Source organism: Crotalus tigris, unplaced genomic scaffold, assembly GCF_016545835.1.
Source record: "Crotalus tigris isolate CLP2741 ecotype Arizona unplaced genomic scaffold, ASM1654583v1 scf7180000018040.1558517, whole genome shotgun sequence".
Taxonomy (NCBI): Eukaryota; Metazoa; Chordata; class Lepidosauria; order Squamata; family Viperidae; genus Crotalus; species Crotalus tigris.
In genome coordinates this window covers 4,929-149,107 of record NW_024096790.1, presented here as the reverse complement: position 1 = coordinate 149,107, position 144,179 = coordinate 4,929, and the positions used below count along the sequence as shown (strand labels likewise).

At 37.6% G+C, this 144,179-nt stretch overlaps 4 protein-coding genes across 6 annotated transcripts; 1 reads left to right on the top strand and 3 right to left on the bottom strand.

Annotated features, from left to right (window-relative positions):
• Positions 1 to 7,405: 7,405 nt before the first annotated feature.
• PSMC1 (proteasome 26S subunit, ATPase 1) lies at positions 7,406 to 21,504 on the bottom strand. The gene is made up of 11 exons (XM_039346930.1): positions 21,407 to 21,504; positions 20,197 to 20,250; positions 19,034 to 19,130; positions 18,308 to 18,432; positions 16,924 to 17,109; positions 15,611 to 15,739; positions 14,954 to 15,050; positions 13,045 to 13,234; positions 11,291 to 11,442; positions 8,879 to 9,033; positions 7,406 to 7,767 (listed from the first exon to the last, which is right to left on the bottom strand). Exons 1-11 carry the CDS (start codon positions 21,407 to 21,409, stop codon positions 7,633 to 7,635), a joined length of 1,323 nt encoding a protein of 440 aa, XP_039202864.1. The 5' UTR covers positions 21,410 to 21,504; the 3' UTR covers positions 7,406 to 7,632.
• Positions 21,505 to 41,190: 19,686 nt separating this feature from the next.
• Positions 41,191 to 71,400, bottom strand: KCNK13 (potassium two pore domain channel subfamily K member 13). Its single transcript, XM_039346927.1, has 2 exons — positions 70,130 to 71,400; positions 41,191 to 44,024 (listed from the first exon to the last, which is right to left on the bottom strand). The coding sequence occupies exons 1-2, from the start codon at positions 70,473 to 70,475 to the stop codon at positions 43,156 to 43,158; spliced, it is 1,215 nt and encodes a 404-aa protein (XP_039202861.1). The 5' UTR covers positions 70,476 to 71,400; the 3' UTR covers positions 41,191 to 43,155.
• Positions 63,641 to 104,651, bottom strand: TDP1 (tyrosyl-DNA phosphodiesterase 1). Of its 2 annotated transcripts, XM_039346926.1 has the most exons (16): positions 103,552 to 104,651; positions 102,111 to 102,154; positions 100,117 to 100,172; positions 98,770 to 98,866; positions 97,374 to 97,408; positions 91,072 to 91,164; positions 88,777 to 88,947; positions 88,295 to 88,373; positions 86,274 to 86,456; positions 82,660 to 82,708; positions 82,512 to 82,578; positions 81,343 to 81,450; positions 80,566 to 80,668; positions 78,816 to 78,924; positions 76,321 to 76,371; positions 63,641 to 63,663 (listed from the first exon to the last, which is right to left on the bottom strand). In XM_039346926.1, the coding sequence occupies exons 1-16, from the start codon at positions 104,066 to 104,068 to the stop codon at positions 63,656 to 63,658; spliced, it is 1,770 nt and encodes a 589-aa protein (XP_039202860.1). In that variant the 5' UTR covers positions 104,069 to 104,651; the 3' UTR covers positions 63,641 to 63,655. The 2 variants fall into 2 exon arrangements, with proteins under 2 accessions (XP_039202860.1, XP_039202859.1); XM_039346925.1 differs by lacking the exon at positions 63,641 to 63,663 and having other exon boundaries at positions 75,666 to 76,371; positions 103,552 to 104,650.
• A 130-nt stretch (positions 104,652 to 104,781) lies between these two features.
• On the top strand, positions 104,782 to 129,918 carry EFCAB11 (EF-hand calcium binding domain 11). 2 transcript variants are annotated; one of them, XM_039346929.1, is made up of 6 exons: positions 104,782 to 104,996; positions 113,329 to 113,424; positions 116,796 to 116,841; positions 118,194 to 118,295; positions 119,202 to 119,292; positions 129,650 to 129,918. In XM_039346929.1, exons 1-6 carry the CDS (start codon positions 104,919 to 104,921, stop codon positions 129,711 to 129,713), a joined length of 477 nt encoding a protein of 158 aa, XP_039202863.1. In that variant the 5' UTR covers positions 104,782 to 104,918; the 3' UTR covers positions 129,714 to 129,918. The 2 variants fall into 2 exon arrangements, with proteins under 2 accessions (XP_039202863.1, XP_039202862.1); XM_039346928.1 differs by lacking the exon at positions 129,650 to 129,918 and adding an exon at positions 123,053 to 123,283.
• The last annotated feature ends 14,261 nt before the right edge of the window (positions 129,919 to 144,179 follow it).

The window sequence follows — 144,179 nt, the reverse complement described above, 5'->3', positions numbered from 1 at the left end:
TATTAAGTTCAACCTTTAATTAATTTTTATTCAATCTAACATCTTATTTAACTGTCATAAGCCATAAATCAATCCATATCTAATAAGCCTTTTAAAATCATTACATAAAACCTTCAATCACATTCTTAAATCTTATTCTAGCTTTCCTTTTATGCCAAACAGGTTTCCATAACAATGCCACTATATCAATAAGCAAGTCATTTTTTATGTCTTGTAGTGTCCTTTGAATCAAACAGAGATGTCTTCTTTTCTGTTTTAGAAATCTAGCTCCTTTGTAAATAATCCCTTGTTGTTTGACAAAGTCCAATCTCCACATTTGAACCTGTTGAGTGGGCGGCTCAATTATGTCCAATTTTGTAGCTAATAGTTGTTTAACCAAGCTAGGATCGTTCTCAGTTCCTTGGGCTTGTCTGTCCATTTCTGTTAATTTTAGGGTTGTAAGTGATTTAATTACAGTCCTTTTTAATTCCTCAGAGATCTCATCAGCCTGCATATGAAGTACCTTTAGTTAATCCCGCTTCTGTTGTTTCTTGGTCCGTAGAGTGCTCAGACAAAGTCTGGGAGTCAGTATGTAAGTTCAAAGCAGGATTTCTATTTTTTATTTCCATCATAAATTCTTTTATTTGCAAACGTATTTCATCAGTAGCTTCATAAAGTTTTTCCAGTATAAGTTTATAATCAAGTTGAACTAAGGGTTGCTCCATTTCAAAGATAATCAAAAACAGTCTGTATCATTTAGTAGAGGCTGTATTCAGAGAACATTTAATCAGTATCCACCCCTACTAGTACAGCTGTTAATTTTCTTTGTATTTTCCCTTTTATGATAATCTGAAAGTCAAGATCAGTCCAATCCTCAAAAGAGAAAGTTGCAATTTTAGCTTTTCTCCACAAGGTGTCCTCAGTACAATGTAAAATCTTCTCCCAGAGACCAGGAATCTCATAAACAAGATCAGGAAACACAGAAAAAAGAAGCATTCAAGTCCAATAGCAGATTCAATATTCACAAAATTTTCCAAGACCCCAAAGTGAAGGAAAAAAAATTAAAAAAGGAAAAAAATCACTTTAAATTAATTCAGTTTATTTAAGCTTCTTTTCCCCACACTCACAAACACCGCCTTCTTAGAGTAGGGAAATCATTTCAAAAGTGCTCTTTACAGGCACAAAAAAAAAAAAAGAAACCCAAGAGAGGGAGAAAAAAAATGTCTCACCTGGCTCAATCACGGTGGTTCCTGTGCTTAGATGTTCTTCTGACTTCTGGTTGCAGCGGCTAGATGAACGGCCATTTTACTGGCCGTTCTTTCCACCGTCGGCCCAAAGGAGCAATCTCAGTCCCTGGAAGAAGCTGCCACTCTCCCAAGGACAACGAGGACCTCCTCACCGGTAGCCGCCCCCTCCAAGGCAACTTTTCGACCCGATTAAGGGTCTACCGGCAGCGGAGAATCAGCTGGCAAGGAGAGCCGTCTCCTTGCACAGCTGCGAGCGCGGCGATCCGGAACCCATCAGTCTATAATTTTAATGGTAGGTTTATTTTAACAGTGAGAATAACAGAAAAATCCAGAAAAATGCATTTCAAAAAGTTATAAATTGATTTGCATTTTAATGAGTGAAATAAGTACTTGACCCCTTTGCAAAACATGACTTAGTACTTGGTGGCAAAACCTTTGTTGGCATCACAGTGGTCAGATGTTTCTTGTAGTTGGCCACCAGGTTTGCATGCATCTTGGGTGGGATTTTGTCCCACTCTTCTTTGCAGATCCTCTCCAAGTCATTAAGGTTTTGAGGCTGACGTTTGGCAGCTCGAACCCTTAGCTCCCTCCACAGATTTTCTATGGCATTAAGGTCTGGAGACTGGCTAGGCCACTCCAGGCCTTAATGTGCTTCTTGAGCCACTCCTTTGTTGCCTTGGCCGTGTGTTTTGGGTCATGGCCATGCTGGAATATCCATGGCCCCATCCATTGTCTCTTTGATACGGTGAAGTTGTCCTATCCCCTTAGCAGAAAAACACCCCCAAAGCAAAATGTTTCCACCTTCATGTTTGACAGTGGGGATACTGTTCTTGGGGTCATAGGCAGCATTCCTCCTCCAAACACGGTGAGTTGATACCAAAGAGCTCAATTTTGGACTCATCTGACCATAACTTTCCCTCCAGTTCTCCTCTGAATCATTCAGATGTTCATTGGCAAACTTCAGACGGACCTGTATATGTACTTTCTTGATCAGGGGGACCTTGCGGGCACTGCAGGATTTCAGTACTTCATGGCATAGTGTGTTACCAACTGTTTTCGTGACTATGATTCCAGCTGCCTTGAGATCATTGACAAAATCCTCCCATGTAGTCCTGGGCTGAATAATCACACCGTTGTCACCTTCTCACCAAGCTGCTTGGTGATAGGTCTTGTAGCCCATTCCAACCTTGTGTAGGTCTACAATCTTGTCCCTGATATCTTTGGACAGCTCTTTAGTCTTGGCCATGGTGGAGAGTTTGGAATCTGATTGCTTCTGTGGACAGGTGTCTTTTATACAGGTAACAAGCTGAGATTAGAAACACTCCCTTTAAGAGAGTGCTCCTAACTGCCGCTCGTTACCTGTATAAAAGACACCTGGAAGCTAGAAATCTTGCTGATAGGGGATCAAATACTTATTTCACTCATTAAAATGCAAATCAATTTATAACTTTTTTAAAATGTGTTTTTCTGGATTTTTTTGGTGTTATTCTCTCACTGTTAAAATAAACCTACCATTAAAATTATAGACTGATCATTTCTTTCAGTGGGCAAACGTACAAAATCAGCAGGGGATTGTATATTTTTTTCCCCTCACTGCAGTTCTGTTTAGTCTCCTTTGCAAAGGGCCCTGGGCAAGGTTATGCATTGCTTGTTAACTATCAAATCTTTTTAATACCAGAATGAATAAGCAGAATAGGTACCAACCCAAATTCCATTTATACCTTTAAGAAAAGGACAGATTTTTAATTTTTCACTTTATTAAGTCCACAAAGCTTGTTTTGAGCATACCAAGTAACCCAAACACAAAAAGCACCAGCATTCTTAATGGTATATAAGAACCTTCCAATACTGAATCTGTCCCATTGGTAAGGTGGGAATGCATATTAAACACTAGAGCAGGGGCGGGCAATTAATTTTTCCAAGGGGCCAAATGAGAAACTGGGATTATTGTGGAAGAAGTAATCTAATTTGATGTCCTCAAACTTTCTCACCTCAACTCCTCAGGCTCCTCCAGGCGAAGGGTGAGCACTGCACTGGCGTAGAAAAGCCCACTTTTGTCTTGCTCTCCCATGGCTGACAGCTGACCAAAGGAGCACATAGCAACTGTGCAGAGCTGGACCTGATTTGGAAGCTTCTCCTGCTCTCTGCAGTGCACGTATTTACCATTTGATTTCTAATTTCTGATTGGCTTCACATGGGTCAGACAGGAAGAGCTAAGGGGCTGGATGTAGCCTGTGGGGCCGTAAATGCCCAGGTCTGCACTAGAATGAATAAAACTTTATGTACTCAGCTGGGAGTTTAATCAGAGTATCTCATTTAAAGATAGAATGGATGTTTAATTTTCCATAATTAAATTAATTTCCATAATTTTACATTTCCCTGTCAAATTTGGAAAATGTTCTCCTATACAACGGCTACTTTCACTTTTTTGAACAAATTGTGATTACTGGAGTTGCAGGAACTGAATCAGCACAACTTGACTATAGTGGTGCAAGGGAGAAATTGGCTGCTTTTAAAGATGATTTACTTTTGTCCAAACAACTTTGGCAATGAAACCTCATTGCTTATGTATGTGTGATTTGGCAAACTATAGCCTTAGGGGACTGAGAACTAAATGAAATGGAAGAAGAGTCTTCTCAGACATCAAAACCATTTTCACTGCAGACAGCAGTTCTGTTTCAAAACTTTTTTTCCCCGAGAACTGCATGGATTTTCCACAAATCATGTCCTTCTGCAGTATTTCCATCACTATATTTTTCAGTACCCCTTTATGGATTACTGCCTTGTCGTGGCGAAGGGGCTTGCGTAACTCAATGAAGCTATAAGCTATGCCGTGCAGGGCCACCCAAGACGGACAGGTTATAGCAGAGAGTTCTGACAAAATGTGATCCACTGGAGAAGGAAATGGCAAACCACTCCAGTATCTTTGCCATGAAAACCCCATGGACAGTACTAAAAGGAAAAAAGATATGACGCTGGAAGATGAGCCCCTCAGGTCGGAAGGTGTCCAATATGCTACTGGGGAAGAGCAGAGGGCTAGTACTAGTAGCGCCAGAAAGAATGAAGCGACTGGGCCAAAGCCGAAAGGACGCTCAGCTGTGGATATATCTGGTGGTGAAAGGAAAGTCCGATGCTGTAAAGATTTTTTTCTCCATAGGAACCTGGAATGTAAGATCCATGAATCAAGGCAAGCTAGACGTAGTCAAAAAAGAGATGACAAGACTGAACATCGACATCTTAGGAATCAGCAAACTAAAATGGACAGGAATGGGTGAATTTAACTCAGATGACCATCATGTATACTACTGTGGGCAAGAATCCCTCAGAAGAAATGGAGTAGCCTTCATAGTCAATAAAAGAATAGGAAAAGCAATACTGGGATACAATCCCCAAAATGACAGAATGATCTCAATTCGAATCCAAGGCAAACCATTCAATATCACAATAGTCCAAATCTATGCCCAACCACTGGTGCTGAAGAGGATGAAATTGACCGGTTCTATGAAGCCCTACAGCACCTTATAGAATTAACACCAAAAAATGATGTCCTTATCATCATGGGGGATTGGAATGCTAAGGTAGGAAGCCAAAAGATAACCGGAATAACAGGCAAGTTTGGCCTTGGAGAACAAAATGAAGCAGGGCACAGGCTAATAGAATTTTGTCAAGAGAATACGATGGTCATAACAAACACTCTTTTCCAACAACCCAAGAGACGGCTCTACACATGGACATCACCAGACGGTCAACATAGAAATCAGATTGACTATGTACTCTGCAGCCAAAGATGGAGAAGCTCTATACAGTCAGTAAAAACAAGACCAGGAGCTGACTGTGGCTCAGATCATGAGCTTCTCGTTGCAAAATTTAGGCTTAAATTGAAAAAAGTAGGGAAAAGCACTAGGCCACTCAGGTATGAACTAAATCATATTCCTGATGAATATACAGTAGAGGTGACAAATAGATTTAAGGAACTGGATCTGATAGACAGAGTGCCTGAAGAACTATGGATGGAAGTTCGCAACATTGTACAAGAGGTAGCAACTAAAACCATCCCAAAGAAAAAGAAATGCAAGAAAGCAAAGTGGCTGTCTGAGGAAGCTTTGCAAATAGCTGAGGAAAGAAGGGAAGCGAAAGTCAAAGGAGAAAGAGAAAGATACACCCAATTGAATGCAGAATTCCAGAGAGTAGCTAGAAGAGATAAGAATGCCTTCTTAAATGAACAGTGCAAAGAAATAGAAGAAAACAACAGAATAGGGAGGACCAGAGATCTCTTCAAGAAAATTGGAGATATGAAGGGAACGTTTCATGCAAAGATGGGCATGATAAAGGACCAAAATGGCAGAGACCTAACAGAGGCAGAAGAGATTAAGAAGAGATGGCAAAACTACACAGAAGAACTATACAAGAATGAGCTTAACATCCCAGATAACCACAATGAGATGGTCATTGACCTCGAACCAGACATCCTAGAATGTGAAGTGAAATGGGCCTTAGAAAATCTGAGCAACAACAAAGCTAGTGGAGGTGACAGTATTCCAGCTGAGCTATTCAAAATCTTAAAAGACGATGCAGTAAAAGTGCTACACTCAATTTGCCAGCAAATTTGGAAAACTCAACAGTGGCCACAGGATTGGAAAAGGTCAGTTTACATTCCAATTCCAAAGAAAGGCAATGCCAAAGAATGTTCAAACTATCGCACCATTGCACTCATTTCACATGCTAGTAAAGTTATGCTTAAAATCCTACAAGCTAGACTCCAGCAGTATGTGGATCGAGAACTACCAGAAGTACAGGCAGGATTTCGAAGAGGCAGAGGAACTAGAGATCAAATTGCCAACATACGCTGGATCATGGAGAAAGCTAGGGAGTTCCAGAAAAACATCTACTTCTGCTTCATTGACTATGCAAAAGCCTTTGATTGTGTGGATCACAACAAATTGTGGCAAGTTCTTAAAGAGATGGGAGTACCAGACCATCTCATTTGTCTCTTGAGAAACCTATATGCGGGTCAAGAAGCAACAGTGAGAACCGAACACGGAACCACTGATTGGTTCAAAATTGGAAAAGGAGTCCGGCAAGGCTGTATACTGTCACCCTGCCTATTTAATTTATATGCAGAGCACATCATGAGAAAGGCAGGGCTAGATGAATCAAAAGTTGGAATTAAGATTGCCGGGAGAAATATCAACAACCTAAGATATGCAGATGATACCACTCTAATGGCAGAAAGTGAAGAGGAACTAAAGAGCCTCTTGATGCGGGTGAAGAAGGAGAGTGCAAAAGTTGGCTTGAAACTCAACATTAAGAAAACCAAAATCATGGCATCCGGCCCTCTCAATTCCTGGCAAATAGATGGGGAAGAAATGGAGGTAGTGACAGATTTTATTTTTCTGGGCTCCAAGATCACCTCAGATGGGGACTGCAGCCAAGAAATTAAAAGACGCTTGCTCCTGGGGAGGAAAGCTATGGCAAATCTAGACAGCATACTAAAAAGCAGAGACATCACCATGCCAACAAAAGTGCGTATAGTCCAGGCCATGGTTTTCCCAGTTGCAATGTATGGCTGTGAAAGTTGGACCATAAGAAAGGCTGAGTGCAAAAGAATTGAGGCCTTTGAACTATGGTGCTGGAGAAGACTCTTGCGAGTCCCTTGGACTGCAAGGCGTTCAAACCGGTCGGTCCTAGAAGTGATCAACCCCGACTGCTCTTTAGAAGGCCAGATCCTGAAGCTGAAACTCAAGTACTTTGGCCACCTAATGAGAAGGAAAGATTCACTGGAGAAGAGCCTAATGCTGGGAAAGATTGAGGGCAATAGAAGAAGGGGACGACAGAGAATGAGATGGCTGGATGGAGTCACTGAAGCAGTAGGTGTGAATTTAAATGGACTCCAGAAGATGGTAGAGGACAGGAAGACCTGGAGGAATGTTGTCCATGGGGTCGCGATGGGTCGGACACGACTTCGCAATTAACAACAACATTTTTCAGTACCTTTCTGGATATATATGTAAATTCAAGCAACGCACATTCGGCTGCACTTTAGACTAAGTGTCACAACCAATTACAAAACATTTGCAGAGTCTGCTAAAAATATCAATTTGTAGCCTGAGAGGCAACAGAACACCTGGGACACACATTAAAAGCCCATCTTTGCTTAAATTCTAATCCAATCATCCCAATTCACTTGGAAATCCATTTTTAATGACAAAGTATTTCACAATGAACGTATGCCACAATACACAGACATTCACAATAAGTGAATTATCATACTTTCAGCAGCAATAGCTTCTTTTTGTATTCAGTTAACACCTTGCTCTCTAAAGCCTTTTCCACATTCTAAAGGAAAAAAAAAAAAGAAGGTTCAAGCAATTAACCCCAACCTATGACCAAAACAAAGGTGGGGAAGTTAAAGGTAGAGGCCTTCTGGAGTGCCTTCCTGTTTCTTATAAAGAACATTTTCTTTTGATTTTTTGAAGTCTTCATTTGTTACTTTCATCCTTCGTTCACGCAGAGCCATCAAACCAGCTTCTGTGCAAATGGCCTATTAGAAATGGAAGCATTTGATTAGAAAAACAGGAGTCTGACCTATATGAAGTGCTAAGAACCAATGACGTTCAAACAAGCTGGTGGCCCTCATGTATACTAGAAACCATAGGGTAGAAAGAACGGCATTAAATATTCATTAATTAGAAACAAAGATGATTTGACTGCAATGCACAGCAATCATTACTAATATTAGATTATTTTTCCCTCTCTAATTGTAACTCCCCTGAAAGAATGCAACATGCTGCTCACAACAGAGGTCAGTAACTTTTGATAGATATATAGGCTGACTTGCTTAGCCACTAACATTCCTACAAGCTTTTTACACCAAGCATGCAACTCTGAGAGGTGGCCAAATGTTCATTTTCTCTTCCATTGATGACTTTTCCCATCCCAACAATGACCATTAAAGCCTTTCCAATTTTTTTTTGGGGGGGGGGGGGGAGAGAACATCCCCTTCACTCAGAAAAGACTGCCATAACAATGAAATATTTATTACAGGTAGTCTTCAGCTTATAACTAGAATTGAGCCCAAAATTTCTACTGCTAAGCGAGACAGTTGCTAAGTGAGTTTTGCCCCATTTTACAATTTTTCTTGCCACAGCTGTTAACTGAATTTCTGCTATGGTTAAGTTGCTAACGTGGCTGTTAAGTCAACCTGACTTTTCTGTTGACTTTGCTTGTCAGAAGGCTGCAAAAGGTGATTACCTGACCCAGGGACACTGCAACTGACATAAATATGAACCAGTTACGAACCATCTGAAATTTGATCACATGACCAAGGAGATGGTGCAATGGTCCTAGGTTTGAAAAGGGATCATAGGTCATTTTTTTCAGTGCCACTGTAACTTTGAATAGTTAGTAAATAAACTACCTGTATCAAGAAGTAGAAAAACAAGTGCCTTTTTAAAATCGGTGAAAAAGAAAAAGAAAGTGATTGGGGCTTTCTGGAAGCAAAACTGCAAAGCCACAATTTCTTTAATGACTGGTTAAACAAAAGGCATTTGTAGGAAAGTCTTCATGCAAAGGGATGCAAAATACTGCATGACACAAAAGCTCAATAAATTTACTCTGGGGGAAAAAAAATCATTTGTTATCAAGGATTTTACCTTTATATCTGCCCCAGACAGATCATCTTTAGCCATTATCAACTCATCTAGAGTAACATCAACTGCCAAAGTCATTCTGCTGGTATGAATCTGAAAGATGCGCTTTTTCGTTTTTTCATCCGGCAGAGGAAATTCTATCTTCCTGTCAATACGTCCTAGAATTTAGAAAAAAAAACCTATTAGCTATTTCAGATTTTTGCTTGTGAAATCAAAAATAGAAAGTTTTCCTTGGAAAATAACATTATTTGGCCTTGATACTATCTCAGAAAATACTAGTGCATCTTTGGACAGTTATATCAGATGCACAGAATTTCATTTTTATTTTCTCCCTACATAACAAATAAAATAATTTCTCCTAATTGATGAACCAAAACATTTCTTCCCTCAAATTTTGTAAGCCACACAAATATTTATATTTCAAATTATTTCATATACTGTTCAATATCAAGTTACATGAATAGGCACTCCAGAAACTTTACTTAATCCCAATCGCATGGATTTAATTAGTATCAGTTGTCATACTGTGCTTTTTCAGTTTGGCTGCGGATGTGGCAAATCGACGATTGAAAAAAAAATATTGAGTAATAAGATCTATCTCCCATCCTTGCAAGCCCTTTGTGTGAAAAGGTAGTCATGACACTTCCCCAAAATTCCGCATGTTCCCACCATCCCCCAAAGAATGAAGAGTCCTTAAGAAAGGTCTTAAGGGAGATCCTTTGTGTGTGTATATGGGGTTACACCACAGATTGGCAATCTGTGGCTCCGGAGCCGCATGCGGCTTTTTGAGCCTTCCCCTGTGGCTCCTCTGCCTTTGCAGAGAGAGACAGAGACAGAGAGAGGCAATTGCGCTTCCCTGCTTCTCTCTCTCTCTCTCTCTCTCTCTCTCTCTCTCTCTCTCTCTCTCTCTGTGTGTGTGTGTGTGTGTTTGTGTGTGTGTAAAAGAGAGTGCACTCACAGTGTTCTCCGAGGAGCTGAAAAGCTTACTGGGCGGAGTTCCTCCCTTTGCTGCGCTTCTGCAGGAAGCAGGAAGCAGGAAGGGCAGGAGAGAGCTAGCTAGCCCAGCTAGGCTGACTCAGGAATTCTGGGAGTTGAAGTCCATGAGTCATTAAAGAGACGAGATTGCTTACCCCTGATTGGACAACAGCTTGAAGCTTGCCAGGTGAGCAGCAGATAGGAGGGGGGGGAGAAAGAGAGAGAGAGAAAGAGAGAGAGAGGGGGGGAGAGAGAGAGAGAGAGGAAAGAGAGAGAGAAAGAAAGAGAGAAAGAAAGAGAGTGGGAGAAGAGGAGTGGCAGACCAAGGGCAGATAGAGAGTGAGGGAGGGAGAGAGACAGACAGAGAGAGAGACCCTTTTGACATCTAAAATGAAGATAACACTGCATATATCCTTTTTTTACCTTTGTGTGTATGTAATTTTATTCTCTTAAAGCATTCTCTTGGTGATCATTGTTTTAATAGTATGGATATTCCCAAGAGTCATATTTTTACTTTTATTTTTAAAGTGTGTGTATACATATATATATATACATACATACACACACACACATACACAAACACACACACCAATAATAAAGGTAAAAAAGGATATATGCAGTGTTATCTTCATTTTAGATATCAAAAGGGTTTTGCGGCTCCCGGTGTTTTGTTTTTGGTGGGAAACGGGTCCAAGTGGCTCTTTGAGTGTTTTGGGTTGCCTACCCCTGGCTTATACAATATGGTAAAATTTAATATATGTCTATTTCTATTCAATCCATCTGATCCAGCAAGAGTGTGTGCTCCCAGGGCCCAAGAGGAGAACTTTTTCTACCATGCCATCCATCCATCTTCTTTCTGGAGGTCTGATTGGCCCCAACCCTGCTGGCCTTCCACAAGGCCTTGAAGAATTGGTTCTGTGTTTCAGCTTGTTGCCTGATTGTTTTGACTGGTGTTTTTGCAATGTTCCCTTGGCTGGTATGTGTTTTATGTTTTTGTATAGGATTTTATTACTTTTAATATTGTTAATCACTGAGAATTATGTGATCATTAATCATAAAAATAAAATACATACATACATACACATATGCACACATGCATACAAACATATATAAACGCTTCAGAAAGAAAGCTATAAAATTTGTAGAAAATGCAGTAATTCATTCCCTAGAATACTGGTTTTCTCCCTGAGCAGGCCAATTTGAGTGAAAAGTAAACCTTTTGAAAGAGCAAAACATTTCAAGCTTTGGATGTGATCTGATTCCCAAGTTTTTTTCAAACCATGCCCAGATCAGCTTGGATCAACCCATTCTAATGAAAAACACAGAACGCTCTAGGAAACACAATGACATATAGGGAACAGATCACACAATTCTACATGAAACTAACCATTAGAAGTAGTTAGATTTTAAGTAGTTAAATGTGACCATCATGCTTTTTACCTGGTCTGATCAAAGCTGGATCCAATGTTTCTATTCGGTTAGTAGCCATGATCACTTTTACATCTCCACGTGAATCAAACCCATCTAATTGGTTCAGCAACTCCAACATTGTTCTCTGGATTTCCCTTTCTCCCCCTGAGTTAGAATCATACCTTTGAAATAGGAAAAAAAATACCTACATTAAGATTAGAATACCCATAGAACACAATATTTTTCTTTACCTACAGTAATCAACTGAGAAGCCACAGGGCAATGAATTACACGTTTTGATAGAAGGAATACACAGAACACTGTTTGCCCAGGATAAGACATCACTTCTGAAGTTTGATTAAAAACTCTGATTAGAGTATAACAGGGTCTACAGTTAAAAGTACGCTATGAGCAGCATTTCTTAAATTCCCAGTTAAAATATGGCCACAGTAATCCATAATCCATAATAGCAGTTTGTATTTGCAACTATGTTTCTGCTCCAAGTGATTCCTATTTAAAGATGTATCTTCAAAAATTAAATATTAGATAAGGAATTATTATAAGCACATACAGAATTCATCAGCTCCTTTCCTCACCATGTTCACTCAGTCAATACTAAAGATTATCTTTCTTCAACAAACTAGCATGCATGATGTATTTTTATTTATGTACATATTTGCCACAGAGTAAACTCCAAAAAAGAACAAAGCTGTAAAAAAATATGCCAATATTAAATGACTCAATAACAAATCAAAATCAACTGATTGTAAAATAAACTACTTGTTCCTAAATTTGTTCCTCCATCTGCATATACACATAAATAATTCTCCCTTCCACACATACTCTGCCTCCTTGTAGCAGAAGCAGAAAAAAAAGAGAGGGAGAAAACAGAATGAGCATGGCTATGGGAAGAAAGGAAGAGAAGAAAAATGGCAGATGAAAATTTATGCAGATTTAATCTGTAGTAAACATTATTGAAGCAAATGGTTTGTATTGTACTCCCAGCTAATTCTCCAGAAATGTTATGAAATCCAGCCACAGCCTTTCTACATTCAAGGGGGAGGATGGAGTGATGTCCTCTATAACTCCATTGATTGGCAAAAGTAACCACAATGGGATTTCCCTTTCTCCTGCCTCCATTCCCATTACTCCCTTTTCGGAAGTATTTCCAACAAGGTATTTCCCACCCATCTCCTTTTCAGGCTTATCTCTTGCCTCTAGTACTTTATTCTTGGCAAACATAAAATGTCAGTGTAGTGAGTGATCAGCATGTTGGACGGGGATGCAAAAGACTCAAGTTTAAAACCTCCCCCCAAACCTAATTTACAAGGTTGTGGTGAGCATAAAAGTAAAGGAGTGTTCCTAGTCTTGAATTCCAAAAGAAAATAAAGGAAAGAAACTCAGTAATAATTGTATAATTTCACAAACAATTATTGAGTCTGAATTCATGAAAAAGAAAAATTGCTTTCTAGCTATCCATTCCATATTAGCCCTGCTCCCTTTGTTTTTAAAAATGTCAGGTTTTAGAGATAACAGTTAAATATCTTATAAATTAAACAAATGGTTTAGCTAAGACATTTTAGCCTGAAGCACGCTAGCACTAATGTGCTCCTACAAATATAAGGGTTGACAATTTTCTTACAATTGAAGATGGGACAGCATACACTTCGCTTCTAGTTATTCAAACTCTTACTTCTGAAAACCAGGTTTTTTTTTTTTAAAAAAAAGGAAAGAGTGTTAAATGATATGCATGTGATGCTCAGCATGAGAATATAACACCCTACCTTTTGGTACCTATGGCATCAATTTCATCAATGAAGACAATTGACGGGGCATGCTCTTCAGCTACTCGAAAAAGTTCTCGAACAAGTTTTGGACCATCTCCCAGATATTTCTGGATAAGTTCAGAACCAACCACTCTCAGGAAGGTGGCAGAAGTCTGATTTGCCACTGCTTTGGCTAATAACGTTTTACCTGTTTAATACAAAATGTCAGAAATTTAGCACATGCTCCAACTTGTGTTACACATACATGCATGAAGGCAATCACCCAAATCAGAATATTGACAAAAGTCCTCAAGCTATCTACTATAGATCAAGTCTGGCATTTAAATCAATAAACAATGGAGTTATACCTTGGAAGTATTTACATGCTTGAGACACGAAAACAGATTTTTTCCTATTTGAATTCACTGTCTGAAGTACAGAAGGAGAAGCAGGAACAGATAAACTGATTTCCTGTCAATTTAAAAAGATGCTCAGAAAGTACTCTTTGTCGCTTTCATATTTGGAATAGGAAATTATTTTATTCTTACAGGTGAATCTATGCAAAGAAAGTAATAGAATGAACTAATCAAATCAACCATACTTCCTTAAAAGACAGCAGTTTCAGCATCAAAGGACTGACAGATCTCACACACTATGTCTATGCAAATTAATATGAGAAGCATAGTTCCACTTGGGGTGCAGAATCATCCATAGTGTCCTAATTTTCAAAAACATCTTCTCATAATTTTCCATATCTGAGGGGAAGCGGTTCGGTTCATATATTTCTATCTACTTTCTCCATGTATGTATGTACATGTGCACGCGTGCACACACACACACACACATTGCTTACACTATCATTTTCCAAACTGATAACAAAATCTGATTTGGCTTGATAAGGTATCTACCCTCTGGTTCCCCATGGATACACCATGCTTTCATAGATAAAATTTGCCCACAATATAAGAAGGGAAGGCAGGATGGATTCACAAGTGTGACTGATTCCCCTTTTTTACAAAGTTGAAGAATTAAAGCCTGATTGGGCTCTGAGAACCGTGTGGAATGGATCTAATAAGTTTATCTGTCATCACTTTGTATAAATTGGACAGAAAGTCAAAATGAAAATAAACCATCATACAGATTTATTAAACAAATATGAATTCAACTCTGGTTCCAAATTGTTCAGTGATTCTAAACGTCCATGCTTTAAGTTAATCAATTGTTTTATCAAAAAATCAAGGTAGAAATAAAAAGCTTTCTTACAGCTGTTCTATTATGGTATTATGATAATTTCAAGGTCATTAAAATTGCTGTTGTGGATCATTTTTTTTCTTTTAACTGTAAAATAGTGAAAATTTACAGGAAGTGAAATAGCATTACTTATTGAGGAAGGAGTCTTGTCCTAAGTCTAATCTAAAAATTCCATCTAACTAATGGAAGAGATCTGGATTTGGCTCCTAAATTCAAGTTTAGGAAAATATTCTGCTACAATGCTCTCTTTCCTTTACCTCAGGATGCTCTACTGGATCCTGGCTGTTATACTGTTTTCTCTCATGGAAACGTTCTTCATTTCTGTCACTAGTGACTCATATCACTGCTTGAGAAATACCAGTATCAGTTAGTTTCTGCACCACATATCCTGAAAACACTACCTGATTTCTTGACAACTATCTGATCTCTTTCTGATGGGGGTAAACAAGCTAAGATGTAAATAAGTTACGTGTTAGCTCTTCGTGAAGACCATCAAATCATAAAGGCCAATTTCAAGAATAGCAATAATACATTGATTATAGCTTTCAGCCAGTACGATGAGGCATATGCTAAGGCAGAATGATTGGCTTTATTGATATAAACACTTCAATATATTATTCTGTAATAAATGTATTAATGCCATATGCTGCTATAAAAATACAAGAAAAAAAATTACCTGTGCCAGGAGGCCCATACAGAATAACGCCTTTGGGTGGCTTTATTCCCATTTCTTCATAATACTCAGGATGAGTCAAAGGTAGTTCCACAGATTCCTAGAAGGAAGAAATTACATAAACTTTCAAGGTTGATCAAGCCTTTTATCAACCTAAGGCTCCTTCTGGTTAGAAAATCAAAGGAGGGAAAGAAAGACTAGCTCATCTAGTCACATATCTTTATGATACACACTGCAAGTTACTCCACCTTAGAAATTTCTTTAAAAATATTTGTCTATACTCTTTTGATTGACATACCTAGAGATTAGAGCTAGTTTAAGAATTTAGGCTCTTAAACAGGAAAGACTTGAGGAAGGTTCTGAGGTATTGGGTCAAAGAATGTATCTCAGCATGGAACTTACAAAAACTTATATAAATGGAAACTATATGTACGCATTCCTTGGGCAGAAAAGCATCTCCATGGAGAAGAGATGGTGGCAGTGGCAATTATCAAAACTACTATTTCAAGTAAGCAGTTATTGAAGTAAGCAAAATACCAAAGCCATTTAAATAAAAGTCACCTGGAACCGAAATAGAAGTATTGCAATTCTAAGGCATCATCTAGTAATAAAATGTTCTGGCATTTTTCCGCTATTGGACAATGCAAGAAATATTAATACCTTGATTTCTTGAATTTGGTTATCCAGGCCTCCAATATCTGCATATGTCTCTTGTGGGGCTTTTTCCACTTTCATCACTGTAACTAAAGGATCCGTGTCATCCATCAAGACACCAATCACAGCATGGACCTGTTAAAAGCAATGGGCAGAAGCATCCAATAGTAGGAAAGCATTTAAGACAGGGGTGTTAAACTGCCGGCCCGTGGGGTGGTTTCATCATACTGAAGCTGCGCCCACCCCATTGCCGGCAATGCAAAAAGTCGCGATACGCCGCGACACGTCACATGATGTGGCGAGTTTGACATCCGTGATTAAAGCCATTGCCCTATTACAGGACTAGCATAAAGTAGAAACAGCATTATTGCAGACTGATAGGACATTTCATATGGCCAAATTCAGTTCCTAAAATCTATTTCTCAGAGACTGGCACTCTGTAGCTTCTGGTTAAGTGTAGTTAAGTTGATGACAATTTCTTTTTCAATCCACAGAGGAAAGAGAAGGCCTCCTGGCAAATCTGAAAATTATGGGGACACACCTCAACCCTTTTGGGGAGGGATGAGCAAGTACTGTGGACAAGCCAGGTCGCATCTTACATTCTCTATGTAATGACTTATGTCGCACAAATACAAATAATTTTACAGATCAGCAGACAGACTTGGTCTCTACTGTCACTTTGGTGTGACTCAATATGTGTCTTAGTCTGGAGACAGAGTAGTAGGTAAATTATAATCCTGTCATCATTTGTATTTATATTTTTTGTCCAAGAATGCTACAACCTTGGTAGGTTCTAATAAACAATAACTCAGAATTACAACTTAACTTGCTTCTTTTCATTTTCGGTGGGGGGCATTATCATCTCCCCTACTGCGGCTGTTTAAATTTTCCTAAGTCTGTAGCTTTCTAAAAAAAAAATCATAACCAAAAGAAACAAAAAAATCCCTTGCAAGCTGTAAACCTAGCATACATCTTGGAGGGAAGGTAAGAAACCAATAGGCCCACCATATTGGTTGGAGGACTGGTTCCACTAAGCAAATTTCCATTAATGTTTTTCTTTTTAATCTGAATACTGTAAGAATGTTATAATTTATGAATGTATGCCTGAGTGGGTTCTTTTTCTCTTTTATCTCTGTAGGGGGGAATTTCCTGTTGTTAGTGGTCATGTACAATCTGTTCTGAGACAACATTGTCTTGATCAAGATAAAAGTCTACATCTTAATGACTTTTAATTTAATCTAGATAATGAATATTAAGATATTCATAACATTTATCTACTTTCAGTGCTTTTAATCAGACAAAAAAAAAGCAAGAATTACCTTATGATTAAGTAGAACTGAACATCCTGGCTCTAGCAAATCCTTGTCTACAAAAGAAAGAATACTGACATAGTGTTCTGATCCCACTGATGTGGACACAATAGCATGATTATCATCAATGATCTCTTCCAAGGTCCCTACAGACATAGGAGTCCCTCTCAGATCATCAACCTTGGACCTCTCTTCCTGCAAACAAGAACAAAAAAGAGGCTATGATTATGTATTACAAATTGCCACACATTCCAACAATTTCTATATCTATTACACAATCAAGAAATGACAATTTTATGGCTTCCTCAACAATCCCAAAACAGAAGAACCAGCTAAGTACTTTCAGTATTAAGTATCTCACCATTAATGTCTAAGTATTCAGCATGTAATATCTTAATACTAAGACCTTACACAAATGCTACTTTAATTACTTTCTCAGAAATAAGTTAAAATATTCAATTGGTATTATCTATCTCTAGTGTCAAACTAGGTCTTTCTGCCTTTCTCAAAATGGAAAAATGAATACTGAGATTCCCACAAGGATTATATATGAGATTGGGACTGAGAGTTAAATGATCTGAATTAGGTCAGCAAGATTATTTAGTCAAATTACTTGATGACACCAAACTATTTAAGAGAGTTAGTCTAAAAGATTTTTCCATGAGGAAAGTATATTTGAATGGCATTTAAATGAACACATATAGTACATAATTTAACAGACATTTAGCTATAAGTAGGTACTAAGTGAAACAAACTCAGCAACCGTTCCTTATATGTTTTAGCCTCCAGTCCCCTAATCATCTTTCTTGCTCTTCTCTGTACTCTTTCTAGAGTCTCAACATCTTTTTTACATCGCGGTGACCAAAACTGGATGCAGTATTCAAAGTGTGGCCTTACCAAAGCATTGTAAAGTGGTATTAACACTTCATGTGATCTTGATTCTATCCCTCTGTTAATGCAGCCTAGCACACTGCTGGCTCATATTTAAGTGATTGTCCACTAGGACTCTGAGAGTAGCTGGGTTCACTTAACAACTGTTTGACTCACTTAACAACTGCAGTGATTTGATTAACAACCGTGGCAAAGATTTATTAAATCTTTTGTAAAATCAGACACAACTCACTTAAAAACTACCTTACTTAGCAATGAAATTCTTATTCCAATTGTGGCTGTTAAGTTACATTCTACCTTTATTTAAAATTCACATCAATTGGTATGAAAGAGTACCATGGCATTTTAGATACTTAACATTTGTCCTTTTTCATATAGTTTGTTTTGCTGGGTGAATGAAGTGAAGTTAGAAGGTACAAAATGAGGAGAAGTAAGTTGATAACAAAAAAACACAACCTAAGATGAATTTAAGCGTTTCTTCCTCTATTCAAAGCATACATACCTCTTGCTTTTCTTCCAAAGGTTTCATCTGCTCCTGGTTTCTAATGAACTCTTCCTCCATCAGAAGATAATCTTTAATTCTTTCCAGCTTCAATAATTTGAGTCTGCATTGAGTATGAGGAGTGACTACAATTAAATAAAAGACTTTCTAAATGTAGGGTCTGGAATAATATATTCAACTTGTTTAGGGGATTTGAAGAAAGGGACAGCGAACTAAAATAATTTTTAAATTCCTGTCTTTTGTCTGGGATGCTTCTTGTTCCTATTATTTTGGGCATTGCTTTTTGATGGATAAATTGCCTTTTTGTATGGAACCGATGTAGCAATATGTGAGCCTAAACAAATTCCAAGGACAAAATTTAAAGAAATTCTTGAGAGGGCTGCATCTTATTCTAAGGAAAGAGAAATTATGTTTTTATGTTTGTAAAATAATCAATTCCTGAAATCAATTTTAAAAATCTGGCTTCTTCCAACTCTATGATTTAATGTTCAGATCCTGTGATATAGTACCCTAAAGATGAAAATATCTACGTTTTTGTTCTATTTCAAAACAAACCACTGAGTAACCTAATTCGGTTCCAGTTACTCTTTAGCCCTTCAATGTTTCAAGCTCAGAGCTTCGAAAACTAAATTGCTCAAGTATGAAGTGGGAGCTTTTTGCATGCTGAAAAAACTATCCTATATCTTAGCTATAGCTACTCAAGTAGGTGATACAAACCATGCTTACCCAGTGGAAGTTTGCTGGCAGCATCTGGTCCCTTTGTTTTCTTCTTCTTTTTCCCCACTCGGGTTGGAACTGGGGGTTCATATTTCTTCTTTTTGTCCTTTTTATTTTAAAAATCAGATTAAAAAAGCAATTTATAGAAAATAACATGCACCTAAGATTTCAAGTCAATTTTCAGAAGATTTTGTCAAATATTTCAAAAGTTCTACCTTACCCAATATTTCATAAATCATCTAATCCAAACTATAAAGTTATTATATTGCTTTCTAAATAAATTGGGATTTAACTTCATAATTCCCCATGGCATAGAGCCTGGTTACTTGAGGGACTACCCATCTCCCATAATGTCTGCTCAGCCAATTCAACCTTGGCGTGTTCCAGATTGAAATGTCATCTATTGGGACCACAGAAACACATATTCTTTGTAGCAGCGCCTGACCTCTGGAATTAGGATAGCCTCCAATCTGTTGTTGTTTAGAAGAGGTGTGAAGACCTATCTCTTTACCCAGTCCTTTGGCAAGGGAGAGTGAGACCATTTGTTTCATTCCATGTGGTATGTCCCACTTTCCATTTTTATTTAATAATTTTGTAGTTGCGAGTTGGCCAGAGTTATTGGGAGTCTGGCAGCATGCAGGCTTAATAAATTATAATTATTACCAGTGTGCCTACAGGATAGATTTGAACATTGAACTATGAATTATCTTAGCTATGGCTATTAGAAACAAGACAGTTGCAAATTTGAGCAGAATCATTGTTTCCATTAAATCATAGGTCCAGATTAAATAAAAAAAACTATAATGAATAAAAATTTATTTATTTATGAGACTTATATACCGCTTTAAGTGCAAGCACTCTCTAAGCGGTGTACACCAGTAAACAATGTATATATATATTTACATTGCCCCCTAAATCATGGCATATTTAAACTGGCTACTTATCCATATACACTACAGTAAAAGCAACTACATGATTCTGAAAACTAGATCACTACAATGAAAATTCAACATAGGTTCATAATATATAAAAACACAATATTTGATTTTCTCAGTTTTTATTTAATAAGGATAACTGAGGGAAAATATATATTTTGATTATCTTAATATATTTTAATCAGCATGGAAGATGTTTTCTACAAATATTTACTTAACACAGTTATTTTTCCTTACTTTGTCATCTTTCTTGCCTCCTCCAGGTCCGTGTCCACCACTCTGACTCTGGCCCTACATTCAAAGAGACAAAAGATCAATGAAACTCAGAAAAGGAAAAAAGGCTAATTAACCATAAACTATGTACAAACTCAAATTATTTTTTTCTTCTGAAACAACTGTCAAAAAAAGTAGACAGAAGTAATTCCCCTTTCACTCTAAAAAACTGTTCCAGAAAACGCTCCAGAACAGGGAAATGCTACACAACAAAGATAAGGAAATGTTTTTGATATGCAAGAAGAAACCCATACAGGCAACACTGATTTCCCCCTGGGTCCAATTCATTTTGATGAAATGAATTTCTAAGCATAAATAAGACATTATTTTTTTAGAGTCTTTTTGGTAACTACCACTTCAGGAAAAATTCGGAAAAACAATCATATTCCCAGTTAAGCAAATGATAACTAAAACAGGGAGAGGGGGGTTCTACTTTAAGCATACTAAATTATCTGCAGCAACCAACTTACCAGTTAATTTTTGGAGAAATCAGAAGGCATCATGGGAATTTACTTAAACAAATATTTCTACAAGTACTATATTTATTTTGGTTGAAAAATCTCAGACAAGAGTATCTGTGCTGTTACGGTCACTAAATAACATTGAACATAATTAATGGAATACCCTTAGGAGTCATTTAACTGCTATATATAGCTTGAAGCTGGCCCAAGGAGCAATAAGCAAGAATTTTCTGTTTTGATGCTGTTAGCAATCTCATGCAACTCTGGAAAAAGAAACTGTAAACATTCCCTGCTCACATAAGTATGCCTGTAAATATAATACATATTGTGTATTTCTATATGTGTATATGTGAAAAAGTATATTTACACGGAGGGCTATATATGACACCTGTACATTAGACAACCCCACAGCAATTAGTTGAAGGAAGATCGTAGTTAAAATCGTGACAGAAAGAAAATCAAGCGCTCTTCTCGTCACCACCACTTCACATCCAAGGGTATTTTGGCCTATCCGCTACCACCACCCCGTCCCATTTCTCAGCTATGGAAACAATGCGATCATGACATCGCATAACAGCGCCGAAAGAACCCACGGCGGGAGAAAAGACTACTTTGGCTTAATGGAATCGGTCTCACCCAGCGGACACTGGAAAGGGCTCCAAACGGGCCTTAAGAAGTCCACCCGCGGCCCCCCAAGCCCCTCTTTTGCTCACCATCCTGCTTCCTCACAGTCCAACCCCGGAAATCGAACGGCTTCCTAGAGGGGCGGGAGCGGAAGTAAGCGTCATACAGGGCGCGAGGAGGGTCATTTCTCTGCTCGGGAGAGGGGGGGGGAAGAGGGCGGAGTTAGGCGATCGTCGTCTCCCAGAGGGCGGTGGTGACAAAGAGGGAATTGAGTAGTCTATCATCGCGTTGCTTCCTTGCGGCAGAATGAGTCCTTTTTCGACATCTACGAGACGAAGAGATGAATTACAAAATAAGCTTTCATGTGCTTCAGATGCAACGTCTGTGGTCCGTGACAGCTTACGCTCTAATTCAGTGTTTCTCAACCTTGACAATTTTAAGGCATGTGGACTTCAACTCCCAGAATTCCACAGCCAGCAATGCTGGCTGTGGAATTCTGGGAGTTGAATCCACATGCCTTAAAATTGCCAAGGTTGAGAAACACTGCTCTAATTCATTTGTTTTGCTTTTAACCGCGCAGAAACCTAACTGAAATAATATTTTAAGGACAATTTCTTGAGAGGCAAATATGTCCATTGACACTTTTTGTAGGTGCCTGCTACAAAAGGAAGGTTAAGAACCAGGACAACCAATGGCATAAATGGAAGTAGGAGAAGCTGTTTTCTCTTTCCTAAGGGTGATCTACTAGAACCAGAGATCACCCAATGAAATTGAGTCCTGGAAGAATCAGGGCAAGACAAAAGGATTTACACAACGTGCAATTGTATTTTACAATTCACTGCCGTGGTTACAGTTTGAGAGCTATATCTTATTTTAATGTTTGCTGATTAGTACATTAGTACATTAAAAGTGACTTCTATTCTATTCTATTCTATTCTATTCTATTCTATTCTATTCTATTCTATTCCTATTCCTATTCCTATTCCATTCTATTCTTCTAAATGTAGTGCTGGCTACCAGTTTGGTTGGTTTCAAAAAAGTGTTGGACACCAATGACTTTTAGCCTAGAGGTCAGTGTGACTGATCCTGAAAGCCATATGCTGGGAGACCAGTGGGCAGCTGTGAAGTTGGTTGACCACTGTGTGAACAAATTGCTGGACTAGATGGGTCAGAGGTCTGATCCAGCAGGGTACTAGTTATATTCTTACATACAGGTAGTCCTCGATTTACAACAGTTCAATAAGTGACCATTCAAAGTTACAATAGCATGGAAAAAATGACTTATGGCCATTTTTCACACTTATGACACTTGCAACGTCCCCATGGACACATGATCAAAATTCAGACGCTTGGCAACTAATTCATTTATGACTTGCAGTATCCTGGGTCATGTGATCACCTTTTGTCACCCGAGAAGCAAAATTCAATAGGGAAGCCAGATTCACTTAACAACCATGTTAATAATTTAACAACTGCAGTGAGTCACTTAACAACTGTGACAAGAAAGGTTGTAAAAAGGGGCAAAACTCACTTAACAAATGTCTCACTTAACAACAGAAATTATGGGCTCCATTGTAGTTGTAAGTCAAGGACAACCTGTAGTCAATTTTCAAACCAAACCTGTGATAACTCACTTTTGTTCCCCAATGAAATTAATAAAGAACTTCCAAATATGCACACTGGCTTTTTAGGTTTCTTACCATCCTCTATTTCTCTTCTTAATAATATAATTGTTAGAATAGTAGACTTTGATTAGTAAACTTCAGTTCAAAGGTCATGGGATGAGTTTGGACCAGTTATTCTCTCCCATCCTTATCTATCTCATAGAGTTATTATGGTAATAATATCAGAGAGATTATCATGTATGTTACCTTGACCACTTATAAGAAATGTTAGATTTAAATTCAATAAATAATATTGGCACATGTATTAAAGGTCCTGTCTCTTCCTCACTATTGCCTGCAATTGTCTTATTATGCCCTTCCTATTTTCTCTCCTGAACAGGATTGTTGGAATTTGAATTTTAACAACACACCTATAAAATTGGCCATACTTCAACTGATTGCTGTTAAAAGTGTGATAAAAAAATAAACCAGCAGAGGTCTCTCTATAACTACATTGGACATTGCTCACTGCTTAGAAACCAAAACTGAAAATAGATTTGCACAAATCAAACAATTTCGCTTTTCTAATATAAATAGTTCCAAATTATATCTTCTTTCATTAACATGCATGAAAAAGAATCCATTAGTTTACATTACTAATCAGGATAAAAGAAAGTAGGAAATATTTTCCAAAGTTTATTTTTATCTTATTTTTTTTTAATTGTATATCTGCTCATCTCACAAGTGTGACTATTATCAGAAGTTTAAAGTGACTAGCGATCTGACTTTTTGAGGAGAGCCATTTCATGTTTGGTGAAAAGCTCATGCAGACCTACAGGTGGCATTGCTCATCACTGCTCAAGGGGATGTATGCTTATCTAAGCCTAGCTAGACCAGAAAAGGCATACGATTCCAGATACAGACTGTATAGAAAGAGATTGCTTTATAGCCTGGTGTACTCATGCCATATTATGTTAACTTTTCCATGTGACACAGGCCCTTGTTCTATCTTTAGCCTGTTGATTGTGCATGCACGCAGAAATACATAATAATGTTAGTTGCGAAGTCGTGTCCGACCCATCGTGACCCCATGGACAACGTTCCTCCAGGCCTTCCTGTATTCTACCATCTTCTGGAATCCATTTAAGCTCATGCCTACTACTTCAGTAGGCCAGCCACTTCATTCTCTGTCGTCCCCTTCTTCTATTGCCCTCAATCTTTCCCAGCATTAAGTTCTTCTCCAGTGATAACAACAACAACAATAACAACGTTATTGTTACTTTGAATATATACCAGTCGGCATACATCAAAATTAAATGTCGTTGCATACAGCTCTCAAAGGTCACCACCTCCGATATACACTCCTTGTTTGTGGCCAGCTCAAGTTTCAGATCATCCATTTTAATCTTTAGGGAGCGAACAATGGCAAACAGGACAGATGGAAATGGAGCTCTATGTGGATTAGCCCTCAAATTAGCTTGTATTCCTGCATGACAACTTCACCTCCTTTTCTTTTTCTGATTCTGACTCTTCCACCTTTTCCTTAAAGAGGCCTTGCTTCTTTTCGCCCCTGGAGCACACTGCCTCCAAAAGCCTCTCTCTCTTCCTCTGGGCCTGCCGACAGCCTCATCTTATAATTAATAAGTTGTGCGCCCATTGTGGCGCATCAAACTTGCAGAGATTGCAACAATCCTTAAATAAATGTATCTTTAGTTTTAATGAACCTCTGATTGCCGTGCTATCTTGCAGTACTATAATATATTGACATACAGATATATATATATATATATAATATAATAGTGTTAATAATGCAAACTGAATTGGCTTAATTAGTTGACATTTTCCTCTCCTGAAGTAATCTCAACACCTGGTTGGGCATGTGATGAATTCTTGTGGTGCCAGCTTGGGATCACTTTTTAGTAGGGTTTTCATGCATGGGCTGCAGATATCATATAATCCCTAAATGGCAATGGCTTTTCTATATCTTTTTGCTTCCATTGTGCAATCATCTGATTTTTTGTTACTCAATAGAAACCCTGTCTTTGATGCTGGTATAATAAAATGTGAATCCGTAATTATGTATTGTAAATAAATGGAACTGATTGTTAGGAAATGTGCTTGTAATAGTCCAGTTGGACAATTCACTATCCTTCAAGCCATGAAAATGAATCCATGAGAGATTAGAGCCTTAAATAAAATCAGACAATGACATTTTCAGGACTAATATCAGATTGGACTGTATTTCCCATGGTAACCCTTTTGATTAATGTTACAGGAAACTGGTATATTAGTCTTTGTTCATAAAGGCTTGTGGATCCTACTGCATCTGATCAGGCAAAGAGACAAAGAAGTGTGCTTGGGAAGATAAAATGGGAAAGAAGATGCCTGAGACTAGCAATTTCGCAGACAAGGAATAGACAAATTGAGGAACAGGAGAACTTTCTATCTCTCTATCTAGACCACCCTTCCTTTGTAGTCTGGACATTGTAAGGTGCTAAAGAGTCAGTGCAACAGAACTCACAATTCTAAGAAGATGAAAGGAAGTTAATTAAAATAAGACAAGTGGTTGACTTTTGAGCAGTCCTGTTTTTCTTAATAATAGACTACCCAGAAGCATTGTAACATTTGGTGAGTGCACAAAGTAAAACTATATCAAAAGAAATATCATGTTACCTGGATAGAAAGAAAACTTGATAATGATATTAGCCATAATAACAGATATACTTCCCTTCTTTCACTTATGTGCTCTGATATATATCTCTGATTCTGGTAAGAATTATATGATACACAAAGAATTGTCCTCACTCTGAAATGGCTTTGTTTTTCTTTGTGATATTTGCACAGTGTCATAAGCTTATTTATTCACAACTCAATCATTTGGGGTATATCAGATTCTTTTTGCATTGAAATGCTTCGTAAGTTGCTGAAAGTCCAAGGGGCAGAATAGACATTTTTTAATTTTATGAATATCAAGTCACTATCTATTTTAATTGGAAAATTTATAGTAACATCATAGCTAGCTACCTAACTATCCTCACATGTTTATACATGTTCTTGTTCATCTCTTCCTTGTAATTAATTTAAGAGTACTAATGTATTGTCATACAGTTTTCAAAAATGCTTTGATAGTGAATGTTGGACATAATTAAGTTGCGTTTGATACTAGCTGTAACAAAGGAAGTCCCAGTTTCCAATCACATCTTGGAGTAAACTGTAAAATTAAATTAGTGTTGCAATCCCCGTGCTAATGGTGCATCAATCATGATTAATTCCAAATAATGTTCAGTCTTAGCAGAAAGAATATAGGAACAAAATATTATAACTTTTTTCACACTACAGATTAATGTTCTTTTGTAAAGATGTTTCTTTTGTTCTTTTTCTTCTTGACTTGTCACAACTCTTTGTCTTCCCTAGAAAAAGGAGAAACAATTTAACTATTCAGTACTGTTCCTTATTGCTCTCAGCCTTCACTATGGCTGGTGGTATCTGGGTTGAGCTGTTCTTTGGTTTCTGACCATTCCTTCCTTCCTTCCTTCCTTCCTTCCTTCCTTCCTTCCTTCCTTCCTTCCTTCCTTCCTTCCTTCCTTCCTTCCTCCCTCCCTCCCTCCCTCCCTCCCTCCCTCATCTTGCTTTTCTGTCATTTCTGAAAATTAAAATGAGATATTTTTGCAAAGTTAACTGAAACACATATACCCCTCAAACCCTCTAGCGCCAGCACTAAAAAAACAGACATAGCAAACCACCTCTATGTTGAGCTTTTTTGAAGGAAGAATAAAAGCTAGCAAAAAGCTTTAAAACTGTTATCAGCAAAAGGTTTAACTACAGATCTGCAGCTGAGGAAGACATATCAGCACAAGGTCTACAAACAAATGCGAAGTATGTTCTGGAAGAGAAATTTTGGTACATATCAAGAGTAAATACTCTAGGCATGTCTAGGACATATTCTTGAAGGGCAATTATCTGTGACTTAGTCCTATCAAATCTAGAGAGAAGCAGGGACCTTTATTCAAGTAGCATGAAAGCTAGGGTTTTTTTTGGGGGGGGGAATGTATAGCAGAATTGAGCTCTAAGCCTCTCAAGCAAAGGGTTAGGAGAAGAAAGAGACTGCTGTCCTTTGTAGGGTTTTTTTTTGTGTGTGTGTAAGTACATAAGATGCAGTTATACTGCCTTTAACTGCCTTGTTACTGTAATTTGGCAATCCAGTAAATGGTAAGATTAAGAAAAATAATACATGGGATTAATTGTAAATTCAGTTACTCTAATTTTTTTTAGAAATTTCAAGATGTTAATATGACAGACTGTTTGAAAGCCTCTTAACTGCCATAAGCTGCATCTGTGAAATAACATACTTGTTCAGCTCTTAAATTTGGACCTCAAGGAATGAAGACCAGAAACTTATTCTCTCCCCTTTAACACTTCCATAATGCCCTGTTCTATGGTAGCAATACCAATGAGAATTCTGGGAGTTAAAGTCCACACATTTGAAGTTAAGAGAAAAATGACACGGAGAAGAGAGTGTTTTATTTTGAAGAATTAACATGTTTCTGCAAAAATAAGCTCTATTTTAAAGATATTTAAAAGTAACCTGAGTAGTTAGTATATAAGAGAAAGCCTTAATATATTATACATCTTGGAATAGGAGAAAGGAATGGCTGCTTCTGCTGATAATTGACTTTAACACAGTATTTCTCAACCTTGGTGTGTTTGACTGGGGAATTCTGGGAGTTGAAGTCCACACATCTTAAGGATGCCAAGGTTGAGAAATACTGCACTAGCATCTATCTACCGATTTATCATTCCTATTGGTTAGTCTTCCATTAATAATTGTCTGCATTTTATCTTCTGTGTACATGCTGCCAATTTTCCTAGCATCTCTATTATCTGGAACTCAAACATGAAGCATGTAAAGCATACCTTTTATTTAGGGGAAGCAGCAACTACTTTTTTATTCTGCTTTCACAAATAGCTGGCAAGTTTATTATTTCAGTGTGCTGTCTTGAAGAAATTTTCTCTGTATACTTGAAGTCTGTTAAACTGAGAGATTATTTTAAATTTCCCAAATGCTCACAATAAACTCATCACCAAAGTTTCTTTAGTAAAAATAATTACAATGAAGCAGAAAATGTACTTTACAGACATTTTTATAGACTGATAAGCAATCAATCATTGGGAAGCAAAATAGAAATAAAATGAATGTATTTTATGAGATTAAAGAAATGGTGTTCCCCAAAGCTCTGTACAGTATTTGGACTGATTTTTAATGTATTCATAAATAAGTTCTGCAATATCTGGTTAAAATATCTAATAGTGTTGTATGTATTTTTGTGCTATTGGAGGTAAAACCAAGCCAGGCTGTGAGATAGACCTGAAGAGAAAATTCATAATGCTAAGATAACTCCAAATTAAAACCCACAGGTAAGATATGGATGAGAGTAATAGCTCACATTCTCTGTATATGAAATGGGCATAGAAAAGAAAGATGAAGAACAGTTTTTTAGGAAAGGGGACTGCTTGCAGAAGATGCAGATGAAGCCTTATAATTTGTGTGCTTGTGGTTTGTGTGCTGATGAGAGGGAGGTAGATGTTGGTTAAAAATGTATATTCATTTGAATTAGTCTAATATGTTCTATATGGGGCTGCCTCTACAGATCGCTCCCAAACTTTAATTGCTGCAAAATGCAGCAACCTATTTATTAATGAATAAAATTATTATAATCACATCACACTTGTTTTGTGATCATTGTACTAGCTCCCCCTATGTTTTTGAATGCAATTCAAAGTGTTGGTTTAATCTAAGTCCTGCTTGACAGGAAAGAATTTCAGGACCATGTTCTCCACATAGAGATGACATGCGTAATGCTGTTCTAATTTCCCACTAATATTGTATAATGCCCCAATTTGGGGAGTTGAAGGCAGTTAGAGCTTTCAGGCAGTATTTTTAGTGGCGGCCTCCATATTGTGGAACAGCCTCCCTCTAAATATTTGATTAGTGCCCCACAATTGGTTTTCTTGAAACTATTAAAGACTGTGCTGCTCCAAAGGGCCTTTGAGGAATGACTGAGCAATCATCATCTAGTTTTGGGTAATTTTGTGTTTTTATTTTTATCTGTTTTTAACTATGTTTTAATGCTTTATGGTAATTGAAAGCTGACTCAAAGTGAAGTTTACAGAAAATTTACACACAAAGATCAGTATATACATTTTGATTCTCACCACCCAGTGGAGCATAAAATGGGAGTAACCAGTGGGCTGAAAGTTTGCATACCAGCAAAGAGGGAAAGGAAAACGAACTGAAACACATCAAGGAAGCCCTCAGAACTTGTGGCTACCTCAAGTGGGTCTTCACCAATTAAAAAAAAAATCTAGAAGGAGCTCCTCCATAACAGACAAAGAAGAAAACAACAAACAAAGCAATGTTGGCATTCTATATGTTGCAATAACTGAAAAGCTCAGGAGGATTTTGAACCAACACAACATATGTGCACACTTTAAACCCAAGAATACACTAAGGCAGAAGCTTGTCCACCCCAAGGATAAAACACCCAGGTACAAACTGAGTAATGTGGTATAAGCAGTACAGTGCAGTGACACATATGCAAACCTGTACATTGAGGAAACAAAATAACCACTTTACAAATGTATATCACAACATAGGAGAACAAACCCATCAGGATAAGATTCAGCAGTATATCTGCCTTTGAAAGACAAAGGTCACTCTTGAAGACAGCAAAGTCCACATTCTGGATAGAGAGGTTTGAAAGAGGAGTAAAAGAGGTCATCTGTTAAAATTGAACAGCCAACTCTCAGCAAAGGGTAAGGGAGATACCACTTATCTCCTGTCTATAATACTATCCTTTCAGCAGTCCCAAGAACATTCCACACCCATTTGCACTCTGATTCAGGTGACCCTGAGGGTACAGATAAATCCCCAAGTGGCCTCAATGAAACTCAAGAGAGCTAACAACCAACCTTCAGAGTGCTAACAACCAGATGACTGCAAAGTGTACAATTTTTTCCATTCCCCACCATTCTGTCAGAACTGAAGAAGCTTCTGGATGAGAAGCGAAGCATTTTCAAGAAACATAAAATGTGGTTGCCTTTTGAAAAAGCACCTTTGGGACAACAATGATCTGGATGATTGAGAATATTCATAGACTCAAAGAGATTTTTTTTAAAAAAACTAAAACATCTGAAAGATGTTCAGTATGTTATTGAAGGGTCACTAGAAGGAGTGGTATGGTGGCCTAGTGGTGAAGTTGTTCCCCTACCATTTGGAAGGTTAAGAGTTCAATCCTTCGTAATGGCAGATGTTTCTCTCCTAGAGCGCATAGAAAAAAAAATCTGCTGTGAACTCTGCATGGCATCAGGAAGGGTATCTAGCCAATAAATGCTCAGTTCCATCCAGTTGTCCCAACTCTACCCCAAATTAAGGGATTACAGGGTCCCAAAAAGGAAGCTACTAGAGAGTAATTTAGATTTCTTTCAAGGCACTTAGAAGCTCTGCTACAACTTTCTGTAAGGCATCAGTGGTCTGATAGTTAAGTCCAGAAAACACACTCTAAGTATGACCTGAATTGGATAATAGAACTTTTGGTTTATTTAAGACACTGCAGTTCATAAATAAACATTTGGGCATGTCGGTAAATAATAGCTACTGGCAACTTCATAGTTCTGTAATGGAGACTTTGGAAGGTTCCAAGCTCAGCTTGAGGATTTGGAGACATTTGGCAAGAAATCACGAATGAGCCATTTCATTAGTTCCTTCAGAAGAGAAAAGTGATTGCTAGGAAGCTACCTCCCAGGCCCTTGAAAATGCCCATGCCCCACAGAAAAAACCCATTAAGATTAGAAAGCTGCAAAGAGACACTCTCTGGACCTTTCCATCAGGTTGTGAGTCAAGGATCACAAGGAAGCCACATTTGGCTCCTGATGAAAATCACAGCAATGGAGACTCTTGTCTACCAGCTCATAAAATAATAGCTACTTCAACATTGGTTTTCTCTTTTGCTCCAATCTTTGCCATACCCATGGCTACAATGTGCTCTTAAGCGGGGCTGGCTTCGAAGACCACCTGGAAACTTCAACCACACTGCAGTAGTGTAGGCAATGATGGATGTTTCCCAGTGTGCCTATGTAATACCTCTGCTTTATGAGCTGCACCGGAATTTGCCTCCTGGTGCCATTGGAGGTGCTGGTTACTTGTAGGACTGCATATCCCCCCATATTTGCCCACCCAATTCAATTTGGAGTGTTGGCATTACATAGTACCATCTGTTGGGACCCCAGAAGCGTGTAGCAGTGCCTATTCTCTGAAATGCCATTCTCCTGAAGACCCGGGTCTTTGCTCTTTGGCAAGGATGAGTGAAGCTTCTTGTATTATTTGAGTTTCTCTTTTGTTTCTTCTATCTCTTTTAGTAGTTCTAAAATGCTTTTCCAATGTATCATCACTGACAACATATAATAGCTAACTGAACAATAAAGTTAAGTAAGTAAATAATAACAACAAAGGTTAGAAGCAAAGACTGAATGATTTGAGGAAAACAATATTTTATACTGCAGGGTACTAATGGGGATTGGAGTAGCAGATTTTCATTTTCTTATTTATATTTTGTGTTGATTGGACATTTATATCTTTGCATTTTCCTTCTTTCTGATATGATTTTAAAATGCTTCAAGTCCTTTGAAATAGGTGATATACATATATCTGGTTGACTGCATCACAAAATTGTGGTGCTCTTCAGGAGTTTTGACTCAGCACTGATAGGATATTAAATTCTGGTTGGTTGCCTGTAGTTTGGATAGTTAAAAAGTAATGACAGGAAAAATGCTGGCAGGGAAAGAGGATAAGCAATTCCTCAAGCAATTTTATTTAAAAATGAAGACATAAATGGTGTTGAGTATAAACATTTCACAAAGCACAAATTAAAAACTCTTCAATTAGTTAAAATTCATAAGTAACCTGTTGTTGTAACCCAATCTCACCTGTTATGACATAAGAAACAATGTTTCATTCTAGCTTTCAACAGTAATATTATATTTCTGTTATTTATTTTTCATTAACTGTATTTGGCTTGCTTAAATGTTTTTTTTTCCAGTGTTTTGTTTTCCCTAACCATGAAGAATCAGTTCTGTAAGTCTGTTTCATATTATGCTATCTGTCAGTTCAGTCTATAATTTTCTAATGAAACACTGTGTTTTTTTTCAATTGTTTATATGGATATAGTCTTTAATTAAGTTGTCTCTATTAAATAATCCCTCAGTAGATCACAACCAAATAGGAACTTCTCCAATTGTTCTAATTTTTCCCTCTTCTGCCAAGAACATGTCTAAAAATACTTTATTTTTTTATTTTCTTGAGAAATGCAATGAGGGTAGCATTTTTAAAATGTATTACAATTATTTATATTATTATTAAACATTATCAGGTAGCTTAGTAATGCTGATATGAAGAACATCATAGCTGCATAGCAAGCTGACACATAGAACAATCACAATAAGGTTGACCAAGTGGATATTCATGTTTGTCTTCATGCGTGAGCAAAGAGCTGCTCTCTGACATTTAATGTATCACCTTATTTTCTGGAATATTCTTTTTAACATTTAAATAATATATTTTAAAACAGCAAAACATTTTTTCTTGTTCTTTAAAAATATGCTCGGTTTTCACCTAAAAACGGGGGGAAAGGGAGTATCTGTTAAAAATCCAATCAATCACTTCAAAAAATCTTAAGTCAAAAACCTAGAAACCCTTATGTTCTTATATCTACTCTGTGGAAAAAAAGAAAACGAAGAGGCTATTTTAATTGCTTTGGAAAATGGAAGTAATTGCTACATGGACTCCTTAAACCTAGTTCCTTGCTAATAAAACTTTTATTTCTCTGGTCCATCCTGGAGTCCCAGTAAATGTTCAGCTAATATAGCCAATTGGTTCACTTCTGAATTTCCTAAGCTTGCATTCTCCGCCATACTTTACCTCCCCCATTCCTCCTCATTGTCATTATTTCTTCTCATTATATCCATTCTCATATCCTCGTTTCTTCTGCTCCCATGTTTATCAGGAAAGCCCACTATCAACATATTCAAATTGTTAAAAGATTTTTTTTTAATATTTAACAATTTGAATATACAGCAGAAATTCTAATCGTATCCAGATTCTTAATTTACTTGAAGAGATTTTGGTGAAAGGAGCAAATTAGAATATAGCACCATTGCAAACTAATTATGAGGAAAATAAAATTGGGATGCATAGATAGGGATTTGAAGTCCTGAGGACTTTTGCCTGACGGTTCAATTCTGTGAGTACCTACTTCTGAATAATGATAATCCAAGTACTGTAGATCAGAGATCCTCAACCCCTGGTCTGCAGACCATACTGGTCCAGGGCCTGTTGGGAACTGGGCCATGAAAGTAGCGGGCAAACACATGAAGCTCCATTTGTGCAAGTGGCAGACCCGTGTACAAAATCATCCCCTGCCCCCCCGGCCGCTGCTGGTCTGCAGAGCCGGAAAGGTTGGAGACCATTGCTGTAAATAATTCTTCACACTGTACTTCCATATAAAATGATTCATAAGACTGAGTTGGAGAGAGCTCCTGGTACTTTTTTAGGCAGTATATTATTTGGTAGCCACGATATTTTGGCCTTAATTGTGGCCACGAAGTAGAGATGGCATAGCAGGACAGCCCAGAGCAGTTGAAGCTTTATTACAACTATGACAACTACTTTTCCTTAGAATTTGACTTACATTAATTTCTACAATTAAACTTCACTATCACTATGAGAGATAATTCATCATACCTTCCATTTTATGCGTGCAAGAGTATAAATCCTAGAATGGCTTGGAATGAAGCCTAGGCTGACTTGTCACTTGTCTTGTAAATCCCTTATTATTTATTTACATTTGAGCCAGAACGGATGTCATAATTTCTTGCAGCATCAGGAAACAGGGAAAGGAAAGACAAATCAGTGTTTTTAGTTCCCATTTTCATTGTTACCTTTTTCCTAGCAGAGGAGGAGGTACTCCTTAGACTTGTAAAGCTTATAGAGGAAAAGCACACACATTTCCCCATCAACATGCTTATAGGTGCAAGAATATATTGGCAAAGATGGGCAAAATGACCTCATTTGCTTCATACCCCTTCTTTTCACATAGTCCTATTTTGTCACATACTGTCTAGACATTGTTCAACATTACATATTAATAAAGCAAATTCCAGCACCACCCCACAATACAATATGCATTTCAGTGAGCTACAGCAAGAAAGGTAAAGACTTCTAACATAAATTCCAGATTTACCTAGGTTATTGAAAATGAGACTCTTCTGGACAGAAAGCTGTACGTTGTGTCAGGAGTATCCGCCATCGTCCGCAAGGAGAAAGAATGCACTGGAACGCCGGTATACAACGAACCCATCAACTACTTTATTTCGTGGATGAAATGAAGTCAGCACTGAGAGTGGTAGTTCTCCGGTGCTCTATAACTGTGTGCCACACCCTGTTTCCCCGCCCTCGGTCCCCAACCGACATCCGCCTAAACTCAATAAATGCTCCACCCTCACCCTGCGTCCTTCCTTTCACCGATGCTATCCCGCCTCCGCATTCCCCTGCTCGGCTGCCCAGCTCTTGTGCGTTATTCCCACCACCCACCTTACCCCAGCTGGTATCCCACCCATCCGGTAAGTATTCCCCCTCCCCAGTCCATTTTGAGCACGCCTGTAAGGTCCTCCGAGTGTGTCCATTTTGTGCTCCTTCGTCACGCGCTGTTCTGCTAGGTTGCTGTGTTCGTGCACCGGCATTTCCCCAGCATGCCGGCGTCAGCTGGGGTTCGGCGCGGTGGAGGTCGGCGCGCCCCGGCAGCAGCTGGTAGGTGCGCTCCGGCAGCAGCCGGTGGTCGGAGGGGGCGGAATCCAGAAGCAGGCTTGCAGCCGTCCAGACCGGCATGGCGGAACCGGGCAGCGAGCTGGGAAGGCACACAGCCCCGGGGCCATGCCTGGTGTAGTCCTTGGCTGTGGCTGCTGGTATCTCTGCTTCTTCGTGGTTAGGGGGGTTGCCTATCGTGTTCCCTCGTCCCCATGTGTATGTCAAGCCCTTGGGGGCTTGACACGTTGTTCCTGGGATCTGTTGGACCCCTCTTCCAGCTTAGGAGTCACAGGCCTGAGTGCTCCTACCATCACTGGGACCATTTTAGTTTTTACTTTCCATATCCTTTCTAGTTCCTCCCTCAGGCTCTGCTTCCTCTGTCTTGGAGGCTTGGGTTCTGCACAATATCTTAGCTATTTTAAGGATTCTGTGCAGTATCTTCATAAATCATCATAAATGTATGGGTATGGGTATTATACATACACACATAATTATTTTAATGTATTTTTGTATTAGGTTGCTGCATTAGTTTTATTTATTTAATATAATCTTTAATTAAATTATTGAAAAACATGAACATTATGCAGCATATTTGGGTTCAGTCCTGGCATTTTGAGGAGGGAATGGACATCCATGGGACCACCTCCTCTGTAAAGGATGAATTCATCATTGCTTGGGCCAAACCAATGGCATCTCCAGAGAGGTTTCAACCAGCCAAGAAGGCATGATTTAAAATATAGATAGAAATACCCATATGTCCAAGGATTGTGGCTGTTTCCTCAGAGCCGACAGAATCAAACCCTTACCAAATATACATGTCAATTTTGTTTCTCAACAAACTCCATAGAACCTAGGCATCCAGGTCCAGATCTTATTGCTACTGCCTAACACTGAAACACATTGTGTATAACGCCTTAAAGACTTGGGTTTATATACAGTAACTTGCCCTGCTAGTGTTGGTGGGGATGTAGTTTTTTTCCCCTCGGTAGTTCCATGATTAGGATATTTTTCTACTTGATTGTTTCTCTGTTGGTTTGCCTCCTTAATCAAATTCTGTTGAGATTCTAATGTTTAATGAACTTATTGCCAGCCTGCAAGTATAAATAAAAATATCAGAAGAACACTACTAAATTAATCTATTCTTTTCTGAAATAGCTGTTGCTCTCCTCACAAGTGCATGTCTAACAACTGAACATTTCAAGTAGACTGAGTTGAAATATTCTCAAGAGCTGCAAATTCAGTGAAGCTTCACATAATTTAAAATGCATCTGCAAGTTTTTCACTTACCAGAATTACACTCTCTTCCTGATGTGTAAATGACAACTTGAGCAACAGAAAGAACTATTGTGGGGATGATTGCGTCTCCAATAGCCTTTGTTGGCATACTAGATTCAATACAGATATTCAGGAGGCTTTCTGACAGAGTTTTTGGATTGGTTTTGGTTTACCAACATTGTCTGACCCCAGCCATCATAGTTTGTAGCATAGCAAATTATACATGTCTGGCCAACTGAGATTTATAGAGTAAATTGTAGTTAAATGAACTATGTTTTGCTTAATTTAATTTTTTAATTTTAGATTTTAACTTTGCCTTTATTATTTTTATAAATAACTGAAGGTGTTGAGCATACCTAATATTCCTTCTTCCTCCTATTTTCCCCACAACAACAACCCTGTTAGGTTGGGCTGAGAGAATGACTGACCCCAAGTCACCCAGCTGGCTTTCAGACCTAAGGTGGAACTAGAATTCACAATCTCCTGGTTTCTAGCCTGACACTTTCATTACTAGAGTAAACTGGCTCTTAAACCATTTATGAACAAAATCTTAATGTTTTTATTTTTTTAATGTTAAGTGAAGGAAGAAAAATGGTTTTTAAAAAGTCTGTTGATTTTTAATTTAAATATATTCTCAGGATCTCATTCTAGCAAGTAATCAAGCAAATACCATAACCTACAATCATCTCAATTCCAATCAGGTGAAGTACACTGTGATATAAGAAGCTGCAAAAATCCATTTTGCTGTTGTACATCAGATCATTAACCTGTGAGCGTTCTATCAACAATTGAATGGGGAGCAAAAGGGTATCAAGATATGCAAAGGAAATCAAAAAGCAAATTTTCAGGAGGGTCTATAAATATTCATCAGTTTTAAAGGCTCAAGGTGTATTTGTCTGACTGGTGTTTTGGACATTGCAGAACTAAATGCTTTGAGACACAAGTCTTTTGCCATTATTCTCATCAGCGACAAGTAGGCTGAATTGTCAGTTCTTAATTAGGCCTATGATTAAAAACTATTAACTTAGGCTATAAAGTATATAATAGGTGGAAAAAGGACAAAGTATGACAGATCAATAAGGAACAGAAATGAGTTATTAAGTTTCACAACAGCATAAAATGTGGCTATTTCCCCTTGCACAGGGGTCAGGATGTTAATGTAGCTCTGATGTGGGTCTAACTGTTTTATTGTGAAATCAGCTGCTATCACTATTTCTTTTTTATGTCACCTTTTTACTGTTATGGATTCTGATTATTTTTGTCTGCCATCAAGAGTGCTTTGATGGATGAGTGACTTCATAAATATGCTAAACAAACAAACGTCAACAATTAACCACATGAGAGTCAAATATAGCTCCAAGTGATCAAAAATCTTATAGGTGTGAACTAACCCTATTTAGGCAGCTCCACTGTGAGAAGAAAAAACTCATAGATAAGTATCCCATTTTACTTACCGGGTTTTTGGAAAAACAAATAACAGGTAAACAAAATAAATGGTAATTGAAAAGAAGCAAGTGACTCTAGGAGATTTCGCTGCCAAGGCCTGGCAATTTGACACCTTCCAAACAGGATTTCAGTGGCCAAACCATAGGCAATATCATTTTCCTGTCTCATGCAAAAAACTGTTACTGATATAATGGAGCTTGCCAATACTATCTTGGCACAAGGACTGTGACATCATATACTTCCTGGGGAATGAATTGATGGACACTTATCTTCTTAAAATGGCAAGTTTGAACACAGGCTGATCATATACTTTTGGAACCAGTAGTAAGATGATTTAAGTGGACTGCTGATTAAAATGTTAAGTGAAAAGGGCCACTATGTTATGAAATCCCAGAAAATCATGTTAAATAAATTGTATTTAAATTAACTATGGATAACTGATAATATGAATACAGTTCAGCTTCATTAATTTTGTCACAATATCTCATCTGAAACTAAAGTAGCCAAGAAAATATGGGGGAGGGGTGTTAGATTAACAAGCAACATCCATGAAAACTTTTGCTTTTGATAATTTAAATAATTTCTTCTTCAACCTGACATTATTATGTAGTTTTCCTGGTAATACCAGAGGTGCAGTTTGCCCTTGCTCTCTTGCAGAATGTTTCTTAGTCTCCCATCCAAGTCTTAAGTAAGCACAATCCTACACAGCAAGTGTTGCTATTAGCTGGCAAAGTTAATTTAACATTTGGATAAAAAGACTTTGCAATTTCATGTCTCTTTCTTTCATCATAGATCATTCAACTTTACCACTACAAATTTGTTTTTGAGATTTTTAGTTACTTGTGTGTGACTCAGATCTGGAACAAAGACCTATAAATAGGCTACAACTGGAATGCAGTAAGCAGACTTTCAGTGTATATACTGCTTTATTACTTTATTTCTGTTTACAGTAAAAAAATGTTGTCTTGCGTCTGTGAATCTTCTGCATGATAATTCTTGAACAAGAAATTAGTCTTTGGAGAGCCAAGATTTTCAGCTGTGCTTATATGAAACTTTTAAAAAGGAAATCTTGTTTTCCTCTGTGTGAGGGCAGAGCATATAATCAAACCATTTACTAATCTGTGGAACCATGCTGTCTTTCATCCAATTTAATTTCTGGGCAATGTTGAAGAGTTTCCAAATAACTTTAGTTCATCATAATTCTTGGTAGAAACTTGAGAAACTTAAGACTGAACAAGTAGGAAAGGCCTGTGCAACACAGCTTTTGGAATTTTTTTGAATCCTTTTTACTGGCAGAAGCAGAAAGTCTGTATTTTCTTCTATATAATAAGGAAAAGCTGGTCACATAGCAAGAAGAACTGATGGCAGGTAGACCAAAGCAATCATAGAACGGATCCCATTTGATAAAAAGCATCCATGAGACAACTAGAAGATGGATCGACGACATCAGCAATTATTGTGGGCCCAATTGGCAAAAGAAAGCTCAGGACCGTATTGATTGGAAACATGCATTTTCATTTTGCGGTGGATAGACAATGGCTAAAATGATGATGAATAAGAAAATGTGTTTGTGTATGTGTGTGGTTGGATTTCTAATCAGAATTGGTGATTGTTTATGCGTGTTTTATGAGTGTATGTAAGTCTAATCAGGATGGGTCCATGTGTTTCATCTGTTTATTCTTTCTTCATCCAGATATGTACTAGGAAGAACAGAGTGATCTGCATGTGCTCCCTTCTGCTGCTCTGGAGGATAAGGGCTGGATGTATTCTGTATCAGTCCCCTGCACTATGATTTTATTTCCTAGAATATTTTTTTTCTAGTCCAAGCTGGATTTGACCATTTTCAAATTATTTCTTTTACCATCTTCTCTTGTCATACCAAATTATTTTCTGTTTCAAAGAGTTATCTTACTCAGAGATAGAATCGTAAGACCTTTTTCATAATTTCTTTATAGTATTCTATTAGGTTGGAAAATATGAAAATCTGATCCCTCGCTTACCCCCATTTTCAACAGCAAAATGCCAAAAGAATCAGATTGTCTGGAGTTTATCTTATTCTGAGTTGTTTCACCACTTTTTTGAAACATACTAATATACTGAAGTTATGAGTCATAACACTTTTGACTAAAAAGAACAAAAATTCACCAAGTTTGTTATCCTAACCTCAAGATTAGGATAGGGGATGGGGGAGGGAGGGAGGAACACAAGCATTTGTTTAAGCAAAGCCCAAAGCAGTTTCTTCAGCCCCACACCTTCTCATTAAAAGCCTTGTCTTTAGATGTGAGATTGATGAAAGATGTAAGCTAATATGGAGGCTAGAAAAAGGCTCATGGTAAGCTTGTCTCTAGTGAAAATAGAGAAAGGCAATGCCTGAAAAGAGGGCTAACGGGACATCAGGTCAATGGAGAAGGAAACTGTCTAAATCTGTACTGGAGAATGAAGCTCATTTCTCTGAAATAAAAGTGAGGGAGGGAATGCTGGAATTGGGATCCAAAAATCTCCAGAAAAAGCAAAGGAGTAATATTAAATTGCTCTTAAGCACATAACTAAAAGATGAAAGTCTGGAAGAAGCAAGTATTATCTAAATAATACTCAATCAGAGGGTCCTGAACAGGGCTCCATCAGAATTTTATGCTATATTTTATGCTATATATTGATTGTTTCTAGCAATTATCTCCAACAGCTAATAATTATGTGTATGAAGTTATACAGCAGTAAGCCACAGGTCCTGTCCATTGTGGATCTGTGTTTGTCTCCACACAACATTTTATGGAAGACAGATATTGAAGATCCTGTTTGCAATTTCTTGTGCTCATTGACTTGGATATTTGACTATCTAAAAATTAATCAAATTTTAAAAAGTTCCTTTTTGAAATTCTTAAACTATATTTTCTGCTTTGGTTTGCAACTCATGAAAAAGGGAGTGCTTTTTTTCTCAGCATGTAGCTTAAAGCTACCCAAACTAGGTAATATTACAGAATTTATGTTTTGTCTTCATTATAATAATCCTCATTATTTTAAGCCTAAGTAAGTGTACACAATTAACATCAATAAGCATTGGTGGTATGGGATCCTTATATGTCCCACATCCTGGGGTCATAAAGGAAGTTGTTACATAAACCCATACCTAAGCAAATAGGTGATGGCAGTTGGAAGTACTACAAAGCCCCTATACCAGAGGTGTCAAACTTGCAACGTCACATGATGTGTTGCGACAATCAACTTTTTTGCCATTGCCGGCAATGAGGTGGGCGCGATTTTGCTATTATACATCCGGCCCGTGGGCCGGCAGTTTCACACCCCTGCCCTATACTATGGCAAAAACATGGAACAGGATCTGTAAAACTCAGGGGACTGGGAGGAGAAAGGTGGAGACTATCTGTTACATTGTGGGCCCATGCTTTTGTTGCTTCCAGAATAGAACGCTGTGAAATAATTTGATAGATGAAGTGTTCTTAACATCTCCATTCTTGTGTTAAGAGGGTTCATTATTCTCTCCCTTTCTTAAATTTTAACATCCATGTTAGAATAGCTGGCTATGGTGGCATAGAAGAACTGTGGCATTTTGATCATTATGCTTCAGTGCTGAAAAATAATGGATTTCATTTGCTTTTCTACTGATTTTTTTCCTATAGAAATGCTAGTGCATTTTAAAGATAAATTCCCTTGCTTTATGAGCATAGAAGCCATTGTTCAGTGCAAATGACAGCAAAGACTTTTATTAATTCTTTGTATATTGGATTTTAACATATCTATCTATGCCTAAGTTATGCCATATAAACATTATCAATTTTAACAACTTTGAACAGGAATAAATAAAGTTAAAATGTGACTCTTATTTTTACAACCTCTTTCCCTTCTATTTAATTTATTTATTTCAATATTTAATGTAAAATGCTGTTCTCCAATCATTATTGATCCATTTGATTTCTAGTTTCCTTGTTTAATTCATCATTAAAACAGTTCTCACATGTCACATTGAGCACTTGGGTGATTTTATTTAGCAGAATGAGGAAGGTTCATCTTTCCTAATCAAAGCTCTATCATTATCATCATCAAGAACTACTGTATGAAAAAGGCTGGAGAATATAGATACTCATATGTTAAAATGGTACTTGCCCAGCATTTCATGTCCATGGATACTTACATGATAAGCTTTTGACATGTTGTTCCCCAAATTAATTCAGCACTGAATTTACTTGCCCTTTATAATTTACTTTTCAAATTCATTTAAGTTATCTCAAATTGGAGAATGCATCAAAAATATGGGGTCCATGATTCCCATGGAATTGAAATTTAGCAACGTTTATAAATATTTTATGACATAAACATTATCATAGTTATGACATAATACAAAAATGTCATAAAATTTCTTTAAACCAAAACATCCATAAAACAAAGTGCCTAATCATAAGTGCCTAATTGTAGAAAGTTGCTGTTGGGTAGCAACATTTCCAAAGAGTTCAATCCATCAGTGATAATAAAAAAATTAGATCAGGCTTTGAAAATGGAGATTAGAAGATACATTTTGAAAGCTAAGATGTTTTATGGTTCTAATGGGTTTAATCTAACTTTATTTCACTATTTCTAGTAGAAGAATTTTGCCATTAGAAATACCTGATCCTGATCATATGGGCAAAACAAAGTTTTTATGCACTAACATGCCATTCCATATCAATCTAATGATTAAATCTTGCAAACACATTACACAGTGCAGAATTCTGATGTGTGCAGAAATGACAAATAATCCTGGCAGATGAAGATTTCCTGTAACAAATCTCTGAATAAGCAGTGAAGAACTTTTCACATATACACTCAAAAGCAAATGTTTGTTTCTGAGCATTCATTAGAATTTATTCTATGATTTGTCTGATTCTTGACTGCACCTCCTAACACAACTATTCTTTTGTGGTGTGTATGTGTGTGTGTGTGTTTGTATGTATATAAACTGTTTTCCTGTGACATACTCTAAATGAAAAGAATAATAGCTTAGCCTTTTGAACAATTATTTTTTTTTGCTGAAAGGGAAATTAATTTCACACTGCCAGTTGATCCCATGAGTAGTCTTTTGACCTATACAGAGAAAATCGTGGTTTGTACATGCCATCTAATGTAAAAACACATTTGATATAGGGACTTCTAGCCTGCTGCACAACCTCCTTGACTGCCATCCTAGAACTAGAGCAATGAGGATAGATAAGCAGTTAATCAAAAGAAGGATGACAAACAGGGTAAGCAGTCAATGGAAGTAGCTATTTCAGTGATATGGGATGGAGAAGGTCCCAGATGGGCTCAAAGAGATGTCTTTTTCACACCAACACTTGTACTCTGTGCTGAAGCCGATAAGCTATGATAACACAGCAGCTTTTAAAACTAAATTATTAATGAAGCAAATTTAGTCTGTTGGGTGTTTTGTTTACTTTCTTGTGCTTTTGACACATATCGCTGAAGCTTTTAAGTGTGGCTACATAAAATGATACCACTGAATTGTCTTCAGCAGGGGTTATTGAGCAAGAACAGACCATTATGTGCAAAATGCAACACCATATTAACTGCCAGCAACAAAACTGCCAGCAACTAACCTTCTTCAGTTAACTGTCTTTGTGATTTGATCTTTATCTTCCCATACTTACTGACATATTCCAGTCATTAATGTTTACCTATCAGTACTTGTCTCTGCCAACCTATTGCTCATAATTCCCAAAGCACCTACACCACCTGCAAATCCATTTTGCCTAGATGAGGTTGTTGGTCTGCGAGAAGGAATTTCAGGCAATTGTTTTTGTATGACACCAAGTGATACTTTGTTAGAGGCTAAGAGTTCTTTCATGGAGAACATTTCACCAGATATTCTGGATCCTTCTGTCTCACTGTCAAGGACACCATCTGACTCAAGTGATAAATTGCGCTGGGTCCACACAGTCTCTGGCCTCACAACATTTTTCTGTGGCCTCAAGAGTCTTCGGCACTTACGACGTGTACTGCCCATTTTCTTTAATATCCAGTTTAAGAATTGTTTTATAATAATGGAGATCACATTAAATAAGGAATAGATAAAACATATCCCCATGAATATAACAACACCATTGCCAAACCGGTAAAAATGTTGATTTTTGTAGTATGGATTCCAACCACTCACCATATCACCAAAACCAATAGTACTGAAGGACACAAAGCAATAATAAAGGGAATCAGAGTAACTCCATCCTTCTGTTGCTGAGAACATAGCAGAGGCACTACAGGAAACAATGACTGATACCAAACACAAGATAAGCATGACATAATACACAGAGGGTTTCCATCCATCTAAGAGGCCTACTTCATCAATCTCAGCCTGCTGGACAACTCCAGGAAGTTTTTGCTTTAGCTTCCTTTTATGGTAAATCTCCATAACATATCCTATGACTGTGATCAGACGCTCCAGGAATAAGTTGAAGAATAAGATGGTTGCTGCACAGCCAATAAGGCCATAAAATATCAGAAAAAGTTTGCCTGGTCTTGTAATTGGTGTGGTTCTGCCAAATCCTGGAAGATAAAAATAGAAAAATGTTATGTAAATAAGATTTCTGAGCAATAAGATGTTGCACATAAGAAGTCAGTGCATTATTAAAGTTGTCTATTGGTGGTAATATTAGAATAGTTATAATATGCATTTATGTAAAAATAGTGCTTCATAAGCATTATTCCTCATAAGCTTCTGATCACTATTAATATACCAATGTGTGCTAGCTTGAGAGAGTGATGGTACTGTCATGGCTCAAATAAGATTGAAGTACGATCCAGCCAGATTGGGTGTCCAAAGGTAATGGCATTCAGAAATGAAGACTGGGGAGAGGAAAATCAGAAAGAGATTTGTAGGAAACATCTATGACATTTAACACCAGTTCCACAGCCAGGAAGTGAGATTTATAGCTGCCAGTCTAAGTGAACACAAATAGATTAGAGGAATGCCAATAAATTATTCTTTGGACCACATTTTTTTGTCTTTTCAAAGGGCAAGTCATAGTAAAATCCTGAGAGAGCACTAGACTGCCTTAAAGATTAACATATACATTATAAATTAGAGCATATGTTTTAAAGGACTATATACCTCCTTTAATTTCATTGCTTATTTGATTTTTAATCCCATTTTTTCCACCATGAGTTCAAGATATGATATACAGCAGTGATGGTGAAACTTTTAGAGACCGAGTGCCTAAACTTCAACCCAAAACCCACTTATGTATTGCTGGGTGCTGGGTGGACATGGCCTGCTGGGTGGGTGTGGCTACAGTGGTCATGGCAGATGGGTGGGTGTGGCCAGGGTGGGCATGCCCAGCTAGATGTTGCTTGTGGGGACAGACGCCTGTGAGGGCCGGGCAGGGTTGGGGGAGATCCAAGAGTCTCTGGCGGGTGGGGCAGTGGGCAGGAGGCTCGTCCTGCGGGGTGAGGCAAGGCAAGAGGAGGCAGGGCGGGAGTGCCATGTCGCAGGGCAAGGCAAGGCAGGGGCCAGGGTGGCCGCTGCCTGACACCATCGTCCCCTGCACACAGAGGCCAGCGACCGCATGGGTGCTGAGATGCATCCGGCCACGTGGGACTTCGGCAAGTTAGCAGGTGGCTGGTTGAAGAGGACGGTTGCCATCTCCGGGGCATGGCGCACGTGCCCTCAGAGAGGGCTCTGAGTGCCGCCTCTGGCAGGCGTGCCACAGGTTCGCCACCACTGATATACAGCATTGTCTCCTCTAATTTTACCTCACAATAATAACTTTGTATAATAGACTGGGTTAAGAGAGAGGGTTGGCCCAAAGTTACTCAAATAACTTCAATAGTTGGGAATGGACTAAAATGTTGTCAGTCCTAGTCTCCTACACCAGGGCTTTTCAACCTTTTCACCCATTGTACCACTTTTAGGATATGGCAATATCCGAATACTACCAGTCGCCTAGCAAGGTGTCAAAAACATAATGACAAAAAAGGAAAAAAAGTGATGAAGTATAGGTAGTCCTCAACTTACAACAGTTTGCTTAGTGACTGTTCGAAGTTATAGTGGCACTGAAAAAAAAACAGCCACAGAGTCAGCCTCTCTATTCTAGGGGCTTTTCAACCTTTTCACCCATTGTGTCACTTTTAGGATATGGCAACATCCAAGTACCACCAGTTGCCTAGCAAACTTGGTGATCCCCCCCCCAAAAAAGGAAAAAAGTGATAAAGTACAGGTAGTCCTCGACTTACAACAGTTCGCTTAGTGACTGTTCGACGTTACAGTGGCACTGAAAAAAGTGCCCCCCCAAGCCACAGCTGAGCAAGACACCTGCCTGCCTGCCTGGCGGCGCTCTTCCTCCTGTCCGAGGTTTCCATTGTTGTGAGCATTTCTGTTGAGGATTGGCAGCGGGGGTAGGGTGGGGGGTGTTTGGTTTTTATTTCCCGTCTGCTGGGTGATTGCAGCAGGTTTTGGTCACTTCACATGACCCTGGGACACTGTGACTGTCATAAATATGAATCAGTTGCCAAGCATCTGAATGTAAATCACAAGACCCTGGAGATGCTGCAACATTCCAGCTGTTTGATACTTCTTCTGGGCTCAGCAGAAGCGCTAGGATCAGTGCCGAGCTCCAGCTGGAGCCTGACATTGATCCTGGTGCTTCCACTGAGCCCTGACAGCCATGCAGCTCCAGCCATCTCTTGCTCAGGCTTGTGTGGTGCTGCCACCGGTTCAGCTCATTCCCCTCCCCCGCTACCACTTTTCTAGGATGGTCGCGTACCACCTGCCAGGTGCCAATGTACCACAGGTGGTACTCGTACCACTGGTTGAAAAGCCTTGTCCTATACTACAGTTTCTAGTGGAGGTAGAAATTATAGATGGACCTCTCATATAGTTTCTAGCGGAGGTATTACAGTCTCTGCTATGAGTCCTGAGAGTGGTGATTCTATGGAAACCTTTTATGGACTTTTTGCTAAAATGAAAAAATATGAAATGGTGATTTTTGTATATTCTAATTTAAAAAGTTTAAATATAGGACAGAAGGAATCTCTGTAATCTAATCTTAATGAGGGTGGAGATATAGTTTGTATACTTCAAAAAAGACTGAAAGCTATTTCTACTTTTTCTCCCTCTTTCTCTAATTGTATTGCTTTTTGTACCTTTTATTTATTTTCTTTTTAACTTTTCTTTTTATGCTTTCATGTTTAACTTTTATCTAGATAAAAACTTTACTAAAAATTATATACAAAAAAGGAAAAATTATGATAATGAATCTACCAATTCTTGATCAACAGTGAGATAGTCTGCATATAAATTTAAAAAATAAATAAAAGGTCTTAGATACTATGGAAATCTATATAAATAAAATGTTCTCATGATAAGAAGGTCTAAAGCATTTTGCTTTTAGAAGGTACAAAATAGTACCTTGAGCTTAGTATTTATTTAAAAAATGTATATGTCATCCAACTCCTTCACTGTGACTCTAGGCAGCTTGTAGGAATAAAACCTCTAATTCAAAATTCAATACACCTCCACTTTCCTGACGATAATATTTAACACCGACTTCTTCAATATAAATCTGTTCAATACTACACAATCCAGTATTTTTTTCCCTGATCCTCCTTTCTTATCCATATTTTTTTCCATTTCCCCCTCATTACACAGTTACAATTTTTGGTGTTGTTAATGTATACAGAGTTAAATATAAACATCTTCAACATATTTTACTAATATCATACAAATAACAGTAATATCAGTTCATAAATCAATAATGGCAATTCATTAATCAATATCCTGTTTTTCGTGCCCTTGTTAAGGTTTAACTTCCCATCAGTATTTGAAATACCTTTATCAGTTATGATTTTCTCAATATTAATTATATTTATGTAGCTAAAAGTTTTATTCATACAATTCTCCTCTTATCTTCATATTTCCCATATCAAAAAGAGAGAAAAAAGGCTATCTTAGTTCTAAATCATAACTTTCATTATAAAAGTCTAATTATATCTAAGGATCATCCGTTCTTTTAATCTTATTCAAACAAGTATTTAAACATATAATGCCCCCTCTAAAAGGTAAAATCTTCTGTTTTTTAAATCTGACTCTATTTTTGTAAAAATTGCTTGGCGTGAGGAAGACAATTTAGGTAAGGTATTTTTTTGGGGGGAATTCCGCCCATTTATATTCCTTAAACCACTCCCAGTTCCTTTCTCCCTCCATTTCTCTTTTCATTCCGTCTCCCAAGTTATGACATTTCCCCAAATAGCGCTATATTCCATTTTTAAAAATTTTCTTCCTTGCCATCAGATATATTTTGCAGACCTAAGAGGTAAAAGGTCTTTTGCATTTTCATTGTTATAGCATTTCCTTTTATCTCTTCCATCTCTAAATCCATTTCCTGTTTTGTCTTCTGATTTCTGGTTTATTTGTTCATATTTTGTAGTCATTATCTGGGAACTTTATAATTGTAGATTTATCTTGAGATTTGCTCGTTTATATTGTCTAAATTGTTTTTAGTCTCATGATTTCTTTTTATGTCCTCTTTGCATTCAACAATTGTTTGGTGAATCAGTTGTAGTATAGAATAGGTGTTTTTTTCCTGAGGCATCATTCCTGGAGATCCTCTAGTACATGGGTCGGCAACTCACGGCTCCGGAGCTACATGCGGCTCTTTCAGCCATCTCCTGTGGCTCCCAGCCACGTGCAGTGCCAAAAAAAAACCAGGACTAAAAAAGTTGAACCAATCAATTCAAACTTCTCACGAAAGAAGTTTGAATTGATTGGTTAAACTTCTTTGGTTTGTGGGACGCTGTTCGCCATGGGCTCGACATAGACGGGAGGGGGGGAGAAAGACAGCTCCGGAGGAAGACAGCCCTTTAGCAAGAAGCCGGCGATCTGAGCGGAGTGGCATGGAAGACCTACTGGTTGGTGTGGGAGGCTCCAGCGTTGCCAGTGAGCAAGGCCTGGCATCTGCAGCCCAGTTCTACACCCCGACGACCAGCTGGACTGGCTTTCACTGCTTCTTTGCAAATGAACGCAAAAGGTTTTGATCGCCGCTTAGTTCGTGCTGCCCAGTGTCTGCTTGCCTGTCTGCCTGCCTGCTTGCAGGCCTCCGTGCTCCTTCCCCGAAGCATGCAATTGCTCAGAGCCTGTCCCAAAAGGTGCTGCTTCCCTGGCAGGAGCCGAGTTTGCAAGCCTCGTTGGCAAGCCGGGAAAACCGAAGGTCCAGAGGATTCCCTCCTGATACGAAGGTGCAGTGTCTGGTCCTGGGCTGACGGGGGAGGGGGTGGGGGGGTATCTGGGAACTAAAAAGTCCTTCCTGCCAGGGAAGCAGTACCTTTTGGGATGGGCTCTGTGTAATTGCATGCTTCGGGGAAGGAGCTTGCCTGGCAGGAGCCGAGTTTGCAAGCCTTGTTGGCAAGCCGGGAAAAGCGAAGGTCCAGAGGATTCCCTCCTGCTTTCGGGGTTTTTCTCGCCTGCCTGCCTGCGTGGAGAACCTGCGCCTCCCCTTCTCCTGCAGCCGGGGAAAGAGGGCCAGCCCCGAGCCTGTCCTGGAGGACTTTTTAGTCCCCAGATACCCCCCACCCCTCCCCCGTTAGCCCAGGACCAGGCACTGCAGCTCCGGATCAGGAGGGAACCCTCTGGACCTTCGGTTTTCCCAACTTGCCAACGAGGCGTGCAAACTCGGCTCCTGCCAGGAAAACTCCTTCCCTGAAGCATGCAATTGCTTAGAGCCCATCCCAAAAGGTGCTGCTTCCATGGCAGGAGCCGAGTTTTCAAGCCTCTGTTGAGGTAGAATTCAAATCACAGGCATTGAGGAGTTTTAAATATTCACACCAAGAAATCAGACTCAGTGAAATCAGCGAGACTTCCCCCATGTGGTATGCATAATGTTGCCCCTCAACCCTCACTGAAGCCACTAAGCAAATGAGGGATTCCGTCGTTGGCAACATTACAAGCCGATCCTGGGGCTTCAAGTCAGTTGCGCCCATTTAACCCACACGTAACTGCCGCCCAGGATCAGCTCCTTAAGAAGCTGAGAATTCCCCTAAAAGTCAGTTAAATTTAAAACATTTAATACCGTTAATGAAGCCCCCTAAGCATTCTACGGGTGGGAAGATCCCTCGCACTCAGCTGTTAACTGGCTCTTTTGTGGGAGGGGTTGCACAGGGACCGTTGATTGGGTGATTCCATGGGAGAGAAGAGGCGGGGCATTATCTCCACAGTTACAAGGGAACACAAATCACAGCGGAGCTTTCATCTTGTACTGTTGCTAAAGTGAAACCCCGCTTGGCCTCATCCTGCAGTAAGTCTTCCCTGGGCAGGCCTTTATCTGTGTTCTGCGCTGGCAATACCCGTGAAAATGATTTCATCGAAATCATTTGTGCCGCCCCTTGCGTCTTAGTCACGATTGTCAAGAGGGGATGAAGTACCACTCTGTGATTGTTGGGGAGGGAAGTGTCATTCATTTACCATATTTTACCTTGCTTTTTGGTCAATTCACTCAATTCAGAATCAAGCCCTGTTATGTGTGTGCGCATGTGCGCATATGCGCACATGCATGCATACATTTTGCAGCTCCCACAGTTTTTTTTTGTGAGGGAAACGGATCCAAGTGGCTCTTTTACTGTTTTAGGTTGCCGACCCCTGCTTTAGTATCACCAGTCTCAGTACTAATAGATCAAAGTTTCATCTACTTTTCTGGTCTTTATATGTATCCTTTATGATCCAATAAATTCCAAAGTATAGGTTTAGTTCTGAAAGCAATATTTTATAATGATCCTTTATCTCAAGTATACAGATTGTCAGTCAGGCAAGGTTGTAATCCACAATGTTTGAAGTGTTCAAAATGTTCAACCTCTCTGAAAACAGCTCAAAAGCCTCTTCCAGGCAGGTGTAGTCTAAGGTCAAAATTTTCTTTCTCTCTCACTAGCTCTTGAAGTTAAAAGTCCAAGCTCAGTAGGTATTTATAATCCAAGAAGGTCAGGGTGATAAATATGTCAAAATATTTTCCTTTATTGCCATCTGTTCTCCTGAGCTAGGAATCGCCAAGCATCCAGGAAGCAAATTATAGTGCTATACACAAATCCACCACTAGATGTCATTCCAAGTCCATTTTCCCCTCTTAAAACAAAGGATTGATTTCTTATATTTTGCTTCAATGTTTTTTTTTCAAAGAGAAAATCTTAACAGTTATCTCAGTTCTCAAATTTATCAAAACTGTAGCTTTATGTTACTTCCACTTCAGTATTGTATGTTTCTGTCCTCCATAAAATTAAAACGCTGCTTCCGTTTACATTCGGAGGTTTTTAGCTTCTTGGGAGCCTTTCCCAGGAAATTCAGTTGTAAATAGTAAAGAAAGATTCAATATTCTCACCCAGTTCTAAACATGCTGTTTATGAGTATTAATTGGTGCTTTTTTCTTCTTTGGTTGTCAGCAGCTAATGGCCGGCCACAGGAATGTATCTGGTCTTTCCCCTGCCAGTTTGGAGGGCTTTCCTTGGATTGAACGGAAGGACCACCATATCTCCATGATCAACAAGGCACTCCTCCTCCTCCTCGCCTCTTCAGGGTGATTTTAGGTCCTTTTTGGGGCCCGTAGCAGGGCGAAATCAGGCGCAGAAATTCCTGTGTCCTGTCCGCTTCAACGCAAACTGGAAGTCCATATTCAGGGACTTTTGAAGAGTATAAAGGTGGAGGCCAATCTTATTTCCATGGGGATGATGTTCCATAGAGAGGGAACCACCATGGAAAAGTCCCTTCTTTGTGGTCTCACTTGGAGGATCTCCTTAATGAAGAGGACCTGTAATAAACCATGCCTTCCTGATCTGGTGGGTCAGATAATTGTGACTGAGAAAAGGCAGTCCTTCAAAAACCTGGCCCCAAGCCATGTAGTACTTTAAAGGTGATAACCAGCATCTTGAAATGCACTCAGAAACAAATCAGCAACAATGCAGCTCCCACAAGTTAGCTGACATGTATGCAATCTAGACACAAAACCATGCAGGCTGCTGCATTTTGAACCAACTGAAGTTTCTGAATAGTTTTAAAGGGCAGGCCCATGTAGAACATATTGCAATAGTCAAGGGGAGAGATAACTAGGCCATGAGTGACTGTGAGCAGGGCGTGTTGGTCCAGGAAAGGGTATAACTGATGCACAATCCACAATTGTTCAAGGGCCTTCCTGGCCACAACTGTTACCTGCTCCTCAAACAGGAGTCACCAGTCCAGGAGAACCTCCAGATTATGCATCCGGGACACTGCAACTCCATCCAACACCAAAGATGGCAATTCTCCATAAACCAAAGAGCCCCAACTACAGAGCCAATGTGACTTGCCAGGGTTCAGTTTCAGTTCATGGCTTTTTAGCCTCCAGTCACCATGAGGGTGGTCACAACATTATAAAACTCACCTAAGAGCTGATAGATACAGCTTATTATTAGCATACTGAGTATATCTCATCCCTTTGTGACAGATGCAGCTTCATGTATATATATTATATAGAGGTGGAGAAAATACCAAACTCCACAAAACCTTGAAAAGCATGGGTTAGACCTCTCATTTTTTTAAAAAAAATTTATTTTTATTTTATTCAACAAAAGTTAAAATACAAAACTCCGAAGTTTTTTTAAGAAACAAAGAAAAAAACACAAAACAAACATTAAAAAGGTGTATTAAAAAAACCTATAGACATATTATTCCCTCTAGTTGAATACTTATTAATATATTACAACAATATTAGTTTCCTACTCCTTGCAAAACAGCACCCCCAAATTTAAATTACTAATTCTATTTGCAAGTTATTAATCTGTTATCTATATAGTATATTAATAACAAAATAGTTAATGGGAAGAACAATAATAATAAAAAGTCAAGATTAAAATTTCAAAATCCTCATTAGCAAACAGTTATTGTTACTCTAATCAGCGTGTACAAAATTTACCACAGCTTCTTATCTATCCCAAAACATCCCAAGAGTGAACACTGATTTGTCCTGGATCAAATATCTATGTTTGTTTCTTAATAACATCTCTTATCAATTGTTGTCTGATTAAATACAATAGGTCCAATGTCCAAAGTCAGTCTATCTTCCCAAAAAAGGTCCAGATGGAATTGTTTTCCAGTTAACTGTGATAAATCCATTCCCTAGTCTTCTTCAATCCTCTAAGGCAGTGGTGGCAAACCTATGGCACGGGTGCCAGAAGTGGCACTCAGAGCCCTCTCTGTGGGCACACGCACCGTCGTCCCAGTCCTAGGCCTTCAGCTGGGTTTTATAAAACCTTTTCGCTTTAGGCCTCCGCCACCATGTACAAAAAAAAAGATTCAATCAATCAATCAATTTCAACTTCTCAGGGAAAAAAAAGATCTTGCAAAGTTGGAATTGATTGATTGAACTTTTTAGTCCCACCCAGTCTGCTGTTACCACCGCAGCCACACCCACCCAATGGGCCACACCCACCTGGCACCCAACGATGCATAAGTGGGTTTTGGGTTGCAGTTTGGGCACTCGGTCTCCAAAAGGTTCACCATCACTGCTCTAAGGAAAACTGATTTATCATTTATCCACTGAGTCAATTTTCTGCTATTGTAAAAAAATGCAGGCTTGAACTTCAGGTAGGCATATGCAATCGTCTCAGTTAGTTCTAAGTCTGTAAAATCTATATTTCTTCCCAGTGAATCTGCTACTTTCAGATTGCATTCCTTTTGAGTCTGATTTATTTGTAGTTACACATATCTGAATATTTTCTGCAGCCATTATCATTTCATTAAACTTTTTTTAAAAAAGCTTTCAACTAGGGATTGCATGTTACCAAACTATCTTTTTTTAGATGTCAGCCTTTCCTCATCTGTAATCAGATACATTGTTACTTGGTAGATAAGAGAATTTTTCAAAGACGGGAAACAAGAAACGTTGAAGTAATATCCCTTAGAAAATAGAGAAAAGGGGAAGATATTTTCTGTATATTTCAATCCAAAGTTAAAAGAAAGATTAAAAAAAGTTCCAAACTTTTACAAATTAATGAAATACCAAATTCTAGTAGTGAATGACCAATAAAAATGTAAATCAAATAAAAGCATTTCACCACTCAGGAATATGTTGTGATTTTCTTATAGAAAAAGAAATTTATCTAAAATAAAAAAATGGATCAAAGGAGACAAACCAAAAGAAAAAAAAGCCCAGATAGAGTCCAGCAGGGAGTTATAATAAATCATCATTCAGCCAGATAGTCAACAGAGATAAGAAACTTTAAAAAGTGAAGTTAAAACCCAGGCAGGCTTAAGAAAATGAACTGCTGAGAGGAAAGATGAGTGACCAGTGACTTTCCGACTGCTAATACAGGGAACTGCAATCTTCTATGGTCCACAGTCATCCAAAATTGTCACATTCTTATGTGTTCCCATTCAAATCCAAGAAGCTGCATTGCCAAAGAACCAGCTTTGGCAGCAAAATCAACAAATCACCAGAAAAAAGAAAGTTCCTATTATTCAGCAGCCATCTTGGGGGACGATGGACCTCTCACTTCTGATCAACATCAACTGGAAATGGCTACAGAAAAAGAAAACAGTGTCTCCCATTTTCAATTCCCAAAGCTTCTCTAGAAGGATAGCACAGTTAATGATACTGAGTGCTTCTGGGAGATCAAGCAGAGTGAGAATGGACCATTACTCTTATCCCACTCCCGCCAGAGATCACAAAAATGCTGCTTCCATCCTATAGTCAGGCCTGAATCCCAACTGAAAAGGGTTAATTTGTTTCATCTGGGAACTGCTAGAGGTACAGCATAACCAGCTTCCCAACAACCTTTTCCAAAAAGAAAAGATTGGAGACAGGACAACAATTATCCAATAGGTGGAATCCAGCATAGTCCAGAGCCTCTTTAAAAGGTTGGAGCACCAGCGTCTCCTGCAAAAAAGCATTAATCACAAGAACCCACCCACATATCATCTCCCGAGAGGCTTTCCCAAGCCAGGAAGAACAGGAATGTAAAGCACAAGTGGTTGCATTCGCACACCCTAGGATCCTATTCACTTCCTCATGAGCAACAGAATCACACTATTCCCAGCTAACTGGGCAAGCACCTGACCCAGGCCTCTCCACTGGATCAGTAGCCACACCGACATCTAACTGGGAATGAATTGATTTTGTCTTCCAGAAAAACATCAAATGCTTCAATGTGGTCTTGCAGGTAGATGTCTGTATCCTTCTTACCCAGAGGGAAGGTCACTTTATAGAGAGTTATTATGCAATTATCTACAAATGCAATTGGTGCAGAGATGCAGTTAGGCTTTGCCACCTGAATCACCATGAAATAAGGTTTAATAGCAGCTCTTACCCATGTTCAGTTGAGTTTGTTCTTTGTCTTCTGTCAAGGCACTCTACACATCTCTTATTCTATGTTATCCCTCTCAATTCCTCCGTATACCACAGGAAATGATGAGATCCATGAGTCAGGAGAGACTGCATGGGTGTGATCTTTTCCAAAGCCCCTATCACCACCTTATTCCAGGTGGCAACTAGAGATTGGCAGGCATACACAGATCTTCAATTATAACTCCATTCTTTTTGAAAATCATACAGTTCCATTAGTCATTGGGGGGGGGGGCATATTGATCTAAAAGGTCCTGCTTCCCTGTGAAGGGATATGCCTTGAGAGAAGCTCATAGCCCCAAAGTGAGACCTGACCATGACAAGGGAACCAAGGATAGTGTTGTGTCCTGAGCTTGCTGAAGCATTCAGCAGGCTCAGAAATGTTGTAAATGGTCCCGGGCAGACCAAAAGCTGTCACCAGGGATGGATCAATTGAATAAGTCCTACCTATATTAAAAAAAAGGAACTAAAAGAATTGAAACTTTGACTTAGCCATATCTACATGTCTTTTGATTAGCACCTACTCAGTAAGCTGACCATAGCAGCCAATTAAACTTTTATTAGTTCTAACAGGATTGCTAACATCCATAATTATTTCAGGTCTTAAGATTAACTAAAAGTTATAGTCTGCCTACTTCACCTTTTGTTTTAATCTGTCTGGTTTAAATGTGTTCTAAAAGGTGTCTATGGTTCAGTATATTTTGGTGATGTATTTTTGCTATTAATTACCCAGGGAGAGATTTTTATTCAAGACAGGAAAATACAGCAAGTTTTTAATCTAAAGTTTAGAGGAATTCACAAGAACTGGCAAAATAATTAAAAAACTCAGTAGTAATTTGAAATTAAATTTTAAAGAAATAGTAAGCCTTAAAACAATTTTAGTATAGTTGGGATAAATAGTACATGTATCTGATGTACACAATTCTTTTTTTTAAACTCTTAGGTTCAGCATAAATGTAAAGCCATTGAATATATTTTTTGAAGAGTACCTAAGTACCTAAGGTATCTCAGATATGCACTTAAAACAGCGCTCCTCAAACTTTCTGGCATCAGGGACCGGTTTTGTAGAAGACAATTTTTCCACAGATGAAGCTTCACTCGCTCACTGCTGCTTGTGGGGTCCAGTTCCTAACAATCCACTGATCAGTACTCTTCTGAGGCCTGGAAGTTGGGGACCCTTGCCTTAAAAAGATTGAATACATCAAAGCAATCTGTGAACCAAGCAATTTTTACATTTTCCATATGTAGCAGGACAGCAACTTCCAGGATTCCCACCAGCATGGGCAACAGTTGGGAATGGTGGTATACACCACTACAGCCCACAATTCAGGAAAACATAATTACTTGCAACTCTTCACTTTCAGGTACAGACTGAAGACTAGTTGCATATTTGAAATTGTCCTTATTTAGAGTATAACATTAAGTATGATTTTTATAGGGGATAATGTTAAACATGATACAGTATTTATTAATTTAGAACAGACATGTCAAACTCGCGACATCACGTGACACCATGCAAGGTATTGGAATGGTTTTGCCATTGCCGGCAATGGGGTGGGTGTGGCTTCCGGATGACGCATCTGGCCCGCAGGCCAGCAGTTTGACACCCCTGATTTAGAATATATTTATTATGTAGCCTGCTTTTAAGTGACTTCAATTGTACAACTCTAAGCTTCATATAGCAATATCTTTGAAAAGTACATTTTAATATACTGCACTTAAAACAAAACTCATATAATAACAGTTTAATAACCTGTCTTAAACGTCAGAAATGAGAGTTCCCTTTTATAAAGCACTGTGTTCCACCAGAACAGAATTCCTGCAGAAAACCTTGCATCAGAGTTCCTTTCTGTCTTATCACATGTAGAATGTGGATTCTCAGCAGGCACATCTTATATTGGAAGAATCCATTTTGAGTAAGTGGTCTTGAAGATAACAAGGCATCAACTCACATAGAGATGGATAATCAACACTTTAAATTATCTTAGAAATCAAGTGGCAGCTAATATAACTCTTGGGATGTGTAATTGGGCTATATTAAATGGTTTGGCACAGCTTTATTCTGTTCTAGATGTTTCCGGATGATCTTCAAGTATATTGCAATATAAAATTCATTACATTAGTTCAACCAGCAGGTGACAAAAGCATCAATGACTGATGCCACCATTTTCTGTTCTAGAAACAACCAGAAAATAGTACACAAACTAAAGCTCAATAAAAACCCTCCTGGCCACAGCTTCCATAGATGTTTCATAATTTTAAAGACAACAGAAATCCCAAGCTGTGCAGTAATTTATCTTGAGAAACAATCCTATCAAGAACTAAAGCTAATACAATATTATCCTGAACTTAGCCTTTAAAGCAAGTCATTCCATCTTCACATGTTAAATCTTCATGTGTTTCACCTACATCCTTAGAGCTTCAAGAACGGGGTCAACACTTCCATCCCATCTTTCAAATGGTCTGAGAGAAATATATGAATCTAGGTATAACCATCAAAATTGATAATAGGATCATAGGGTTGGCAGAGACTTTGGAGGTCTTCTAGTCCAAACCACTGCCCAAGGCAGAATTTTATACCATCTGGACAAATGGTTGCCAATCTTTTCTTGAAAATCTCTGGTAATGGAGCACCCACCCTCTTACAAGCTTCCATCCATTGCTTCTTGTTCTGCCCTCAAGTGTTAGAGAGAATAAATTGATGCCTTTTTACTTATGACAGCCCATCAGGTATTGGAAGATTGCTATCAGGTATCCCCTAAACCTCCTCTTTGTTAGACTAAACATACTAGTTCCCTTAGCCATTCATATAATTTAAACTTCAGACCTTTATCTTCTTTGTTGCTCTTCTCTGCACTCTTTCTAAGGCCTCAACACCTTTTTTGTATTGTGGTAAGCAGAACTGCTCCTTCATGGATTACTGCCTTGTCGTGGCGTAGGAGCTTGCGTAACTCAATGAAGCTATGAGCTATGCCATGCAAGGACACCCAAGACAGACAGGTCATGGCAGAGAGTTCTGACAAAATGTGATCCACTGGAGAAGGAAATGGCAACCCACTCCAATATCTTTGCCATGAAAACCCCATGGACAGTACCAAAAGGCAAAAAGATATGATGCTGGAAGATGAGCCCCTCAGGTCGGTATCCAATATGCTACTGGGGAAGAGCAGAGGGCTAGTACTAGTAGCTCCAGAAAGAGTGAAGTGACTGGGCCAAAGCCGAAAGGACGCTCAGCTGTGGATGCATTTGGTAGTGAAAGGAAAGTCCGATGCTGTAAAGATCTTTTCTCCATAGGAACCTGGAATGTAAGATCCATGAATCAAGGCAAACTGGACATGGTCAAACAAGAGATGACAAGACTGAACATCGACATCTTAGGAATCAGTGAACTAAAATGGATAGGAATGGGTGAATTTAATTCAGAGGACCATCAGGTATACTACTGCGGGCAGGAATCCCTCAGAAGAAATGGAGTAGCTTTCATAGTCAATAAAAGAGTAGGAAAAGCAATACTGGGATACAACCCTCAAAATGACAGAATGATCTCAGTGCGAATCCAAGGCAAACCATTCAATATCACAGTAGTCCAAGTCTATGCCCCAACAACTGGTGCTGAAGAGGATGAAATTGACTGGTTCTATGAAGCCCTACAGCACATTATAGAATCAACACCAAAAATGATGTCCTTATCATTATGGAGGATTGGAATGCTAAAGTAGGAAGCCAAAAGATAACCGGAATAACAGGCAAGTTTGGCCTTGGAGCACAAAATGAAGCAGGGCACAGGCTGATAGAATTTTGTCAAGAGAATACGATGGTCATAGCAAACACTCTTTTCCAACAACCCAAGAGACGGCTCTACACATGGATATCACCAGACGGTCAACACAGAAATCAGATTGACCATGTGCTCTTCAGCCAAAGATGGAGAAGCTCTATACAATCAGTAAAAACAACACCAGGAGCTGAGTGTGGCTCAGATCATGAGCTTCTCGTTGCAAAATTTAGACTTAAATTGAAGAAAGTAGGGAAAAACACTAGGCCACTCAGGTATGAACTAAATCATATCCCTGATGAATATACAGTAGAGGTGACCATAGATTGAAGGAATTAGATCTGATAGACAGAGTGCCTGAAGAACTATGGACGGAGGTTCGCAACATTGTACAAGAGGTAGCAACTAAAACCATCCCAAAGAAAAATAAATGCAAGAAAGCAAAATGGCTCTCTGAGGAAGCTTTGCAAATAGCTGAGGAAAGAAGGGAAGTGAAAGGCAAAGGAGAAAGAGAAAGATACACCCAATTGAATGCAGAATTCCAGAGAATAGCTAGAAGAGATAAGAATGCCTTCTTAAATGAACAATGCAAAGAAATAGAAGAAAACAATAGAATAGGGAGAACCAGAGATCACTTCAAGAAAATTGGGGTTATGAAGGGAACGTTTCATGCAAAGATGGGCATGATAAAGGACCAAAATGGCAGGGACCTAACAGAGGGAGAAGAGATTAAAAGACGATGCAGTAAAAGTGCTACACTCAATTTGCCAGCAAATTTGGAAAACTCAACAGTGGCCATAGGATTGGAAAAGGTCAGTTTACATTCCAATTCCAAAGAAAGACAAAGCCAAATAATGTTCAAACTATCACACCATTGTACTCATTTCACATGCAAGTAAAGTTATACTTAAAATCCTACAAGCTAGACTCCAGCAGTATGTGGATCGAGAACTACCAGAAGTACAGGCAGGATTTCGAAGAGGCAGAGGAACTAGAGATCAAATTGCCAACATACGCTGGATCATGAAGAAAGCTAGGGAGTTCCAGAAAAACATCTACTTCTGCTTCATTGACTATGCTAAAGCCTTTGATTGTGTGGATCACAACAAATTGTGGCAAGTTCTTAAAGAGATGGGAGTACCAGACCATCTTATTTGTTTCTTGAGAAACCTATATGCGGGTCAAGAAGCAACAATGAGAAATGGACACAGAACCACTGATTGGTTCAAAATTGGGAAAGGAGTCCAGCAAGGCTGCATTCTATTGCCCTGCCTATTTAACTTATATACAGAGCACATCATGAGAAAGGCAGGGCTAGATGAATCAAAAGTTGGAATTAAGATTGCTGGGAGAAATATCAACAATCTAAGATATGCAGATGACACCACTCTAATGGCAGAAAGTGAAGAGGAACTAAAGAGCCTATTGATGTGGGTGAAGAAAGAGAGTGCAAAAGTTGGCTTGAAACTCAACATTAATAAAACCAAGATCATGGCATCCAATTCCTGGCAAACAGATGGGGAAGAAATGGAGGTAGTGACAGATTTTATCTTCCTGGGCTCCAAGATCACCACAGATGGGGACTGCAGCCAAGAAATTAAAAGACGCTTGCTCCTGGGGAGGAAAGCTATGGCAAATCTAGACAGCATACTAAAAAACAGAGACATCACCCTGCCAACAAAAGTACATATAGTCAAGGCCATGGTTTTCCCAGTTGCAATGTATGGCTGTGAAAATTGGACCATAAGAAAGGCTGAGCGCAAAAGAATTGAGGCCTTTGAACTATGGTGCTGGAGAAGATTCCTGCGAGTCCCCTGGACTGCAAGGCGATCAAACTAGTCAGTCTTAGAGGAGATCAACCTTGACTGCTCTTTAGAAGGCCAGATCCTGAAGTTGAAACTCAAGTACTTTGGCCACCTAATGAGAAGGAAGGACTCACTGAAGAGCCTAATGCTGGGAAAGATTGAGGGCAATAGAAAAAGGGGACGATAGAGAATGAGGTGGCTGGATGGAGTCACTGAAGCAGTAGGCGTGAGCTTAAATGGACTCCAGAAGATGGTAGAGGACAGGAAGGCCTGGAGGAACGTTGTCCATGGGGTCGTGATGGGTTGGACACGACTTCGCAACTAACAACAACAAAGCAGAACTGGATGCAATATTCCAAATGTGGCCTCACTAGTGCAGTATAGAGGGGTACTATCACTTTTCATTATCTTGATGCCACCCCTGTTGATGTAGCCTAGGTCTACACTGATTTTTTTGGCAGCTGCAGCATATGCTGACTGATACTGGTCCACCGGGACACCTAGATCCTTCTCACAGGCACTCCTATTGGGCCAATTACCTATCCTGTATTTGTGCATACTTTGATCACCCTTGAACTGCATCGTGTTCAATAAGGCCCAATGCTAAGTCTGTCAAAACACTTTTGAGTCTTGAAACTATCTTCCAAAGTGTTAGCAATTCCCCCTCAGCTTTGTGTTACCTACAAATTTGATTAACACCCTGTCAATCCCTCCACCCAGGTCATTTAGGAAGATGTTGAAGAATACTTGGCCTAAGACAGAATTTTGAGGTAATCTATTGTATGCTTTCCTCAATGTATCTGTAGTTTCATTGAGGTGAGTGCAGTAGGTCAGCCAACTTCAGATCTATCTAATGGTGGTACTGTCTATCCCACATTGTTCTATCTTACCAAAAGTAGGCTGTGGACGACCTTATTAAATACCTTAATAATATTATATATCAAACTTTCCAATGACCTCTCTCAGCAACTTCATACGGATACTATATAAAATGATGCCTGCATAGTTTTAAGTTCTTTTTTTTGTACCAGAAATTCTGAAACAAAGCATCAAAATGACTGGAATGACTACAAATTTCAAACTTACAGTAATTAGTAAAAGAAATACAGTTACATTGAATTTCACTAGCAATTCATTTTGGCTTGGTCTTTGAGAAGAGTGACAGCTTCAATAACAAAATATACTGAGCGATACCAGGATAGAACAAATCTAATTTCACTTCATTTACAGTTAAACCTCATTAAAAGCAAATTAAGATTATTATTGTCCAGTCATATATTTTTTTACTTCAACAACATTAACATCTCCATTTTTGTATCATCTTTGCGATGTCTCTGGGGAAATCACTTAAACCTTTTTGGGGACACAGATGGCTCAGGAACCATACACTGTGTAAATATGCTTTATATAAATTTATATCAAGTTCTTTTGTAGTACATATGATTCAGAAGATCCTAACATTAAGACAAATAGCACATCTCATTTGAAGGCCAGGTTGAACAAATAAATAGCTTCTTATATTCGGATCTTGAATAAACAGGATCTCTAGTTGCAGATATTCTGTGTTCAGCTATTTTCGGTGAATAGTGTGAAAAACTAATAGTAATTATCCAGTAATTTAATGTGTACAAGTTGTGACTTGTACCAGTAAATAGTACCAATGCAATAATTGGGCTTCTTTTCAATAACTGGAGGAGGATATCACAGAAAATGTGCTTTCCCTGACAATCGAACCCTTCCAGGATCAGAACATTCAGAACCAAGCTGAGTCACTCCCTTCCCTGTATGAAGGTCTTTCATTGTTGCTAGAATTCCTCTGAGTTTTCATTAAAACTTTTGATAGGATTGCTGCTTGCCTAAATTCTTTAATCACCGAACAATTAATAAGTGAACTTTTCAAATTCAGCTTGGAGATCTGCATATGGGGATAAGACATTACTTGAAACAAAAAAAGAAAAAAGAAAAAAAGGCTACCCTGACTATATGCTGCGATGAAATAGGAGATTACTTGCACTTTACTAAAGCAAATAAGATTCCAAATACTAGGTGACTAGAATGGGTAACCATTTCATAACAACTGTATCTGCTTTGGGAAGTAAAGTGCTATCACCATCCATTCAATTACAGCTAGAAATGAGCTGTGCTTAAGTAGTGTTGCAAGTGAGCCCTTACAGTCTCTGTAAATATTTTGTGGAGACGGGACTCAAAATAGACCCTCCAGTTTGCTTTTATTTGATATAGACATATAAAGTTCCTTCAATAATGTTGCCGATCTATCCCTTTTCCCATTCTTTCTTCTCATGACAGCTGCCCTTTATCTAGATACAGTAAACACAAAAACCATTTTGAAAAATCTTAGTTTTCTCCATACATACAAACACAAAACATGAAAACAACTTGGATGACATCATAAAGAGTCACACAAAACAAGACAAACAACTAGCAATATTATACTTTACAATGCATAAAGAAGCGATGGATAGCCTAAAGTCCATAAAGCATGTTTCCCAAACCCTTTTTAGGTGTGTCCCAATCTGCATGCTGCATCACTAAAATTCATAAGGCAAATAATTTCTTTTTACACACACCCTCTCCAAAAATATGATGGTAGGAATCACTAAAACTAATTCAGAAACAATAGACACACAGCCTTGAAATGCTTTTCTTGAGGTACTCATTCCATACTATACTTCTGTAAAGCAGCAGTGCTAAGTTCCTTTAACATCAATCCTGCACTCTTAAGAAAGCAAGCAATAATTTCTCAGATACCAGTATGTGGTAGTCAGTAGGTAAAATTATGGATTTAATGTGACTTTAAGAATGTTATGCCCAATGTATACATGGTTTTAGAATGTAAGCTTTATAGACAATAAAATGTAACCTTGAATCTATATATCTTCCTCACAGTATAAACAGTTACTGTGAATAGAAAATTTTTAACATATATTCAGAATTCATCTACCATGACAACAGAGTAGCTGATGTACTCTGGGCACTAATATTTGATGACCTCAGTTCAAACTATACCTTGTCAAAAAGGGTTTATGATTAATAAGATTAGTCATATGTGCCCTCCACAGATTAGTTTTGCATCACTACAGATTTATCAATGCCATTCTAAAAGGCTGTAAAAGACTTACAGGAATCTTGAAGCAAAATGTTCAAGCTCAGTGAGAGAACTGAGACAATTGGTAAGGGATGATAGTTGAGAACAAACAAGCTGTTTTCATATCAAGAAGAAAAAGGCTAGAAATCTGTTGAGAACAAACAAGCTAATATTTATGTTATACTCACACATTAGCCCAGTAATGTATCTTTTTTTTTTTTTTTTTTTTTTTATTGAAAATTTTTACATTTTACAAAAACAAATCCCCTTCCCATACCCCCCCCTACCTCACCCCCCCCCCCCTTCCCAACCTCCCAAACCCTCCCCTGGACTTCCCAGAGCTGAGTACAGGCTTAATTAAAAAAAAAAAAAAACTTAAAACACTTTTAAAACCTAAACAAATTTAAATACAATCATCATTCTATATAAGCTCCCTCCAAAAACACAAATTTAAACATTACTTTCTTTGAATATCTATATCTATAATATAAAATCTAATTTCTCCCTCTTTCTTTATCCTAAAACGAAAAAATAAACATACAAATCTTTGTTATACCATTAAAGCTAAATACTCTTAAAGAACTTAAAGTAAGTACATATTTCCTTCAATCTTCATAATCTTCTCTCCTATCCAAAAAGAAGAAAAAAAAAAAAAAAAAACAAAAAACAAAAACTTAAAAAACCTATAAGTCCTAAACAAATCTAAGCACATTTAATTAAACAAATTATTTTGTCTTAAAAATATTAATAATAATATTTAAAAACTAAAAACACTTTTAAATCCTAAACAAATCTAAATACAATCATCACTCTATATAAACTCCCTCCAAAACCACAAATTTTTAAAATTTAAAATATTAGAATCCACTCACTAAAATAAGCAAATTATAATCCCTTCAAAACACAAATTTAAACAATATTATCATTAAAGGTTCAAAACTTAAAACAACAAAGTTAATAAACACATTAAACATTTCAATCTTCACCAATAACTAATTCCATCCGTAAAAAACTACATCCTTATCAATCTCAATTATATTAATATTATTAATTATTCACATTCCAGTTTTTTCCATTCTCCATTCTTCCATTCTTCCATTTCCCTTCTCCATTCTTGTATCAAACTCGTAAGAAATGCTGCAAGTTCTGCCTTAGGAGACTGCTCCAAAATTCCTGAATCTCCCATCGACTCCGAAGCCAATAAGGGTTCCTTAAATTCCTCCTTGTATTGATCTTTACAATTGTAAGTTGTACAAGTTATCCTCTGCCCGTTCCTCTCTTGTTGATGCCCCTCAGACTGAGATTTCCCAGTTTCCATTTCAGGCAACAATTCCACCCTTAAAGATTGCTCCAAAGACTTTGTAGGTCTAACATCTCCCAGAGATTCAGAAACCACTAAATATGAAACTTCCTTAACCTTCTTCTGTTGCTGCTTTTCTTTGGGATTATATACTACACAAGTTGTCTTCTGCTCCTCAACCTGGACTTGTTGAGGCCTCTCACACAAAGATTCTCCAGTTTTCATAAATATAGGCTCTTCAAACTGTGATTCTACATTCTTTTCTTCCAAAGCTTTAAACTTAATTGATGGCGATGCACATACCCCCAGGACCGAAGTATAAAAATCTTTTGCTTGAGAAACAGTATTAAGTCTATAACATGTCCCCAGGTAATTCACCACCATTCCAATCGGAACATCCCATCTGAATGAAATTTTTCTCTTTTTAAGTTCATTTGCTAAAAAAGCAAACTCCTTTCTTCTTCTTAAAATTTTAGATGGGATCTCTTTAAAAATTATAACATCTTGTGAAGCAATTTGAAATCTCTTCTTATAATAGGCTTGCACAATTTCATTGCGTAAAGATCTTTTACCAAAGTAAATTACCACATCTCTTGGCAGATTCTTCTGTGCTGCCACCACAGAGTTAACCCTAAATAATTTTTCAATTTCATTAAGTATTCCCTCTTTTTCTTTATTCAAAATCAATGCAAAGTCCTTTGCAACCATCTCCTTCAGATCTCCTTGCAAAGACTCTCCCAGGCCTCTAATTCTTAAGGCATATTCCATTTGTCCATATTGAAGCATAAGAATCTCATTTTCCATTTCTTTTTCCATACTTTCAATTTTCCCCTCCATTATGTCCACTTTTTCAGCTACCTCTTCCACATGGGAGTTCACCTTTTCAAGAACAGAAGCAACACCTTCTAAAGCCAAAACAAAATCTTGTCTCAAGATCTTATTGTTTTCCTCTAAAATCTTTTTCATTTCTGCCCTAATTTGAATTATAACATCTCCCATCATGTCTTGCAAGTCCTTCATAGTTATTAGCTGACCCCCAGAAGAGGGTGAAACTGTTGATTTAGAAACTGTAGAAATCCCTGGACGCTTTGGAGCCATCTTAAAGAAAAACCTTTAGTCCTTCTTAAGCAATTATAAAAATTCCTTCAAAAATATAACTCCCTCCAAAGAAGGTCATTATAATAAAAAGAAAAAAGGGAAAAAAAGGAAGAGAAAAAGAATTAAAAAAAAGTTTTACTCCTTCTTAAAAATTACAAAAAATTAAACAGAAAAAAAGTCCTTCAAAAAAGGGTCATTACAATAAAAAAAAAAGGGAGTTCAAAGGAAAAAAAAAGGGAGAAGAAAAAAAAAAAATAATTAAATAAAAAAAGTCCGTTCCAAAAAAAATACTTAGAGATACCAAAAACAACCATTCCAATCATAAGGAAATAAAAAGAGAAAGGGAAAGGAAAGAAAGAAAAACACCAAAAAGCCTGCCGGTCAGCATTCTAACTTCCAGAAAAAAAAACACCGAGGAGTTTGCCGATCGCCATTTTACTTTCCCTTTCAACAAAGAAAAAAAATAAAAAGAGAGAATAAAAATAGAAACAAATCTTAAAACTTAAAATCCAAATAAGTCAAAGAAAGCAAAAACTAAATCCTCTACTCAGCTCTGTCCATTTAAAAAAAAAAAACTCACCAGTTCTCTTTAAGCACGGAGGTGTTTGCGGCGGCTCGTTTTGTCCCTGAGGACAAAAACAGCTGGGAAGCGGAGACAAGTCTGAACTCCGTGGGAGCACTCCTTTCACCCCCCCCAAAAAAAAACTTGGGGGGTGCGAAAGAGGCTCTACCACTATTCAGACACTCTCTACCCCCCCCCTTTGCCCGGGAGGGGGATTTTGAACCGCTGAACAGCTGATATCTGCTGTTCATAGCGGTTCTTACACTTACCCAGGAGGACGGCTACAAAGTAGCCGCCATCACGCACGCAAAATCCACCGGAAGTGGCCAGTAATGTATCTAACATTCAAAACAAGCTAGCTAATTTTCACTCAGGTCAGAATAGTTGTGACTATTCATATTACGCAACAAAAGTGCCATTTTAAAATCAAAGTAAAAGTACCTGTAACAATATCTATAGCCTCTTTGTAGGAATTATGAAATCTAATGTCTTTACTTTTTATTCACATATATGAGAGGTATTATATATTGGTTATTATAGATACTACATTTAGATTATAAGAATATACAAGAATAGGATTTTAGTATTTCTTGTGACAGAGGAGGTACAGACATGATCCCTAACCTTCAAATTGTAATTGCAAATGGTTACTAAATATGGCAGTTGCTAAATGAGGACTACTGTATCTGTATTCACTACAACCTGAAGGAGATTTTCTTGAAATAAGAAATTATGCTTTTCTTTTCTTCCATATTCATTCAAGGGATTTATATCACAACTTTTTTTTCTATAGGATAAGACATATTATGATAGGTCTTGGTGACAGGCAAGATATTTTTAATTTTATTTACTTATTCAGAAAAATTATGTGACTTCCTATCTTAAATAAATTACCCTTGGTGACTTTTTACCCAAGAATGTAATCTACATATGTATCTCCACAAAAGAAAAGAAAGAAAAGAAAGAAAGAAAAAAGATCTCATACAAGTTCTCTTTCAACCCAGCAACATATTTCTATAATCAGCCTTCCCTGATCTTGGGATTCTCTACATTATGGACTTCAAAACCAAGAATTTTTAGCAGTGGTTTATTGCTTGGAATTCTCAAAGATAAAGACTAAAATATAAGAAATCTGGTTTAGCTTTTGCCTTCAAACTTTAGTTTTTAAAATTAATCATATTAAAAGATGAGTTAAAAATAACACTGTCCTATTCAGCATGTTGGCTTGGGAATAATTGTCTGAGTAAGCCAGGATCCAGCCTGGCCAGTTACATTTACATCAAACAGCATTCCTTTTAACTGCTAAGATTTTCAACAGAGCCTATTATGAACCAACACATGTTTTTCTCCCCCAATGAAATTTATGGCACAGCACAAGGCAGTAAATAGCGAAGTTCAAAATGCTGCAATTATTCCTGTTTTTACTATTTTGAATGAATATAGTATATTGATCCAATTGATTACTCTAGGCTCTGAATCAAACTTCAAATGGATGACATGTGGAGCCTTAGGAAGTTGTCCTGGCACTATTTCAATTTCATATTTATTCTGGTTTTGTGCTATCTATGTATTAGGCAGAATCATGAAAAAGACAGAGGGTAACTGAATAAATGATAGGGAAAGTAACTGAAAGTGGAGCAGCTGGATAAAAAATAAGTTTGATATTCCCTTGTTTATTAATTTAAGTGCTAGGAAATACATCGATTGTAAGAATTAAGTACTGGTATATTATTTCGTGTGCCTCCTCCAGGATTTTTACCTGAAATTTCAAATAAACTGTGGGCACAATTTAATTTGTAACAGGCAAACATCTGCATGAGATCTTAATGTCTGCACACAAAAGTGCATCCAAGAAGGATGAGGAGTCCCTGAGATCCATGAGAAATGCCAACCTGGGAAAACATCACTTTGGCTGGCTCTTTTTTCCTCAATAAGTTTCTTATGCTCTGGAATGATATAGCTACACTATGAAGGTTTGGATGATGTGGCTGGAAAAGGAAAAATAGAAACGTAGTGGAACAAGTGATTCTAGAAGGCAACTACAGACCCATACGGAAAGCTTCCAATTACAGTAAGGAAGTGACAACTCCATCTCTAATTTCAAGGTTCAAATTAATCATAGTCATTCTTTGTATAATTCTTGATCAATTGTAGCTAAAATAAAATTGCACAGAGATATAAAAATCCCAAAGGTTTTCCCCAAAAGTAAAAGTAGAAGGAGAGAAACCTAATCTAACCAATTAATACTGAAGATGCTCTGTTAATGGGGGCAAAAACTAATTGGAATATATTGAAAAAAAATTACAGCTGACTGCTGTCATAAACAGGTGCACTGCATACACTGTCACCTATTAAACATAAGCTCTGGGCAATTATTCTATCTAATTACAAAATGGAGTCTGTATTTTGATCAATAGGATTTTATATTTTTATATCCACATGCTATATCAATGTCCCCCAAAAGCATAAATTGTTGTTTTTGTAGTTGAAAGCAACCCAATAGTTTAGCAGCATCCCTTCAGCACTGTAAATAATTTAAGATATAACATGAAATCTACATTACATACAAGAGAGCCAATTGTTAAAGCACCATGCTAGAAATGGGGAGACCTATCAATTTTAGTTCTGCCTTAGGCACAAACTCAGGTGGGTTACCCTCTCTCAGACCTACAAAGAAAGCATTGACGTGAGTTACCTGGGGCTGGTCCCTCTTTCAGTCCTACAAAGAAAGCAATGAGGAACCACTTGTAAAACCTCACTAATAAAACTGCAGTCAAAACTGCCTTGAAGGGAGCAAAAACAACCGAAAAGCCTACTACATATTAATTCACCCAATCAGTGTCAAAAGAAAACAACTGTACAATTGGGACATCTTAATAGCCAATTACACCTGCTAAATGTAGTTATTATAAAGACTCATCAGTTCAGATAACGTCAGTGCTCATTCTTTTGTGATGATTTGTCATGAAAAAATGTTTTAAAATGATTCTATGGAAGGAAATGAGCATTTGCTGAGATAATTCTTTGATAAGAGTGATTCCTTTGGGAATTTAACTCATGTCTATGTGAGAAAGAACATTGCTAATTGTGTTGCTGTTTAGAAGGATGAGAAACTGAGATATTCAAGAACATGCAAGATTAAAGTGCACAAAAGCCAGTATGAACTTTCAATAAATCTGACTTCCAATGCGTGTTAACAGAAACAAGAGTATAACTTGTTCAGAAATTCTTAAAGACATGTTATAAAATTGAAAATACAGCAAACTAGAGAGAGAAGAGTGAAGGAAAAGTAACTTTTCCTTCTCAGTACTGTGAGGAATAAATTTGGCTTTCCACAGTGAAGTTCACACAAATATGTCCTATGGAAAGAAATCTGTCATGCTTTTCTGAGAGATTACCCCCCCCCCCAAATCCGGTAAATACCTTGTGATTTTGAGAAGCACATTCTAAGCCATTTCACAAACTACATATACAAATATACAAGCCATACAAGCTTTACCTTCCAGCACTGATGTTGATCATGGAAACATATTCATGCTTTGCCCTTCTCTTGTGAATGGTAGTTATTTTCTGAGTTGTACAAGTACAAGTACAAGAGCCAAATAGTGTAAGCCAGATGAAGTGCATTAGTATTTTGACAGTTTCCCCACTTACCTACAGTAGAAACCACGGTGCCTACAAAATAAAAGGCTCCCGTTAAGTCCCATTGGGGCCGCGTTATGTTTACCCGGATACCGATCCGGTAGGCGGACTCGTACTCAAACAGAAAATTCCTCAGATCCGCCAAAGCCAGGTTGTACTTCTGGGAGAAGTTTTCAATCTTCATCTGCCACTTCTGAAGGGCTTCCAGCTCAGAGGGCCGCTCTATAAGGGAGAAGATGGCAGCTCCGCAACCCATGTAGAGAACAATCAGAACGGCCAGGAGAAGGAACCGGGAGGTGTCTTCGGTGAGGGTGCCAAAGCTGGACGAAGGACAGCAGCAGAGACCGCGACAAGCCATCCCTCTCTGCCAGCCAGGCGCCCGAGCTTTATCGAGCTCCCCTCAACGGCTCATTCTCCTCGCGCCCCCTCGAGCCAGGGTTCCGCAGCTCCCGAAGGGCGTGCGGTGCGCCCTGTGAAGTAGTCTCCAGGCTCGGAAGCGGCAAGAGGGCAAGGCGCGGACCGCAATGCTGCACCCCTTCGGCCAAGTCCCACAGAAGATAGTCAGTCTGTCCCCGCAGTATATCCCTTAGGAGCGCGCCGAGCAGCTTCCCTCGCTGGATCTCCGAGTCGTCCACCTGTTGACCAAACTCGTGCTCCTCGATGTTCTCCTAGGACGCACGTGGCAGGCTGGGTTTGAATCAATTCCGTCAGTCAGACCTCACAATTGCCGGGCGCCGGGTCAGGATTTCAGCTCCCCGAATGCCAAGCGGTTAAAAACACCCTTTTCCATGTGCAGTGCGACGACTCCTCGCCAGGAAATCAATACGGTCCGCGAGTGGCCGTTTTTCCTCCGGACTCTTCGGGCAACCCACGGGAAAATTGAGACTGGGCAGGGCGTTAAAACGCTCCTGATTTCTTCCCAAACCTGTCGAAGGCAGTCAAAGCGCGGGTCCTTTGCTTCCTGTAGCGGGCCTCCGCCTCCACAAGCTGTTTCAAGGAAGCACGTGAGAGACTTGCGGCGAGCATGGCTGTGGCCCTTGGCGGGAGAAGAATTTCGGAAGTCCGGATTCGAATTTACTGGAATATTGTGGTTGATCGGGCTGTCGTTCTAGGGAAACTGGGCGAGAGAATCTGAAAGTGGCGCTGCCTAAGGCATGTAGGCTACAAGCACATGAAATGAATCCCCAAGGTCCCGTTTTGACGCCCGCGCTGTCAAATAGATAACCGTTATTGTTCAGAAACGAACAGCCCTGTTTGTGGAGAGTAATCTCTGCAGAGGTGGTAGGCATGCTTTATCTTTATCTTTTTTATTTTACCTTTTATCTTTGCAAGGAACCAAAAGAGGGAGCGTGATAGATGTCTCCTTGTTTTAGTCTCGAATTTTACCGAATTTAGAATGGATTGATCTGCAAGAAACAGTGATTTATCATTTTATTTCCAGTTTCGTTGAAAAAAAAAAACTGAACAAAGCAGCTGCCTTCTTGTTTCTTGTTCCACAGTAGTTCTGGTTGCCTTTTGGAAACTGGCTGACTTTCTCTGGTTGTTCCCACTATATAATTATAGCTCACCAATTTCTTTTGGGCCTGAATGTGTCAGAATCAAGCCCAGCAAGCCTTTGACAGAGAGGATTGACTCCAATAGTAGATTAATGGATCCTGATATCAGTCTTCTTCAAGGTAGACCACACTAGGAAACCAAAGTCATGCATGCTAATACTTTTATTATAAGGTTGTATAATAACAGAACCTTGCAATGAATGCACTTCTCCCTCTCTCCCTTTGTCTTCATGAGAACTGGAGAGGTGTTGTCTGAGATAACTTACTCAGGATATAATTCTGGCCTGGACTCATTTATCTGACTTGCCTTGGTTGCAGCTCTTCCTCCTGTTTCTCAAATCATTCTTTCTGTCCATTACACCTGGCAACTGGGATTTAGAATATGTGTGCATAATGTATGCATAGTGCTTTATGCCAGGCATGTCAAACATGCGACCCACAGGCTGGATGCAGCCTGCACACGCTATGCTCACCCCAACCCCGCAAAGGCAAAAAAAGTCACAATACGTCATGACACCCCTGCTTTATGCTGTCAAATTCTTTTTGATTTTGATGACTGAAGAACAGATGAAAACAATCTCACTTCCATTTCTTTGCCATGTAACTGGAGCACATTAGACTAAAAAGGGAGGAGTGTTATCTACCCAGAAGCATCTGAATAGCTAGTTTGGGTCTTCTGTTTCTGACCTTGGGTGATTCTAATTCCTTTCTTTTGCTCAGCTTTGGGCATTATGAGAGAAATAACTCACAAAATATTCAAACTCCCATTCTTGATTATTTGATCACCATCTCTTTTGCTATAGAGAAGGTAGATAAAAAGTTGAAAAGTTGCCATCTCATCAAGTCCTCTTCCTCTGGAGAATTATCAGGATTGTCTTCAAATAGTTATTCATGGCTATTACTAAAGCAAAAAGAATGGGAGTAGGAGGCTGTGACAATTGTTCCTTCTGCCTTCTTCATTGCTATCTCTGTCCTTGATGCAGACACTAATGTCTCTGTGACTATTCGTAATGAAAATTCAGATGAACAAGTAAGAGACTAAGAGCCTGAATGTTTGATGACTTCTGGCTTAGATTGCTGTGATTAGGGATTCAGATCCTATTCTCACCAACTCAGCTCCTAAAGACTGAAGCCCTACCCATTTTTACATAACACAATGATTTATACATTTAGTGTTCAACTTTCACCAGTATCAAACATCTCAAACATCAGTTATTACATATAAAAACAGGAAAGGCAGAAACAAAAAAATAATATACACATATAAAGTACATTTATAATATTATAATCCCTAACATGTACAGTTTGTTATTTGCTACTTGAATGGTTTTTCCTATAATGACTTTTCCCAAAACATATTTATTGAAATATAATGGGAACATTTTATGTTTTTTTCTCTCAGAGTACATCAAAGCATTTGTAAGCTCCATACACTCTTATTCTAAATGATTTGTTTTAACTGCTTTAGTAAACACATTAAGCTTGAACATTTTCACATTCAGGTTGTTATGGAAACAATTTTTTTTTTAAAAAATGCCACCTGTGATACCTGATGATTCACTGAATCTCCAAAATTTGATCAATATTTACCATAAAGTTCAATGATATAAAAGCAGCAGTATGCCATGCGGCACCTTAAAAAAACACAGTACTGCTTTTTTTCTCAAAGCACTAATATAGCTGAACATCTTGAATCAATTGTATAATGTATTCATGAGTAATCCCAGTGAATTGAATGTTTCTTGCTCCGTTATTGGCCTTTCTCCCTAATTCACAAACATATGAATATTAAAATATACCAAGTTAGGAACAGATCATGATGGAGAAAATCTGTGTGTTTGCTTAAAGTTGACACCAACTTTATGGACATGATCAAATGCTAATCAATCTTATTCAGGTATTCTGACCTTGTAACAAAACTTTCAAGGTTTTTTATTCTGCATTGTTTTATATATATACATCCAATAGACAATACATACTATTGTCTATTGGATGATACATAGCACATAGCGTGGGGTACTAGCACTTACCCATTTTGTACTCCCTATGGAAAATAAAAAAATCAAGGATTAGTTGATGCTTTGTATCAGACATATTTAACCATGATGGATTGTAGTGCACGAACAAGACATCCTCTATCTGCAGGCAAATAAAAGCATAATCAAAAGGGCTTGCATATTAAGAAATATTTTTGAAGCTACATATGTGGGGCAACAAACTAATTTTAAGAAGACTGCAACTAATTTGCTGTTAGAAATGAAAATACCATTGTGCCTTGTTCCAAAGGTGCTTTCCAAAAGGCAACTGGACTTTCTTGGTTTATTTATTTATTTTTTTTGCTTGTTTGCTTTAAAAAAAAACATTTTGTTTCTCATCCAAAAAGTTTCGTCAGTTCCTCAAAAGCAGTGGTTCTCAACCTGTGGGTCGGGACCCCATTTGGGGTCAAACGACCATTTCACGGGGGTCACCAAATAAGGCTGTCCGCCATTTTTCCCCCTCTTCTTTGGCCACGCCCCTGGCACCCGGTGATGTATAAGTGGTTGGGGGGTCACCACAACATGGGGAACTGTATTATGGGGTCGCGGCATTAGAAAGGTTAAGAACCACTGCTCAAAAGTGAAGAAGCTTCTTGGCTCAGAAGCAAAATGTTTTTTTAAAAAAACAACAACCCAAAAAAAGTCCAGTTGCTTTTTGGAAAATCACCTTTGCGACAATCATGATCTGATGACTTGAAAATCTCCACAGACATCACTGTGTCTTCTACATTCTGGTTATACTGTAGTTAATTGAGTATAAAATGAAAATAGTGTAGGTGACATGCACGTTTGCTATATCAAGAAAATAGTAAAGCCTTCAAATAGGATTATGATGTATAATGTATGATATATAAAGGGACTTTTTGTCTGTGGAGATTTTCAAGTCATCCAGATCATTATTGTCACAAAGGTGATTTTCCAAAAAGCAACTGGACTTTTTTTGGGTTGTTTTTTTAAAAAAACATTTTGCTTCTGAGCCAAGAAGCTTCTTCACTTTTGAGGAACTGATGAAACTTTTTGGATAAGAAATGGTTTTTTTTAAAGCAAACAAACAAAAAATAAACCAAGAAAGTCCAGTTGCCTTTTGGAAAGCACCTTTGGAACAAGGCACAATGGTATTTTCATTTCTAACAGCAAATTAGTTGCAGTCTTCTTAAAATTAGTTTGTTGCCTCACATATGTAGCTTCAAAAATATTTCTTAATATGCAAGCCCTTTTGATTATGCCTTTATTTGCCTGCAGATAGAGGATGTCTTATTCGTGCACTACAATCCTTCATGGTTAAATACGTCTAATACAATTCATTAAAGCTTCAACGCTAAACATGCATGTTTGGAATCAATCATTGTAAGTAACAAGGAGTTAGAATTGGGCTGAAAACACACTTATATTTTCTAATGATAAAGTTTAAGTTCTTTAAGAAATGCAGCCCTTGAATGGAAATCTACAATTCAGTTTTATAAGCAATAAAAAAGTAAAATGAAAGTATTAGTTTTATATCTGTATAACCAATGACATTCTTATCAATTGTAGGAATCCCCATCAGCCCTAGAGTTCCCAGGAAAATCCTGGTTATTATGGCAGGATAACATCAGCATCTCTGCTCATGATAGTTTTAATTATGACTTTATATATTTACTGCTTTTTTAAAATTCTCTGTTGAATACTGCCCAATGAATTCATGTTTTTGGCTCACAATAAATATATTATATAAATAAATATTGAATTTTGAGAATCTATAGGAATATCTAAAGGAATATGAAATATACATGATTTCAAAAATTTTTCAGTGAAGCAAGTTTTTGTTTTCTAATTAAAATGTTTGATATGTCATTGCAACAGCACCAAATTATGTTTTATACTATATGCTTATAACAATTTATAGTCTTGGAGAAGGAAAATAAAGGCAAAGTAAAGACATCTCCTCAGAAATTATACAAAAGTATCAGACTAATATTTGCAAAAAATATATATAATTTCATTTTTATTGCTAACACAGCTGGGTACTTTATTTCAATTTTCTGTAAACTTTCTCTTTTATCACATTCAGAATTTCACAAAACTCCCCAAAAGGATTAAAGATATTCTGGCTAAAAAATACAACTATCTGACATGGCCATTTCAAAATTTTCTAATTTACAGGTAGATCTTGTTTAGCAATTGCCTCATTTAAGTAACCGTTCAGTTACAACATTGATGAAAAATGTTCTATTAGTAAAAAAAGCTTTATGATCAATTCTCATATTTATGACTTGGCAGGTCTATAAGCAAAGGAAAGATGAAGAACATTAGCTATTTCATTTAGTGACCACTTTGCTTAATGACTGAGTTGGTAGCCCCAATTATGGTCACTAAACAAGGACCATCTGCATACATGTAATTTCAAAAGTATGATTTATCATGAGATTTAGAACTGCTAATCTTCAAAGCAGTTATTTTTTCATAAATGCTGTTAATAATAATTCAAAGTAGCTTATTTTTATTTTATTTTATTCAAACAATTATTTTCAAGTGTACAGATATCAATAATAAAATCTGACAGGTATTCAAATGACTCCGAATAAAGATTCAGAATTACTTTAAACTATTCACTTAGGAACCCACATATTACCATGTGTATCAGGAGCTTTGATGTAAGGAATATTCCAAATCCATGGGCGATCTGCAAAGCAAAAGAAAAGGACAGACTTGTACCACAGATGAAGATGAATTGAGAAAAATTAAATTAGATTTTCTCTTCCTAAAATTCTTTATATTAAAGCTAACCATTTACTTAAAGTCTAGCCATTTTCTAAGCAACCAGTTAGTCTTAAATAATCCAGTATTGCTACTTTGAAAGTATGGAGATATTTATCAATAACTTTTACTTGAAATATAATTAGCTTTTAAACTTACTGCTTCATAACACAAAACCAACTTTTTAAAACTATCTTTTAGTGAGCAATGTTATATACAATTACCCTAAAAGCAAGTACAGAATCAAAGTTCTTTGGTTATATTTGGTCTTAAATGGAGTTGCACTTCAAAAGTGGCATGCAGTCTGGGTTCATCTGGACTCACAGCTCATACTCAAAAACAGGTAGCAGGTGACAGCTGTGACCAAGAGGGCCTTTGCATAGGTACATCTAGACTTACAGTTGCATCCTTTTCTGGACTGGGACTCCCTTCAAACAGTTATGCTTCAGTCACATCAAGATTAACCGATGTGCTCAACATAGCACTGTCCTTGAAGATGACTGGGAATCTATACTGGTTCAAAATACAGTGTTGTAGGCAGTGATGTACATGCTTCATTAGGTTGGGCAGGATAATATTTTGAGCACCTGTTTTGTTCATTGGCATGTTTGTGTTCAGGATATTTGGAATTTCTTTTTCTCTGTGTTTTTGTACTTTTCTCATTTTTAAAACTGTAAGCTACCAGAACTGTTGAGATTGGAGGGGACTCTGAATTGTATATAGGTATATATCTATAAAGAATAATAATAAAGTCTGCCGTAGGATAAATTAATGTAACCCTTCAATTGCTGTGTTAGATTTTGCTTATTAGAAAACAGAAATGTGATGAATACTAATAAATGCATGTATTCAAGCCTTTGAAAATAATCCAAAGATCCTATCTTCTAATTCCATGTGTTAGCTTTTAAAGCCTATCAATTCTATTGCACACAATAATATTTTAAAATCCCATTTAATTTGAAAGGAAATACAAAATAAGTCTACTGTTTATTAAACACAGGGGGAGCTGCAGTTCAATAACAAGAACATATTTGTGCACTGAATGCAATAATAGGATGATTGTTGATTTGCAAGTGAAATGTAGTATGTTCAATAGTACAATTACACAAATAAATTGTAACACTGATAAATTTAACCCTTGAAGCAGCATTCTGTATTTATTCAAATTGTATTTCATCCTTATTACAAAAAGCTTGTAACAACACACTGACAAAGAGGTAATAATGTGCAAAGGTTTGAGGTTCACCTGGGTTTGAAAATGGAATCTTGTAACAATTGTAATTTAAGCAGCTGTTATATGGAATATCTACCATGTTTCCCCGAAAGCCCCCCCCCCCAGAAAGTAAGCTTCAGCTTGATTTTTGGGGGTGGGCCTAATATAAACCTCCCCCAAACCCCTAGTTTTGGGACAAGGCGCACACCTAAAAATCAAGCTAGGGCGGGGGTGGTGAAGCTGCCCCACATGCCCTGTACCCACTTACCTTACCGGTAGGACCATCATAGCCAGGCCTCCCACGTCCTGACACTTGTAAAGCTGTGGCTCATCATGCCAGTGCTGCCGCTCATGGCAGGAGGTTGCACAGCGCTTCAGGCTGTTGCTGCTGCTTGCAGCAGAACTCATGTTGCTTCGGGCTGTTTCTGCTGCTCGTGATAGGATGCTATGTGGCTCTATGGGCCATTTCCACTGCTTGCGGCAGGACGCCTCATGGCGCTTCATGCTATTGCTGTTGCTTGCGGCAGGATGCCACATGACGCTTCATGCCATTGCTTGTGGCAGGACGCCATATAGCCTCCTGCCACGATCGACAGCAATGGCCCAAAGAGCTTCATGGCTTCTTGCCACAAGCGACAGCAACAGCGCAAAGCACCATGTGGCATCCTGCCGCGAGCAGCAAAAATGTCCCAAAGCACCGTGTGGCCTCTTGCTGCAAGTGGCAACACAGCATGAAGCATCATCATCCAGTCATGAGTAGCAGCAATGGCATAATGTGCCACACAGCATCCAGCTGCAAGTGGCGGGAAGCGGCTGCTGAAGAAGTCAAGGAGCGGCGCAACAGGTTTCGGGGTGTAGGAGGCCTGGCTGTGATGGTTCTAAGGTAAGACACCCCCCAAAATAAGACCTAATTCCTCTTTCGGAGGCAAAAAAAATATAAGACCAGGTCTTATTTTTGGGGAACCGTGGTAGTTAAGAAATGTGTTAAGGAATTTCTTCGCAAAATTCTACTTACTTGTCTGTTTCAGCCTTTCTAAATTCTCTTTTCCCAGTAATCAACAACTGCATGTTCTTTATTTTAAATGTTTTTACGTTCATTCAAGATTAATTTTACTTTTATCCAGAAAAAATAATTATATAGAAAGAGAATGCCTTACCTTTTTTTTCATACTTCTCAGGGGGCAGATCATAAGGGACAGGAAATGACAATACTGATGTATTAGACAACATGTTTTCCTTTACTTGGAAATACCCTGTATTCAAGTCCTAAAAAAAAAGAGTATTGCATTCAACCAAAATTAAAAAACAAATACAGTAATATGGCGGTGTTAGTAACATGCTGCCAACATGTGCTTATTAGGTAAGTTGTCTAAATAGCAACTATAATCAAATAATTAATGTATAATCAAACTGCCACAATTAAAAGCAGATAATCTATTACTCAGTAATCATTTTCTTTAAACTAAGCAAGACCTCAAAAAAACCAACTTAACTTTCTTAATTTGAAATGAAGAAATGTCCTACATCAGGCATGTCAAACTGCCGCTGAAACTGCGCCCACCCCATTGCCGGCAATGGGGAAAAAGTTCTGATACGTTGCGCGATGTCACATGACATTGCAAGTTTGACATCTCTGTCCTACATCATATTGTAGGTTAATTCCATTAAATAATGAATATAGAGTGGTTTTCACAACTGGAGGTGATGTATATCACATTTAAAATACCACTAAGGAAAACACTGAATTCTTGGAGAATAAATATCTCAACAGAGATACAGTTGATACCCATGTTGGTTGTATTTAAAAAAGCTTATCTCTTGAGGTCTGGAATAATGGGTCCTGCATGTTTGACTAGTTGTTACTAGCTGATTTTCTTCCAGATTTGGGTTTTTAAAAAACTATATTTTATGACTTTTATTTTTTTCTTACTTTACCTGCGTGGTTGTCTTAAGCTTTTCTAAATAAATAACCAAGAGATAATATTTAATATCCAATGTTGTACTTGCATATAGTATATTAAGACCCTGTTACACCTCACAAATAATAGAGGTACATATTAAGAAAAACTATCAAGCAAAAATGGAATATTATATTCCATCCAGGAACTGAAAAGATTAAAGAAAGGAAGGCAACCTGCCTTGCTTCTGACACTTTAAGCACAGCTTGTAACATTCACTACCATTATAGCCAGTATCAAGGAATTCTGGGAATTATAACCAACACCTTTCAAAAGCATTGAATTGTTGCTTGGGATTAAGTATAAAGTTCTATAAGATAAATATAAAGATTCATTTCCATGATCCCAATTGATGACATTTCCCGAGAGAAGGGATAGAGTCAGCACTGGATTGAGTATATGCTACTGGACAAGAAGATGCAACTAGGAGTATTTTTACATCTGGAGCATCCCAGGTTGTATAATCAATTTGCAAGCAAATTTCTGCAGCATATCATTTAGTCATTTTTGCCTCATCCACATTTGTCTTCCCAAATAAAAGGCTGAAAGCTTGTGTCTTCAATGACATCACTGGACATTTGAATGCAGCCCTCAAAGCACCCACAATTTATTTTTAAGATTGAAGTGTAGTCACTCTCAGAAAAAAATTATCCAGCTGAATAAAGGATGAAGAGTGATTAAATGACTGGGAGAAATGAACAAATTGGTGATTCAGATAAGCTTCCTTTCCTAGTATTAAAGTATAATTTAGTTTTGCAACTTAATACAGTCATTAAACGAGCATACATAATACTGGGTAACTAATAATTTTCTTTGGAACTGAGCTACACATAGAAAAATACTTTTTTTTTTACTTTCTTATGCAAATATATTTCTGACATTCTTGAGATCCATGGGTCTGGCTCTATTTGCATTCACTGCAACCAGTATCGGATTAGAATGAACTTACAAATTCTGAAGGCAGGAACAAAACTCCTAGTTCATATGATCGGATCATCAGCTGGGTGCCATTTTTCTCAAAAGCTCCCCAAGCAGCTTTAGAAAGATTGGCACTAAGCAGGCAGAAACAAGAAAGAGAAGAAAAAAGTTTTTTTTATGCACAGAATACAAAAATTTGGAGAGAAAAGAATAGAAAAAAAAACCACAGGGAGTTCTTGACTTAAGACTATTTATTCAGCCCTGAACAAAGGAACTTACAACTTGTGCCTGAAATTATGGTTGTTGTAGCAGTCATATGATTAAAATTTGGGTGCTTGGCAGTTTACCTGCACTTACAACCATAAGGGCGCTTCAACTCCCTCCATCACAGTTGCATTTCTTGGTGATGGCAGCAGTGCTGGGGTAGAATTAGAGGCCTGGGACCTTCAGCGATACTGTATTAGCCAGTTGCCACTGCCTCCAAGCCTCTATTTCAGTCTCAGTGCAGCCTCTACTGAGTAACCACATCATGGCCTGCCACCTCAGTGCAAAGCCCCATTCTCCCCTCCCCTCCCAGCTGATCTTCACCTGATGAGGTGTACCCAGCTGCTGACTATGCCAGCCCTTCTTCCCAGGTCTCTTCTCTAAACTGTGCCCAACATTCTCCACACCAGATGCCAAGAGGAATTGCTGGTATTGTGGCTGCTATGCGATGCAGTTACATGACATCTTGCTTTATGACTGCATTGCTCAGTGATGAAAATTGTAGTCTCAATTATAAGTCGAGCACTACCTGTAAAAGATTTACCTTGTCACTAGAAACCATGCAATCTTCTGGAAATCCAAGGATACTCTCATGTAAGTTTTAATATGTGGCATTGCATGACTACGACCTGAAGTTTCAGCTGACCATTTGCTTGGGTTAAAACAAAAGAAATGAGTCTTTCAGATTAAACCACACAATACATTTTTTAGACTCTAATTCCTGGGATGTGATATCCATAGTAAGAAGTATTTTATTCCTCCTTTTTAAAATTGAATGTTACTTGAAATATTCTAATGTGGTGACTTCAAAGTATAATGGTTAATAGCTTCTATCCACCCCAATTAAAAAGATTCATTCCTGATGGCAGGGGATAATGGGAAACATAACATATCTGAAGAATCTGGTTGATTTAAGGTAATAGATGTATTAAAGTAATACAAATAAATGTTCCAGCAGTTGATAGAAAATACAAGATACTGTTTCAATCATAGTTTGGATCAATTTCCTGCGGCATGGAATAGAAACCAGTTTGGGGAAGGCTGATTTAGATATCCTTACCAATCACATGCAAAGCTGTAATCTACAACAATTCCAGTAATTATAGACCAGGCTTAAATAAGAACATAAAAAGTTTTTTAGCTTTCCTTTCTCAGTTTAACTGTTCATACTTTACACATAAAGCCATACTAAAACGTTGCGGAGTATAATATACATGAATTGGATGTGTATGAAATCAATAGGGATTTATATGAAAAAGAAAAAAATGTAACTTTTATTGACATGTGTATATTTGGCATTTGATCTCTGGACCTATTTTTTTATCCTGCTATGGCTAGATTAATTATATTCAACTTGCAGCTTTTCATAAACTTAGAGGGAATTTTCAAAACTACTGTACACAAGAGAAAAATAATTACTTTTTTACCACTATGGGTTGGTTTGCAATATGAGATGTCTACTAGGTTTTATTTTTAGAAAATCATTTAATTAGCACATAACTAAGTAATTTTTAAAAGGCTAATAATTACAGTACATCTGAAACTAAATTTATATAATCTCTGTTTGGATTTTTATGATGAACATTCTAAGCCAAATCTAATAATATCTTTCTCAAACATTTTACAAACATAAGGCACAGTAAGTGTTAGTCTTTAAGGTTTGATTACTTCTTTATTTTAAAACACTAACCATAAAGATAGCATTTTACTTACTGGAAATAAGAGTTTAGCCAAAGCTGCTTTTGTGCAGTTTGTATACTATATGGAAGAGAACCCCCAGCTGAAAAAGAAAAGGTCAATTACTTAATGTTGACATGTGGCCTTACAACTTCATTGTCAAAGGCAGGAATATATATTTTACCTGGATAACCTTCTAAACTTTGTCTCACATTTTCAACACTTGGGTAAATCTAAACAAATAAAAGCAAATGTAATACCAAATAGTTATAACAATTGCATCATGATTGTTTCAGGTTGATATAAATAAGAATGTTATACAATTTACCATCAAAATATTGCCAAGTAACAGAGCGTGAGTATATACCAATCAAGTTTGATACTGTTATTGGTTTGCTGAAAACTCATCTGTTGTTATGTTTTCTTGACATTTGGTTACAATTTTTTTTTTTAAAAAAAATCTGTAATATAGAAACTAGCTTCTGGACAGACTTGTATGTTTATTCAAATCATGACTAAATCACAGTGCCTGCTTTGACAAAGACTGGTTGAGTTAAACAAACATTTTGAAATCTGAATGCTTAAAAAAGCAAAATAGAGATTTTTGTGGAGATGAACAATGTATTTATATTTTCAGTTAGGATGAACAACTAACAGACCCAGACTATATTCTTAAAATTTGATGGCAAAATAGCTCATTTCTGTAATGCCATTATTTGCTCTTCATACCAACCCAAATTTTGGGTCCGTTACGTGGATGATAGTTCGTGGTTATCAAAAGATGCCCAAAAATAAACTTTATGGACACACTGAATTCGGTATACCCAGACATTAAGTTTACAGCAGAGGAGGAGAATCAGGGCTCGTTAGCTTTCCTGGATGTGCTAGTCAACCGCCAACCAGATGGAACCCTGCATACAAGGGTATACCGAAAATCAACACACAACGACAGAATGGCCCATAAAGCAAACTGCATCAGAACATTATTCAAACAGTTAAGACTCTCACTGCAGCACGGCTGAAGCAAAAGCAGAGGAAAGGAACCACCTTTTCCGCATCTGCAAACGCAATGGCTATCCAGTAAGGTTTATCAAACGCCACGATGCACCACCCAAACCCTGGGAGAATTTACAGATTAACAAGACACCACCACAGATGACATGCATTTCCCTCCCTTACATCAACAATGTGTCCGAAGCAACAGCTAGGCTACTAGCCCCCCATAACATAAAAATAGCCCATAAACCAAACTAGACACTGTGCTCTAAGATCATGCGCCCCAAGGACCAGCTCCCCAACGCAGAAAAATCCATGGTGGTATATAAGATCAACTGAAAAGACTGTCCTAGCAATTACGTTGGGGAGACCTCCAAAAGACTGAAAACCCGGATACATAAACACAAGCTGGCCATCAAAAGGTGTGAACAGCACTCACAAGTGTGGACGCAAATGGCTGATCTTGGCCAGCAGTTCAACTTTAATGATGTGCATACTCTATCCAGTGAACCACCAAAGGAGGCTGCTTGCTTAAAGAGGCTTGGCTCTCCGACAAAAATTTGATCAACCGGCACATAGAACTCTGCCCGGCACACCAGGCATTGGGAGCATGGGATAAACAAAATCATGCATCCCAACAAAGACAATCCAACTATGTGCCACAAAGATCAAGGAGACAGGACCACAGGGGAAGTGAAAATGCCATTGCAACCCACGGACAATCAGACAATGGTTGCTAATAAACAACCAACAGAAGCCCCTTCCCTGGGGGTATGCACACGTTCCAAAACAGCAAGAGAGCTGTTAAACGGGAGAATAAAATCTAAAACAGCAGGAGGTCCCCCAGATCCCTTAAGACACCCAAGAAGAATAACAACACCCCCCAATGAAAGAACAAAGGTCAGAACACACCGGCAAAAAGCCTTCACATCAGAGATTCCAGGTCGCCCAACGAATGACATCGAAGATATTCATGCACGTGCAGTAACAACAAAATATAAAAACAGTGGAGTGGAACCAATTGGACAGTGTATTGACAGCCCCACAATAAAAACTCGATCGCGATTGAAAAAAGAGGACAACTCAGAACACCACAGACAATATGAGGATCGCAACGATAGATTTATAACGAACATAAGAAAAAAGGGGGAGGAACAAATGGCCACCCAACCAACTAACCCTATATGCAACCATAGGGCCACGAGAAAGAGGGGTATAGGCTCAAACACACAATACAACAATACCCCCCCCGAAGAGGGAATGCGTACGATCCACGTTAGACAAAGGCAACGGATTAAAACGGAGACTGCAACGCGATGCGAACATAATGAGCATCGAAGACGAGGAAGAGGGGGTGGAGACCATAGGAGGTGATGTACGCGTAGGACATGGCCATGAACATATGGGAAGGATAGCGGGGGGAAAGATGAGAGAATACCCAGCGCACGGCCCAATGGAGCGAGAAGTAACTGGGAAAACACGGAGAAAATGAACGGCCAAAAAAGGGGGTAAGGAGTATGCCGAACTCAGGAGCCTGTAGTGAGGAGATAGAGTGCAACACACGCACAAAGAAGGAGAATGGAGGAAGCAAAGCAGGTAACGGAGCGGTAGCATCAATCAACATCAAGAATATAACCAACACACAGTCCAATCAAGTAGGACCGATGACGAGGTCCAGGAGCCGTGTGCACAAACTGACTAGCACTATAAAGGAGACTCCCACTGGCCAGTTTTAAGCCCTGATGATGTCGACAGTTGGCCGACGAAAGCTTGGTACTAGATTAAACGCTTTTAGTTTAAAAATTTCTTCCTGGTGTTCGTGTTTGTTTGTTTTTATAATATGACTATACCCAGGATTCGTGTTTTTAACGAAATTATATATATATATATATATATATATATATATATATATATATATATATATATATATATATAGAAAATTTCTAGATATTTTTACAAAAAGCAAAAAAAAACAAAAAAACAACCCTCACCCACCCACCCCAACCCTCCCTCTCCATCCCCCCCCCGATCTTCCCAGAGCTGAATATAGGCTTAATTAAAATTTTTAAGAATCTTAAAAAAATTGAAAAAATATAAATCATAAATATATCTAAATACCTTACATAAACAACTTATAAAATAATTAACAATAAAATATATGTAAGAAAAAAGCATAAGTATTAAAAAGAAAAAGTACTTGAAAGAAAAAGAGATAATAAAAAAGAAAAGAGAAAGAAGAAAAGAGATATAAAAAAGTACAATCTATAAAATATTAAAGTTTATATACAAGTTATTAAAAAACTAAATGATATTTTTTATATCCAATTTATATTGTATAAAATTTATCCATTTTTCCCATACCGCAAAGAATTTCTCTTGCGATTGCTCCTTTAAGAAAGCCGAAATCTTTGCCATTTCCGCCAAATACGAAACTTTAAAAAACCACTCTTGCAAGGTAGGCAAAGATTCCTTCTTCCAATATTGCCCTACTAACAGCCTAGCGGCCGTAATCAAATTTAACATCAATATAACTTCCTTAGCATCACAATCAGTAACAATACCTAACAAAAACAATTGTGGGGTAAATTTTACCCTCTTTCTAAAAATTCTTTGAATATTCCACCATATCTTAATCCAAAAGACTTTTATATTTTTACACGACCACCAAATATGATAATAAGTAGCATCCAAACAACCACATCTCCAACATTGTTCTAACTTTTATAAACACTATAAATACACACAGACACTCTCTCACACATATCCAGACCCACACGTATATATGTATTATGCAGCCAATACCAGATGGATCGGAATTTCATTTGAAGGAGTCTTCAAATTGCTTCCTAAACTCCCCAAACTTTCTCTAAATTCTGAACACAGCCATTTGGACTGATCAATTCCCATTGATCCAATACTTGAGAACTGTCCTATTATCGGCCAAAGATCTTGATCAGGTATTTGTACTGCATGTTCCTTCAGAAGCTGTTTGAGGAAAAAACAAATAGCACCAATAAAATATTACCACTTTAGCACATTCAATTATTCAATTATCATTTATGAAGACACTGCTCTTTAATTAGTTGCATATGTTCAATATTTTATCCAACAGTGCAGACTGCAATTATTGTAGACATTTGTGCTGAAATCTTACTTTCCTGAATATCTTCCAGATATGTTGAGCTTTAACTCTTAGTGAGCCAGCATGATAGCAGACTCAGGCTAACATATTCACTGGTACTAGTGGGAAAACCAGCATTCAGTTTCTATATAAAATCTAAGTTTCTAATTCCTTTGTAAACTGAAGGACAATGAATTGAAACCACCAATTTTTGCAGCAATCCAATTACACTTTTTTGGCATAAACTTCTGAGTTACCTAACAATAACAATACAGGATTGCCTAATTGGAACAATTCAAGATGGTATGCAGTGTGGTAAAAACATTTATTGGTTGACTGACCAGCAGAAGCTTTTCAATATTTCTGGAAAGCAGGCCAACAAGGATTTAAAACTATCTTTGGAATTTTAGTTCATCAGATTCTCAATCAATCAATCAATTCTGATCATCTAAATTTATATGGAATGAGAGTTTAATAAAGTGTCAATTTTTAGTGATTCATTCAAAAATTGTTACTTAATTCAATTAAAGTCTTGGCAATTATTCAGCTTGATATCAGTTGTATCTCAGATTCTGATGCCCATGGAAAATTAACATTATAAATGAATTCAAGCTTAAAAATAAATGGTGAGATGTTTTATTGGAATGTATGGATAAAATCTTGAACAATTATTTTAGAATAATTACTTTGTAATGATTATTTTATGATTTCTCTCAACTTCAGATGGAAGTTCTATATTCCCTAATTCACAGCAGTGCAAAATAATCAACTCAGTCATATTTTAATATCTCAACATGGACCAAATACTTTAACTGCTTCAAAGAAAAGTGAGATGCTATATCTTCTGATGAAGTCCATGAAGTCCATTTCTGAACTAAGCACCAACAGATTCCATTTCAAATTAATTGGATTTCTGGAAGAATATATTTGAAAGGATGTATATAAAAATTATGGCAACATTAATATATATGATTTATAAATTAGGTATTTATAAGACAATATTTGTATAGCTAGGTAGATATTGAAAGATGTTAATATTATGTTGACGTATGTTCAAAAAATGTAGAATTTGATTGTTCTAGGAATTGTTCACTGCTGAGAAAATTATTTTGAAAAATTGGAAAAGCAGTTATTAAAGATTGAATTTAAGATGTATAATTAATCCATTTTTGAAAGTCTTTTTGCATTAATAAAAAATTATGCAATATTTAGCTTGACACAGAATTTATATTTTACAGTACGTGCTTTATTCTAATTTGAAATTTTCATATATTTAAAACTTGAAATATAGGTGACATGCCTACACGGTTCATACTTTTCCCCTTTTGTTTTACTTTTTGTTGTTATTCTGCTTATTTTTGTTTACAACTGTATATTTTTTGTAACTCGAGAGCCCAAAATGTCTAACACTTAAACAATCTGGGTTTATGTGTGTATGATGAATTCTCTTAACAGCTTTCAAACAAAGTCTGAAGGCTATCTATTAGAAAAGCTGCTAGCAATAAAATTTTCAACAATAACGAGTAATAAGATTACCTCTTCATAAGATTACTTCTTTACCGCTCAAATTCCCTCCTTGAGGGAGATGGGCGGTCTAGATGGGCAGTTTAGAAACATGAAATATAAACAAATAAATAAATTTACAAAAATTTACTTGGAAAGATTCCAAGTCTTCATAATTCTACAAATAAACATTTAGTACCTTTCTCAGTTTAAGATGACCCCATTTTTCTTTTGCATTACCTTGGTATCGACCTGGAGTTGACCCAATAAGATATACTCTGCATAAAAAATAACCACACAAAATTTGGTATTTTCCCAAATTGTATCATAGTACATAATTATTATACATAATTATACTGCATATAATACAGTGTACTTTAAAATAGTTGTTTTCCCAAACTGCATTACTGCTTATTAAAAAACCTAGACCCATCTTCACAAAAAGCTTCTACTCAGAATCTTAAATTACTGAACATAAGAAAAAATGTTTACAAAAGAAATACTGACATTATCTTTAGTAATCAGCTTACAAAAATGCATCTTCAATCCTGTAACCTATTTCAATAAATGCAATTTTATAGTTTAAAATTGCTTATATTGAAACACATTATTTTATATAACTATAATGAACATTGGAACTGTGAGAAATTGTTTAATATAAGCATACATTGAATTATATACCTTGTCTCCGAAAGATCATGTTGCTTAATTATTTCAACCCATTCCATCAGAGTAGCAGAATTATAAGATACCAGATAGCTTATTAGATCTGACTTAAAATTTGTATGAGATTCACCATCAGACTCAGCACTCCCAGGAGGCAATCTTGGATACAAAGGACTTAGCCATATTCTAAAATATTAAAAGATAAAGCAATAAAATAGCATTAACAAGTGCATAGTATGTAGTTTAAAAACTTTTGTGTTTTTTGTAAAGCAAAGTTATACTCAGTTATGACATCCTTCATATTCTATCAAACTTGAGTTATGAACATTTATTGTGTCTTGAAACCATACAGGTAGATCTTGATTTACAAGCAGTCACTTAATGACTGTTAGAAGTTACAATGGCCTCAGAAAGTGTGTTTTATGGCCTGTAAAGTCCTTCTGGCCATTGTAAAATGTCCTTCTGCTCCCCTCCCATGTCACGTGATCCCCCTCCCATGTCATGTAATAGTAATCTGGGTGATTAGCAATCTGTTTGCACTTTTGGCCAATTGCCAATGCCCCATGATCATGTGATCACCATTTGCAATCTCGTCTGACAGCTTCCACAGAAAGCCTGTGGGGAAGTTGGTATGGATGGTTGCCAGCTGCTGCCACCTGCAAGAGGACTTCTTCTTATCTCTGTGGGCTGGCTAAAATTGCTGCCTGCTGAGGGAAACTGAACTCCTTCAATCGGATAAAGAAATACAGCTCAGATCCTGATGATTTAAGCTCTATTCCTCCACCCCATCGAAGAAGTTCCCTTCCACATGTAAAGAAAAACTGACATCAGAGTGCAGAAGCAGACCTCAAATCTGCACCCCGTGGTAAGAGCTCCCTTCAATGTACAGAAGAGAGCTGACATCCTTAGGGAGGCAGTTCTTTCAGCCAGTCCCTTGGGACAAGAGGGAACTGAAATCCAAGCAGGATTTTCAGCTCCAGAGCAGAGTAGCAGCGTGGTAAGGTAAGCAGAATGGCTCAGGTAGGTGAAGGAGGCTCGATGCAAGCTCCACGCAAGTGTCTCTTCTCTCAGGAACTAAAAATCCTGCTTTGATTTTGGTAAGGAGGATTTTCAGTTCCTGAATGGAGTCTCCCAGGGTGTTCTCCTCCCATCCTATGCTCCTTATCTGGGACTCTATCTGCTTAACAATCTCTGTGTGTTTGCTTAACAACTACAACTGGGAGTGCCAGGATTGCACTCAATCAGCAAACCAATCATGTGGGCAGTCATGTGACATTCTGCTTAACTCTCATTTGCTCAACAACCGAGATTCTGGTCCTGATAGAGATAGTTAAGTGAGGAATGCTTATATTGTAAAAAAAAGGAAGTATAAATATTCAAAGACACCTTAACAGGAAATATTATTTAGTATTTCTTTATTTCCTTCAGTTCTATAAAGGAAATGGCTTCTGTTAAACTAATGGATCCTCAACCTATTTGCAAATACATCTTGTCTTGTTATAAAACTTTTCCCACCATGTTGAATATTCTATCAGTGCATGGAGAAAGAAAAGGAAGTCTGTAAATGTGTAGCTCCCATGTAAGTGTTAAAGAAGAAGAATAACGAGCGAATGAAGATTCATAAAACCCCAGGTTTCCTTCTAATATCATTAAACAGAACATGGCAAGAGTAATAAGGTGCATAATAATTTTTTTAAGTTTCCTCATCCATAATTGATCTCTGTAGCAAGGAAAGATAGGCATGCATAGACACAGAAGTTCAGGACAGTCTGACCCAAACAACTTTCATTAAGTCAATCTTAGGATATTAAAGCAGCAGTTCTAGAATTATATTGTTTATACTAATGAATGAATTGGGGCATGTTGATGGCCAAATAGCTATTATGTAGAAAATAGCCAAATATTTTCTATCATTTCCCCTCTAAAAGCAAACATTCTATATTCAGAAAATACTCCTGATCCTGAATAAAAAGGCCCTTTATCTTTCTGAGTTGTATGAGAAATAGAGCAAAGCACTACCTTCTCAGTCATAGACATCAATTATAAGAGAATATATTCACAGCATTTTTCTATGAGCTGTAGTTCACTAGGTGACTTTGGGCCAGTTGCTCTTTCAGTTCAGTTATAGGATTGCTTTTGTGGGAAAAACTGGAAGAAGTGGTATTAAGTAGACTGCCTTGAACTCTGGAAGAAATAACTAATAAATAAACAAGAATGTGTCCTCTAAGAATAAGCAACTCAATGACTGTTGTGAAGATATTAACATGGATGCAGTCATGGCCCAAAATATCACACTATAATTTTTCTTACCCTTGTGTTTTCTGGTACCAATCATCATCAATAAGATTGGATGTGTGTATCACCACTCGAAGACCTTCTTCATAATTCAACAGCATCATTTTCCTATAAAAGTAATTTAAATATCCCCAAAATGGCATATTAAGTACTATAAAAATTAAAAAAGACCAGGGCCAAAAATGAAGAGCGTATTTACATAAAACATGCAATAGAACCATAAAAGAGTTTCAGTGATATTGATCCACTTGAGTTGCTATAATTTTCCTTCAATAGTGAGAATATTTCATAAATCTAGATCTATTCCAATTTTGATTTTCCAACTGATTAGCTGGATCAAATGTTATTTTTATCAGCCCCATATGTAGACCAGATCAGGAAGCAAACTACAGGGAAAGGAAAATTACTTTTATTAAGACAGACTAGTGTAACAGAATCTTGCAAGACTAATTGTGTTTTATTTCCCCAACCTCCCATTTACATTCCTGCAAAACCACAAAAGCGTCTGAGTCTTTTCTTCCTTTCCTATTATTTTGTGCTTGATTTTCTTTTTGCTTTGTTGCTCTATACTGTTACATTAATATTTTTGGGGACATCACCTTTATAGATGCTTCACTTGTCAATCTGTACTTGTTCTGCATATTTTGTTGTAAATTGGTAAGTAATATTTACTAAAACAATTTCCCCCAAAAGTATTGTTTTATTATTGTTTTAGGTTTTACTGTTTGCTGTATTTTGCAGCATATGAAGCATATTCTAAAGAAGTTTTTGCTTTAATTTCTAAACTATAAATATTTATAACACTAGTAGAACCATGTGTAATCATGCAGTGAGTCAGTTATATGGCTAGGTATATTTTTATTTCAGTACATTTTGATTCTCAGGTGCCAGTTTCTAAGGCAACCTAACTGTTTGGAAGAAAACATCAGGGTAATATCAGACATTTTCTATTTAACAATCTATAGTGACTTAATTCTTTTTTTAAGTTGTCACAAAAATAGGAGTACAAAAAGAGCATGTGCCTATTAGATTTACTTAGCAATTTTTTTAAGTAGCTGGCCATAGCAGGATCACATTTCAAATTGTGGAAACAAATTTGTATATGTGTAGTTTATCTTTCAAATAATCAGTACAAGTTTTAAAGCAAAACTAATGCTTTAGATAGGCCCCCAATAGAACCAGCATACTTGTCATTAACTAAGAATTACAAAGTCCTAATTTAAGTAGAGCCATTCAGAATGCTGCAAGAGCACTAAAATGGTATTGTAACTTGTTGCATAAGCCTTCTATGTACCATATAGCATACAGTGAATGAATTACATGCTATAATATACTCAGATTGTTCAATTTAATGGCAGTTGGTAATTAGGAAGAAAATTTGTACAAAGTTTGGAAGTTCTGGATAACAGGACAAATGCACTAAAGGAAACAGATTAGTAAACCATTATACATTATAAAAATAATAGGCACTAGCATTATCGATCCTCTTGTTTAGATCTGTCATGAGTTCCTGTCAATCTAGTCAGCTCCACCCCATTTTATTCCTCCTTATTTGTTTTCTGCTCATGTTAATATTAATATTTATCATTTTAATATTTAATGTTTGATATTGTTGCTTTTATCTTGTAAGCCACCCAGAGCCCCTTTATAGTGAGGTGGGTAGCCTAGACTTTAAAAAAATAGGGTAGGGTAGGGTAGGGTAGGGTAGGGTAGGGTAGAGTAGAGTAGAGTAGAATAGAATAGAATAGAAGTATACAGTAGTGCTCTCTATATAAGAAATAACTACATCTCTACAGAAATAGAGCACAACAATGAAGAAAACTGTCTTGAATGCATTTGGGTCAATATAAAAGGGGGGGGGGGAATGACATTGCCATAGGTGTATACTATAGGCCATCCAACCAAACAGAGGAAATAGATGAACTTTTTGCTAGACAGCTAACTAAGGTATGTAGGAAGCACATCACAATAGTAATGGGGGACTTTAACTACCCTGACATCAACTGGGAAACAAACTCTGCACCAAGTGGAAGATCAAACAGATTCCTGACAAACCTAGCAGACAACTTTGTCTCCCCAAAAGTAGAGAAGGGAACTAGGGGATCAGCCATTTTGGATCTAATTCTCACTAATAGAGATAAAATGATAGAAGTTGTTGAAGCCATAAGAACCTTGGGAGGAAGTGATCATGCAATAGTGGAATTCAATATTATGGAAGAACAAGCACTAGAACACAGTCTAACTAGAGTCTTGGACTTCAAGAGAGCTAATTTCAATAAACCTAGAGAGGATTTGGGAAGGATTCCATGGATGAGAATCCTCCAGGGGAAAATAACTCAAGATGCTTGGGAAATTTTGAAAAGTGAGATAATAAAAATCCAATCTAGCATAATACCAACAAAGAGGAAAAATAACAGCTCTCAAAAGAAACCAGCATGGCTGCACAAAGAACTCTCTGATAAATTGAAAGATAAAAAGGACAAGTATGGAAAGTGGAAAGAGGGACACATAACTAAGTCAGAATATCAGCAAATAGCACGAGCCTGCAAAGATGAAGTAAGGAAAGCTAAGTTAAAATGACTAAGGCTTGCTACCAAAGTCAAAATGAACAAAAAAAGCTTCTTTCAACATGTAAAAAACAAGAAAAAAGTGAAGGAAACGATTGGTCCATTAGTGAGTGAAAGTGGCAAGAAGGTGACAAGTAACAGGGAGAAAGCAGAACTATTTAACTCGTTTTTTGCATCTGTCTTTACACAAAGGGAAAAAGCAGACCAACCTATCAAAAATAGTGCCACAAAAAAACAGAATAGAAATACAAGTTAAGATAGGCAAGAAAATGGTAAGTGAGCACCTGTCCAGCCTAGATGAGTTCAAATCAGCAGGACCAGATGGATTACACCCCAAGGTTCTCACGGAACTGGCAGATGTGATCTCAGAACCACTGAACCATATTTTTCAAAAATCCTGGAGCACTGGGGAACTACCAGAGGACTGGAAAAGAGCTGATGTAGTTCCCATCTTCAAAAAAGGAAAAAAAAATGGATCCAGGAAATTACAGACTTATCAGCCTGACCTCAATACCTGGGAAGATTCTGGAAAAGATAATCAAACATCGAATCAGCGAACACCTACAGGCAAACAAAGTCATTACTAAAAGCCAACACGGGTTTGTCAAAAACAGATCATGCCAGACAAATCTTATTGCATTCTTTGACCAAGTAACAAAATTAGTAGACCAGAGCAATGCTGTGGATATAATTTACTTGGACTTCAGTAAGGCATTTGACAAAGTAGATCACAACCTACTACTTGATAAGATAGAAAAATGCGGGTTAGACAGCATCACCACCAGATGGATTCGTAGCTGGCTGACCGGCCATGCTCAGCGTGTGGTCCTCAAAGGAACCACATCTACATGAAGGGAAGAGTGTAGTGGGTGCCCCAGAGCTCTGTTCTGGGCCCAGTGCTCTTCAACATCTTCATCAACAATTTGGATGAGGGGATAGATGAGGAACTCATCAAATTTTCAGATGACACCAAGCTGGCAGGAATAGCCAACACTCCAGAAGACAGGCTTAGGATACAGGAGGATCTGGACAGACCTGAACACTGGGCGCTATCTAACAAAATGAAATTCAATGGTGAAAAAAGTAAGGTTCTACATTTAGGCAAGAAAAACCAAATGTACAGGTATAGTATAGGGGGTACCTTGCTCAATAGTAGTAACTGTGAGAGGGATGTCAGAATCCTAGTGGACAATCACTTAAATATGAGCCAGCAGTATGCTGCAGCTGCCACAAAAGCCAACACAGTGCTAGGCTGCATTAACAGAGGGATAGAATCAAGATCACGCAAAGTATTAATACCACTTTACAATGCCTTGGTAAGGCCACACTTGGAATACTCCATCCAGTTTTGGTCACCACGATGTAAAAAGATGTTGAGACTCTAGAAAGAGTACAGAGAAGAGCAACAAAGATGATTAGGGTATTGGAGGCTAAAACATATAAGGAAAGGTTGATGGAATTGGGAATGTCTAGTTTAATGAAGAGAAGGACAAGGGGTGACATGATAGCAGTGTTCCAATATCTCAGGGGCTGCCACAAAGAAGAAGGAGTCAAGCTATTCTCAAAAGCGCCTGAAGGCAGGACAAGAAGCAATGGATGGAAACTAATCAAGGAGAGAAGCAACCTAGAACTAAAGAGAAACTTCCTGACAGTTAAAACAATTAACCAGTGGAACAACCTGCCTCCAGAAGCGGTGAATGCTCCAACACTGGAAGTTTTTAAGAAGAAACTAAACAGCCATTTGTCCGAAATGGTATAGGATTACCTGCCTAAGCAGGGGGTTGGACTTGATGACCTCCAAGTCCTTTCCAACATTATTATTATTATTATTACTATTATTACTATGATGATGATGATGGATCATCGCACAGTCAGCCAGATGTTCAGACTGGATTTGGCATTTTGTCTACCTATCGAGTCCTTACCCAGGACCTGGGATAGGCAGATGTGGATGTTTGATGGTATTACAGATATCGTCGCAGGATGGAAGCAGTTCCTAGTAAGGACGCCTTTTGCAATTGACTAATAGCGAATTTGTCAATGCCAATGGTGTTCAAGTGGTGCTCCAGTTGTTTTGGGATTGCACCCAAGGCGCCTATTACTATTGGTACTACTCTTGCTTGCTTTTGCCACAATTTTTCTATTTCTATTTGTAAGTCTTTGTATTTTGTTGTTGTTGTTGTTATTATTATTTAGCTAAAACAAGGCAAACATGTTGTGGTCATTCAACCATGGCCAATTTTTTATAACTTAAACATAGGAACACAGGGTACAATTCCAGGTGTTGATTACTACCATTAAAATCCTATATTGCATGCGATCAGGCTATCCGCAGGACTGCGTCTCAAGAACTGCTTTGAGTTATTTGTAAAAATAATGAAGATGAGATATGAATAAATAAAATAAAAAATAAGGACATTTGCCTGTCCTACCAGATTGGGTGGAATGAGCATGTTCCTAGTTCCCTCTTTTAAATATTGCCATATTATGGGACCTAGGAAACATGCCTTTTCTATAGCAGCCCCATATAGAACACTCTTTTTTCTTGAAATTTGGCAGGCCCTCACCCTTTTAATGTTCTGCAGAGCACTTAAGGCTTGGCTTTTCTCCTATGCACTGGGATAGGATAATTTTTTTTGAAACAATCCTGTAATCCCTTGCATCAGGGTGGAGTTGGGGTGAGTGAATGGAGCTGAGCGTTTACTGGCCAAATGCCCTTCCTGATGCCTACATGGAGTTCGCACCAGATATTTTCTCTTTGCACCCAGAAAGAGAAATATCTGCCGTTACCCAGGATCAAACTCACAGCCTCCTGATTGTGAGGTGAAAGCTGCACCTCTAGGCCACCATACCACTCGGGATAAAATGGGATTAATGAGATGAAATTGTGAGCTGCATGTGAAAGTTTAGCTATTGTGCCAGGTTTTGGTTTGGTTTAATTGCATCCCCATAGAGGTGTGATCAAAATTTGGGAGCTTGGCAATTGGCATGTATTTATGATATGTTATTTATGACAGTTATAAAAAGTGCTTTGGGTCTTGCACTAGTGGATCACCTATCTGCTATTCATGAAAACAAACCTATCATTTTCAGGCTTTTATGAATGCCTGAGAAGAAAACCCACTTTTAAAAATGAAACCCACTCATTAAAGTCCTTCTTCTGATACGTTTTCAAAGCATCCATGGTTGTAAGACCATGTATGTAACTATATGTACAAATGTAACTGAGGTCCAGCTGCATCTGACACAAAACACATCAAAATTAAAATGTCTCTGAAGGCAATATAAGCCTGATTTATTTTAAATAAACCATTAGTATAGCTGACACCTATATTTTCAACACTAAAAAGGTTGAGATTTATAGGATTGTACCTTTTATTATAAGCTCATCATCTTATAATAAAGCATTTTCCTTTCCAGGAGAAAATCTTCCCATATATTGATAACACTCTCAAGGAACCTTCATCAAGTAGCTACTTTTGAGAATTCTGGAAGGTGAATACTAAATGAATTAGGCTTATTATTCAAAAATTAGCCTAAAACAAAGCAAAAGCAAAAGCGATGGAGAAAATAAATAGAAGAGGTAATTGGTTTTACCTCTTCTATTTATGCCAAGATAATTGGCATTTTATTTGTATTTTCTCAGTACCCAAACACATTTGAATTATTTCTACAATCGCGGTGGCATTTATCAAAGTAATTAAAGATATTTCTGTGGCAGACATTCAGCATTTATGATAAATTACTTACGTGTGGTGGGTTCCAAAGGCAATATCCAATTTTGCCTACAACAAGAACATTGTTTAAAAATAGGTTTTTCAGTATAGGGTCCCTGTCATTATATGAAAATGATACAGAAAAAATACTTTTTTGCTTTATTTTACTGCTCTCCAGTGGCTGCTGCACAAACTGCACAATAGACTTCTTATAGCTAGTACAACACAATATAATCTTTGATTCAAAGATATTTCAAACATCATTTTATACAATTAATAGTCACACATTCATTTCAAGTGTCTCAGATTGTATTTCAAAGCCATTGTCATCCAGATGAACTGAAGCTGCAATTTCCAATGTTTCCAGCAAACACTAGCTATAGTCATAATTACTGGAAATTTTGAGAATTGCAGTCCTAATATAGACAAAAAATGCCAAGTTAGGAAAGGTTTAAGTAGAACATTATTTTATCTATATCTTGCCTTTATTTTTAGAAATAGCGCAATGCAGAAAACATATCTTTCTCCTCCTATTTCCCCCAAAATAGCCACCCTATGAGGTGAGTTGGGCTGAGAGAGTGTTAGTGGCCCAAGATCACCCAGGCAAATTTATTATGCAAGAAAAAAGAGATACAAACATTAGAGAACATGAAAAATTAGGAAAAAGACCTCCTTCATATTACTAGTGCCTTTCATTATACTTCAATTTTTTAATATTTTGTTATAATGAATTGTTTCGCCGAAAGTAAGACTTATGCTGAAAATAAGCCCTAGCTTGATTTTTAAGAGTGGGCCTAATATAAGTCCTACTCCAAAAATAAACCCTAGTTTTGGGACGAAACACATGCCTAAAAATCAAGCTACAGCAGGAGTAGGGGGGTAGAGCTGCCCCACGTCCACTTACCAGGCCTCCCATGAATCGACACCTGCCTCTCCTTGCCAGCCCACTTCTTCTGCGGCATCCCCCGGCCTGCATTTCATAGTCAGAGGCCTTTCCGTAGCTCAGTTCTCGGCTACAGAGACATTTCGGAAAGGCCTCTGACTGCAAAATGTAGGCTGGAGCTCCATTCTCAGCTGCAGAAAGAAGCTGCTCCTTTGGCTGCAGAAGTAGTGGGCTGGCTGGGTGGGGCTGCCGATGTGGCCGTCGCAAGGTGAGTGGAAAAGACCTGGTGCCTCTTTTGGAGGCAAAAAATAAAATAAAATAAGACTGGGTCTTATTTTTGGGGAAACATAGTATTTTTTAGAAAACAGAATAAAAGCGTTATATAATCACATTAATACTTATGCTACACAGAAAAACAAAATTCAAAAGTTGAACATGAAAACATTGGGGGGGAGTTTTTGAGCATGCTTGCTAGATGATACTAGAATAGTATTATAAGGTTAGAGTACTATATACTTTTGGTAAAGATAGTAATAAAAGAAATTACCTGGCATAAACGAACATTTTTATATGGGTGAGCATCTTCATGTAGCTCAGCCTTGGATTCTCGCTTCTCTCCATGGACTATTAATAAAGGTTTGTCCCTAAGATTAAAAAAAATATTAAAAAATCACTTGCACAAGCCTCTAATTATTACTTATTTGAAACATCTTAATTATCTTAGAAATATGTCGAGCTACATTCTCAAGGATAATTATGAAATGTTTTATTCACATGTTTTTTCCTTCCACTTTAAAAATGTACCTTTCATTCACAGGAGCATGGGAGGATCAACTTCATCTTCCCACTTTCAAAAATGCTAACCTCTAACATTGTATAATTAGGTAGTTATTCCCCGGAAAGCAAATGCAAGCATGAAGAAAGCTCCTATGCACGGCAAGCGCAAAATCAGGTATAGTATCCTCCCTTTCCCATTCTAAACTCTGAAAGAAATTTGTATCCACACTTCAGTTTCCCTTCCATTTGTCTTCATCCCCACCTTCATAAATGTGATGATTTAAGGAGAAAAACACAATTTACCACCACACAATTTAAAATTGGTAGGAAAAATTAAAGGGAACAAAAATGAACAGATGTATTTCCTTACAGAATTCATAGGGAGGGAAAAGAGGTTGCCTTTTCTATGTGTTGCTCAACTTTATACATAGATCAGAGAAACTTATTTCACCGTGCACTAGGACTAACTACATCTCCAGAATTTTCAATCATATCTGTCAGCCAATACTGGCTACGATTTCTTGTATCTGAATACGTGGTAGGCAAGTAACAATCTCTGGGTTCTATCGCCCTTGAATAACATAATTTGAACATGACACAAAGGGTTATGAAAATAACCCTTGCCATTTTCCGCATAATGCACAACTCAAGGAACCTACTTACCAAAGTTCTCAACTTACCAAAGTTCTCTAGAACAGAACTCTTACATAGAGTGGGGACTACATGTAAATGCTATCTTTCTACCAGAAAGCACTGAAAATAGCTATAGCTATATTTACCAAAAGTATATAGTACTCTAACCTTGATATTAAATTAAAATTATAAATTATTTAAGAAAATATTTTTATAAATACATATCAAATGTTATATTCTTAAATAAAAGTTGTGCTAAACATTAAAGTTCTTCAGTGTAAAAATATGTTTTCTCTTTTCTTCAAAGAGTGGCATCTTCTTATGAAACATTGATACTGTTGCTGTATTCTTAAGCTCATTTTTCTTATTCAGTGTAGCAAATAACGTTTATCCCACAATACTGACCACAACAGTAAATTTAGGATGCATGAATTAAAAATATGAAATGGAAGCTGAAATTAAACACCAAAGCTCTTTTATGTACCTGAATTCCTTTGGATATTGCTGGACCAGCCATTCCACATCTATACAATAATTAAACTTTGCCATGGGGAAAAAAATGAAAATAGTTCTTAGAAATCAAAAGGGAAGGGAATGCAATATTATGCCTATGAATGACAGCACGTTAGAAGTTGTACCTTTGTTTATACAGACTTGTATGGTGCCTTATCCATAAAAACACAAACATTCTAATAATAGAATATTAGAAATTAACAAATACCATTCTATACAATGTACAAAAACAGATGAAAAATTTAAGCCAGAATTTTGAGAGATCATAGTTTTTCCTAACTGAGCCCGATTGCACACATTCTATTAACTTATGCATGGATATTCTTAAGATGACCAACCGTCCTCCTTTTGGGAGGACAGTCCTCCTTTTTTAAGTTTTGTCCTCCCTCAAAAAGTGTCCTCCTAGATGTCCTCCTTTTCCATATTTGAAGACTAGATGTCCTCCTTTTTCATATTTGAAGACTAATTTGTAGGGCTTTTTTTTACTCATAGAATGCTCAGAAGGCATTTTGGGACCTTTTTTTGATGGTTTTTTTCAACTTTTGCATGAACTGTGCTATTCCCCCTATTGGCTTTCGAAAGCCAATAGGAATTGCTGCTGAGCACGCCAAAACATCCGGGCAGCAAACTTTGCAGGAACTTTGCACCCCTCACTGCTACCCAACTACACCATTTCCTACTTAGTTTCAAAGATAGCTGGAGGAGACTGGAGCGGTAAGTTTCTCTTGATCTTCCCTGTTCGGTTCTACATGGGGATGCACAGGGTAGGCGGTGGTGCTGGGGAGGCGGCTGGGGGGGTGGCTGCAGGGCCGGAGCTGGCGCAGCTGGTGCTTTGCGAGCCGCGGGGCTGGCTCTACAGGGATGTGCAGGCTGGGGGCGGTGGTGCTGGGGGTGGCTGGGGGGGTAGCTGCAGGGCTGAAGTTGGCGCAGCTGGTGCTTTGCAAGCCACGGGGCTGGCTCTCCACGGCAGGGCAGCGGTGCTGGCGGGGCGGCTGTGGGCGGGGCCGCGGCGGGCTGTTGACCTTCCATGGGCCATGCCAGCTGGTGGTCTACGCAGTGCTGACCTGCGCTGCCACAACCTCACCCTGCGCGCCTACGTGGCCATCCTGGAGCGCCTGGCCCGCAACACCTGCCTCTGCCACCCACCCCGTGCAGTACTCATTTAAATAATAATTAATAGGCATGTAAGCATAATTACAATATAAAATTGTATTGTTACAAATGTTTTTTATTATGCATTTATCATATTATAGCGTATTCTGTATTATTGTTGCAATAAATACAATGTTTCTTTTATTTACGATATTTTTTTCTTCAATTTATTTGTGTCCTCCTTTTCATTGTAAAAAAGTTGGTCACCTTAATATTCTCTCAAGAATTAAACAAGCAATTCTCCAAACTGTCGATCCTAACTTATATTACTTAATAGCAAGTGCTGAGAATCTAGTTGTATTGTTAATGTACAATCTTGATTTACTGTAGAATAGTAAGTCTGGGTTCCTAACTAAGAAAATTTAAAAACACATTAAAAATATCATAATTAGTTTGGTTAGACTTTTGCATTCAGGGATCCTGACAAGCATTAATGATCAGGACTACAAAAGTAGTTCTTAAGTTAAAACATTACAAATATTGATTTGCCACCTCTAGTTAATAGATTTCTAATGAATATCTAACTAAACTCATAAATGTATTAATACAAAATGATACTTATTCTTTAATACCATTGAAATAAAGTTAGCCGTAAACACACATACACACACACAAGATTTCGTGTCTTTTAGAACTACCACCTATTTTGTGATATTGTTTTTATTAAAGTTATCATTCTACCATGGCTTTTGGACCTTTTTAAAATACAGAGCTATTTTACTTATACATTTCCAAAAGACTATTCTGAATTTTGAGACTACTGCAGAAAAGATCTCCCTTTTTATTTTAAAATGACAAGAAAATAAAATGTACCTGAGCAGAAGATACAAGAGTCCCAAAAAGAGGAGATAAAATATCTGTTATAAGAAAAAAAAGATGTATTGCTAGTAAGCATATCTACTGAAATGAGTAACAACATCAAGCAACTAAGCCTAGATTTTGCCAAGGTCAGGTTCATACATTACAGGAAACTCAAACCAAACAAATTACAGGACTTATACCATGATGTAGGAACACACACGTGACAGCAAGAAATGTTTATTCGAAACACAAAATCCATGACATAATTTTCTGGTTCATGGTTAAGAATGTTTACCATGCTGCATTTGAGTCCAACTAGCTGTTTTTATTTACACTGGTTAAACCATCATTTAATATATTTTGTAAATGCAATTCACATGCTACAGTATATGCAAGTTACATGTTAAATTGCAACAAAAACAGTCTCCCCCGACTGCAGCCAACTGAAAGCAACTGGGTCTGTTTTCAACTAATTGCAATATTTCGGTTTATCCAAATTAGAAAATATGCAGCTTGCTTAAATTTCATGATTTATTTAAACAAAATTAAGATTAAGATAGTTTCTGGTTCTGGTTTGATTGAAACCATAACTAAAAAGCTAATCACAATGTTCAGTTTGAGTATTCATTTCCAAGAGAACATCAGAATTGTCACAGTCTAAGTTGCAGGTTTAGAAGAGTGTCTCAGTACACCTTGGCAGCCATAATTTAAATAATATTAGAACTTGGACTTGTTGGGCCTTCTTATTTTGAATGTTTCTAGCAAAATATTCAACTGAGATATGATAAGAACAGAATCTGGCTGCAGATTAACCAATTGGCATATGCTGGTAGCAAAATAAGGAAGGCATTAAGATATGTGTTTAGTATCTTTGATAAATACATTTAAAAAAATATAACTTACAAAAACAAACCATCACAGATATTGAAGATATAGCAATTCTATTGTTTCTTTATTTTTTATTATTTTCAATTGAGTTCATTTGTATTTTGCAATGCCAATCATAAAGCACAGAAAAATTCAATTGTCTGGGCCTTTTGGCCATAATATAATTGATTGTTGAAGCCAATTTGGTAATTATGTAAGAAATTCTTAAGCTCTTCTAGGCTTTCTGGGTCAGTAGGTCGTTTTGAAGAACCCACCAATTTAGTTTCTAATACTTTTAGGGTCTATGTGGAGCTTAGAGGCATTGTTGAAAATGCAGACTATCCCTGAGACTGATATTCTACAGCTGCTAGTTTCCCATTCATTTTTAATTAATTGTTTTTTTAAAAATTAACAAATAGGAAGCTTGATCAGGCAGCAAAATTTCCCTGGGTATAATGTTAGGGCATCAGATTGTTACTGCATTACATATGCCAGTTACAGCATGTATAATTGTTTTAGAAAAACAAAGCATCTAGCACTTTTAGGTACATCTTCCCCATAGTATTTTTGCCTTGATATTGCTTACCTTTTATATGAAGGGCTCCAGAATTGTATTTTGACTTAATTCCTTTGACTTTAGTGAGGAAGAATCTGAAGGGGTTCTGCCCATTCAACAGATCCCATGTATCCTGCACTTCAGATGGGACTGCAGACTTGCAACTTGATGAAATCTTACACGTTTTTGGCAGCTCCATGGATGTACTACTCTCTGCTTTTCTGACTGTACTTATTGCATCTCTATTTCCACTCGAGGCTTTAAGATCCTCATCTTCACTACTTGAAAGACACCAGCCAAAGTCTTCCTGTGCAAATTTCTGATCTGAGGCCTCCTCCTGTGGAAGATTTCCAGCTACATATTTCAGAGGAGACATTTTTCTCTTGAGAGCAACTTTCCTTGCCTCCGAGCAAGAGTGACTACTCTCTTTACTTTCCTGACCTCTCTGCACCACAGAGGTAGAAGGCTTCTCAGAATCAACTAACTCATCCATACTGTCTTCACTACTGGACAATGTCCATTTCCCATGCTGACTTTCCTGAGACATGATAGCCTGTATCAAGGGAAAAAGAGAGAGAAATCTCCAGGAAAATCTAAAGGAGACTACTTCTCCCACCTTCTCACAGTGCAGAAGCCCCTTCAGTCAATTAGCTATCATGCTGTGCCTTCAGCTTTCACACATTCCCATTCAGGGCCATCCAAGGAGAATTCAATTGTATTTGGTTGTTTATACACTCCTTGCCCTCCGTTCCTAAAAGCAGTAAGTCTGTAACAGGCAAACTCGTTTTCTATCTTTTTAGTTCACCAGAGGCAAGCCATAATCGATATAAAACAGATTGATAAAATATACTGGGCAGGAGGCAGTACATGAGGATAATTCAATATCCTGAATTTAGTTGTTTTAAATCGTTCGCCACTGCTATACACTTAAATCCATCGCCAGCCACGTCGCACACTTTGTTAACACGGAGCAGAAAACGATCGCGGGATCTGTTCATATAAGGCAGGGAACCGCAGGTGCACTGCGCGCTAGAAATCAAACCGGAACAAGCTATAAGTGGAAGAAAGTAGAAGACAAGAAACGGAAAATAACTCCCAAAAACACCCCACTAGCAGTCCACCAGTGAAACTTAAAAAGAGAACAAGGGAGAAAAACTTCCTCTTCCGGGTAAAGCTTCCTCCCCTGGAGCCCATGATCGACAGCCCGTTGCTACCAATGATTGGGCCGTTTATCAAGAACTTAGAGTATGAACCACCAGCTTTTTTTTTTCCGCCCGATTCCTCCAATGGGATTTTCTCGCACCTTCTGCCGCTGACAACCCGCATTTTGATTGTGAAGAGTCGCTCCGTTGCTAAGGAAAACTTCATGCTAGTTGGCGGTGCCTCTACTGTTGGCAATGTGGGCGGCTCCTAAAGAAGCAGCGAAATCAAAAGATTGCCCAGCCGAGAAGTACCGTAACAAGCGATGGGTTAAGGTAGGTATTTTAAATGGGGCTTTTATGGTCGAAGTCCCTGTATTTTCTCGTCTCATCTAAAGATTCCCAACTGCTAAAGATCCCTAACCCTACCAATGCAACTTGCAAGAATACATTCCAAGGAAACACTGGAAGAAGAAAAAAAACAGTTTCCCCCAAACACATGCCAAAATATAACTTCGTCTTGTGTGTCAATTGTGCCCTTTCATGGACTGGGAGGAACTGCCTTGATCGCCTCCGGAGTGGATCCTGCAATGCACTCTCCAATGGGGCTGCCTTACAAGAATATCCAGAAACAAAAATGAGAATATATCATCAGAGGAAGAAGTAATAAGAAAAATCTTGGACTGTGCTGAGATGGACAAATTAACAAAAGAGATAAAAGAAAAGGAAGACACAGAGTATTATATAGTATGGAACAAGGTGTATGTCTGGTTGGAGATTAGAAATAATAGAGGAGAATAAATATGGAAAGGTCAAAAGTGAAAATATGTGTACACATGAAGGAAGAAAAATGTAAATAAGAAATAATGGGGCTATAAGGACAAATATTTAAAGAAGAATAAGGGGGAAATGTAAATATTAGATTACTGTTACATAATTGCTGTAAAAAAAAGGAGGTATATATATTGTGTGTGTTATGTGTTGCTTTGTTCTGTTTTGTCTTGTTGGTTAAAAATAAAAATTAAAAAAAAAGAATATCCAGAAACTTCAGCTAGTCCAAAATGCAGCAGGACAGGCAGTTATGGGTGCTGCTCAACATACAGTATCCTTAAGTTCCCAATATGTTTCCAAGTGCAATATGAAGTGCTGGTTCTCCCCTGTAAAACCTGACATAGAACATGAGTAGTAAACTGTGGGGCTGCCTCTTCCCAGTTATGTCTGCCTGCTCCATCAAATCTAGTAAGAGAGGCATGCTTGAAAGATGTGATCGAAAGTATGGGAAATGTCAGATTAACAGATTATAACAGAACAACAGAGTTGGAAGGGATCTTGGAGATCTTTTAATCCAGCAGCCCTCAACCTGGGCACCAGGGACCAGTTCTGTGGAGAGAGGCTTTTCCACAAACTGGAGGGATGTGGCTTTGCATGCTGTCTGCATCCTGCGAATGGGGCTTCCCTTGTTTGCATAGCCTGGTTGCTGGCATTCTGCGGCCTGGTGCTGGTCCATGGACTGGGGTTGGGGACCCCTGTTCTAATCTAAACCCCTGGTCAAGCAGCAGACCCTTAACATTTCAGACAAATGGTTGTTCAATCTTTTCTTAAAAACCTTCCGTGAGAGAGCACCGACAACTTGTGAAGGCAAGCTGTTCCACTGTTTAATTATTCTAATTAATTTCTCCTTATTTCTAGATTGGTTCTCTCCTTGATTAGTTTCCATCCATTGCTTATTGTTTTGCCTTCAGATGCTTTGGAAAATAGCTTGACCCCCTCTTCTTTGAGGCAGCCCCTTAGATATTGGAAGATATTCCTAATCCTTCTTTTCATTAAATTAAATACACCTGGTTTCTTGCAATTCTTCATATTATAGGCAGAAGCCATGAGAAAAAAATAGTCCATCAAATAACAGAGCCTAAGACATGAAAGGCTTTATATATGACAATCAGCACATTGAATTGCACCTGGTAGCCTGCTGGTGGTGGTAGAGTGGTTTTATATGGACATACCATCATCTGCTTGTACTGCCTTTTTCTGCACCAGTTAATTTCCAAATGGATTTTAAGGGCATGCTCAGGTAAAGTGATTTGCCAGAATCCAGATGAGAGGTGGATAATGCATGAATGATTGTGAATAGGGCCCTCAGTTCAGGAATGGGTACAACTGGTGCACAAGTTGGATTTGTATAAAGGCCATCCTGGCCACAGCTGTAACTCTCTCCTTAAACCGAAACAATGAATCCAAGAACTTCCCCAAATTGCGTATCAATTATATAGAGAGGTGTATTAATTGCAAAATCCCCAGAAATGGTAAGTTCATGAACCCAGATTTGAGTTTGAGTCTGTTGCCTCCATCCAGATCATCACAGATTCCAAGAACTAGGACTAAACTTTGACAATATTACTTGGTTGAATAGGGTCTGAGACAGAACCATAATCAGTTTACTGATTTTACCTAACCCCATACTGATGGATAACCTCACCTACGGGTCTAATATCACTGCAGCATCATTTCTCATAATCCCAAAGCCCATAGTTGGTCCAGAAGGATATCATGATTGAGAGATCAACCAGGACAGATGCATCATCAAAGATCATCAGTTAGTGCTGTTTCTGTACTATGTGATACCATGGGCATACACCCTATATTGAATGAACTTTAATCTGAATTAATGTAATGATGTTACATTGTTAGACATGCATTATGCCTGGAAGATGGAGATTTTTAAAGTTTTATTCTAAACAATTTTATTTTTTATGGATTGTACTAACATCAAATTTCAATGAAAGTTAGAATTATATCCATCTTTCCCAATTGTCTAGAATGTGATAATTGCTTTATGCTCACTTTCAAAAGTCTTATAATCTCTAATATATTTGTAATTGATATCTAAAATTTAAAATAACAAAGCTTATTGGTTGTTTCTTTTAATCATTATTCAAAGATTCTGAAGTAGCCCTGGTGTCTTTTCAGGACCTGATAATTTGTTCATGGATTTCATTAACAGTTTTCTTCACAAAGTGTTTCTAGTGATCATCAGTAGGCAATTTGTCATTTTTCTTTTCTCTTTGGATTATTTTAAAGGCATGTTGCTGTATGATTGCTGCATATAACTAAAGAGGCTGAGATCTTTATTTAATCAGAATTATAGCATTATTAGATTCATGTGTACTTTCTCTAATCTCTTTCATATACATTCAAAGAATATCAAAGTATTTCTGAACTGTATTACCACTATTATTCAATTCAGGATTGCTTTGACATTTTCTTATGTTGTGATTATTTTAGCAGCTGCTGAAAATGATAGGTACCATTTGTTGAGGAAAGATATTCAAGTTGTGAATCTTCATTATAAACCCTTTTTTATTGGTCTTAAATGGTTAGGACTGCCAAATTCACTGCATCATTAGCTTTGTTGAAAAAATAGTTTCAAGTGTAGAAGACAAAAGAGTTAGAAAGAAACCTCAAGAGAGCAGTGTCTGTGGAGATTCTCAGCCATCCAAGTCATGGTTGTCCCAAAGGTGCTTTTTCAGGAGGCAACTGGACTTCCTTGTTTTTCTTTGAAGATGTTTTTGCTTCTTATCCAAGAAGCTTCTTCAGCTCTGACTGGATGGTGGGGAATGGAAGGATTTATGTTCCTTGCAGACAGCTGGTCATTTGCATTATTTAGAGCAGGCTTTTCAACCTTTTCACAGATTGTACCACTTTTAGGACATGACAATATTTGAGTACTACCAGTGCTTAGCAAGGTGTCAAGAACTTGATGACTAAAAAAAAGGGGGGGATTTTGGGTTTTACTGATTAGATTCATTTGTTGTTATAGAAATGGCTAGTTTATAATATTATGGAAAAGTAAAAAGTTGAGGTTCAGTCTTAATGCTTCCTTCTACTGCAACAGAGGAAGTCTGTTCTTTTTTCCTTTCTCCCCCTCACTTTTTCCCCTTTTTTCCTCCCCACTGTGTTTTACTATTTGCTTTTATAGTTTTGTATTTTATTCTATAAACTAATAAAATATTACAAACTGTAGAAACAAAGGAAAAAAGTACCAGTTTTAATTTCTTCTGTGGCTGTTCCTTTGCTGAATCACTTTCCCTTTGCACTGACAAATGTATGATGAATTTATCCATATTTATTAATATGCACCGTTACCAGCTAGCTCAGGGGTCTTCAAACTTGGCATTTTTAAGACTTGTGGACTTCAACTCCCAGAATTCCTCAGTCATCATGACTGGTTGAAGAATTTTTGGAGTTGAAGTCCACAGGTTTAAAGTTGCTAAGTTTGTAGACCCATGAGCTAGCTAGTTGGCCTTTCTTCCTCTCTCCCTTCTGAGTGTAGTAAGAATGCACCACCACCCCAATCCCTTCCCTGTACCCTTAAAGACACAGGAATCAAGTGCAAAGCAAGAAAAGCTCATAAAATAAAGACACACATAAACTGTTTTTTTCTTTAAGCTGCCTCAAGCGTGTCACGTGTCACAATGTTGCAATCCAAGACTGAAAGGCTCCGGCAATTGCGAAAAGCTTTAGCTTTAAATTAAGTCTGTTTACCTTCAAACAAAACTTTCTAAAAGCCATAGACAGACTCAATTAAAGGGGGTAAAACTAATTACATTTGCTTTTTTCCTTTTCCTGCCCAAACCACCTCCTTTTATAGCCTCTCCTTTCCTCCCCCCTTTTTCTTCAGTTCACTTCCAGCTCTGAGCTGCTTCTGGAAGCGCCAATCAGCTGGAGCAATCAGCTGGAGCCCTGCAGGCTCCTGGGCTTCTGCGGAGCCTAGAAAGTCCTGCAGCTGCAGCTGCCTCTCCCTCAGGCTTGGGTAGCTTTGGCTCATTCCCCTCCCCCCACTACACTTCTCTAGGACAGTTGCATACCACCTGCCACGTGGCAAAGTACCACAGGTGGTACTTATGCCACCCATTGAAAAGTCCTGATTTAGAGAGTCGCAGAGGCCATTTGGAGGTTTACCTGTGTCCTCAGGGTCACCTGAGTAGTGCAAATGTGTGTACAGCCTTCTTGGCTGCAGGATGTTTTCTGCCCTGTGTCTCTTCACTGTTGAAGACAGGCGCAGGCTGGTTGGGTATGAGTCTAGACCAGGGGTAGGCAACCCAAAACACTCAAAGAGCCACTTGAACCCGTTTCCCACCAAAAACAAAACACCGGGAGCCGCAAAACCCTTTTGATATCTAAAATGAAGATAACACTGCATATATCCTTTTTTATCTTTATTATAGGTGTGTGTGTGTGTGTGAGAGAGAGAGAGAGAGAGAGAGAGTTTGTGTATGTGTGTGTGTGTGTATACACACACACACACACACATACACACACACACGTTAAAAATAAAAGTAAAAATATGACTCTTGGGAATATCCATACTATTAAAACAATGATCACCGAGAGAATGCTTTAAGAGAATAAAATTACATACACACACAGGTAAAAAAAGGATATATGCAGTGTTATCTTCATTTTAGATGTCAAAAGGGTCTCTCTCTCTGTGTCTCCCTCCCTCCCTCTCTGCCCTTGGTCTGCCACTCCTCTTCCCCCACTCTCTTTCTTTCTCTCTCTTTCCTCTCTCTCTTTCCCCCTCCCTCTCTCTCTCTCTTTCTCTCTCTCTCTTTCTTTCTCCCCCCCCATCTGCTGCTCACCTGGCAAGCTTCAAGTTGTTCTCCAACAATCTCAGGGGTAGGCAACCTCGTGTCTTTTATGACTCATGGACTTCAACTCCCAGAATTCCTGAGTCAGCCTAGCTGGGCTAGCTAGCTCTCTCCTGCCCTTCCTGCTTCCTGCAGAGACGCAGCAAAGGGAGGAGCTCCGCCCAGAAAGCTTTTCAGCTCCTCGGAGAACAATGTGAGTGCACTCTCTTTTACACATACACACACACACACACACACACACACACACACACACACACACACACACACACACACACACACACACACACACACAGAGAAGCAGGGAAGCGCAATTGCCTCTCTCTGTCTCTGTCTCTCTCTGCAAAGGCAGAGGAGGCTGGGAGCCACAAGGGAAGGCTCAAAGAGCCGCATGCGGCTCCGGAGCCGCAGGTTGCCGACCTGTGGTCTAGACAAATGGTTGTCCAATCTCTTCTTAAAAACTTCAGGTGTTGGAACACCCACAACTTCTAGAGGCAAGTTGTTCCACTAATTAATTGTTCTAATTGTCAGGAAACGTACTCCAAGTGTGGTCCCACCAAGGCATTACAAAACGGTACTAACACTTCATGTGATCTGGATTCTATCCCTCTGTTAATGCAACTTAGAATTACCTTGGCTTTTCTGGTGGCTGAAACACCTACTGGCTCATATTTAAGTGACTGTCCACTAGGTCTCCAAGATCCCTCTTGCAATTGCTGCTATTGAGTCAGCTTTCACCTATTCCAGTGGTGGCGAACTTATGGCACGGGTGCCAGAGGCGGCACTCAGAGCCCTGTCTGTGGGCACGTGCACCATCACCCCAGTCCTAGGCCTTCAGCTGGGTTTTATAAAACTTTTTCGCTTTAGGCCTCCTCCACTGTGTGCAAAAAAAAAAAAAAGGTTCAATCAGTCAATTTCAACTTCTTGCGGGAAAAAAAAATCTCGCAAAGTTGGAATTGATTGATTGAACTTTTTAGCCCCGTCAAGTCTGCCGTTACCATCGCAGCCATGCCCACCCAATGGGCCACACCCACCTGGCACTCGATGATGCATAAGTGGGTTTTGGGTTGCAGTTTGGGCACTCATTCTCTAAAAGATTCAGCATCACTGACCTATTCCATACCAGTTTTTCTTGTCTAAGTGTAAAATCTTACTTTTGTCACCAATGAATTTTGTTAGATAGGGCCCAGTGTTCAAGTCAGTCATGATCTTTCTGGATCTGGAGTCTATCTTCTGGGTGTTGTCTATTCCTGCCAGCTTGGTTTCATCTCCAAATCTGAAGGGTTCCGCTTCTATTCTCTCATCTAAATCATTTATGAAGATATTGAAACATACTGGCCTAAGACAGAACCTTGGGGTACCCCACTGCTTACTTCCCTCCGTGTAGATATAGTTCCATTAAGGACTACATTTTGAGTGAGGTTTGTCAGCCAGTTACAAATCCATCTGGTGATGATGCTGTCTATCCCACATTTTTCTAACTTACTAAAAAGTTGGTTGTGATATATTTTGTCAAATGCCTTAATGAAATCCAAGTATATATTTGGTACTATGTCCAAAGCATTTTGCTGGTCCACTAATTTAGTCACTTGTCAAAGAATGAAATAAGATTTGTTTGGCATGATCTGTTTTTGACAAACCTGTGCTGGCTACTGGTTATAACTTTCCTTTTTTTTTTTTTTGCACTGCTTTTTTGCCACCCCATAGTCATTTGATTTCACTGTTTGGATAAAGAAATATCTCTGAAACAATGACCCACAGAGCAGGGGTTAGCTAGCATATACATATCATTATACATTACATTACAGACAATAAAATTCCAAATTTAATAGTCTTAACCTGGTATGAGAGAAGATAATAATAATAATAATAATAATAATAATAATAATAATAATAATAATAATAATAAAAGTTGGAAGGGACCTTGCAGGTCATCTAGTCCAACCTCCTGCTCAGGCAGGAAACCCTATACTATTTCAGACAAGTGGCTGTCCAGCCTCTTCTTAAAAACTTCCAGTGTTGGAGCATTTACCACTTCTGGAGGCAGGTTGTTCCACTGGTTAATTGTTCTAACTGTCAGGAAATTTCTCCTGTTGCTTCTTGTCTTGCCTTCAGGTGCTTTGGAGAATAGCTTGACTCCCTCTCCTTTGTGGCAGCCCCTGAGATGTTGGAACATTGCTATCATATCCTCCTCGTCCTTCTCTTCATTAAACTAGACATACCCAATTCCAGCAACCATTCCTTATATGTTTTAGCCTCCAGACCTCTAATCATATTTGTTGCTCTTCTCTGTACTCTTTCTAGAGTCTCAACATCTTTTTTACATCGCGGTGACCAAAACTGGATGCAGTATTCCAAGTGTGGCCTTACCAAGACATTGTAAAGTGGTATTAATACTTCACGTGATCTTGGTTTTATCCCTCTGTTAATGCAGACTAGCACTGTGTTAGGCTCATATTTAAGTGATTGTCCACTAGGACTCCAAGATCCCTGTCACAGTTACTACTATTGAACAAGGTACCAACTATTATACCTGTACATTTGTTTTTTGTTGCCTAAATGTAGAGCCTTACTTTTTTCGCCACTGAATATTTTGTTAGATAGCGTCCAGTGTTCAAGTCTATCCAGATCCTCCTGTATCTTCTGGAGTGTTGGCTATTCCTGACAGTTTGGTGTTGTCTGCAAATTTGATGAGTTCCCCATCTATCCCCTCGTCCAAATCATTGATGAAGATATAATAATAATAATAATAATAGTAGTAGTAGTAGTAGTAGTAGTAGTAGTAGTAAAGTTGGAAGGGACCTTGGAGGTCATCTAGTCCAACCCCCTGCTCGGGCAGGAAACCCTACACCATTTCGGTTACTAAGACTTTAAAAAGACTTTGTTGCTTTAAAAGTTTTAACATTGGCATACATTATTATATATTTTGAAGTACATTTTGAAGGATTTTCACAGTGGTAGCATATATCAAGATAAGTAATAGTGAGGTTTTAAAATCCTAATTATCTTTATTTTTTATTTAGGCATTTGAGGCATGTGATGAAAACAACAAAGGATATTTAAGCCGAGAAGACTATAAAGTTGCTATAGTGATGCTTTTTGGCTATAAGCCCTCAAAGGTACCATTTATTTCTTATATTGAGGACTGGCTTATTCTTTCAATATCCTGAACACTAGACATTAAATAATCTCTATTAATATGAAGTTTTCAAAGAACATTTTTTCAGAATTATTTAAAAATTTAAAAGACTTGGTTCTTGCTATCTTTTTCAGATATTGCAGATAAGCTTCTCAATGCCCCTTGTTCTAAGCTTCAGCCTCCCAAAGCTACTGTGTTCCCCCGAAAATAAGCCCTATCCCGAAAATAAGCCCTAGCTTGATTTTTACACGTGTGCCCAATATAAGCCCTAGCCAAAAATAAGCCCTAGTTTTGGGGCGAGGCACACGCCTAAAAATCAAGCTAGGGCGGGGATGGGGGGATGGAGCTGCCCCATGTGCCCTGCACCCACTTACCTTAGGACCACTGGAGCCAATCCTCCCACGCCTCGACACGAGGCGCATTACGCTGATCATGCCACTGCCACTGCTCGCAGCCAGAGGCCACAAGGTTCGTTGTGCCAATCGTGCCACTGCTGCTGATCGCGGCAGGAGGCCATGTGGTGCATTGTGCCGATCGCACACTCATGATTGGTGCGACGAGCCTTGTGGCCTCCTGCCACTTGCAGCAGCACAGATGTGATTGGCATGATGTGCCACGTGGCCTCCTGCTGCTTGCAGTAGCAGTGGTGCGATTGGCATGACAAGCCACACGGCGTCCTGCAAGTGGCGACAACGACACAATCGGCAAGCGGCAGTAGCAGCATGGTGCGCCACAAGTGGCCACAGAAGAACTCAAGCAGCAGCACGATAGGTGTCAGGGCATGGAAGGCCTGGCTGCAGCGGTCCTAAGGTAAGCGTGTAAGATATCCCTCGGAAATAAGACCTGGTGCCTCTTTTGGAGGCAAAAAAGTATAAGACCGGGTCTTATTTTGGGAGAAGCATGGTAGTAGAATTCAGTAGGTGTACCCAGAGTAACCCTTGTTATAAATTTTTTAGTAGGAAGAGAACACAAACTGTATATAGCACCTCAAATAGTAAAGAGGCACTTTCCTGCCTCTCAAAGATGATGGAAGCAATCTGGTTTATAGATGAAAAGGATTGCTTCTGTATCAAAGGTACTTTTTTCAATTGGACTGTTTTTCTCGAGAAAGAAAAGGACAACTGATGAAGCTTCTTGGATGAGAAACAAAACGTCTTCTTCCTTCCTTAAGAAAAAACAGTCCAGTTGCCTTTTGAAAAAGCACCTTTGAGACAACTATGACCTGGATGACTTAGAACCTCCACAGACAGACTGCTTCTGTACTTTAAAATGCCATTTAGCTTTACTGCAATATCATCCATGGTAAATTCAGTTTTGTTTGGTTTTTATTCCACTGCTGTCACTATAAGTGTACAGGATTTTTCCTTCTGTGTTAAATGAAAAGATAGTTATGCTGACAAATGTTATAGTATTGAGTGCAAATATCAGTTGTCATGAGACAAATTGTGCTAAGAGAAGAATGTTCTTGCTGTGTGATTTGTACTCAGTCCTGTATATAAATTTAAAAGACTGAACATCTGATGGTTTCAGCCAATGGGGAAATGTCTTAGAATATTGTATAAGCATTTGTCTTTTACTGGACTGAAAATCCAATCTCAAGCTAGGTTATTTTCAATTACATTGACTAGAAAAAGCTGATTAAATACTAATATTGGGATTTCCAACTGAATCCTAGTATTGTGTCATTCATGAGCTGAGAGCTGGTTTGGAGGACTATTGAGATTGAAAGCGCAACTCATGGAGGAAAAAAAAAAGCAGAAATCACTCCCAGATTAAAAAAAAAATCAGTGAGAAGCACTGTGGTTTGGGACTAATGTAAGGTGGATCAGAATTCTGAGGAGGTAATGCCAAAAGCTTCTGGTGTAACAGATCTGAACAAATCAGATCTTCACTTAATGATAATTAATCCAATAAAAATAGGAGTAGCAAGTAGAGTTTTCATTTGTATCAAAAATGATGCTAGAAGAGAATGCTGAACTTGACAAAATTGGTTTTAATTTTCATTTAATATTTATTTATTTAATATTTGTATTGTTTTAATTCACCTTAAACATGGAACTATGTTTTGCCATTCCTGAGCCTATGTTGTTCTACTGTACAGTCTGATTTCCCACTGCCACTTTTGAGTTATTTATTTGATTTATATAGCCACCCATATTGCCCAGGCAGTCATCTCATGTCAGCATACTTCATTATTGAACAATAATAACTCAGCAATACACATAATAAAACAAAAACACAACAGAGAAGTAGATAGGCATAAAGGAAATGTCATCCAGCAGGTCATATCACCCACAGATCCAATTATTTAGGGAAAAAAAGTCTTTAATGTCTTTTGAAAGATCAGCAGGTTGGGGCCAGACAAATCCAAAATTGTTGTTCCAGAGGACAGGAGCAGCAACAGAGAAGGCACATCTCATAGGTTCTACCTTAGTAATAGAACCCAGAGGAAAAATATAAGCTATTGTATACTGTTGATGTAATAGCAAATCGATTGCCAGCAAAATTATAAATCATGTTCAGTGACATTTAGTAATGTTGCTAGTACTGCATGAGGAATTTGAATGATAGATTATATGTGAATTAATGTAGTTTGATTCTTATGTTGTTTTTGGTTTAGCACAGTGGGGGCTGCAATGTCATCACAGGATATCTGCAGAAGCTTGGAGAAATGTTATGATTTAAATCTTGAGTTAAGTCTTGGTGGTCTGTGGCCATGCCCAAAAGATATTTAAAGGGGGTCTGTGATGAAGAAAAGATTGAGAACAACTGGTTTAGCATATTATGCTAATCCAAACATTAACACCCGATTTTTTAACCCACATTTAACAAATGCAATTAAAACAACTTGATTTAATATGTTGAATTGGCATTTATTTGGTCAAAGCAATCTTAGGTTCACTTCATTTCAGTGGATGCATTGAGCCTAGAAAAGTCTTGAAGTTTTCATTTTAATTGTAAAGTTACCAGATTACGTCTTGAGAAAAGCAATTTTAATTTTGATATTGATTCTCTTAATCTATTCTTTAGCATAAGTTACTGGAGATATTGTTACCAGTGTTACTACCCAATTAAGTATTTTCAAATTTTATTAATTTTGGTTTTATAAATTTAAGTGTTTGACTTTTCAGTTAGAATCTATGAGAGGTTAAGGTTTATAAACATTGATTGATCTTGCTCTTAATGTTGAGTTCGCACAGGATGATTATGGGGAAAACAAGAAGTAGATCAAAAATAAAATGGAATAAAAAAATTAATTAGATAATTATGTATTTATCCTAATCTGAAGAATTAGTTTATGTGTGAGCATTTAAGGGATCTTTTGTTCATAATACTTTTTTTCTATTTTAGATGGAAGCGGATTCAGCTATGGCCTCTACGAAACAAAATCCATTTGGTATTATATAAGCATGAAAATCTATTATTATGCACTGATGATAAGAGCTTAATCAAAAACTACAGGGTTTGAAAAGTTGATGTAGTTATTTTGTTAAATATTAGAGATATTTTGGACATCAACTTGCAAATATTCATTTTGATTATTTTTAGTTGTGATAGTTTACATTAAAAATATGGAAGATGGGGAAATTGCATATACGTAGTGCAATTATTGCTTCAGAATATGAGCCAAACCTAATATGGTTTAGCATCAAGAATTCTTTTCTTTATGCTCCCGCTGTATTTCCCAGATCTGCTCAAGATTATTTCCCAGTGTCCTGAGCGAACTGGAAAGATAGAAGTGAATATCCATTGTAAAACCTGGAAACTGGAAACCTATTTGTAAATATGACATTTCTGTAAATTAATTGTGGGAGTAACATTGCTTACAGTTCAGTGAAATAATAATATGTGATGGTTCTAATTGGCCGAAATAATATAATATGGAAACAAAACAAATGGGTTTGGTTCAGGATTTTCAGATGGATAGATGGTTAACAATTCAGTTCATATTTCTTGGGTGCTGCAAAATATATTTGTGACTTTGTATTTTTATACTGATTTTATTAAAATGTCCACTAACCCACATTTTATTCAGTTAAAGCTAATTTTTATATTTTATTTTTTAATTAAACATTCTTACTAACTTTCACTTTCAGATTATTACAGGATTTTTGTGTCCCATTTTTCTTCTAACATATACCAGAGGGCACTTAAGTTATCTAGAAGGGAAGTGAGAACTTGTAGTAACAACTTGGAGTCATATGTTCTTATCATCAGAAAAAGGAATCATTTTTCTTCTTTATGGTTAATTGTAATTACTAATTTTGATTTGATCAGAAACCTTGCTACAATGTAGTCATGAGTAGTCTATTAATTTTTATAAGAACATTTTAGTTTAAATTAATATTCATTATATACTTGCATATTTTGTAATAAAGTTAGTTTGCATTGCTATTATACATAGGTGTCTGATAAATGATATTCTCTAGCAAATATTTGAAACTTATTTTGAAAAAGCTACACATGGTCAATATAGTAGTACTTAGTTTATCTAAATTTATATACATATATATTTATATTTATAAACCCTGTGATGCATTAATCCTGTATACACAATTGGGAATAAGTTGCAATGAACTTCAGAGTCGCCTGGACTGCAAGATAGGCAGCAAATAAACTGAATAAATAAATAAAGTAAAAAACTCATGTAGAAGATTACATAGACTGTACTGTCATGCTTGAATTTTATTTGTTGGAAGAATAATTATTTACTTCTATTGACTAAATGACTAATCCTATTTTTTTTAGGATTATCACTTGAAGATTTTTTAAATCTTATGACTACAAAGAAAGTTGCACACTTTTACCATAGTGAAATAAGACGGATATTCATGTCTTTTGACAGACAATGTAAGTTTTCCCCTAGTGTGGAATAACTTTATTTGAATATTTTATTGATAAAATGTTTTGTTATTATATTTTAATTATATCCTTTTTTCTGGCCAGCTTGGGGCAGGATAAAAATCTTTCTCTTCCTGTCATCAATATCATTATAGGGCAATTATTTAAGGCAAATTTAATTCTGGACTTGTTTGGGTGGGATTTGAAGCACCTAACAGGTAATTCATTCAGAGTTACAATGCATGGAACAAGGGCGATTTATGACAGGTCCTTGTATTTGCGACAGTCACAACATCCCCTTGGTCACCTGATTCTGATTTGGGCACTGGGTAAGTGGTTTGCAATTATAACATCACAGCATACCACAGTCCCAAGATCATCATTTGCAACTTTCACTGCCTTCTGACAAGTACAGTCAATGGAGAAAATGGTAAGAGATCGCAAATGGTGATACTGTGATTGCGCGGGATTCACCTAACAATAGCTACTGAGACTACTGCAACTGTTGTTATGTTGGCATGACTTTACAACCACAGTGCTTAGCCACAATTGCCACCTTTTAGCAAGGACTAGTTGTACTATCTTGTGGACAGATTGGACATCATTCTCCCCAGTTTGATTTTTTGAACTCTACATTTGCCTTTAGTTAATGAACCAGATGCTTCCGAGTTTACCAAGGTTAGAAATAATATTATCCAATTAAAATGTAAAATCAGAAGGACTGTGAGAGCACCTTTTCTTGATTAACACGTTTTATTAAAAGGCACAAGCTTACATTATCTTTTCCAAAACATTGTGAAGCTCTTCATTTCTGTGGATTAACAATTTCAGTTTTCAATCTTGGCTTGTGAATGTACATCTAAGTATAAGAATCTTTCAAGCTGTATCCCCTTTTCTGTTTTATTTTTCAACAAGGTAAAGGGTTTTTATCTTTTGAAGATTTCAAAAAAGCTTTCAGTATTGTTGCGCCAAAGTTATCAGAAAGGATCATTGTTGAAGCATTCAGGTAGGATGAATTGAATTATTTGAGATGCTCTAAAAAAGTGCATGGTTTGGTTTGGTCTATTGCAGGCATTGTATAGTACAGTGGTTCTCAACCTGTGGGTCGGGACCCCATTTGGGGTCAAACGACCATTTCACGGGGGTCGCCAAACAAGGCTGTCCGCCATTTTTTTCCCCTTTTCTTTGGCCACGCCCCTGGCACCCGGTGATGTATAAGTGGTTGGGGGTCACCACAACATGGGGAACTGTATTATGGGGTCACGGCATTAGAAAGGTTGAGAACCACTGGTATAGTACCTTACAAAATAGTCAGCTCCCTGTATTCTGTCCCTGCTGTCTTCCCCAGCATGCACTAATTAATTATACTTGCTTGTACTTTGCCCTCCTCCCTTATTTTCTCTATTACCCTATTACAAATAGTTTCCAAAGAGATTAAGAAGATGGTGGGTGCAAGAAGTGGAGTCAAGTCATTTGGCAAAGGGTAATGGGTGGATGGGGGACTTTGAGAATGCTGCAGAAGATGTCTGACAAGCTGTTGCTGCAGTAACTTCAAAATCCATGCAATGCTTTCAACAACATTTCATATACTTCCTCTCTCCTGATAGATAATCTTTTTGCAGATTTTATTCCACCCTGATTTAAAAACACAAAGAAGTTATGGGTGGAGTTAGGTATCTGTTTTTCTTGTACTATATAGGTGGTGAGAAGGGAGGGATTCCTTGTTTTAATTCATTCTTCAGAATTCAAATGAGTTGGGCAGTTCACCAGACTCACACAAGGCAGAGCTGGCTACTTAGAAGCTAATGGTTCAATTATAAAATTATTCAGTGGCCTTTCCACAGCCTTACTATTTGAAATTCTCTATTTCAGTTTTATGTAATCTGTAGCATGTTTTGTCAAATCACAGTGTTTCTTTAAACAACTTTCTGGTAACAATTATTTGTTTAATTTCATTCAAGAACAGCAGGGTTCTTGATGATGTGTATAGGTAAACGTAAGTTTTAATATGTACATTAACAGTTCATGTGGAACAGCAAAATGGACTTAAATTAACAATATATCTGCTGAGCCATTTGGTGGTGCTAAATAGCTTTTTAAAGTGAATCAGTGAAATAAATGTAAATTACTTCACAATGCAGTACTTATCTTAGATTTTTTTTCTTCAGTATGATGCTGCTTTTTAAAATAAATTCTTAATTTTTTCATATTAACAATGACATTAACAATAACATAGTATATAGGTAATAATACGTCTTGTGAGAAGTGTATCTTAGTTATTTTCCATAGATCATCAAATGTATTTAATCATTATAAAAATGTCAATTCACTTCAGATTTCTTTTAGTCTACCTTTTGAGGATGAGAATCCTCAAGGAGAAAACAACTCGAGAAGTTTGAGAAATTTTGAAAAGTGAGATTATAAAAGCCCAGTCTAGCACAATACCAGTGAAGAAGAAAAATAACTGCTCTCAAAAGAAACCAGTATGGCTGCATAAAGAACTCTCTGATAAATTGAAAAACAAAAGATGCAAAAATGAAGTGAGGAAAGCTAAGGCTCAAAATGTACTAAGGCTTGAAACAAAAGTAAAAAATAACAAAAAAAACCCTTCTTTCAACATATAAAAAACAAGGAAAAAGTCAAGGAAACGATTGGTCCATTAGTGGGAGAAAGTGGAAAGAAGGTGACAAGCAACAGGGAGAAAACAGAACTACTTAACTCATTTTTTGCATCTGTCTTTACACAAAGGGAAAAAACAGACCAACCTATCAAAAACAGTACCATAAAAAACAGATTAGAAACACAAGTTAAAATAGGCAAGAAAATGGTAAGTGGGTACCTGTCCACCCTAGACAAGTTCAAATCACTAGGACCAGATGGAAGGAACTGGCAGATGTGGTGAATTCAGTGGTGAAAAAAGTAAGGTTCTACATTTAGGCAAGAAAAATCAAATGTACAGTATAGTATAAGTAGTACTTGCTCAATAGTAGTAACTGTGAGAGGGATCTTGGAGTCTTAGTGGACAATCATTTAAATATGAGTCAGCAGTGTGCTGCAGTTGCTAAAAAAAACCAACACAGTTGTAGGCTGCATTAACAGAGGGATAGAATCAAGATCACATGAAGTGTTAATACCACTTTATAATGCCTTGGTAGGGCCACACTTGGAATACTGCATCCAGTATTGGTCACTATGATGTTAAAAAGATGTTGAGAATCTAGAAAGAGTACAGAGAAGAGCAACAAAGATGATCAGGGGACTGGAGGCTAAAACATATAAAGAACGGTTGCTGGAATTGGGTATGTCAGGTTTAATGAAAAGAAGAACGAGGGGTGACATGATAGCAGTGTTCCAATATCTCAGGGGTTGCCGCAAAGAAGAGGGAGTCAAGCTATTCTCCAGAACACCTGAGGGCAGGTCAAGAAACAATGGATGGAAACTAATCAAGGAGAGAAGCAACCTAGAACTAAGAAATTTCCTGACAGTGACAGCAATTAATAAGTGGAACAACTTGCCTCCAAAAGTTGTGAATGCTCCAACACTGGAAGTTTTTAAGAAGAGATTGGACAACAATTTGTCTGAAAGTTATAGGAATTCCTGCCTAAGCAGGGGGTTGGACTAGAAGACCTTCAAGGTCCCTTCCAACTTTGTTATTCTGTTCCATTCTGTTCTGTTCTATATAGGTTCTAAACATATATAAAAACTGTCACTACAAAATAAAGCAAAAACCACAACACTGGAATGGTATACAAATACCAAACTCTTTAACTTTCTTTAACTGACAGAGTTCATAATATACTTTGGTGTTTCAATACCTGCTTGCTGGTCTCAAATAGTCATAATGACTTTGCAAACAAAAGATTCTAGTGATCTAGTGATCTGTTCATGCATTATTTCTTCTGTGAGGAATAACTGAAATCAGTGAGGTGGGTCTTACAAGCATGGAAACTTTGCATTGTTCTAGCAAAATCCACAGTTGCTGCAGGTTTCAATATACATTCCTGCTCAAGTTTGTATAATCAGTTTATTGCAAATAGCATTATGAACTCAAATGTACCTTTGATCTGTGTTCATGGCTTTTGAGCTATTTGAATTCATGGAATTCACTGGATGGCTCATACCTCGACTGCTATTTTGTCTAAATGAAAATTAATTTTTGTATATTTCCAAGAAGTTGTGATGCACTTTCCTCACCTCTGGTCCATGAAATAAGGATAATTCCTACATAGCCATAAATTTTTCCAGTGGATAAGAAATAGGCTGCAAGAAGTTGTATTTCTCCAAGCTATTTACAGGTAGTCCTTATTACTGACTGCTCATTCAGTGATCATTCGAAGTCACAGTAAAAGTCGCACTAAAAAGGCTGGTCTTTAAGCTTGTGGCTCTTGCAGTATCTCTGCGGTCATTGCATCATGATTTGGGTGTTTGGCAACAGGCATGCATTTACAATAATCACAACATCTTGTGCTCACCCAAAGATGCTTTTTTATGAGGCAACTGGACTTTCTTGTTTTTTTTTGGAAGATATTTCACTTCTCATCCAAGAAGCTTCTTCAGCTCTGACTGGATGGTGGGGAATGGAAGGAATTCCATTCCTCACCATCCAGTCAGAACTGAAGAAGATTCTTGGATGAGAAATGAAACGTCTTCAAAGAAAAACAAGAAAGTCCAGTTGCCTCATGAAAAAGCATCTTTGGGACAACTATGACCTGAATAATTGAGAATCTCCATAGACATCTTGTGACTAACATTTGTGACCTTCACAGTCAACAAACACAGTCAAGAGGGATGCTGGCAGGAAGTTGGAAATCGTGGTCCTGTGACATTGCACGTAAGAACTGCAGTGAACTATTTAACAACCGCAACTGGAACTGATGCCTTAAGACAAGTCATTTGATGTTTCACTTTATAACCATGTTGCTTAATTACAGAATTGCCTGTCCCAATTGCTACTTCCTTCCCTTTGGCTAGCTTACAATAAATGCCAAGATACCTTTCCGATTAGCATCTTTCTTCTCTTTGTGTTTGCCATAAGACATAAGTGGAGAGGATTAGTAGCAATATATAAATATTTGATTTCTGTTCTTTATTTTAGTAATCGTAAGTATCTTGATTCCTGTAAAGAGCCAAGATTTTATTCCTAATAATATTTGCAAACTAGAGCCAAACGTTTTTAGATGTAAGAGTGCCGTGCAAATGAGGGATGGAGTTAGTTAAGCTGCACATAAACAAGCGGCTGGAATCTGCACATTTGTGTCCTTGTTCTCAGGTAGATACAATGGCACTGGCTTCTGCCCCTCTTCTGCTCAATGGCAGATATGCCTATGCATCTTCTAAGTAATGGTTCTCAACCTTTTCTTCACCATGGATCTCCTTTAAATACCTTTTGTGGCCATGGACCATGGCCACTGACCATCAAGACTTAACTCAAGATTTAAACCATAACATTTATTCAGACCTTTGCAGACCCCTCCCCCCGTGAAAACATCATGGCTCCTCAGGGGTCCACAGACCACAGATTGAGAACCACTGTCCTTTGCAGCTCAACAAAAATATATGTATTGAAAACTAGGAAGAGCTCTTTCTCCTATACATCAAAGATTTCTTCCACTGTTATCACATCGAATAAGCTAGCCTAAGCAATTCCATTCTAAATATAGCAGCAAGGTATGCGTACTTACCTGGAAAAAGAAACCATTACACTCAATAGGAATTTGTGTGGAGTAAGCATCCATGGTTTTATGCTTGATGAGCCCAGCGCAAATGTCCTGTCTTCCTATTTCATCCTTCAGTTCATCTCTAGTGTTTTTTCTTTTTTCCTAATTCAGCTTCCTTTTCATAACAACTCATTATGTTCTTTTCTTTACTTTCTTCTTTTAATAAAAGATAGTGTGTTTGTGTGTATGTATATATAAATGTTTGTATGTGTACTGTGTGTATTGTGTGTATGTGTGTGTACACACAAAAACATATGTGAATATGCTGAGCAGTGTATAATTTTTACATATGATAGGCAATTAATTTAAATATTGTCTGCCAATATTTTACAAAAAAATTACATATTTAAATTAAGATTAATATTTTCCTGGTCTTTCCTTTTTTCAGAGAACTCTCTTGCATGTGTGTCTGGGTGACAGACAGATACACACAAACATATGAGTATGTTTCTTATAGATACTTATTGGGGCAATGGGGGTAATCTCTAGGATTGATTTCAGCTGGAAGATAGCAATACTAAATTGACAAAATAGGAAAACTGGGCATTATGCTTATGTGTATATCAGCACGTATAGCTGGTTACTCAACAGGAAAAACTGAGTTTAAGAAAATCTTCTTTAAAAACCAGTAGTATTGTCTGGGACGCTACGGTTCCTCTCCATGGCTGGTTTTCTTTGTTACCTTCTGGGAGGAGCTTCACAGTATCTGAAGCAGAACAACTAGATTCTGTAATACTGTATATATACATATATACATATATGTATATATGTATGTATTTTCTTTTGAGAGCAAGTATCAGAATTACATTTTTTAATGTGTGCCAGTGTATTCACACTGTGTTCAAAGAAAAAAGTGACAATAAAAATTATCTTATCTTAAAAAAAGAAAACACATACAATTCTATCTTAAAGTTCTTTTTTTAAAACCAGTGTTAAAATTAAGACTCTCTTTTCAGTAAATAACATTTGTAGAAGCAGATTTTCGGAGATTGTATTACTATTCCTTTTTTAATTCATTAAAGTAAACTTTTGTTTTGGCATTCATGATGAATAATGAACTTGCAGTGATGATGTTATTTAGTTTGGGTAATGAAGTATCTGCAAGAAAACAACCAAGCTCAAAGAGCACCAAGGACCCCTTGTTAATGAACTTCTCTTCTTTAAAAACTATGTACTTGGGTACTTTGTAAGAGACTAAGCCTCACCACATAGCAATTCCTACGTCTGCTGCATATTCCATGAAGCAAATGCAGATTATTAGCTATTTGCTGCTTTTGTGGGGATTTTTGATCAGGATATGCAAGATAATATTTGAACAGAAGCTATCTTGTTTCTCATTTTAAGTTGATTATGCTTAGATGAATAGGATCACACACTGAAGGCACATTGTCTTTATCTGTTCCTGTTCAAAATTATCTGAAATTATATAAAAATATGAAAATAATTAGATTTTGTGTGGATACTTTCAGCCATAGATGCTGTCTATGAAATTTTTATTTAGACATATACTGCAGAGTGAATATGAAACATTAATCTTCCTATGGCTAGTTGCCATGGGAACATGGTACACAGTGCAATTCATTCCAGTTCTGGTGATTTCTGCAGTAGTAGCTTTTCGACGATTTTCTTTCTTAAGCAATATTCGCATGGCTTAATCTTTGCAAAATAATCTCTAATGGCTTACATATTTTACCTATGTGCTGGTTTATCCCTTATTATTTTAATTTAATTTTAAAGTATTTCATAATTGCTACATTTTGTACTTAATCCTGTAGAATTGAAATGTATTTTATTAGGCCAAAGTTCATCTGTGTCCCAAATAAATAAGATATTCTCATTCCTTACTACGAAAATAATTATTTGTTGCTGCAGAATGGTAGCTCACATTAATTTTTAGAATTCCAGGAAAAAAGACTTCCTCTTTCCCTATTTCTGTAAGGAAGTACATCAGACAAGAAGCTGGGAAACAGGGAAGTTTCTTCTGCTTTTTTTCTGGAAAACAAATATAAGTGGGGGGGGGAATTAAATATATCAAGTCAATTTTCAAACCATTTATTAATTTTATTTAATGTTATTGCGATGTGTACTGTGCATTCAGTGCAAACTGCAATGTATGTAATTTATTCACACCATTAGAATGCTTCGTATCTTGTTAAAATATTAAATATGATTTTAGTCATTACCAATTACATTAACTGAATTTCCTTTTAGTTATTTTCAAAGCTTTATTTTGGCGTTCCTTTATGTTTCCAAATTTTTGAGTCAAAAGTAGATGTGCTGTCTTCTATATAAACAGTCAAAAGCAGATAAGCTTCTCCCCCCATACCCCAGAATTAGGTATTGAGTCTTTTGTCCTTTGGTGTATGTGACTGAAATGATCTTGGTTTTTCAGTAGACAGTGGTACTGCATTGCACGTCCTCCTCTGTATCAGAATGATTGTGGCCTAATATTCTAGAAAAAAGCCTTCCTATTACAAGTTGCCCAGGGTTTATCCAGATATCTTTTATTCAAAATAAAAGAGCATTTTAAAGTTCAAGAATTCATTGAAAAGGACAAAATGTAAAGAATAACAAATAAAAATCAGAACTATTCAACTCCCATTTGTCCTATTTTGTTCCAACAAGAAGGCACTGTTACACATAACTGCAAAGAACTTGAGATTGATAAAACATGGTCAGGGACTGCCTGTATATTTTGAATGAATTGATTGGTTGATTGATTGATTGACTGATTGTTTGACTGTGCCACCAAATCAGTGTTGACTCTGACCACAATAGATAAACTTTCTTTATGACTCTGTACCTAATATTGTTCTTAAGGTCTTCCAATTATTCACATATCACAACTGCAACGGAGTAATCCATCTGTCTGCTGATCGACTTCTTTTCTTCCTCCTTTCCCATCATTATAGACTTTTCTAGAGTCCTAGAAATTTGTATAATTTCGTAATTCATCTCCATTGCCGTGAATTTTTACTAACGTTTCATCACTGCAGTATCCCAACCATATTGGTATTTGTTTATTCGCGAGTACTATTTTCACTCCAAAATTAATACTTGGAGAATAGAGAAGAAATGTTTTATTAGTAAATGTTAATGTTAAAAGTAAAGGTGTGATGTCAAGGTCAGCATTAAGGTGAGGTGTGCAAGAAATTGCTTTTGATATTAATCTATGTAGATGTTGTTGTTATAATATAGTTTGAAAAACAAAGACCGCAGGTAGTTTCATTAGCTAACTGGTTTATAAGGTTAAGAACTCATGAACAAATGAATGTTTGGACTGGCCAATTTAATGGACAAGTTCTGTCTTCTGTAAACCAGTTTGATCAGTGAAGTTGCAGAGTGTATTTATTTCCAAAGGACTTTTCTGAGGGAAGCAATTGCTAAAATTAGGGAGATGGTATTACAGATGCTCAGCAGTTACCTCAAAAAGGGTATAATCCAGAAGAGCTACATTATACAGCAAGTATGGAGTATATACAAGAACAAATATTTTGGACAACGCTTTAAATGTCAAGCTAAACGAGCAGTTGTCAGAACTATGTGATGGCTGAGTTGCACTGCAAGCCAAGCTTTTGTCCAGATAAGAAAACACTTATTTGTGAAAATACTTGAATATAAATATTCAAAGAGCACTTCAGGTTCTTTTTTTATAGTATCAAGTAGTTTTATATTTTGTGGTGGCATTTATATTAATTATTGGTATATTGGTCAAAATATCTTTAAACAGCATTAAAAAAGATAGAAAGTAAAAAAATGAAATAAAATGGTACATATAGGAAATAAGAAGTATGTGAGATATGTCTAAGATATATTCATTTATCTTAGTCTTATGCATGTTTCTTAGCAACAGGCAGTAAAAATATGAATTAAGAACTAAAAAGTAATTCAAAAAATGAACTGTGTGTTAATATGTCCGTAACTAGCACGTTAAAAGTAGAGGTATGATATTAAAAAACTTTCCAAAAAAGAAACCAAAATTTTCTTGTTATTTTGCATCCTATTATCCATGAGATGGAGGAGTTGATTTTTATATACTCTGGCTTCCATAATCCAGAAGGAGTTTGGTAGCATCTTTTAAGACTAGCTTTGTTATTTAAGAGGTGGAGGTTCATTCTTTCAGCTTGTGGGTTGGTTTCCAAGCGTTTTGTTACCCGGCTAGGTAACATTTTCAGTGGAGTTTAGGGGATGTCAGTATTATTCTGTTTATAAGGGCTTCAGGTGGTCAGTAGGTCTTGTGATGGTGAGGTCACGTCAGGTGAGGGTCCCATCAGGTCAGGGTCATGTGATGGGTCAGGTGTGTCAAATGAGGATCTTGTGATGGGTCAGGTGTTGGTCACCAGCGATACTAGTGTTATTTAAGGCATAAACTTTGGGGAACTATAGCTGTAGCTGGATAAGACCATATTATATGAGTTAAAGAGTTTTCACGTTTCTTATAGCACCAGCACAAAAATAAATCTAAAGTGCAGTCTTTTAAAAATAAACATGAATATTTTCTGATGAATTATTTTCTTATTTAAATCATAAGAAGAATATTTAGATGAGCCGAGGTGGTGCAGTGGTTAGAATGCAGTAGTTCAGCTACTTCTATTGATAGCTGGCTTCCAGCAGTTTGGCAGTTCGATTCTCACTGGCTCAAGGTTGACTCAGCCTTCCATCTTTCCGAGGTCAGTAAAACGAGTCCCAGATTGTTGGGGGCAATCGGCTGATTCTGTAAAGCACTGTGAAGTGGTATATAAGTCTGCTATTGTATTGCTATTTTATCATTTTAACCCTTTGACTCATTGATCTCCAAAACCACATCTTCCAATTCTACATGCTAAAATTTAGTTATATAACTAATTCTAACTTTCATTTATTTTTTAAAATTTCTTATAAAACTGGATTTGTTTCAGTTCAAACAATGCTCTGCTAAAACATTCAGGCCAAACTGTTTAGTACCTGTTGAGTTGTCACACAGCTAAATGAATGTTATAGTTAAATCATTTTAAATAGCAATCTCTCAAAGTCTGTACAACAGTCAATTAGCTTGTTTAAAGTATTCATCCCTTATTTTACCGAAACATTTCAACCCAATAGATATTTTCCACTATTTTCAAATATGGCTTGTTCATATTGGTTTAGCATATGATTTGGGATTAAAACATAATTGCCTTCATATTAAAGGCTGGAGATGAAAATTCTTTTCTAATGTTTCTGAACTGCAAAACCTACTAAGATAAGTATTATTTACTTAAACTCTAAGAGGAATTCCCATATAAAGTCTTGTCCTAGAAAAAAACACACATGTTAAAATAAAAGCCCAGTGATACAATTGAAATTTGGTAGGTTAAATCATCATAAAAAAGTCTCAGCTTGGCCAAAGATATTTGAGGGACTTTAGTTTGCCACTGAAAAAAAATCCTCATTAATTTATCTATCCATGTAGAATATTTAATAGGGCGTAACACAAGAATCCTTCTTAAAGTATATATTAATCTTGCCCTAGAGATTTAGTAGATGTTTAGCAATCCATTTATGTCTACTGAAATTGCCTGTATATATTTAAATATATTTAACATATTATGATTTACTTCAAGAATAACATAAACCTGAATCTATCCATGCAGTATTAGTAATCATAATCCCTTTTTTTGTCTATAGATACAGTGGATCCCAAAGGCAGCCATTTAGACTTATTCTAGTTAGTGGAATAGTAAGAATATAAATCATATTATGTAACATCAATAAGCTGTAGTAATGACATTACATTCAAGGATAGTCATCTCATCAGCATACAAGACACAGGAGGACAAACCCTTCAGGACAAGATTTGGCAGTCCATCTGCATTTAAAAGAAAAAGGCCACTCTTGAAGAAAAGCAAAGTCCACATTTTGGACAGAGAGGACCACTGGTTTGAAAGAAGGGTCAAACAAGCCATCTATGTCAAAACTGAACAGCCCTCTCTCAATAGAGAGGAAGGGATACAGCATCATCTATCTCCAGTCCAAGAAGGCTCCACACCCATTTGTACCACTCAAGGTGACCTTGAGGACACAGATAAACGTCCAAGTGGCCTCAGCAACTCTCTAAAAGAATGCTAATGACCAGCTGTTTGCAAGGCATATAAATCCTTCCATTCCCCACCATCCAGTCAGAGCTGAAGAAGCTTCTTGGATGAGAAGTAAAACGTCTTCAAAGAAAAATAAGAAAGTCCAATTGCCTCTTGAAAAAGCACCTTTGAGACAACCATAACCTGGATGACTGAGAATCTCCATAGATGTATAAGAACAATTTACATTCAGTATTAAATACCACCACATTCTTAAAATCTTGGTATTATCTAAAAGATGAAGCCAATGGTTAAAAAAACAAATTGAAAATTGAAGGAGATAAGAGCATTCTTGACAAGTACCATGATAACTTTTAGGTTGAAAGACATATAGTTTTGTGATAACCAAATTGAAATCCAGCTTAAAAAGATGGTAGAAACCTATATTTTGTCTGTGGAAATTCCCAATCATCCAGGTCATGGTTATCCCAAAGGTGCTTTTCAAATGTCATCTGGACTTCCTTGGTTTTTTCCTTGAAAACGCTTCACTTCTCATCCATGAAGCTTCAGTTCTCATCCCAAAAGGTTCTTCAGTTCAGTATTGAAGAAGCTTCTTGGATCAGAAGCAAAACATTTTCAAGGAAAAAAACCAAGAAAGTTCAATTGCCTTTTGAAAAGCGCCTTTGGAAAACCAATATCTTCTTAAAATGCAATTCATGAATTCAATATGAACTATATCAAAAACCTTTTCATCATCTAAAACAACAGTGTACTCATCAATGACTCTATATCAGTTTGGAGAGCACTACCAAGTTGAATGTTACAGGGCTGCATCCTGGGCCCTCTGATGTTCCTCATTTTTATTAATTGATTAATTTAACTTCCTGGATGATTTTATGCTGTGCTTTAGAGTATTTTGGTGACACAATCACATTTGAAAAGATTCACTATTGACTTAAACCTTCTTCATTAAAACAAAACATTCTGCATTCCCTGAACTTTAGTAATTTATTTATAACCATGCCACATCAAAAAATTAGGTGGTTTACAACATCCCTTATACAGTTTAAAACAATTGAAAACACATGATAGAAAGAACAACAGCCGACATAAAATCAACCACAATAGTCCCACCTCCCCACCTTGAAATGATTTTGTAACTTTTACCACTTTTACTAAGACAGTATGTGAAAAACTTTTAAATTGGAGGTTATGTTGGTTAATAACAAGAATGTTACTGTTTACAAATAATTGGCAAAGTATATGTCAACGCTGCAAATATTGTATATTCTTGCTTTTGACAATATGCAGAATTGTCTGGTAAATATGGGGTTAATAAAGAGCAGAAGGGGCGTTGGGGGTAAAGCCGGGGAAAGAAAGAGGAAGAAAACATTTGACCTTCACACTAATTGGATAGTGTGAGATATGACAGCTAATTTAGGGAGGGAACATGCTGATAATTTAACTGCTCAGAGGAAGAGAACTTAGATCCTAGCATCCCTCCGTTGTGCCTGTGCCGACATTTTGTAACATTAACAGACTTTCAGGAAAATAAATGCCTGGAAGTTCTTTGGAATGTTTCATTAGCCGGAACCACATCATCATAAGTAAGATTGAATGTGGAGCTCACTTCCATTTGTGCATTTTAATATATTTAATATCCCATAAATATGTATGTAGTGGAGAAATCTTTGAAATTTCAGTCTGTTCTACCTTTAATTTTTCTGTCATTTCATAATCATAGACCTATGAGGGCAGAAGCAATACTTTTCTTCCTTTTAGAAAAGGCTGAATTCATTTTGCTATGCACAGCAATTTGAAAGTTCACACAGCAAGAAATATTTAATAACTGTCTATTACCAATTGGGGATATTACTTACATGAGTATTCTTAGAACTTTTCGAAAATTGCTATCCTACAACACTGTCTGCATCTGGGAATAACAATTCCCACTGCTCACTAGAAACCATTACCTATGAAAAAATTATCCTAGTTAACTATGATATTGTTGCTGAGTAACAGATATGAAAGTGTTAGATACAAAATATTGGTAGTTGTTTTGATGTTCTGAAAATTGTAAGAAACCATTCTTTCGTGAAATTGACTAGTAAAAATTATTGTGTATAGGTTACTTTTTAAAAGCATGACTATATAGTGTTTCATAATAATATCTGTAGTGAGTACATATAAAAATAAAATGCAAACATATGCAATCGATCCTGAATAAAATGCAGCCATTTAAACATTTCAGTTCAGTGTAGAAACAGCAATCTAAATTATTGATCTCCTTATCCCAAAGATGCCTTTTTATGAGGCAACTGGATTTTCTTGGTTTTTTTTTCCCCTTTTTCCTTTGTATGCATTGCACACCCATTGGATGACTTGGATGACTGAGAATCTTCATAGACACTGATCTCCTTAGTTTTCCCTTTCTCAACCAAAGCAGTATTTTATTATTGCTGAGAAATAGAATGATATGAAAAATAACTTAAATACATTTTGAATGTTTTAAAAATGTAATCTAAAAAAAACCATCAATAGAATCTGACATAGCATTGCTTTCTCTTGGCCAGGGGTTCTCAACCTTGGCAACTTTAAGACTTGTGGACTTCAACTCCCAGAATTCCTTAGCCAGCTTTGCTGGCTGAGGAATTCTGGGAGTTGAAGTCCACAAGTGTTAAAGTTGCCAAGGTTGAGAACCCCTGCTCTAGGCTCAAGCAAACAGTTACAAAGAAAAGTGGTTTAAGGGTAGAAAAGGCCTAGGTCATGAGTCTTTCCTCCTGAAAGTTGTTGGAAAGACATCTGATTGTTTTACCATTGTATGCATTGCACACCCATTTGCTTTTCAAGCAACCATTTGAAAACAAGTAAGGGCAATTTCACTAAGTGCGGATATCCTAATGGATAATTCTTTGGGGTAAGCCAGTGTTTCTTAATCTTAGTTACTTTAAGATGTGTAGACTTCAGCTCCCAGAATTCGCCAATCACAAGGAATTTTACAAGTTGGTCCACACATCTTAAAGTTGCTAAGGTTGAGAAATACTGAGGTAGGTTAAGTTTGATAGTACTAGTTAAGTATCCACATTAGTATTGAACTTTGAAAATGTTGGGCATTCTTACAACAATTTGTGTATAAAACTATTAATGGCAATCATGATGCCTGTTATACATCTATACATGAAGATGCATTTTGTTAGCAACAGGATATGGTGGCAGCTACAACGAAAGACATCTTCTCAGTCTTGTCCTGGCAATAGTTACCAATATGCCTTGCCTACTGCAGTTAGTATTAACAAGGAGAATTGGATAATGCCTAAACAGGACTATGGGCTCCTCATTTCTAATACAAACTTGCTTTATTTTAGCCCTTATTTCGGGATGCTTTTCATACTTCTATCCCCCTTCAGTGTTCCAGGGATTGAAATCATTAAGTGAAATTAATCTGAGTCAAGAGTCTGTGCTGAAAATAAACACAACAGCTTTGCAGTACATATACATAGTATGTATATCTGTGGAGATAATCATCCAGGTCATGATTATCTCAAAGGTGCTTTTCCAAAAGGCAACTAGACTTTTGGTAGCTAATGGTGGTGTGTGTGTGTCCTTGAAAATATTCCACCATCCAGTAAGAAACTGCTTCTACAGTTCTTACTGGATGGTGGGGAGTAAGCTTCTTGGATGAGAAGTGAAACATTTTCAAGGAAAAAACAAACAAAGTCCAATTGCTTTTTGGAAAAGCATCTTTGGTACAGCTTTGCAAGTTATTTCAAGTATCAAAATATCACTGTTAGTTCATTTTCTGGTGGCGATGTTGCTAGGTATATGAATGAAACCAGCAAGAAAACCCAACTGAACAAATACCTCACATTTTTATTTCAAAAAATATAGTCTCCTTGTTGATAATATTGATTGACTGTCTGCTTCTATTGTTGTATCTTATTTACATTGTTCATTCAGAAATGGAATTTGGCTTTGATCCTGAGGTTTAAAATGTTTTCAATCATGGATGAAAATAAAATTGCAAAAATAAACATTTAAATAATGGAATAATAAAATGTAGACCAAAAGGTTATGTTTCCATTTAGTCACATACAATATAGTTAGTTTGGGTTATAATATACCTTTTTAAAAATGCTGATGTGCATCAGGCATTTGCTTTCATTCTGTGGAAATATTGTTAGGGAAGAGATAGCAGTCAGTGTCAAATTCAAAAGTGAAGCATTTTTTTTTTTTTAGTATTTGTGATACTCAGAATGAGAGCATCTTATTTTATTTTATTATATTCTTTATTGAACATTGTATTTTATCTTCCTTTGTATAAAGGGAAAGCTATTTAGAGAACTATCCGCAAATTAAAATTTATTGTTTTCAGTAGATGATACAAACTGGCTACTATTTTGTATATATGAATAAAACACACTTGTTCATAAACTCCAGCAATGTACTTCTGCCTCTCTTGACTGATTATTTCTTAGGCTGTATCTCCTCTCTTTCCCCAAGGTCATCCATACATTACATTACAAGTCAAAATTTAGTAAATTTTAGAATATGATATTTCAGGAAATTGGTTTAATTGCTAATTAAAACATAGAGGAATCATTTATGCCTTTTACTATTCTGAATAGAGAACCTGTGACCCACTGGGTCATCGTTTCAGAGATATTTCCTTGCCTAAACAGAGAAACAGAATGACCAAGGCCAAAAAAGCAGTGGGAGAAGGAGCAACTTCCAACTTCTGACTGCCTGCTGGCTTGACTGCAAAAGACTGTCCTTCGGCAGCTAACGGTGGGGACCAATCTACCCAGCTCCCCGAGGGCTGGGGTGGGACCAGTTTACCTGATCTCCAGTGGTCAGAGAAGGGGCTAGCTTACCCAGCCTTTGGATGGCTAGGGTGAGACATGTGTATTGAACCTTCTGGTGGTAGCGCATGTGTACTGAAGCAATCACAAATTTGCCAAATTTGAATCCCACGGGAGACTTGGTTGCTGGATTTTGGGTGCATTCAGTAAGCCCATTTGGAGTACCTTGGTTCAGAAGTTGTTGCCCTATGATGCACTGTTTTGCCCAGTTAAACCTAACAGACACAACATTTTAGGTGTATGTGTGCGTGCATACGCACGCACACACACACACACATATATGTGTGTAGGTCTTTGGTTATTCGGGTTTTCTCCCGCGTCAAATTGGAAGTGTCTTGGCGATGTTTCGACGAAGTCCCATTCGTCATCTTCAGGCTGGTGTTTTCGGCTTCTTGCTTTTGGAGCATTGGGTGATTGTAGCTGTTTCTTCCTTTTAACTGCTAGTGGGGGTATGAATTGATTGGATGGGAGCTTGGCTGTGTTCTGATTGGGTGAAGGTATGTTCTGATTGGTTAGGGGCTTGGCTGTGCTGTGATTGGATGGGGGGTTGGCTGTGCTCTGATTGGATGGGGGAGTGTTCTGTTTGGGTGGGGGCTTTGTTGTGCTCGGGTTAGTCTGAGTTGCAGGCGGATGTGAGATGGTGAGCTGCATTGCTGTTGTTTGGCTTCGCGTTCGTGGTCGTGCCTCATCTTCATGGTGGGTGTCAGTGTGCTTCATGTATGGATTGGAGGGGTTTAAAGTGGCTAATGATGCAGCTGTGGTTTGGCTTCTGGTTTATGGTCATGCCTCATCATTGGTGTGGGTTTGGGTTTGCTTTTTGCGTGGATGTGTGGTGGTGACATCCTTTGTGGTTTTCGTGAGTGTGGGTCTGGTGTCATTCTTTGTGTTAGGGACTCGTTTGTTTGGAAACCTGCCCTTATTGACAAACGAGTCCCTAACACAAAGAATGACATCTCAATATATTGTTCAATATATATATATATATTGAACAATATATATATATTGTTCAATAACACAACCTTCGATCTCCGGGAGAAGTATAAACCCATTGTTTATTGCTAAAAAGATATTTAAAAACAATAAAAACAACTATTTACAAAGTTAAAAGAAACAACTTAGCTTTCACTGGTCCCCTGCCAGCGTCCTCAGAGTGAAGCTCAGGGGGTGGGGAGATTCTTTTTATACACCTTGCTGGTCTAAGTGCTTACTCATTGCCCGTGTGATAGGGCCATCCTTCCTGATTAACTGTAATTGCCTTGGTTGTCCTGCCTTCTCTTTTTTGCACTCCAATTCCACACTTTTTCCCTCTCTCATCCTTGTCAATCTCCTCCTGTCAGTCTTTTTTTCTCCAATTTCCCTCCACCCCTGGGTGTGCACACGCTCCATCGTGCCTCATCCTTCTGTTCCGTCTGCCCACAACTGGTGGGGATGCCTATCGGCTTGCTCTTAGGCTCAGCCCCTCTCGTCCTTGTTAGCCTTAAATCCCCCAATTTCCTTTCACACCTGGCTGTGCGTGCGCATGATCATGTCCCGTCTCTCTGCCCTGTCTGCCTACGGACAGTTAGACTATCCGCCAGCTCCTCTTTAAGTCCAACCTCCCCCCTTTTTTATCCCTTTCCCCCTCCTTCCCCCTCTTGGCTAATTTTATCTTGTTTGGTATCCCTGACCTAAGTATTTTGGGTCATACGGTCAGGTCCGGCATTCCTAATGCCCCCTCATTGTCACCTCTCCCCTGCTGACACTAACCTGAATGCACCTCCAGCTTTACATGCTCCGTCCTTACCAACCCTGTTGCTTCCAATTCCCCTGACGCACCCTACCACCCCACCCTGTCTGTCCGTGGTCAACTGGTCTGCTCGCTAATCCACCCCCAGATTCATCCCTTCTCCTCTTTGTTGCCCCCATCTTTCCTGATATTGCTGTCGGAGGTGTGCCCCTCACTTGCCCTCCCTCTCCTTCAGTTGTCACCCTAGACCGTGCGCCCGGATTCAGCAGCATCGGCTTTTCACCCCATCCATCCGTGGTTCCAATATTTCATCATCCATCCCTTTCGTCCCTATTCCCTCCAAATCCTTTCTTTGCCTAGCCATGCGATGACTGCCTTCCCCAGTTCTGGTTCTGCCTCTGGTAAGCGCTATCCGCATCCTGACTTGCTCCTCATGTATTTTTAATGTCTGGTATGCCGGGGGCAATTCTTTGCATCTATTGATTGAATCCATGTTGGAGAGCCAGGCCTCCTTCAGCAGGCGTCCTCCTTTGGACGATCCTGGACGACGGCTTCTGCTCCCTTGAAATCAAATGAATGCCCGTTGTTAACCAAGGATTTGGAGGGAATAGGGACAATAGGGATGGATGGTGAAATATTGGAACCACGGATGGATGGATGGATGGATGGATGGATAGGGTGAAAAGGAGGGAGGAAGTGAGCAATATAAAATACAAATCTGAAATGCAAAGCACTATTAATTTTTTTATGAATGGCTGCTAGATTAGAAATAGAAAAATACTGGAAACATCTAGAAGGGGCATATAAGAAAAAATGGTATGATAATGTATGGTCTAGTCTAGTGTGATAATGGAAAAATTAACATATAAATTGAAAGATGAAGAAAATTAGAGAAAAATACTTTTTTCTTTATGATTTTATAAAATACCCTGATAACGAAAAGTAATAATTAACCACCTATTTCTCTCACATTATGAGAAACTATGAAAGCTATAAATATTGTAAATTGAAAATACATGTGTGTATTATTGACTATATTCTTGCTTTGATGTTAAAATGAATTGATTTGAATTTGTGGAAGTTTTGTTTGTACAGTTGTAAAATATCTCTTTCACATGGTTTTATATTAGCATAAAATTGCTGTAAAGTCTACTGTTTCACTTTAGAAACTATGTGTGTATGTGTGTTCTACTTAGCATCAACATAAGCATTTTCACAGATAAATGAGTTTTTAGCGGTGAATAAGATATTCAGGGTTTAAGATGATATTCATAACTATTAGGGGCAGTTTGTGGTGAAGAAAAGATATTGCCAATATCTCTCTGAAAGGGGATAGTTTTAAGCAATATAAATTTGTTTTAAATAACAGCAGTTGAATGAAAGGTAGGATGTATAAAACATACTTACTTAAAGTTTACAGTTTATGTATTCGTTTCTCGTAATAAAAGCTCCACCAGTTTCACTGAAAGAAATTTGTTCTTTCAAATGGTCTCAAACGAAACCAAGCAAAAATGAACTTGTAAATTCACAAATAGCTAATTCATGTAGGAATAGTACACCATCAATAATCATAGAATCATAGGGTTGGAAAGGACCTTGGAGATCTTCTTGTCCAATCCTGTGCCTAATGCAGAAATCCTCATACCATCCCAGACAAATGGTTGTCTAATTTTTTTTGTTGAAATCCTCCAGCAATGGAGCACCCACTACTCTGGGAATCAAGCTGTTCCACTGCTTAACAGTTCTCATTGTAAAGATATTCATCCTTATTTCCAGGTTGGAGCTCCTTCTGATAAGCTTCCAGTCATTCCTTCTCGTTCTACCCTCAGGTGCTATGGAGAATAAACTGATGCTCTCTTCTCTGTGGTAGCCCTTTCCAATATTGGAAGACTGCTATCATGTCTTCCCTCACTTGTTCCTCTCTACACTCTTTCTGGGGCCTCGGCATCATTTTGTATTTTGGTGACCAGAACTGTTCACCAAAATGTAGCCTCAGTAACACAGTATAGAGCACTGCTATCACTTCCTTTAATTATGATATTATCCTTGGGTTGATGCAGCCCATAAATTATGATAGTTGCCATTGAAGGTATTTTGCTTTTGATCCTGCCCGTAACAAGTTTTTACCTGCACATCAAAAGACAATGAATCTGTTTTGTAAAGCTGAATATTTTAATGAATACACTACAAAGAGGATCCAGAGAAATCCTAACTCTTATTAAATTATTTAGATTTTTGTGAGAGAATGACCAGAATATCTATTTCTTTCTAATGAAATTAATGGAATTTGAAAAAGCTTAAGTGGATATGCTTTTTTTAATAGAGCAAAAGCATCCATACATTTGTATTTGTCTCTTACTGCTGTATTGAGAACAAAGTTGACATAATTTAACCAGTAGTTAAGCAGATGTTGAAAGTATAGATTAATATAGTACAATTTCTATTTTCTGATTTGTGGCTATGAAGCACATTCTTCTGTTAATAAACATTAGATCACATCAGTGTTTTAAAAGCTGCATATATTGTGCAATTGCACATGCTGAATATAAAGTTCTGTTGCTCCATCTGTTCTTACTAAGATGACAGTTATGATAGCAATCTATATTATCTAGCTGTCTGAAACCTTTTAAGTGATTTTTTTATATTTAAACAGTTAAGGGGGATCACTCATTGGGGAAAAAAATAATATACTCTAAGAAAAATCTAGATATGGGCAACTCTATTTTGACCTCCTAAATATTGGTTTTTGTTAATGACTATAAATGTAGCATTTTGTTTTATAAAATATATTTCTATAGCTTGATTCTAATATTCATTGTATCAACAAATGTTAGAAGGAATGTAATTTTCTACCAAGTGTTATATTCTTTGTTGGCAGTTTCCTAGGATCAATGTTTAAAGCATTAATTTAGTGTAATTAATAGTATCACTTCCACAGGATTACCGGTAGTTGATCTTATAAATCATTAACTTAGTTGATCTTATAAATCATTGGAGGATGTGGGAACCAGAATACAAGAAGATTCAGTATAGTAACCCTCTTCTGCTTTGAATATCTACAAAATAATATAGTGGCAAGATTGGTTTTACAAGAATTAGAGAACCGTATTGTCTTATCATTTTGGAGTTAAGATGGTCCTCAAGTATGTTATTAGAAGGAAAGGGTACATGAAGAAATGCATGTTTCTTGATCTTTGATCACACAGGATGATAAAAGTGCTTGATATGTCCATGAAGGATTAAGAAATGTTGTTGGTGGTTGAGTGGTGTAAACAAATCTACGATTTTATATTAAAAAAAAATGAGGCAGCAGTAAGATGAGTGTAAAAAATGGAAAAGTTTAATGTTGCATAAGGTCTCATTGATATCAAAATAACTAACATAAAATTATTTCCCTCTGGTAAATTAATAAAAACACAATTAACAATGAACATTGCAAATTTTAAGAACAGGAACAAATTTCATGATCCGAGACATTTTCCACGATACATACAAGTATTGCTGAAGATCAGAGAGTCAAGAGGGTGAACTTTCAGAATAAATCTGTTTGGTGTTAAATTGGAAAATAATTGTCCTGTAAATTTATTATATGGACAATTATGGGATATGTTCCAATCTGGACTCCATTACAGTTTAGGATGAAGACACAGTACAGCTTTAATTTGGCAACAGTCCCATATCTCAATCAATCAATCAATCAATCAATCAAATGAGCCGAGGTGGCGCAGCAGTTAGAGTGCAGTATTGCAGGCCACTTTAGCTGACTGTGTTCAGCAGGTCAGTGGTTCAAATCTCACCGGCTCAAGGTTGACTCATCCTTCCATCCTTCCGGGGTAGGTAAAATGAGGACCCAGATTGTTGGGGGCAATGTAATATATATATATATATATATATATATATATATATATATATATATATATATATATACATTGCTTATTGGTGTACACCGTTTAGAGAGTGCTCGCACTTAAAGCAGTGTATAAGTCTCATAAATAAATAAATAAATAAAAATAGAGCTGGAAAGGATCTTGGAGATCTTCTAGTCCAACCCCCTGCTCAAATAGGAGACCCTATACCCTTTCAGATAGGTGGCTATCCAATGTTTTCTTAAAAACCTCCAGTGATGAAACACCCACAACTTCTGAAGGCAAGTTGTTTCACTGGTTAATTGTCTTCATTGTTAAGGAAGTTTCTCCTTAGTTCTAGGTTGCTTCTCTCCTTGATTAGTTTCCATCCATTGTTTCTTGTCTTGCCTTCTGGTGCTTTGGAAAATAGGCTGGCACACCCCCCCCCCCCTTTGTGGCAGCCTCTCCAATATTGGAATGCTGCTATCATGTCACTTCTAGCTCTTCTTTTCTCTAGACCAGCCAAAACCAAATCCTGCAACAATGTTTTTGTCTCCAGGCCTTTAATCATCTTAGTTGCTCTTCTTTGCACTCAACATCTTTTTTGTAATGTGACAAAACTGGATGCAGTATTCCAGGTGAGGTTTTTCTAAGGATTTATAGTAAGACCATACCTCATTTCACCTTCTAATTCGGTATTAGGAAACTTCTTTAAAGCCAAAGGCCATATCCTTCAGCAGAAGTCTTGGTGTGGTCACATTATCATAGAGGGGCACATTTTTAGTCATTAGAGATAGGGCAATTGTGGAAATATACATCCCTCTGCCATTCTCTGCTATTTTAGGACTAATCAGGATCAAATGTTAAAAGCATTTTAACTACACAGATTAACATTTTAACTGACTTAGTTAATAGTTGAACTAACAATTTTTTACATTTAAAAACAATAGGCATCTTTTTGGTTTTCAGTAAAGATTTAATGACTTTTAGGATCACTTCATATGTGCGGAACATAGTGTCACTATGTTATGTGGTGAGCAAATGGTTTCATCGCATAGGCAGTCTTCGACTTATAGCCTGTCAGTTAGCAACTGTTCAAAGTTACAATTAATCCAAAAAAGGGGGCTTGTGACCTAAATTTTCAGTTTGACATTCAAGCCCCCTCTGTGGTCACATGACCAAGCTTCAGGTGTTTGGCAACATGGCTGCATTTGCAGCTGTTTGCAGCATCCCACAATCATGTGATTGTATTTTACTATGATTTTGTTGAAAATCAGCAGTTCAAGGTTTGGACAAAACCAGGCCCATAGCAAATCATTGATTTATTTTACGACTGCAGATTCACTTAACAATCACAGTGATTTGCCCAACAACTGCCACAAAAGTCATAAAATTGGATTGATCATGTGATCAACCATTTTACAATCATTATGACATACAACCGTAATGGGTAGGCTCCATTAGGGTTAAAGGTTGAGTCTACCTGTAATTTAATAGAAGACTTATATGCACATGAGTGTTTATATTAAAAATGTTTATGAGTATCCTTATCATTAATGAGAATGGTTTTCCTACTTTCTTGTTTTTCATTAAACTGATTGCCTAGAAATAATAAAATATTGCTTTCATTAAACACACTGAATTTGGACCCTATTACATAAAAGAAATAATTTCCAATAAAAAGAAACCGCTTCTATTTAATCTTTGAACCCTTTTCTTGAGTACAATATATTGCTTTTCTTATTTAATCCCATCATTTAAAATTAGTTTGTCATTGAAAACTGGAGAGCACTTCAGACTCTTTTAGAGAGTAAGTATCTATAGATCTTGATGATATTATTGCTATTAAAATGCTTTTTTGATAGTTTCATTGCTCAAAATAACAGGTCTATATTATTAGGTCTATATTATTCTACAAAACCATAATAATCATTTTTATAGCTGTTCCATGTTGGTTAAATATTTATTTAGTTTTCTTTACATGAATTTATATGAATTTTTAAAAGTGAAATTAATACTCAGGTATCTGACTAAATTGGAGAGCAATGCAGGAAGCTCATCAATAAAGGTACAAGTATTAGAAATAGATAGGCTGATTTATTAGAGAAAAAGATAAATTACTGAACAAGCTTCCATCCTTGAAACATCAGTTGGTGGGTCATTTCATTCCCCCAGCAGCTCTTCTTGCAGAAAGTGTTCAGTCAGTTTGACAATTCAGTAGTCCTGCAATAACAGCTTGCAGTTTAAAGTTGTAGAAAAATGCATTTTATAATTTTTCAATATATATATAGGAGCAGTAATTAGAATGCAGTATTCCACACTAACTCCACCCACAGCCTAGAGTTTGATCCTGACAGGGCACAAGGTTGACTCAGTCTTCCATCCTTTCGAGGTCGGTAGAATGAGGACCCAGATTGTTGTGGGCTCTGTAAACCACTCAGAGAGAGCTGTAAAGTACTATGAAGAGATATATAAGTCTTAAGTGCTATTGCTATATGTCTGTCGAAAATATTATTATAAAATTATAAGCTGGTATAGTTTTCCCCAATTCTTATTTAGTGTTAAACATTGCTGTACTTACAACAACCTGTACCATAATCCTGGTACAGGTAATCCCCAAGTTACGAGCGTTCACTTAGCGCCCATTTGAAGTTATATGATAAGCACCCCCTAGTGTTTATGAGCAAGTCCCGAAATTACAAATGTTGCAGCACCATGGCAGTTGTTCGCCCTTATGAACGACTGCAGAGGCTCTGCAACATTCACCCTATTGCTTCCCGCTCCCCACAACTGCTTCCTCCTCCCTTCCTGCCATGCTGGATTCACTTACCACTGCAGTTTCTTTGCCTTTGAGGGAGAGGATGGAAGCTCCTGGGTTCTGTAATATCGTATGAGTTCAGGCATCCATCCTCTTTTGCAAAGAATATGTGCCTGAACTCTCGCAAGATCACGGACCCCAGAATCTTTCATTCTCGGCGTGAAAAGTGTTTGCGGTACCTGTTTCCTGCTCCTTTTCCCCCCAACTCCTTTCCGCAACCACTGGAACACTTTTCGCCAAGATGGAGATCTGATGGAGATTGGAAGTTTCATTTGCGTGCGTATGGGGCGCTTAGAAACGGAGCAAACTGCTCCCTTTCCAAACACCCCATTTGCAAGCAGATGAAGCTTCCAGTCTCCCTCTGGGTGAAAAGTGTTTGGGTGCCTATGGCGCACTTGGAAACGGAGCAAATCACTCCATTTCTAAGCGCCCCATAGGCACCCAAACACTTTTCACCTGGCCAGAGAGCTGATGGAGACTGGAAACTTTGTCTGCTTGCAAATGGGGCGCTTGGAAACGGAGCAATGCTTGGCATGCTTAAAACACCTAAACAAAGGATAAAGCATGCAGGTGGTCACTGAGTGACACTAAATGTCTGACAACATACATTCTCCAACAAGAAACATTACTATTTAAATTGTATAATAGTTATTTTGGCATGCCATCCCAATTCTGATTTGTTGGCATTGAACTTTTTAACAGTCAGGCAGTAGTTTTAAGATTTATCCTAATTAATGCCTACAGATCTGGCATTATTTTCCCTTGTTTCAACAGCTTTTAAGCCATTTATGCGTTTAAGCATTTTATTTTTAGAAGCTTTTATTGAATTCTTTATTTAATTCAGTATAAATTGATGGGTTTTTTAGTTTATCATAAACTGCTTTTAATTGTTC

Coding starts and splice junctions, on each gene's coding strand:
- PSMC1 (XM_039346930.1), bottom strand. Junction 15,051..15,610: donor ACCAAATTCAAGAAATCAAG/GTATTAATATTT, acceptor TCTTCCTTCTAG/GAATCTGTGGAACTACCTTT. Junction 13,235..14,953: donor GTATGGGCCTCCTGGCACAG/GTAATTTTTTTT, acceptor TGTATTAAACAG/GTAAAACGTTATTAGCCAAA.
- KCNK13 (XM_039346927.1), bottom strand. CDS start 70,475: ATGGCTTGTCGCGGTCTCTGCTGCTGTCCTTCGTCCAGCTTTGGCACC. Junction 44,025..70,129: donor CACCGTGGTTTCTACTGTAG/GTAAGTGGGGAA, acceptor TTTATCTTCCAG/GATTTGGCAGAACCACACCA.
- TDP1 (XM_039346925.1), bottom strand. CDS start 104,068: ATGTCTCAGGAAAGTCAGCATGGGAAATGGACATTGTCCAGTAGTGAA. Junction 102,155..103,551: donor TGGAGCCCTTCATATAAAAG/GTAAGCAATATC, acceptor TTCTTATAACAG/ATATTTTATCTCCTCTTTTT. Junction 86,457..88,294: donor GTCATCTTAAACTGAGAAAG/GTACTAAATGTT, acceptor TTCCTCAAACAG/CTTCTGAAGGAACATGCAGT.
- EFCAB11 (XM_039346928.1), top strand. CDS start 104,919: ATGTGGGCGGCTCCTAAAGAAGCAGCGAAATCAAAAGATTGCCCAGCC. Junction 116,842..118,193: donor TACGAAACAAAATCCATTTG/GTATTATATAAG, acceptor TATTTTTTTTAG/GATTATCACTTGAAGATTTT. Junction 119,293..123,052: donor ATCATTGTTGAAGCATTCAG/GTAGGATGAATT, acceptor TGACCTTCACAG/TCAACAAACACAGTCAAGAG.